At 42.7% G+C, this 126,938-nt stretch overlaps 2 protein-coding genes across 3 annotated transcripts; both read right to left on the bottom strand.

Annotated features, from left to right (window-relative positions):
* Positions 1 to 47,684: 47,684 nt before the first annotated feature.
* On the bottom strand, positions 47,685 to 79,142 carry KLKB1 (kallikrein B1). Its single transcript, XM_060246431.1, has 15 exons — positions 79,009 to 79,142; positions 77,499 to 77,557; positions 66,984 to 67,146; positions 66,001 to 66,104; positions 64,889 to 65,051; positions 60,089 to 60,198; positions 57,192 to 57,351; positions 54,815 to 54,924; positions 54,283 to 54,442; positions 54,059 to 54,174; positions 52,635 to 52,809; positions 52,157 to 52,332; positions 51,869 to 51,970; positions 51,001 to 51,140; positions 47,685 to 48,174 (listed from the first exon to the last, which is right to left on the bottom strand). The coding sequence occupies exons 2-15, from the start codon at positions 77,554 to 77,556 to the stop codon at positions 48,019 to 48,021; spliced, it is 1,893 nt and encodes a 630-aa protein (XP_060102414.1). The 5' UTR covers position 77,557; positions 79,009 to 79,142; the 3' UTR covers positions 47,685 to 48,018.
* A 7,308-nt stretch (positions 79,143 to 86,450) lies between these two features.
* Positions 86,451 to 119,726, bottom strand: LOC132577031 (cytochrome P450 4V2). Of its 2 annotated transcripts, XR_009555788.1 has the most exons (12): positions 119,442 to 119,708; positions 112,089 to 112,201; positions 108,747 to 108,832; positions 107,843 to 108,033; positions 107,372 to 107,441; positions 104,741 to 104,867; positions 102,526 to 102,717; positions 95,777 to 95,879; positions 90,775 to 90,909; positions 90,507 to 90,686; positions 87,907 to 88,204; positions 86,451 to 87,623 (listed from the first exon to the last, which is right to left on the bottom strand). XR_009555788.1 is itself a non-coding variant. In XM_060246445.1 (11 exons), the coding sequence occupies exons 1-11, from the start codon at positions 119,650 to 119,652 to the stop codon at positions 88,014 to 88,016; spliced, it is 1,599 nt and encodes a 532-aa protein (XP_060102428.1). In that variant the 5' UTR covers positions 119,653 to 119,726; the 3' UTR covers positions 86,451 to 88,013. The 2 variants fall into 2 exon arrangements, 1 of the variants encoding a protein (XP_060102428.1); XM_060246445.1 differs by having other exon boundaries at positions 86,451 to 88,204; positions 119,442 to 119,726.
* Between the last annotated feature and the right edge of the window lie 7,212 nt (positions 119,727 to 126,938).

The following is a 126,938-nucleotide window of genomic DNA, read 5'->3' on the forward strand; positions in this document are numbered from 1 at the left end:
ACCAGCCCAATGTGGGCCGGTGGGTTGGGAACCTTCTGGGCAGGGAAACCCCCACCCGGACTGGGGGCTTGGTAGCCCTACCTACCACTGCATGACTGGTCAGTCTATCATTCACCAGTGTGAGGTTGTTCTGGCCTGCAAAAAAGGCCAGGGAGAAGGCACACATATGAACATATATGAACATATGAAGCTGCCTTATACTGAATCAGACCCTCGGTCCATCAAAGTCAGTATTGTCTTCTCGGACTGCTCTCCAGGGTCTCAAGCTGAGGATTTTCACACCTATTTGCCTGGACCCTTTTTTTTAGAGATGCCAGGGATTGGACCTGAACATCTTCCCAAGCAGATGCTCTACCACTGAGCCGCCGTTCCTCCCCAACATATGAAGCTGCCTTATACTGAATCAGACCCTTGGTCCATCAAAGTCAGTATTGTCTACTCAGACTGGCAGCGGCTCTCCAGAGTCTCGAGCTGAGATTTTTCACACCAATTTGCTTGGACCCTTTTTTGGAGATGCCAGGGATTGCACCTGGAACCTTCTGCTTACCAAGCAGATGCTCTACCACTGAGCTACCGTCCCACACAATTATATTGAGGTGGAGGAGAACTAGGAAGAATGGAAAAAGAAGACGATAGAAACAGAGTCTCTTGCACACTTTCTTTTAAGAAAGTCCAACTTCATTTTAAGTACGTCCCAATAAATGCAGTGGGAATTACTTAAAAGTAGGCATGAAGAGACTCAGGCCACAGTAAAGGAGGAAAGAAGGAAGACCATCCACATGGGCAATGGAAGGATTAAATTAGGAAGGAAACAAAGAAAGAAGGGCAGAGACCACTGGCATGTGCCAAAGAAGACAGAAAAGGAGCTCTTATTGGACATGCCACCAATATGAGTAAGAAGATTGGTGGGCTCCCACTGCTTCATTATTCTTTCTCAGAGCTATCGAATTCAAACAGCACAGCCTCACTTCCTCAGTTGCTATCCCAGAAAACAAAATGTTTTGCAAAGCTGTGACGGGGCAAAGCAGGAAAAGGCCTCTCTGGGAATCCAGAATCTCTCACTATTGGGCTCATGGTCAGGTCATTAAACTGATCAAGTTTTAAAGTTTGGAAATTGCAGTTCATTTCCTCTTTGCACCTGCTGGCAAGATGTACCAAACAGAATATATTGGCTGGGGGGTTTTGGTATTTCTGCAGTCAGTGGCATCAATTTGAGAAGTGATGGCAAAAACGAATTATGAAATTTGCTGGGTTTGTGGGCAGACACTAACATCACAAAGAGACCCTTAAATACTAAGCCTAAATCTCTCTCTCTCTCTGCTTTTGACTGTGTGACTTTTAAAATTGAATGCAGTGGTAGCAGACACAGATGGCAGGAGTTGTAAAAAAACCATCTAACGTCTGATCACCAAGAAAGCAGTGTACCTGTGCAAACTGGGTGTATTCAAATGTGCTTGTAAGATACATCCAGATAGCTCCCAGACTGCAGAACGTCAGCCAAATCAACAGGCATTCAAAAACCTTATTATCAATGAGGGTCACTTCCAGAGTTAATTAATCCAGTCAGTGTTCAGCATTATAATTTGTTGGTAGGCCTATTAGAATTTCTCTGGCAAAATTCAAGCTGGCAAAATGTTGTCAGACAGACCTTCCTATAAAATTTAAATTGAACAACATTAAACACTTCCTTTTATCTGTCGTTTTTTGTGCACACTGAAAATCTGACTCCTCTAGACTCTCTAAAATGTCTTTTGAGACACAACCATTCCTGAAGCAAACATTTCTAAGATTGAGTCTGATCAGATAAATGCAACCATTTATCTACAGTTCAGCCACATCTGTTTTGTCTTGGATATATCCCAGGTATAATATGAAGCCACTGATTGGCAGATTAAAATATTAGCATAAGAACGTTTTATAAAGTAAGTGCATACTTCATGTTTTATAAAGTAAGTGCATACTTTAAAATATGCATGCCTCATACAATTGCCTCACACAATGATCTCAAGAATTTTTGTACCTGCAATTCCACCTCCAACATTGATCTTTTATGCCAGAAGCCATTTACTCTAAAAATCAAATCTAATCTGTTCCAGGCTGGGGACCACAGAAAGGGGCCTGCTAAATTAATAAATCCACCTTGGCAATTTCTTCATTTTTATGTATGAGCTCCCTGTTGTGCTTCCTAGAACAATTTTCCAAAAAAGAAAGTTAGGATTGTTGTCATATTTTCCTTCCTGACAGGTTTCCAGTGGCTTTTATAGAAGTCTACCATGCAAAAATTCAACAAGTCAAGTTCTTTTCAGAAGTAGAGATTAAGTGCTGGGAAAGTTGCCCCTGTTGAATGCAAAATTTGACATGTGGTCATAAAAGGCTCAGGAGCCCTGCCAGAAAAGACTGGAAGCTCCAGGGCTGTGAGGGCAGGTTGGTTATGGTTACAAAATTCCAAGACCCTGGGCTGCTCTAGGTGCCACGGGATCCACCGAGGTGCTGCTGAGAGGTAGCCACAGCACACTAGTCCTCATTAGGATTGCTAACTGGCATAGAGAAATACATTGTGTCCTTTCATTAAAAGCTTAATGAGTTATGTATGTAGTGATGTTATTTTACTTTCATGCCATGAAAAGCTTTGAGGGCCCTTTCCACCTATTAAACCTCTGGAGGTCATTTTCCCAGAAAGCACTTTTCTAGGGGCATCTTCTTTAGGGGGCCATACCTCAGACCCCCTAAATATAATCCTTACCAAACTTGGAGGGCCGGTAGAAGAGAGTCAGCTGGAGATCCCCTGTAAATTTGGTGCCTCTAGCCCATGGAGCGGGTGTTGGGGGGTGTTCTGCCACCTTATGAATCTCATGAATCGGTTAGGTTTTTGGTTTGTGATGGTCTGTGGTTCATGAATGGGGCATATCATGAGCCACAAAGGGAACTGCACTTTCCTGGTTCATGCCATCCCTAAACCTTGGGCATTGTGTGACACAGGGTGTTGGACTGGATGGGCCATTGACCTGATCGAACATGGCTTCACTTATGTTCTTATAGTCTTAAAAAGAACAACAGTGAAGCGCAATGTAACTGATTAAGGAGCAATTAAAACTGAATGTGAACCCTAGAATATGCTCTGTTATCCTTTGAAGAGCAGTGAGGTTTGGAGGCAGATGTGTCAAGCTTCTTTGGTACATGGCTTGATGTGGAAGGGATCCTGAAATACAGAAATACCACCACCTTAGAAGTCATGGGTATAGAACAACAATCCATTATTTAGAGGAGGGGCTGTAATCAGTGCAGAATGTTTGCTTGGCACGAGAAGGTCCTGGGTTCAATCTCTGACATCTCTAGATGAAAGGACCAGGTAGCAGATAATGTGAAAGGCCTCTGCCTAAGACCCAGGAGAGCTACCGTCAGTCTGAGTAGACAATATTGACCTCAATGGACTAATGGTCTGATTCAGTATAGGGCAGCTTCATGTGTTCATGTGTTGACTATGGGGATCATAGGGAGAGAGTGTGCTGATTACTGAACTGTAGATGACAGTCCATAACACCAAGTGCAGAGTGTGTGATACTGAAGATAACCTCTTTTAAAATTGTAGTTTGCCAGTCAAAAGGAAGTATCCTTTTTACACCTGTGCAAATGTTGCCTCCAAAAAGATTGCTAAAAACAAGATTTCTTTCAAGAAGAAAAACTGAGAGAAGGGGGCAAGTAAGACAAACAATTAGTCTGATAACGGCCAACTGTTTTGCTGATCTTGTCTCTTCTCCCCATGTCTTTGATACTGTTCAAAGTATATACCTGGAACTGCGCAAACAGGGATTTTGTTTGGCATCAAGCAAGTTTTCATATTAGAAGAAAAAGAAGAATTGCAGATGTATACCCTGCCCTTCTCTCTGAATCAGAGACTCAGAGTGGTTTGCAATCGCCTATATCTTCTCCCCCCACAAAAGAACCCTGTGAGGTGGGTGGGGCTGAGAGGGTTCTCACAGCAGCTGCCCTTTCAAGGACAGCTCCCACAATTGCTATGGCTAACCCAAAGCCATTCCAGCAGCTGCAAGTGGAGGAGTGGGGAATCAAACCCAGTTCTCCCAAATAAGAGTCCACGCACTTAACCACTAAAGCAAACTGGCTCTCTATGGTAACTACAGGTTCTTTCTATTAAGTGCCTATGGAATGTCCTCTTACCCAGAAAACATTGTGACTCCTGAAAATGCAAAAGGCTAGGAGAGGCTTAGTTACAGACAAAATTCTATGAGTGGCTGCAGTAATCAGGGGGAAACAGTAGAAATTATTTTTAGCTCCCTGATTTGCCAACATGGCCTTCAGTATCAGTTTTTCAAGCATTAAAGAGGACTCTTGAAGTAGTTGCTAATAGGATCCAACCCAATGTGTTTTTCACGCCTCTTCTTTTTTTAAAAAAAGACAGTTATTACTATTACCTTTGAAGGTTAACTTTGGTAGGAAAATAGGAAGGTTTCTTTAAAAAAATCACTAGGCTGCAAACAAGTTTTCCTGGGTGAGGACTCAGGGGGACTACTTATCTGATAAAGGATAAGATGAATAAAACAGCAAAAAATATACTGAAGGCATCTTGTTGAGATATTAAAATATCATTTTGAATTGCATAATACTCTGTGTAAAAAAACATATTCCCAAATCCCACTCTTGGTTTATGATACTGAACAATCCAACATAAAAAGTAATAGGGTTGACAGCATCCAGGTTGGGCCTGGTGTTCTCTCAGAATTACAACTGATCTCCAAACTACAGAGATCAATTCCCCTGGAGAAAATGCCTGCTATGGAGGGTGGCTACATGGCACCACATCCCTGCTGAACTCCCTGCCTTTCTCAAATTCTGCCCTCCCAGGTTCACACCCAAATCTACAAGACTTCTGTCCTGAAGCTGGCAAACCTAAGCAATATTGTATTAAGAAGAGGAGGAGGAAGAGTTTGGGTTTATAGCCTGCCATTCCCTATCCGAAGGAGTCTCAGAGCAGTTTACAATCTCCTTTCCCTTCCCCTCCCCACAACTGTCAGCCTGTGAGGTAGGTGGAGCTGCTCTTGAGGGGAACAGCTCTGTAAGAATTTGTGACTGATTCAAGGTCACATCAGCAGGTGCATGTAGAGAAGGGGGGAATCAAACCCAGTTCTCCTAGATAAGGATCCACACACTTAACCACTAAACCAAGCTGGTTCTCCTCACTTCCTTCCCTTGTTTAACTTATTTATTTGATATATTGCCATTTTCACAATCACAACTGCCCATACCATATTCCCAGACCATTCCACTGAACTGTTACTTTATCAAATGTTTTTGTCTACCTGGCATATTGCCATGTGACAGACCATGATGTCCTGTTTCTTGATTCATTATACCCAAAGGCAGCATTAATTTTTTGCAGGTTCACATGTGACATCTGCAGTTGCCAGTAACCTCAGACACCACAAGGCAACATCTTTGTAGATAATGGAACTGGACAAATTGGAGGGGGCGGGATATCAAACACCTGGCAGATCACTAGGCACAGATGGTCAGTTGCATTTGACATAATGGGCTTGTTCACCCAGCATGTTGAGAACATGTTAAACTGACCCGGTTCCTTCCCAAATATCTTTGTTCCGGATATTAGTGATCAGACTGCCATACTGCAATTTGCATCACTCCAGGGTGAAATCGTTCTCTGCCTTCCACATGACAGTACCATGCAGTTCTCCCCATCACCACTATAAGCGCATAAACGCTACCTCCATGCATACGCATAGGTCAGAAAAATTTCTCCCTTTGCCCTTCTTGTTATGTTGCTTATGCAGTTTTACACTTATGCACATATCGCTAAATAGTAAAAAAAAAAAATTGGTGACTGTAAACTGGATATCTGAGGCTCCATTGCTCCGGAACAGCCTTCATACATCCGGCAGTTGGTTAATATCATGCCAGAACCATTCAGACAGAGAAAACTACAAGGTGAAACCGGACTACTAAGAAAACACCTCAAAGGAACAGGTAACAAAATAATCTGGTTTGGAGAAGGATTGGAGGGGCACAATGATTGACTACCAGGAGGCAGATATTGCTGTCTGATCATCCACTTTTAATCCGATGAGAAACAGCAGATTAAACTATGCATCTGACCAGGCCCAATATGTCACAAAAATGTGCATATTGTATTGTGAGAACAACACAAACCTCTGTCCTGAACTAGAAACTACATTTTTGAAAATAAATACATATGGAAATCCCAGGGCAAAAATTAAATTTTTTGAGAAGAAACAATATGCATCTTATTTCCATCCTTATTTTTGGGCCTAATTCTCTGATTTGCTACCAAATAATATATGGAGTGGTTCCAATTCTATGCAAAAATCTGCAGCATACTATTTACTCCTCTACAGAATAGTGTCTTTGGTTTATCCGAAAGCTCTGCCTGAATAAGCTACACTTGTGCTCAACAGATGGAGTTAAATCAGGCATCCTCTTAAGTTATATTAATAACCAGCAAACAGTTCTCCTTCAGCCAAACAAGCTGTTTCATACATCTCTTTTCTTTCTTCAGTGTAATTTTTGTCTAGGCTTCAACTATCTCATATCTTCTCAAAACTTTTGGCTTGCTTCTTGGATAAACTGCAGTTAATTCATGGGTGGACTGTGAAATTAAAAGAGCCCAGGAGCAAGCCAAGCTGAGCAGCCCCTGCCATGCTTGGAGCTAACACGACAGGGACCATCCAGACCTGGCCGCCAGCACCAATAATGGGCATCAAGCTCACCTATTGCCGCCTGCCAGAAAAGGGAATCATTGGTGATTGCCAGGTCTGATGGACTACCCCTTTATTTCTGGCTCACAGTGCCACAGGGGCTGCTTGGCTTGGCCTGAGTCTGGCTTGTCTCTGTTCTGTTCCTGGCCACCTGAGATCCTCTCAGTAAGTAAAATAGCCAGTCTGCTTCTAGAACAGTTAGTTCCGTAGAGATCAATGTATAATTTTCATCCATCAAAGGACAGCCTTACTTTCCAACCAATGCGATATGTTCATCTTTCCTTTTGTTGCAGGTTTTATTGGTAATCTCAATGGGTCTCCAGGTAAAGGAAAGTGAGAACAGCAGCACAGCAGATACAGTGCTATTTAATTAAACTGTATGTCAGAAGAGAAATGTGAAGAGAGAGAACCAGAAAAGCACAAGGTCATGCAAAAAAGGTAATACTCTTTAAAGTTCATTTGGAAATGGAAGACAATTAATTAAACTACATTTTATATCTTGCATTTCAATGCAATAATTGATTGACTCTCTGCTCAGTCGTATGTCAACAGTTTTCTAAGTATAGTTGTAGTTTCTTCTGTAAATTCCAGCATCCTACTTCATAAGCCATCAGTCTTAATGGTACTGTTAGATTAATAAAGAGACATGCTCTTACTTTGAGACCATGGTTTTCAGGTCCTTGTATTGACACAATATTGTGGCCAACACAAAAATACATTGCCTTATACAATTTGCTGTTCACATTGTTTATGACTCTAGGTATATTGCATTGTTCATTGTTCCTTTTATTTACTTAATTTTACTATGATTGTAGATCAGCAAGAACACAACCAACAGTCAGCAATACATAAATGAAAACATGCATATACAATAAAAATCATAATCTTGTTATAGAGTAAATCCAATGTTATAAATGTAGTTAATATGAAGATTTAAACAGATGCTTCTTCATTTTAAAAGTTGAAGCACAAAATTTGGTCACCTTAAAGGTGGCTTCCTTAAAGGGCATTTAAAATTTGTTGGTTCTGCCTGGGAAACTGAATAAAATTGGGGAGATATATAAGAGCAGCTTACAATCTTTTTCCCCTTCTTCTCCCCACAACAGACATCCTGTGATGTAAGTGCGGCTGAGAGAGCTCTGAGAGGACTGCTTTTGAGAGAACAGCTTTCAGAGAACCGTAACTAGCCCAAAGTCACATCAGCAGCTGCATGTGGAGGAGTGGAGAATCAAACCTGGTTTTCCCAGATATAAATCCAATCTCCTCCTCCTATTCTTCTTTCATAAATAAATAATGGAGAGATAACGTTGGTTCTAAAATCAGGAACTGTGTAAATGAAACCTACCCTTGATCAAATATTGGCAATTCACAACATTAAATATGCCTCATCAATCATTGCAAGGAAAGTAATTAAAACAAATGAATGCAAACAAAAAAACCCCTGTATCTTAAGCCTTTTCAGCTTTAATTTTTGACAATCAATTGTCTACCCTTTGTTTTCCTAAGCAAATTCTTTATTTAAACACTGTATCACAATCTTGATATCAATTGCAATATATCTTAAAATAAATATTAGCGGCAACTAACACAAAATGCTCTCATTGAGTCTCAATGGTGCTTGTCCTTACTGGCTCATTTTGTGGAACTACAAAAATCAAGCCTGGGAAACCATGGAAGATAAGGCACTTCTTAAAATATAATCCTTTCAAGGTATTGAGGGAGAAGCCACTGAGAAATGGTATTTTTTTCCCCTCCCCTATTTTCCTCCACCTATGAAGAAAGAAAAACTGAGCAAGCCAGGAAAGTGGTTTTGACTGCCCATAAAAACTAATTATCTCTTAGACTACAGTATCAGGCCACATTTTGCCCTACTCATGGAAATGCTGAATGAATAGAATAGCTAGCAGCCTTATAAATTATGCATCAGTCGGTCAAGCCACTGCCTAGAAATAGGGCTGTGGTGAATGTTGGGTCTGGTTTAGGATGGCTGGATGGGTCAGGCAGCCATCCTTCCCTTCACTTAGCAGAGTGCTTTCTGAGCTTCAGTGCAGCAGCGAGGCCTCATCTAATGATTACCAAACTGTCTCACAAATTGCACAGAGAACCTTTGCTTTAAGTTACAAAATCAATACTGGTAGATTTATTTAATGAAACATAACATATACATGTAGTGAGGAGAAAGAGGGACTATCTATTCTAGCTAACTATGGATGGTTTTGGATTGATAGTAGGCGATCTGCTTTGTTCAGATTAGGAGGAAAGACACCATGCTCTTCTTCCTGGTGCATACAGAGAAGAAGAAGGAAGAGGAAGAGAACAAACAGGAAGGAAGTTCCCTGAGATTATATTCAACTGGTTAGAGAGGATGAGTGAAAGCAGAGCAGACAGGAAGGAGACTGATATCGTCCTAGCTATCTAGCTTGCTCCTTGGTGTTTGCAGTCTTCGGGGACTGAGCAAGAGATATCACCAGTCTGTTCTAACAGTGAATGTAGATTAAACGTTTCGTGATGTCTGAACCGACTGTGGTGGAAACTATCCATATCCACAAGACAGATCCAGTGAGTTACATCCCATGGAGCTGTTCCACTAACAGTGGCACCACCCTCCAGTGCAAAGTGGATGTGCTAACATGAGGGCCTCTTGCATCAGGGGAAGAAAGCAATGATGCAGAACAGATCGAACTCAAAGGGTCATCATAGGACTAAACTCTGTGCTTAACCAGAGGTTACAGACAACCAAGGTTAGCTTAAATGGGGAATACGAATCAAGTTTAATCATGATAAGAACACAAGAGAAGCCATGTTGAATCAGGCCAATGAGCCATCCAGTCCAACACACTGTGTCATACAGTGGCCAAAAACCCAAGTGCTATCAGGAGGTCTACCAGTGGGGCCAGGACACTAGAAGAAACTAGAAGTGTGAAAGTGCCTGATCACATTGATTTTCATGTCTGGGACTTTCCAAGAAGCTACAGCCCTCTCCCATCCTGAAGAAGTCAGAGAGGCAGCCAGAAACTGTGGGGAAGGAAAAGACATGGCAACTCACCTGACTATCACAGAAGAAGAGTTGATGATCAGTTTGCAGCCCGAGAAAGTGGATGCCAGTGGCAAAGAGGAGGAGGAGGATTTATACCCTGCACTTCACTCAGAGTCTAATCAGAATGGCCTACAATCACCTTCCCTTCCTCTCCCCACAACAGGCACCCTGTGAGGTAGGTGGGGCTGAGAGAGCTCTGAGAGAACCCAAGGTCACCCAGCTGAATGCATGTGGAAAAATTCTCCGGATTAGAGTCTGCCATTCTTAACCAGTACGCCACACTGTCCCTGTGGACCAGACTACCCTAACCTGGAAAAATGGGGCATGTGAACAAATCTGAGTACACCAATCCAATGATTTTTATGAATATTTTTTGAAAACTTTTGGTTCTCCTGATTTATATTAGAGTAAATATTATTTTAAAATGTGGTCATATAAAACTATGATTAGGCCAAAATATATATATATTTTTTTCCTTTTCAGTATAATTTGCCTTTTAAATGTCATTTTACTAGCATAGCTTAAGGTCATACTTGTTTTTTTCTGCCAAGGCTTCCAAATGAAAGGGGAACATGGTTTTTCTCAAAAGGTAAACACTAAGCCGCATTCAATTGTCACAATATTTAATAGGATGCGATTAGCGCCTAAGGAACATTAACCTGTAGTTGAAACAACAGAAGATGTTTCAAATACAAAACAAAAAAACATTATGATCTCTTGGTATATGTGGTATGATAATAACACTATTGTGAGTCTCCTCCCTTGTTGATCCTACTTGCCTTCCTTCTACCATGACACTGCCTATATCCTGAGAGTCTTCCCAGGCCTCAGATCAGGTTGAGGAGATGGTTTAAATCTCACCCAATCTGTCCACACTCTGCCTAGCAGGTTCTCTGCACACAGAACCCTCTAGCACAGGGGTGTGACTCATTTGTCATGAGGGCCAGATCTGGCATAAATGAGACCTTGTTGGGTCATATCAGATTGAGCCGGGCCATGTTCTGTCAGGCAATGTGTATCCCTAGTTAAGATTAGGTAGCAGAGATATAAACTTTGTATAGGACACAAACACATTTATATATATATATAAGTAAAACATGTTTAAAACATTAGCACTCGTTGGTCTTAAAGGTGCTTTCTTTGTATTTCTCATGGAACCCAAGGAATGGGGCATAGGAAACTCTGACTCTTTCCTTCCTTCCCCAGGAGACGAGGAAGGGGAGGAGCCTCAGCCAGTAGAAGGAAGAGAGACTTGGCTCAGTAGCTCTGCTATGCAATTGAGAGACCTTGGATGAACAAGCTCCACCTTCCCCCCTTCCTTCTCAAGTGAGGAGCCTCAGCCAATGGAGAAAATAGAGGTAACTCCTGAGCAATTGAGCAAGCCTTGCAAAGCAAGCTGTTATGCAGAAGGAAGCAAGAGAGAGGGAGAAGGAAACAGACAAGAGCCAGTTGCTCAGAGGCCTGATAGGAACCCTCTGGGGGCCTGATTTGGCCCCCAGGCTGCATGTTTGACACCCCTCTCTAGCGTCTTGGTCCTTCAGAAGCCTTCTATTTAAAGGGAGGTTGTTCCACCCCTTTATTCCCCAGCACCCAACTGGGATCCATTCCAGCTTCTTGTTCCCACCCATGCCTTCTTTCATGCTGATGGCTGCAACTTGGGCAGACAGTTATGGGACAAGTGGGGAATTTTCCATAGCCCCCAATCAGTCCCTTGCACATCCACACTAGCACTACTGCAAGGTGTTCAGCCCTGGTCACACCTCCCTTTCCAGAGTTGCCCCACTGTCTTCAGGAAGCAGGCTTGTAGATCTTTGATTCTCCCTCCCCCCTCCCTTTAGTAGCAGGTAATTTGTTAGGGAAATTGTTTAAACCAGGGCTTTTTTGTAGAAAAAGTCCAGCAGGAACTCATTTGCATATTAGGCCACACCCCTGAAATCACCAGGACTTTTTTGTAGAGAAAGCCCAGCAGGAACTCATTTGCATATTAGGACACATACCCTGACACCAAGCTAGCGGGAACTGCGTTCCTGTGTGTTCCTGCTCAACAACAACAAAAAAGTCTTGATTTAAACTTTGTTTGTACTTTACATATTCACTTATTTTCTTTCTGTAGTACCTCTTTATTTCTGTATCTTATTTAACTTGGTTCTCTTTCTGTTTAAAAATTTCCTTTCTTGTTTATGAAGCTTATTTCCCTTCATTTCTTTCAAGTTGGTCTGGATCTTGACCCCAATATACACAGGGATAAGATCTCAGTAATTAATACCCCACAGTATATACATTTTCTCCTTGCTAGTTCTATATCACTGGATCAGGGCAACTGTGTTTAAGCAGTCCAGTTTATGGATTTCACACTCCCACACAAAGATTAGCAGGGGGCAGAAAGAGGCACCTCCAGAAATGGCACGTTTGGCACTCTTAAAGATTTAAACACTTTTTAAGGTTTATTGGTACTGTTAGACAGAAGGTTACATATAATCACAGAACTGCATATTATTCTGCTGAATTAACAAGAGATGTTTTTAGACAGAGCTGTTTGGCATTCACTGAAGGTATAACAGATGTTTCCTTCTGAACTTCACACTGGTTAATCACAAAGTCTTGAGAATGTACTCAGCTTTATCCCTCTGTTTAAAGCTAGAGTTTTCCTACTAGACCCTCTTTTCTGGCAAGATCATTATTATCTTCAATAATCTGAGTTTTTGGTGTGTTGAGGACTTTTCAATGCCACTTCAAACTATTTGCCAAATACTTGTCTTCCAGAAAGACAGTATCTCAAACTGGATATTAAAGCTTAAAACTGGAGAACTAATTTCCCTCTCAAGTTATGATTCTTTGTTTTACACACAGAGAGACTGTTTAAATTATTGGAACAATATCCTCCAGAGTCTATTCTTTTTCCAAAGCCACATCACACTGGCTCTGAAACAATTTGCTTTTTAGACTCTTCTCACACTAGAAAGACTCTCAAAAGCTACACACACTTCTCCATGGTACTCTCCAGCTCTCTCCAACTGTCTTTCACCCTCTTCCCAACAGTTAGCTGCAGTTCCCCAATCAAAGTGAGTTCCATGAACTGTCAGTCAGGTCAGCTAACTCACTCTCATCCAAGCAGCACTGCCTATGAGCATGCTTTTGCTTGCTGTCCATCACCCCATGATTCACTGAACCCAAGAAACCTACAGTTTTCACTGTTGTACACTGGGTAGGACAATTTGTTGCCTCTGAGCTGAGAAATTCCTGAAAATTTGGGGAGTGGAGACTAGGAGGGCTGGGTTTGGGAAGAACAGGGACCTCGGCAGGATATAATGACATAGAACCTCCCCTCCAAAGTGGCCATTTTCCCCAGGGGAATTGATCTCTGCGGTCTGGAGATCAACTGTAATTCCAGGAGATCTCCAGGCTCTGTCTGGAGGATTACAATCCTAGCTAGTATACATGGTGCTAAGTCATTGTGTTTGCAGACAAGATAGGGTCATTGAATCAGATTTTCAATGGAAGGGAGGGGGGTTGCGCCTCCCAGGCTCATATGTTCCCTTTTCTTTTTGCAACTGGGCTAATGCATGGGAAGAAGTGGCTGCAGCCTTCCGGCCTGCACAGTTTTCTCTTTCTATTGGTTCCATTTCTGAAACGTTACTTACTGCCTGAATGTAGTTTTCACACCAGAGCTGTTTGGTTTCCCTGACAAGGATTAAGACATTCAAGCAGCAAAGCGAGAGAAGGCGACACAAGCTGATAACTGAAGCAGTCTCACTGTTGTGAAGCTTTAATATGAAATCTATAGATAAGCCATTTCCCGTGAACTGCTCAGAACACAAGCCAAAGAGTTCAATGAACAACAGCAACAACAGAGAGCTAATCCAGTGCAAACAGCAAATTCTAATTCAATGTTTAAAATTCCAAAAAGCAGAAAAAATGTGCCTCTCCAAACATCAAATGCTGAATAGCAGGCAAAAATATATATCTACTTATTCAAAATAATTTATTTCTGGGAACAGCAGCACGTTCCATAATGACAATCCTTCCTCAGAAGTACTTCTAGTCTGACTAGATGCCATACAGAGATAATGGAAACACAGCTGCCAGTTTTATGCTTAGTTATGTAACCCAGCCAGAGTAGTTCTAAAACTGCATACCAGACTTGTGAAGAGATTCTCAAAGCCCCCAAACTATTGTTTCCTTATTACAATGATATTCCATCACCAAGACAAAGAAAGAGGACATCATTCTTAGTTTGAATTGTGTTGTAAAGAAACTATTGCCTGGGTAGTCCTAGAGCTGTTAGGACCTGAAACTTAATTCTTTTCTTCATAGAGTATAAAGCTTTAGCATGCTATTTATTCAGGGCTAAGAATGAATGAAAGCATTCTACTCTTAAATTTTCTGACAGCGACAAGAATAAAATGCTACAATTCATAGTAGCATCTGTGTATAACTATGCAATTTGACTTGGTACGACAGCTTTGTTAGGACTATACCACAGCTGTGCTGTTATCTGGCAGGGTCCCAAAAACAGTTCTTGGTGCTTGAACAACATTTTTGGAAAACTCCTTTTCCCCATTGAATAAGATCATCCCCCCCCCCCCACCACCAGGCCAGATTTGAGATAGATCTTTGATTCTCCCCTTCTCCCCGCCCCCCCCCCCCAAGTAACAGGTAATTTGTTATGGAAATGATTTAATCTGTGTTTGTACTTTACATATTCATTTATTTCCTTTTAGTAGCACCTCTGTATTTATTTATTTATTTTTACTTGGTTCTCTTTCTGTTTTTAAAAATTTCTTTTTAAAGAAGCTTATTTCTCTTTATTTCTTTCAAGTGTTGGTCTGGATCTTGACCCCAGTATACACAGGGATAAGCTCTCAGTAATTAATACCCCACAGTACATGCAATTTCTCCTTGCTAGCAGAAGGATGCTTTTGTAGTCAAGCTAGTCAATGCATTTTCCACCATATGTGGGAGTAAGTACCATCTGATCATTGCTTGAACAACACAACCTTTCATCCATTTTCTGCTCAGTTTGGCTTTTGCAGGGACTAAAGCAGGAATATTTTTCAGTACATTTTCAAATATTGTTTCACACAGGACTTTTTTTTTGTAGAAAAAAGCCCAGCAAAAACTCTTTTGCATATTAGGCTACACCTCTGGTGCCAAGCCAGCCAGAACTGCATTCCTGTGTATTCCTGCTCATAAAAAGCCCTGACTCTCAAAAATATTAGTTTGGTAGGCAAATAACATTTTGAGACCCAGAAGAAGACTATGGTAGTAAAGGTTCATTGTACACATTCATCATAACGTTTAAGGTGAAATATTGAGCACTCTCTTCATACATTATTACAACCAAAAGAATAATGAATAATGTACTGAGTTAATTCTGACTTCTGAGTTCACAGAATGCTTTCTATCAATTTTTTTAAAAAACAAAAAACTTTATGCATGTGTTTGTTTGGCTTTTGGGGGGGCAGGGTTTGGTTGAATTTGATTTTGGTGATAATATACTACCTGATAAGTAACTTTCTTTTCAGAGGAAAATACAAACAATCAAGTCATATGAGAAAGTATTGTCTTAATTCCATATATTGATTTGGAACAAAGGCTGACAAGATTCTTTGTATTAGGAGCTCAGATACCCTCAACCACCAAAACTATTTTTTAGGAAGAAATGTGACCCTTTAAGAGTTTACTTTTCTTGCTAAGGCATGAATTTTCTTCGTCATGTTTCCCATAATGGTCTGTACAAAGTAGGGTTGCCAAGTCCAATTCAAGAAATATCTGGGGACTTTGGGGGTGGAGCCAGGAGACTTTGGGGGTGGACCAGGAGACATTGGGGCGGAGCCAGGAACAAGAGTGTGACAAGCATAACTGAACTCCAAGAGAGTTCTGGCCATCACATTTAAAGGGACAGCACACCTTTTTAAATGTCTTCCTTCCATAGGAAATAATGAAGGATAAGGGCACCTTCTTTTGGGGCTCATAGAATTGGACCCCCTGGTCCAATCGTTTTGAAATTTGGGGGATACTTTGGGGAGAGGCACTAGATACTATATTGAAAATTTGGTGCCTCTACCTCAAAAAACAGCTCCCCCAGAGCCCCCGAAACCGCCAGATCAATTCCCCATTATACCCTATGAGAAGACGTTTCCCTCTCCACCCCCTCCACCCCCCCCCGTTTCTGGGAAATCTGATGCAGGGGACAGAACTCACTCACCTCCGGAGGTGCAAAGGCACATGGTCCTTTGGGGGCGTGGCTGGGCTCCCCTCCCTTCACCGGCCAGCTGACTGGGGACGGGAAGCAGCCTGAGAAAACGGAAGAGCTCTGGCTGCCGTTCTCCTCCCTCCCCTCCCTCCGCTTTCCCTTTTATGGCCAGCGGGGGGAGGAGGCTCCAAATCTGGAGTCTCCAGGCCTAGCGGGGGATTTGGGAACCCTAGTACAAAGTTCAAAAGGAAAAATCATTTTTATCAAATGTGACTATTGTTTTGGTGTGACTGGTAGTTTGAGGTAATAACTACTGCATCATAACTACAACAGGTGGAGACATGCATTTCAACACACCATGGAGTTCAGATGAAGTTACCACTGGATGTATCACATCCAGACATGCACTTCAAATTGTATGTGCTACTTCTGATCTGTTGTGTAGTGAAGAATTGAGAATTCAGCTGTGGGTAGATGCAACTTTATTTTATTTCGAACCGGGACTGGGGAAACATACAGACAGGCAGGGAATATATACAGTGGGAACACACATAAACACACCCACAACACGCCCATGTAGTCGGTGGGAAATAACCTTATTGGTCTCTCCAGGATCCTATGTTTTGCATAAAGTAGTTACATGCCCGGGGCCCCGATTGGCCTGTTCAACGTGAACGGCCAATCGTGGCGAAGACACTAGGATCCTGGAGGGCAGAAGCAAGCTTAGTTACAAAAACATGTGAATACATAATACCCCTCCCCCCTTAGTAAGAACAACCATGGACCCCCACATTCGAGCTTGAAACATTCAAGTTACACAGTCTCTTATGCACCCTGGAGGTCCTCGACTCCATTGTGAGCATCTCAGTGTCAGAGTGGCCGCTGGCCCAGTTCCCATCGTCGACCCTCTGGTGCAAAGGGGGGTTGGTGCAGTCCCATAGTCTTTTGGCAGGCTTGTTTCGCTGGGCCCATGTAAGGGGCGGAAGGTGCTGGCTCCACAGGCGTAGAGGCCAGAAAAAATGGAGCCGCTGGAGGCTCTCTCTTTGTTAAGTTGGGGGCCATCAAAACCACTGGAGGCTCGTTCCTTGTCAAGTTGGGCACCACCAGAGGTGCTGGAGCTGGATTCCGTGCCTCCCAAATCTCACGTGTTGATTGGTCTGCTGTTTCTGCAGCAATGGCTTCCTCATAGGATGTTTTAAAGTTCAAGTCCCTATTCGCAAACAGCTGGCTTTGAAGCTTCTGATCTTTCAGGCCACAGACAAGCCTGTCGCAAAGGGCTTCTTCAATGTCAGTGAATTTGCAAAGGTGCACCACCTCCCGTAGAGCAGCAATGTAGTCGGCAATGGTTTCAGAAGGCGCCTGATCGCATTTGTAGAAGCTGTAGTGGCATGTAATTTGTGATGGGCATGGAGTGAAGTGGTCATGAAGCCGGGTCTTGATTGTCTGGAACGAGATGGTATCAAGGTCGGCTGGTGTGATGAGGTCTCTTGCAATGCTGAACATGGAGCGCTTGCACATACTTAGGAACGTGGCCTTGATCTTGACGTCCCGAGTGATATCGTTGGCGGTTATGTAAAATTGGAACGCGATATGTATGAGTCCCAGTCATCGCGTCGAATGGATCAAACTGTGCCTTGGTGGCCATGCTGCTGCTCACTCAAAACTCCTTGGAAGCTGTGGTTGTGCCGGATGTTTGAGGCGACGGTTCCTTGCCGGCAGCACTTCAGCTGTGTCATTCCAGCAGTGATTCAGCAAGTGCAGTCTTTGGGTTGTGAACAGATCAAGTGGCCCTCGGCAGCCCAGCTGCATCTCACTCTGGGACACGGGTTGCTACAGTTGTGCCGGTTGAACAAGGCAACAGTTCCTCGCTGGCAGCATTTCAGTGCTGTGATCCCTGCAGTGATAAAGCTAGTGCAGTCCTTGGGGTTGCCTACCCAAGTGACCAGCATAGAGTTCAGCTCCGTTCCCCGAGTTGCATACCCAGGCAAATCCCATCCTCGTTGCCAATGTTGTGTAGTGAAGAATTGTGAGTTCAGCCGTGGGTAGATGCAACTCTATTTTATTTTGAACCAGAACTGGGAAAACATACAGACAGGCAAGGAATATATACAGTGGGAACACACATAAATATGCCCACAACACACCCATGAAGACGGCAGGAAATAACCTTATTGGTCTCTCCAGGATCCTATGTTTTGCATAAAGTAGTTACATCCATGGGGCCCTGATTGGCCAGTTCAACCTGAACGGCCAATTGTAGCTAAGGCATTAGTATCCTGGAGGGTAGAAGCAAGCTTAGTTACAAAAACATATGTGAATACATAACTTGATCCATATGCAGCAGCCCTAGTTTGCCTTACTGGGTTAGCGTGGATCAATTTTGTTATTTTTGCAAAGGAAGATCATGCTTTAAAAATACAGTGAAGTTGCAGAAATAAGAGTAGGAGGGCTACTTTGTGTTGGTCCTCCCTTTTTTTCCAAACCATAACCATCTATCTGTGACTTGTCTCTTTTGGTCCCACAGTTCATGAGATGCTTTATGACTGAGAGTCTAGGATCATTTGGAAAACTACAGATCCAGATAGACTGAGGACCACATTTCTGCTCATGAATGCAGAAATGTCAGTGTCTCTAGTAGTCAGGAAGCAAGCTAAAGTAGATAAGATTTAGTTGATGCTCTGTGGGAACATCATGTTTCAATAATCCCTGCACAGGATATCAGGTTCATCCAGACTCAGCTTACTCTGGTTCCTGTGGAGATGCTGAAAACACATTTTTCCTAAAGAAAAAGTTCAAGAACTGCTTAATGAAATAGATCCAGGTGGACAGCCATGGTCTGAAGCAGGGGTGGCCAAACTTCTTAATGTAAGAGCCACATAGAATAAATGTCAGAGATTTGAGGAAGGAAGGAAGGAAGGAAGGAAGGAAGGAAGGAAGGAAGGAAAATAGATGGGAGGAGGGTGGGAGAGGTGGAAAGAAAGCAACTTTAACTTTCAGTTAACAAGCTAACTCCAAGCCACTGGTTAGCTTGGCTTGGAGAAGCAATTTAAAGAGAGAAACACCCTTTCTAAATTGGCCAACGGGGTGGTGGGGGCTAGGGTTGCCAATCCCCAGGTGGGAGACAGGGGATCCCCCGGTTTGGAGGCCCTCCCCCTGCTTCAAGGTCGTCAGAAAGCAGGGGGAGGGGAGGGAAATGTCTGCTGGGAACTCATGACTCCCTATGGAGACTTATTCCCATAAAAAATCATGGAGAATTGATCCGTGGGTATCTGGGGCTTTGGGTGGGCTGTTTTTTGGGGTAGAGGCACCAAAGTTTTAGTATAACATCTAGTGGCTCTCCCCAAAATACCCCCCAAGTTTTAAAAGGATTGGACCAGGGGGTCCAATTCTATGAGCTCCAAAAGAAGGTGCCCCTATCCATTATTTCCTATGGAAGTAAGGAATTGAAAAGGTGTGCCGTCCCTTTAAATGTGATGGCCAGAACTCCCTTTGGAGTTCAATTATGCTTGTCACAGCCTTGATCTTGGCTCCAGCCCTAATGTCTCCTGTCTCCACCCCCAAAGTCCCCAGATATTTCTTGAATTGGACTTGGCAACCCTATTTGAGAGCCACGAAATATGTGTGAAAGAGCTGCATGTGGCTCCTGAGCCATAGTTTGGCCACCCCTGGTCTGAAGCAATAGAACCTTTAAGACCAACAAAGTTTTATTCAACATATGAGCTTTCATGTGCTAAAAGCACACTTCTTCAAACAATAGTATGGAATGGAATTAGCAGTCCTACATACAGGGAGTGGGCAGTGAATTAGTTTGCAAATAGCGAAAAATGTTTTTAACAGATTAAAAGAATAACAAGTTCGGTTCTGGTTATTATTGACCTAGGTTCAACTGGAGAGGGGAGGGCAGCAAAGGCAATAATCATGTCAGAACTGGAGATTGATATCTATGGCCCTTTTCACACTTACCAGTGGAAGCCGGAAGGGAGTCGGTATTGTGCCGCCTTGCAGTAATCTGAGACAGGGATGGGAGTTTTCAGACACATGTTTTTTTTCCCGGTAGGGTTCCGTGATCGAAGCAAGCCATTTCACACTGTTTCGCTTTTATCTCGCTTCCACCAGCGCCAGCCGTTTTCGCCTGCCAGCTCGCGATCTCCGGCTTATTTTTTTTTTTTTGGAACGTCGGCAAAGATCGCTATAGCGCTATAGCGTCGTGTCACAACAGCACCACCATAGAGATGGCTAGGCTCCATTGAGATAAGTTACCAAGTTTCAGCGGCAGCGATCTATGGTGATGCTGTTGTGATATGTCACTATAGCGCTATAGCAATTTTAGCCGACGTTCCAAAAAAAAAAAAAAGCTGGAGATTGCGCGCCGGCGGGCAAAAAAGGGCGCGAAAACTGCTCCCGGGTTAGATACTGGACATTTCACACAGCGCCCCATAGCAATTTCAACCCGGAAGGAGGGGTTGAAAAGTGGAAGAAGCTGCTCTTTGTTAGTAACGACTCAGGCATGCCTCACTACCGGGACAGCCGCAGGACTGTGTGAAAAGGTGAGAGTATTCTGGTAGCAGCCAGTTACTGAATCGGATCTGTCTGAAATGCCAACAGAAACCCGTTACTGTTCAGTAACTGACCAGCTGCCATACCGGAATACTTAGGCTGTGTGAAAAAGATCCATGTCATTAGGTTTCTAACTGTGAAGATTAATAAATTTAGAGTCTGTTGCAATTTTCCATTAGTCTCCTCTAAAACAAGTGTTAAAATATGGGTTAAAATGTGAAGAGAGATAGTTTATTTTGTTCCTGATTTCCAAAGAAGTATCTCTGATTTAACTGGCAGTTCTTCACATCTGTTGGACTTTATTGTTACAGCATCTTCCTGTCTTCCTCTTCGACCAACATTATCTCTTACTTCTCATATGATCAGCACAAAGGCCTGCAAACAAGATGAGTCACAGCATTGGTCTGTTGTCATGAAGCAGGAGATAGCTTTGCTGAGGGGAGATGAATCAGTGCATGAGAGAAAGGAGCTGACCCCAGGAAAAGAAAGAGGAGGAAGAAGAAAGCAAGCTAACATTTCGATGGAATCCTGGCAATCACTCTTCCCAAAACTCCTTTGGCTTGCCATCTATTTATTTACATCTATTTATCTTTAATTATTTAAAAATAATCTTTAATTATTTAAAACCAAGGTGGTGAATGCTAATACATTAAAATATTTCATTAAAACAACATTTAAAATATGCAACACATAAAATAAAAGGAAAAGCAGTGTGTGCTCTTAAAGATGTCTGCAAAAAGCAGGTCTTAGAGGAAAGGCCTCCAACATGGTGACTCTGCTTTCAGCAAAGGTGGCTGTTTCAGGAACAGCACTGCCAATGTTTGCCCCACTGCTCTCTCTACCTGTCTTCTTGTAGATGAACAAATAATGAAGCACTGCATGTTACTTGTCCTACAATGAATATTGATATATTCATCTTGTCCCCCTAATAATGAGTAGCCTCTCTAATAGAATAGATGTATCTCCATGTTTAATACTAATATCTCCAAGAGGTCTCAAGAACCACATGTAACAATAATGTTGGACTTTATTGCTGTAACAATAAAGTCCAACAGATGTGAAGAACTGCCAGTTTAATCAGAGATACTTCTTTGGAAATCAGGACCAAGATGTCTCCAAGAGGTCTCAAGAACCACATGGAAAATACATATATTTGTATCTAAATGATAAACACTTCATCCAGACATGCATTATCTCCTGATGATAGGAACAGGTAAGAGAACTCCTTACCACAGGGATAAATATTTAGAAAAGGGCAGTTTTACTAACTGGATTATGTGCACCAAACTTGAGTTCAGAACAGCAGGCATTTTTTTCGTTGCTGGATATATTTGGCATTCATTATTTGTGGCATTCCCTCAATTCCTATCCTTTTCAAAGTAGTCTGAAGAATTATTATTAATGGTGAAGTATTAATAATGATAGTCAACAATACTAAGAAAAAGAAGAAAAGATGCAAATATCATGTTTATGGAAAGCATTACAGAATCATTTCTTCCTGCAGGCTCAGGTGACACCTTTTGGAATCTCTTGAAACAGCTCCTGTGGTCCAAAGCCAGACTGTCTCTCTGCTCTGGAGAAGATTTTTTGCGGGGGGAGGGGGGAAGCAAGTGTGCACCAGGAAACACATCAATGGGCACCACACAGCAGCCATGGAAGCTGTATTTGAAATAATTGGATGAAAGCATCCATCAGTAAAGGAGAACACACATTAGTTCTTCTCTCTTTGGATGAAACCTATACTTTTAAAATCATTTTAAAAGAAAAATGGACATTGCCTGTTTGAAATCCTGTTTGACAAAATGTGCATGCACATGAAAGCTCACATCCCAAATATAACTTTGTTGGTCTTAAAGATGCTATTGGACTCAAACTCTGGGGCATTGCCTGCAACCATAAGAAAGTTAATTATGCTTGAATCTCAGTGAAAAGTTAGTTATCTAAATATTTGACTCATGTTTTCCTCCTTAATGGGGACCCAAACCAGCTTACAACATTGTCCTCTACTCCATTTTATCCCAAGAATAATCCATGTTAGAGATCTAGTCAATGTTTTCACTCAAGCTCTCTCAAATTCCCTCCTTACTACAACAGCTGACCCATGTGGCTTTTGTAGATGCAGGTCCCATGACCTCCGAGCATAGGTTTCTTGAAAGTCAAAGGGCACCCTCCACTTCCTTTTTCATCAACTGAAAATCTGGTGGATCCAATCCATAGTTCAATTTTTAATTTAATTTAACACATGGAAATCAATGTGATCAGGCACCTTCACACTGTGTTTCTTCTAGTGTCCTAGCCCCACTGATGGACCTCCTGATATCACCTGGGGTTTTTTGGCTACTGCGTGACACAGAGTGTTGAACTGGATGGGCCACTGGCCTGATCCAACATGGCTTCTCTTATGTTCTTATGTTGTTCTACAACCACTGGCTTGTATCTCACCATCTTTTTCACTCACTCACCATTTTCTTTTACTACAGCCTCTATCCCTCATGGCTTTTGACCAGGGCCTTTTTTTTTTTTTGAGCAGGAATGAACAGGAATGCAGTTCTGGCTGGCTTGGCATCAGCGGTTGTGGCTGAATATGCAAATGAGTTCATGCTGGGCTTTTTCTATCAAAAATGTCCTGCTTTTGACTACACAGGTCCCAAGATCCCCGCATAGCTTTGTGTGTGTGTGTGGTCAAAGTCGACCTCATCATATTTTACCAGCGGAAAACGTGGTTAGATCCAACCTACTACCTTTATGCACTAAATTCAAATCCATATAAACCATTTTCTAAGACATATATCATATAATAATCGAGTAACTCTTAATCTCATGTGCATGAAACACTCTGCATCAGTTCTCAGTACTGACAATTCTGTTTAGTTTTGGTGGGTCACATGTTGCATTAGCTAGAAGCATTACTATTTTTCAGTTCTTTACAGGAAAGGAAATTATGTGCCCCTATGAATCCATGTTTTACAACAAATAGCCTACAGACTTTTGTTTGTATTTTTAAAATCTTCTTTAATGTCGCCACTCTGCCTTTTCAACCTTTTCCCTCTAGTTTTGCTCTTTTAAAGTTGACTGTTATTGTCATCCTTTAAGATGTATTCAGTGTTTTTACAGTACTAAACCTAATTATGAATGGAACACCATTAGCCTCATATTACCTCTTCCTTGATTCTTAACACTACTGTGAGTAAAATGGCATAGTATAAAGCTATGCTAAATCCACTTCAGAGAACTGCATTCTGCCTACTGAAAGAAAGCCAACAAGTATAGACGGCAATGTTTATATTGTTAGACTAGAATCTGGATCAGAAGAGCTATGTTTGAATCACCATTGTGCCATGGAAGTTTACTGGATAACCAGTCAATTTCTCTCAGCCGCACCCACCTCACAGGTTTGTAATTTTGAGGCTACAATGGAAGAAGAGAGAATAATGTCCCCATGCAGAAATATGGGATATAAACATATAAGTAAATAAATGGAGTAAGCCGCTATCCTTGTTTCAGATTTGTATCCCATCAGTTTTCCATGTAACTTCCATGCAGCAAGGTTTACACAAATTTCATAGTTCCCTATAGAATAAATTAAGCTGAGAGATGGGGACTGTCCATTGTCACTCAATGAAAATGGCTGAACAGGGAACTATGCCAGGCACTTCAAGATATCTGATCACTTTGTATATGTTCCTCCACTGTACCCTTGTACCTGGGCTAGTTTCCATTCTAAGTTTTGCAATTTAAAAAATGAACAGAACTTTTTTCTACTGATTTTTATCTATGTCCAAACTTGCAGCGGTGCATTCACATTTAGTCACAAAGATCCCTTACTGCTGGTGTGTATCATGGCATACATTTCTACAAGTTGGGAATAACAGTCTAAGTGAACATCTCTTTAGTAATGGAATAAGAGACTAAGGATGGAAGGCAGTTCTGTGACATTTGTGCTGCTTTAATGTGGACATATGCTTGGATTGAAAAGTGTAACACACAGGGTATATGTGTCTTTTGACCACACTTTGATAACACAGATTTTTTAAGGGGAGAAGGGGGGTAGATTTAATGCTTGTTATTTTATTTTTGGTTTTAAACTAAAAATGTTTTTAACTATTATTGTTCTGAAACAGCAGTGTTCTCTCAACTCAAAGTTATACACTGCTACATTCAGGTAGAAGGAAAATTATTGAACAGCATGACTATCTCAATAAGCTTTATTCAACACTAGGTCTCTCAAAACTATCATGTATAAATTAACCATAAAGATCTCCTGTAAATCCCAAAATATTAATATATACCAATCCTTGGAAATTTACACAAGCATGCTATTTTCATTTTTGTTACCTTAACTTCAAGATCTATAATTTTAATCTAGTCAGGAAACCTCGACCAAGACGCTCTTTGTTGGAGTGTTCATCTAGTACCAAAATAAACCTATTTTGCTATTTCTGTCTGAATAGTGTGTTTTCCGAAACAAACCAGATTTTTTTTTTATTCCCTAACTACCATAGCATATTTTGTACTTTACAACACAGAGCAAGCATGAAATTACAATCTCAATTTCTCCTTCATCAAAGCCTCTAATGTCTGCCATCTACTTTTCCCAGCTGTTGTCTATCTTAAATGATTAACCAGAAAACTGGGGTCCTGGAGTTGAAATAGCCAATGCTGTCCATTTTGGGCACCTTAGAAGGTCCTAGGCCCTTAGTGTGACATCATTTCCAGGTTTTACCTGGACATCACAGCTGTCCAGATATTCCCTGAAACTCTATAGTTTTACCATGCAGTCATGGGAGACTCATAGAGCATTGTGATGTCACAATGCTGATTGACATTGCCCTCCCCCATGACCTTCTTCCCAAAGTCCCCAGGGATTGAAAACAGATGCTTGGGACTTTACCTGGTTCAAGACTTTACGTCTTAACTGCACCAGCTATTATTAGAAGGTTAGGCCTTCAGTGAAGCTTGTGGCCATATCTAAAACAGGCAGCCCTGGTTAATTTTTGTAGATCATACTTGAATGGCTACTAAGGTTTCCAGCTGCATTGGCAACTATGACTCAAAGAAAATATTTTAATGCTAGGGAAAAAAACCTGACACAGTGACACATCCTTCTTCCCTCTCTCAGGTGACCCAAAAACCAGAGGTGGGGGAATGCATACAGTATACCAAGTGAGGTAAGCACAAAACTGCCTTGTCCCTCAAGCAACTAATGTCGAAATGAGAAATCAGGAATTCTAAAGTGGATTGGTGTTTCCTCAGGACATACTTCCATTTCTGTTATCACATGATTGTGATATGTATGACCCACTAGCTTGTGGTATGATATGACCCACTAGCTTGCTTACAGAGGAGGATAAATTTTACAACCTTGTCTAAAATACTGCTGAGTGAACTGACATTTCTGTTGAGTCCAAAAATCATATCAGCATGTGGCTGAAAGAATAAAAGCTGTCAGCTACAGACAACTGCCATGAAGAAGATGTAAGCTGAAATTTACTGGAAATAAAACTGAATTCCTTATCTGACTCACACATGTGACTCATTGCTTTACTAGAAGAGGTTGTAAAGGTAAGCGGGATTTTAAAGTGGACTTTGTACTCTCATGTAAATAATGCTGTAGGATATAAACTAAAAAAACATGGGGAAATAATTTGATATGAACAGTGAGATCAACGCCCAGGAATGAACAAAAATGGATATGAATAATTTCAGTCACTGTAATCAATACTCCCTCTAAGCTGTGGAGTCTTGTGAGCAAAAATTCTTCATGAGTTACTGGCATTAATGTTGTGAGCTACTGCTTACATTGGTTTGCTCTGGGGCCATTTTTCCTGAGCTAAGACAAAAATGTGTGAGCCAGAGACTAAAAAACTATGAGCTAGCTCACACTAACTCAGCTTAGAGGGAACACTGTGTAATAGTTATTACTGAACACATTTTACAGACATTGCTATAACTGGAGCCAGCCACAATATGTTGGAATGGTACAAGCTGAGCATCCTTCTACAATGGAGGCAAGTGATTTTGAATGAGTGCCTCCTATCCACACAAAGGTGATGCTTCTGCCGTGGTGGAGGAAAGCCATTTCTGTGGAAAAGAGATACTTCCTTTCAAAAATAAAATAAGAACATGGAACCCTTAGAGATCCACCCAACTGGGATGAAACAAGTTAAAACAGCCTATTTCAGGAAGGCATGGAGAAACAGAAAGACAGACAGGGGGAGAGTAAATTCCTGTCATTCTCAAGTCCATCCTTCAAAGAGGGGATGGTAAGGATGCAATGCAATAATATATCTAGTTTAGGCTTGCTAGTTATTTTCTTTTGGGTTTATGTCTATATCTGTGAACTCTCATCATATGCTGATATCATTTATGTTGGCCCTTTTTTGTGGAAGGTATGTGAGTTAATAACAGCCTTTTCATATAAGATGTTCAGGTGCATGAAACTCTTGCTCAATCACGTAATGGCCAAAAGACATTCACACCCTCTTCCATTCTTGATGACGGAAGGCACTAAGAGGTTTTGGGGGAGCAGAGATTAGGAGATCCTTGAGTGGTGGCAGATTGCACTTGAACTCCCAAAGGGAATAAGAGAACCCACTGAGGGGGGGGGGGGAACTCCCTGAAAACGTGTGCCCCCAGGCAGCTCAGAACTCCCAGCTGCTTGCTGTTTTAGAGCAGGTGACGAAGAGAGAAAAGAACCCCATCAATCATGATAGGGCCAAGTTCATAATTAGATATATGATACTATCTGATGCATTTCCTTAGGAAGAAGTATTTGGCTTATCTTAAGGTGTAGTCTGTCTGAAGGCAGATAATAGCAGTAGCCTTGTTTTGGTTAGAACCTGGATAGGGACCTTCTATATGGGCCTCCTCAAGTTCCAAGATGAAGGAAAGATTTGACATAAGTAACATTCCAGCAGCAGTTCCCATGTGGCAAGCCATGGTTTAAAAAAAAATCTGACAATTTCAAAAGCAATTTGAGACATTGCGTGGTGCTCTGCTGTTCAAAGGAGGGAGGAAAGTAGAAATCCCACTGGGCACACTTAAAGTACATCTTCAGAGTCCAGCCACAAAAAAGGGTAATTTTTAAAGGCCTCTGCAATTAACTAGTCTAATTCCTGTTCTATTCCATTTCCCCTTTCCTACTTGTGTTTATGCAAAAAATGCTGGGTTTATTAACACAGATTAATTTGTGGGTTACATGATCCATTACCCAAATGCAGACATTTCCTTATTAAAAAAATGCAAACCCCCGAAAAGCTTAATGACACTGAGTGGATAATTATAGGAGAAAGATGGACAGTCTTAATAATGAGCTCATTAACTGAGGAGTTCATGGTGGGTTGACTCCTCCACTCAGAACATAAATGAGTACTAAACTGAAACCTATTCTTGCCCAAGTCATCCTTTCTAAAGTAATGATAGACAAAGGAGCAGTAACATTGGACCTTAACAACAGATTTGAACTTAACTCAGGAGGCAGATGCCATTTACAAATGTCATTTATCTAGTGTCATTTACTAAGGTGAGAGTGGAAATCCATCATGACGCTGTGATTTATATCTTATTTATTTACCCAGACAAGTAAATTCACCAAGTCCCTTGCTATTGATATTTTGCAGTCATACAAAAACACTGGGTTTCGTTCCACACTCCTCCACATGAAGTCAGCTGGGTGACCTTGGGTCAGTCACAACTCTTTCAGAGCTCTCTTAGCCCCCAAAATAAGTCTAGCTTGCCACCTAGTGGTGTATAATGATAAAAGAACTAGAACTTCAGGCTGCCAGACAATCTTAGCTGGCTATACTGCACACATTGCCATGCAATAATAATAATTGTCATTATTATGTAGCTGTGATGAAAACTATAATGAGGAGGGTGGTTAGAGAAACTATCCTTTCATGATTGCCCTCATGAACTAGCCTTTCGTCTTTTCTTAGAACAACCTGAGATTTTTCTCCTGGTGAAAGCAGGTTTCTCTAAATCAGGATACACTGAATCTAGCCTTTTATAACAGAACAAGTTTCACGGCTGATCTATAGACCTCTTTTTGAGTACCTTTTTTGTGATTCTAATGAGAGGCATACTTGGGGAAAGGGGCAAATCAAGAAAAATTGAGTGCTGAAATATCAGAAATAGCTTAGCTACAGCCACACAAACTATACCAATATTGCCTTTATGATGTGATTTCATGTCTCCTACCAAGAACAAGTATCACACAAATTATTAAATCTTTATCCCACCCTTCCTATAAGAACCTCACTTTGTCTCCCCAAAGTGACTGGCTCAAGAGCATCTAGTGAAGGCAGCTTCAGAGGTGTTCATGAGTGGCTTTGAGCAGATACCTGCAATAGGTGGCCCATAAATAGCTTATATTACAACCTGAGTAAGAGGATGCTGGGAAAGCTAAATCCTGCTGAAGTTAGGGTTGCCAGCTCTGGGAGTGGAGCCTAGGGAGAGCAGGGTTTGGGGAGGGAGCGACTCCAGCAGGGTATACTATTACACCCCAACTTCCAAAGCAGCCATTTTCTCCAGGAGAAATTGTCTCTGACATCTGCAGATCAATTGTAATTCTTTGGGACCTCCAGCCACCACCTAGAAGTTGGCAACCCTAGGTGAAGTACATTTAGCACTGCTAATACAGATGCTAATGTCTTCAAAATTGTAGTTCTGATCTGGGTTTTCCACTCCTCTAGGGCACCTCTGATCATCAGAGAATCATTCCATACAGCCTGTTTTTTGTAGGACTTCCCTCTGTGTAGAGCCCCATGGTGCAGTGTTAAAGCTGCAGTACTGCAGTCCTAAGCTCTGCTCATGACCTGAATTCGATCCCCAGTGGAAGCTGGGTTTTCAGGTAGCTGGCTCGAGGTTGACTCAGCCTTCCATCCTTCTGAGGTCAGTCAAATGAGTACCCAGCTTGCTGGGGGGAGAGTGTAGATGACTGGGGAAGGCAATGGCAAACCACCCCATAAAAAGTCTGCCGTGAAAACATTGTGAAAGCAACGTCACCCCAGAGTCAGAAATGACTGGTGCTTCCACAGGGGACCTTTCCTTTTCCTTTCCCTCTGTGTGGGTGTCCTACTTTCATTTGTTCAGTTGGGTTTTTGTTTTGCTTTTTTGCACTTCCTGCCTGCTCTCAAACATCTGATGTTCATGTCTTGTGACTTTCAAAGATCTGGCATTTATTCTATGTGGCTCTTACGTTAAGCAAGTTTGGCCACCCCTTGTCCACAGAACACTTAGCAGAAAAGTGGACATGAAATGTATACTTTTTGGGAGTTGTATCCTCTGTTTACAATGGGAAATTTGCCTCAGGTTTAAGTGGGGCCACGGGAGTAGGGACAAGAGCAAGAAAACAAATGCCCATTTCACTTAGTTTTAAGCATTAATTGTAAACCAATTGGCTTCTGCAGATGAATATGTGTCTCTGGGGCAGAATGCCTTTTACTCACCAGTGAATAACCACAGTCAAACTCTTGTCCTCACATACTCTTTACCACCACTACCACCCAAAACCATGACTAGGGCTAAAGGACTCAGGAGAAATAACGCTCTGGCAGGTTTAAATTCTAAAACATTTCTAATGAAAACTGAAGTAGTTTCAGGGATATTTTTGAGCAGGAACACAGCTCCTGCTGGCTTGGTGTCAAGGTGTGTGGCCTAAAATGCAAATGAACTCCCGCTAAACCTTTTAAAACAAAAACTCTGTGTGACATCAGGGGTGTGTGGCCTAATATGCAAATGAGTTCCTGCTGGGATTTTTCCAGTTAAAAAGCCCTGAGTAGTTTACTACAGAAGGCCAGAAGGTGAGAGGGCATAACATCACAGCAGGCACTATAGAAAAATACAGCCTTTGTGAAGATTTCACCATCAATTCTCTGAATCCTGAGACTGCAGACATTCTGCACATGTGGAGGGTGCTTTCCTGCATGACACAATAACCACACACATTTACCTTTATTATGGGATAAATAAGGCTGGAGAAAGTGATTTGAAGGCATGTGTAAGTTTGGAATCTCCCACATTAATAATTAAGGCTCTGATTTGTTGTTATCGCCCATACCTGCCAATTCTCAGCTTTCCCAATACAGTTTTGAATCCTACCCCAGGCTAATCTCCTGCAATATCTCTTGACAGCAGAATGTAGGCACACTAATTAAATCAACCCAGGACTCATAGCATGATAGCATCATTATAAGCAAATTACTTTTCCCTGGATAATTGATAGTGTGCCTTAGATTCTTCTAAGGCTTCTACACATGCCTGCTTGTGGCAACTGTTGCACCTATAAATTAGATATGAGAGGCAATAATTAGCACTGGAAGTTCACCTACACTGTATATTTAACAGTTAATTTTCATATAGGCAAGAAGGTAGCATGGTATAGTTCAATCTTATCAGATCTCAAAAGCTAAGGAGGGTAAATTCTCAGAAAGGAGACCAACAAGGAAGAGTCACAGAGGAAGACAATGGCAAACCACCTCATTTGCCTTGAAAGCTACTTGCTGGAATTACCATAAGCACATAATTTCCATATTATTTATTTTAATCTGATAAATAGCCCATCTCTTTAATGTCACAAGATTGTGACTACATCACATACCATGGGGTACCTATCTATTAGTGAGAAGATTACTATTAATATATTAATTTATTTAAAATGTTTCTATCCACTTTATCTCTTTGGACTCAAGGCGACTATCAAATCAACAAGTTGTTACAAATGGATAAGACCCTTTTCCATGGGAAATCTGATTTCCCCTCCAAAGTATTTCTGTGGGTCCCTGTCTACCACAGCATGGGCTGTTTTGGGCTGCTCTTGGAAGAGAGATTCAGCTACTATCCACACACACACCCTGCTTGTGCCCATAGAAATTTTATGTGGGATGGAAGCCATTGTTAAAACTTGCCAACAAGGAGTGATATACATGATCATTCTGGAAAAGAACAGAAGAAGAAGGTTTTCTCTACCCTAAAGAGTCTTAAAGTGGCTTACAATCTCCTTCCCCTCCTCTGCCCACAATAGGCACCGTGTGAGGTATGTGAGGCTGAGGGAGTTCTGAAAGAACTGTGACTGGCCCAAGGTTCACCCAGCAGGCTTCAAGTGGAGAGGGAGCAGGGATTCAATCTGGTTCTTCAGATTAGAGTCCAACCCTGTTAACCACTACAATATTTTCATTTGCCAACAGCAATGAACAAACTATTTTGGTGTTTTTTTAGGGGGGAGATAGTTTTTCAGTATGCTGAGTTTCTTAGCACATTTTTATAGCTATCACTAGACACAGAAAGCTGAAAGATATTTTCATTTAGGTTCATTGGCAGAAAGTACTTTTAGGGTCTGTCATCATCCAGTTTCTCAAATGACATATTTTACAGGCATGAACATGTACAACAGCTACAACAAAACAACTGTTGGGGAGAACGGGTAATCCTGTTGAATACCTGTCATATACAGAGGACCTACCAAAGAGAATGGCAACAAGAAAGAGCTTAAAAATAAAGGCCAAGTAGCAGCTGCCAGCAAAACAACCATTAAAAGGAGCTGAACAGAGATTCCATTTCTCATACTAGACAAAATCTGCAAAGATAAATGCTGCTTACCACATTAAATCATGTGTGCTTAAGTCAGCTTTTACCACATAAAATAATTTCTTTAAGAGTATTTCTACCTAAACAACATTTGCTGATTGTCACATAATCCAACTGCAGATCATGATGTCATGTACTGAGAGTGGTCATTGAGAGTAAAACCATAGCCAGTTAAAGGTCTTGAATACCCCAGCACTGTTTTTCCACTGCAAAGTAGCAACCTACTTTGAAATGAGAAGCAGTAGAGAAGTTGAAGGAGGACTGTGCCTCAGTGGTTAGAACCTCTATTTGATCCAAGTACTTCAGTATCTCTAGTTGAAAATATCACGGGATAAGTAACAACAACAAACAAACAAAAAAAGCCTGTACCTGAGATCATGGGGAGCAGCTCCCACCCAGAGATGACAATGCTATGTTTGACATATCACTAGTCTGTCTCCACATATCACTAGTCTATCTCCACAGGTATACCTGTGAGGCAGGAGAGACATCTCTGTTCCTCCACACCACAATTTCCCCCTGAAACCTCCAACGATTTCTACCATTTCACATAGTAAACATAATAACAGGGTAAGTTGTGGGGGGATATCGGATGGCATATTGGTTAAAAACCATTGTCCCATCCCATTGACAATAAGCTGAAATGGCAATTTTTTATTTCTATGTTGTCATGGACCATCATAATAAAAAATAAACCTCAAAATATATGCTTAATTCATTTTCAGAGTAGAGCGTTATTACCCCTTTTGCTTTTTGATCTATAGAAAATAATTTCATAACTGTTACCAATTCTTTCTGAATTCTATTTACACATTACATGTCATGTCTATGCAACTGAGGCAAAAAGATAATTGAAAATTCAGTAACTTTGAGAATGAGAAACTGGTGTAGAAATATTCATTTCGAACTAATCGTGGTCTTGCAGCCTGCAGCGTAGCTGCTAGGCTGCTCGGACCTGTTTGCCCTCCAGGGCGGGAGAGTGGGACTGCGCCGCGTTTAGGCGCGCTTTGCTGGGGGCGGGGTTTAGCCGCGTCAACGGCTGGCTCCCCGTCCCTTCTTCAGTCCCGTCTTCAGTCCCTCGGCGATCGGAGGGCTCTCGTCGTCGGCGTGCGTCTGCGGCCTTCCTGGAGGTGTTCGGGGAGGCGCGGGGCTCATCGGGAGCCATTTCGGGGCGCGGGGCTCATCGGGAGCCTTTTCGGGAGTGTTTTCGGCGTTTGGCAGGCGCTCATCGGGAAGCGCGGCGGCGGCGGCGACCTTATCAGGCTGAGTTGCTTCTGGGGCTGTGGGCTAGCGTAGCTGGCCAGATTAGCCTGGTCTTGTTGGGGTGGTAGCCTAGCCTTGGGGATTGGGGTGGTTTCCCTCCCCTGGTGAGATCGGGTTCCCTGTTAGGGCTTTGGAAGGCTTCTATTTTCTATAGGAGCTTGGTTGCCCAGGGGGTCGAAGCTGCAGTATTACAGCTTGGGTACTCAAAATATAAAAATAAAATAAATAAATAAATAAATAAGTAGGCCTTGAGTTGATCCTGGGGGAAGCGTGGGCCAGGTGAGGGGCTTAAGGTGGTTTTGGTCTTCCAGCGAGGCGGCCTTTTGCTGCAACCCCTGTATCTCCCTGGGTGGCTGTAGAGCACCTTGGCTATAGCGGAGCAACCCTTAGGTTACGGTGGAGCAGCGTTGGGTTGCTTTGCCTTTGGTTGTTGTCAGGCAGTTTGGGCGGCCATTTGGGAGTAGCTTGAGTGAGGGGAAGAAAGGCAGTTGGGCGGCCATTTTGAGGTGCTGGTAACTGGGGGCTGTTGCCGGGCAGACTAGGCGGCCATTTCAGGTTCTTGGAAAAGGCGGCCATTTTAGGTCCCAATTTTTAAAGAAGGTGGGCAAGATGTCTGGGGGAAAAGGCTCCGGCAAGCCTAAGGGCAAGAAGCCTGCACCCAGACCAGCTAAAGCTCCCGCTAGGAGGCCACCGCCTCCGTCATCATCTTCGGATGAGGAGGGTGAGGGGGCGGTGGATTTTAATATCTTGGGAAGGCTGCAGGCTTTGGAGCAGGCGGCGGGTGTTCCTTCTTTAAGTGTGGGGGGCGATGTTAGGCATTCTAAGAAAGCAAGGCAGGCCAACATTCTCACCAGATTGTCCATTCTTGAGGGCAGGTCTGGTGGACTCGTGCAGGGCAGGGATGCCAGTTCCGGTGGCCCCGATGCAGGCGCAGTGGAGGAGGCGCGGACGTCAGGCATCGGTTTGCCGGTGGTGCCAGCTGGATTTGGAGGTAGGTCCGGCGATGGTTCGCAACTGGGGCCTGGGCAGGTTTGGCCATGGGGGGCATGGGGACCTGCTTCAGCAGCCGGGCTGGGCACTGCAGGGTCAGGCTTAGGTGTGCCTACTCCTTCTGGGTCTGGGCTGGTACAGAACTGGGCTTGGCCAGGGGGCCAGGGCATACCTTGTATGCATCCGGGTTCAGGGCAGATGGGCCTGTCGGGTCCCATGTTGGGAACACCATCGCAGTACGGGATGGTGCCTTTTACAGCCTTGCCTTTTGGCGAGGTTGCTCTGCCTCTCGGGGACCATTTGCTGCCCTCCACAAGGGAGAAAATTTTGAAGGGAGAGTATGTGGATATATTTTCCCTTCTGTACCGCGAAATGGAGAAGAAAGATAAAGAGGAGTTAGATGAAAAGGAGAAAGAAAAGCTGCGGAAGCGAAAGGTTGACAGAACATGGGCTAATTGGTTGCCTGGGTTCTGCATTTACGCCGGGGTAATTGCCCGGGCGCAGCCGTGGCGGGCTGCATCATTGTTCCAATATCTGGACATAATTTACAAGGGTTATACTGCCTTTAGTGGATCAGCCTGGTTACAGTACGACCAGGAATTCAGAATGAGGGCCGCCCTATATCCGGCCCTCCAGTGGGATCGGATTCACCAGCAGCTGTGGCTGCAGGTTATGTCTCCGGCGAGGCCTAACCTGGGTGACCGATCAGATAGTGGTCATTTAGTGAGTAGGGCGTCTTCATCTACTTCGTCAAGCTCCCCCCGCGGTACAGCGGGGCAGGCGGTTCAACCCCGCTTGCTCTGCTGGGACTTTGGATCCCTGGGGGTGTGTAATAGAAAGGCGTGCCAGTTTAAACACGCCTGCCCCTTGTGTGGTGGATCCCATGCCTTTGACAGCTGCCCAAAAGCCCGGGGGCGCAGGAATCCAAAGAAGCCTGGCGGGGGAGGAGGAGCTTTTCCAGCCAAGAAAGGGGCCCAGCCCGATAAGGGTGGGTCAGCTTGAGCGTTGGCTGGCTAGGTATCCTAGGAGGGCGGACGCTTTGTATCTGTTGAAAGGTTTCCAGTTTGGGTTTAGGATCCCTTTTCAGGGGCCTAGAGTTCCGTTCATGTCTAAGAATCTTAAGTCTGTTCACGGTTTGGAACAGGTTGTTAGAGACAAGATTGCTAAGGAGTTGGCTGAGGGAAGGATCCTTGGTCCCTTTTTACAGCCTCCAGTGACTACCTTGAGGGTCTCGCCTTTAGGTGTGGTGCCCAAAAAGGCGCCTGGTGAATTTCGTTTGATTCACCATTTGTCTTTTCCTAGGGGCCAGTCAGTGAATGATGGGATCCCAGAGCAGTTATGCTCTGTCAGGTATACCAGCTTCGACCAGGCCATCGCTGTGGTGAGGCGCTGCGGGGTGGGGGCTGAGTTGGCGAAGTGCGATATTAAGTCGGCGTTTCGCCTTTTGCCCGTCCACCCCGATGATTTTGATCTCTTAGGGTTTTCATTCGAGGGCCAATTTTACATGGATAGGGCATTGCCGATGGGCTGCTCTGTGTCATGTTCTGCTTTCGAGCGTTTCAGCACGTTCTTGGAATGGGCTGTGCGGGAGAAAGTGGGGTTGCAGGACGTCGTGCATTATTTGGACGACTACCTGTTTGTGGGGCCAGTAGGGACAGGGCAGTGTGGCCAGCTGCTGGCTGGCTTTGCGGAGCTAGCGGCCGAGCTTGGGGTTCCCTTAGCGCCGGAGAAGACGGAAGGACCAACTCAGAGGTTGACCTTCCTGGGGATTGAGATTGACACGATCAATCAATTGTCTAGGGTGCCTTTGCAGAAAGTGGAGGAGCTGAGGGCTAGGATTAGTGCATTTCTTCTTAGGAAGAAGGTCACTTTGCTGGAATTGCAGCAATTGGTGGGGCACCTCAACTTTGCCTGCAAAGTGGTTGCTCCTGGTAGGGCTTTTCTTAGGAGACTGTGTGATGCTATGGCAGGGTTGCGCTTGCCCCAGCATAGAACTAGGGTTACCTGCAGCATGAGGGATGATCTGAGGGTTTGGCAGGAATTTTTGGAGTCGTTTAACGGAGTCTCCTTTTGGAGGGAGGACTTGAGGCTTGAGGCCGAGCTCCAGGTCATGTCTGATGCTGCAGGATCTTTAGGTTTTGGAGTTTATTTCTGCGGACATTGGTGCGCGGAGGTGTGGCCTGATTCCTGGACGCAGGTAGGAGTGAACCGAGATCTTACGTTCCTCGAGTTCTTTCCCATCTTAGTTGCGGTTTGGCTGTGGGGGAAGGATATGGCCAATCACACTGTCCATTTTTGGTGTGATAACATGGCGGTAGTCCACGTCATTAATTCCCTTTCATCCAAATCGCAGAGGGTAATGAGGTTGGTGAGGGCCTTCACTCTGCGCTGCTTGCGGCTGAATATATTGTTTTTAGCCAGGCATGTTCCTGGGGTGAACAACGGGGTGGCTGATGCTCTATCTCGTAAACAGATGGAGAGGTTTCGTCAGCTGGCCCCGGAGGCAGACGGAGAGCCGGTGCCAATGCCCCAGGAGCTATGGCAGATTGGAGAGCCGAAGCCTGCAGAGCGATAGGTCTAGCCATTGCGCCTAGCACTCGGAAGTCTTACGAGCGGGCCGTGCGGCAGTTTGAAGACTTTCGGGCTGAGGTAGGGTATCGCAGGGTTTGGCCCCTTCCGGTGGAGGAATTGCTCCATTACTGTGTGGCGTTACAAGGTAAGGGGTTGGCTGTGCGATCTATTAGGGGGTGCCTGTCTGCATTGGCTTTTGCAAGTAAGGCACTGGGTTATAAGGAGGATACTGCAGACTTTCGTATTCGAAAGATGCTGGAGGGGTGGGCCAGAGAGGCCGGACCCAGGGTTGACACGCGGAATCCGGTGTCTCCGTCGATTCTGCGGGGGTTAAAGAGGGTATGGGGCGTGGTGTGTGCCTCGCCTTTCGAGGCATGTTTATTTCATGCCGCGTCCTTGTTAGCCTTTTTTGGGGCGCTTAGAGTGAGTGAGCTGGTAGCTCAATCTAGAAACGATGTTTCTGGTAGGGCTTTGCAGCTGAGGGACCTGAGGTTGTTGGGGCCTAGGGCGGTCATTACTGTCCGTCGCTCGAAGACGGATCAGCTGCAGCGGGGTGCCGTGCTCGAGCTGGGCAGTTGTTCAGAGCTCGAGTTGTGTCCAGTTAATGCGTTGGCTGCTTATTTGGCAGTGCGCGGGCCCAAGGACGGATTTTTGTTTATACACATGAATGGTAAGCCATTAACTAAGCACCAGTTTTGGGCGGTTACGTCCAAGGCGTTGGGTGAGTTAGGGTTGTCAGGGGTGCGGTTTGGTACCCACTCCTTTAGAATTGGGGCGGCCTCGACAGCGGCTGCTATGGGGTTGCCTTCCACCTCTATTCAGAGGTTGGGGCGTTGGCGTTCTTCAGCCTATAAGGCATACATACGCCCCTTTTGCGGGCATTGAGCACATTGCGGGCATTGTGCACATGGGATGGTGTGCATGAGTTGGTTCTGTTTGTGTTTAATGGTTTTTCTCTTTTTAGATGCTGCTGTTCCTGGCCAGAGGAGCCGGTGCCGAGTTCTCATCTGCGGCCATAGCCACGTGTTTTGGGCTGCTCTTCAAGCACGGAGAACTGCGGTCGGCTCTCAGCTGGGACTCAGCCAGCATGCGGTTATCGAATGGCAGGGGCGCAGGGGCCTCCAGTGGCCAGGCTTGCTGCCGTTGTTATTCAAGGGTAGAGCGGGTCCTCCTCCACAGGTATTAATGGTTCACCTGGGAGGTAATGATCTGGGGTTATTGAAGGGTAAGGCCTTGGTGTGGCAAGCCCGGGATGACTTCCAGCGCATCAGGGAGCGATGGCCGGAGACCACGACAGTTTGGTCAGCCATGCTGCCCCGCCAAGTGTGGCGTCATGCTGTGGACCCTGCAGCTTTAGAAAGAGCTAGGTATAAAGCCAATAAAGAAATTAGAAAATTACTTGAAAAGGGTTTGGGCCACTATTTACCCCATCCGGATATTTCAGCGAGATGTCCTGACCTCTACAGAGGGGATGGGGTGCATCTCTCGGAAAAGGGTAACGTACTTTTTCTGAGAGATTTGCAGCAAGGGTTGCGGGTGGCTTTGGGCCTCCCGGTGGGTGCTAAGCCCTAAGTAGAGACTTGGCCTTATTAGTGGCAGGTTTTAGGGGTTTAGGACACTATGCGGCTAGGGGAGGACTGTGAAGCGTCCCCCACTTTGGGGGAAATTTTGGGGTCTGGCATGATCGGCCTTGGGGTTTGGAGACCCGGGTTGGAGAATGCAGACTGTCCAGGAGGCTCGGCTAGAGGGTGCCTTTCCGCCGAGACGTGCGTCTGGGTTTGGGCCCTCTGGTGCGGGCCTCCCTGCTGGGCCTGCCTGGAGGGAGCTGAGCAGCTCAGCTCCGGAAGGGGGGCTGGGTCCTCGCCCGTTAATGGCAGGGGAGCGGTCGCGGTGACCCCTAGCCCTGGCCAGGCCGCTGGTGGGGTTCCCTTGCTGTTCATGTTGTAAGTTAATAAAGTGGCCCAATTTTAATCCAATACATTGTGTCCGACTCGTTATTCCGACCTTGGTGGGCAATCGTGGTCTTGCAGCCTGCAGCGTAGCTGCTAGGCTGCTCGGACCTGTTTGCCCTCCAGGGCGGGAGAGTGGGACTGCGCCGCGTTTAGGCGCGCTTTGCTGGGGGCGGGGTTTAGCCGCGTCAACGGCTGGCTCCCCGTCCCTTCTTCAGTCCCGTCTTCAGTCCCTCGGCGATCGGCCCTCCCACCCGCCCTGTATGCTATGTGGGCATTGCTGGTTGCCTCATTTGGGGAGCCGGGTAGGAATTTTTTACTCCCCAGCTGATTGGCTGGTGCTGGGGTGTGTTTTTCGCCTACCCTGCATAGCAGTGCAGTGGATTGTGGAATTGGCTTGGGAAGGTGCCGTTAAATAGGTGGTCACTTTAGTGGCAGGTTTTAGGGGTTTAGGACACTATGCGGCTAGGGGAGGACTGTGAAGCGTCCCCCACTTTGGGGGAAATTTTGGGGTCTGGCATGATCGGCCTTGGGGTTTGGAGACCCGGGTTGGAGAATGCAGACTGTCCAGGAGGCTCGGCTAGAGGGTGCCTTTCCGCCGAGACGTGCGTCTGGGTTTGGGCCCTCTGGTGCGGGCCTCCCTGCTGGGCCTGCCTGGAGGGAGCTGAGCAGCTCAGCTCCGGAAGGGGGGCTGGGTCCTCGCCCGTTAATGGCAGGGGAGCGGTCGCGGTGACCCCTAGCCCTGGCCAGGCCGCTGGTGGGGTTCCCTTGCTGTTCATGTTGTAAGTTAATAAAGTGGCCCAATTTTAATCCAATACATTGTGTCCGACTCGTTATTCCGACCTTGGTGGGCAAAGACCTGCTACACTGAAATAAAAATATTTGAAATGTATCAGCCAGTTTCCATATTTCAGTCAGATCTTGCAACACAGCCACTCGGGGTGGTTTCACACAGGAGATTTGCCCCAACCTAGCCCTGCCAACCATTCAGATTAAAAGTGCATGATCACACGAGCACATCGGGCCTCCGAGCCGCGCCCGCTCTCACCCCATCTCCAGACGGCTCCTATCCACATAAAAAAGCTACCTGGATTTTCTAGCATCATCCCCAGAATCGGATGTATGTCGCATAATTGGCTACTGTCTGAATGGCCTGGAGCAACTCATAAGTGGAAGAGCTGTGTGATCATGCTGAGCCGTTTCCAGCAAGGTCGGGGTGTTTTTTCCCCTCACCCCTCTCCGAGGTGTGCTTGTCTGCACAGGGGCCTTCACAGGGGCCTTTCTGCATCAGGTCTTCACAGGGGCCTTTCTGCATCAGGTCCATGGTTGAGCCAGGCTAGCAGTGTGAATGGGCAACCATGGACCGCTGCCGGGATTCTGCCACTTCAGCAGCTGCTGTCTGATTGCCCAGAAACGGTTCAAACTGAAGCGGATTTTTTCGCAACAGAATAAAATCATGTCTATTTCACAGTGTGAAACCAGCCTCAGTGTGCCAGAAGCAATAGTTGGGGTTCTGAGAGCTGCATTTGCTTCTAGTAATTGAATTCTGCCCTGAAATGGTCTCCGTGTACACATTTGTCCATATTGGTACTTCTCAATATGTGCACAATTTGCTTTTTCAAGCACATGTGAATAAACAAAGCTCAACAGGATAGCTGGAACACCTTATCTTTACTCTTTAAACTGAACGACTAGGGCCTTTTGAGAGAAATCAACAAAGAGAGGCTTTCATAACACCCCAAACACGTGAGGTTTAATTTCTTTTTTTAAAATCAACAATGCAGTTGAGGATCACAGTGCTGTAAGAGCAAAGCAGATATTCGCAGGCAGAAGGAAGCAATTATTCTTTAGCTTTTGAAAGCTGGTTTGCAGAAATCAATGTGCATCTCTTGATTTGTCATGACAACTGATGACTTACAGCTTAAGGTATGGATGGACTCCACTGAAAAGCAGTATGTTTGAAGCGATACAAAGGGATACGGGAGGTCCATCTGTGGTATCACTAGTGGTTCTTTCACACTTGAAAGTGAACAATGCTCAGATGAAGTGTAAACAAAATATGCCTTCCGTGAAACATTTGCTTCTCTGTCTCAGGGAAATGCATGCTACTTTGGCAGAGGGAACACCATCAGAACCAGTATCCCCCATGACAATAAATTCAGTAATTGGGTGCCACAATTCTATAAAACAAGAAATGTATCAATCGGAGTCCAATATTTGTTTAATCCAAGCAGAAATATTTGGGGTGGGTGGGTGGCTTATCAGTTTTCCATGACGCTGCATTAACTTATCAGATTTCTTCATTGTCCAACTTTCATATCCATGCATAGTAATGGAGAAAACTATGTTATGAGTTATCTTGATTTTGGTCTCCAGAAACACACCTTAAGCATCTTTTCTAGCTTCTTCATGGCTGCCCTTTTTCCAGTCTCAGTCTCCTTCTGATTCCTTGTTTGCTGATTCCCTTTTGGTTGACGATGAAGCCAAGGAATAGAATAAAATTTTCGATTGCTTCATCATCAGTTTTAAAGCATTTTTTTAAAATCCTGCAATGCCCTAATGGATAGCCCAGGCTAACCTGATCTTGTCAGATCTCAGAAGCTAAACAGGGTTAGCCCTGGTTAGTATTTGGATGAGAGACCCCCCAGGAAGTCCAGGGTTGTGACACAGATAATGGCAAACCATCTCTGAATGTCTTTTGTCTGGAAAACCCTACAGGGTTGCCATAAATTGTTAGTGACTTGATGGCACTTTTCACCTCCAGTTCCCCAGTAGCCATTACTTTTGTCTTGTGATGTTCAGCTGTAATCCTGCTTGGGAACGTTCTGCTTTATTCTTTAGAAGTAGTCATTTTCAGGTTTTCATTATCTTCTGCTAGTAATGTTGGTATCATCTGCATATCTCAAATTGTTAATGTACCTGCCACCGATTATCACTCCACCTTTATCTAAAACTAATCCATCTTTCCTTATTATATGTTCTGCATATAGATTAAAGAGGAAAGGAAATGTCCCCTGTGCAAGCACCAATAGTTCCCAACTCTGGGGTGACGTTGCTTTCATAATGTTTTCATGGCAGACTTTTTATGGGGTGGTTTGCCATTGGCTTCCCCAGTCTTTTACACTTTCCCCCCAGCAAGCTGGGTACTCATTTGACTGACCTCGGAAGGATGGAAGGCTGAGTCAACCTTGGGCTGGCTACCTGAATCCAGCTTCCGCTGGATCGAACTCAGGTCGTGATTAAAGAGACAGGGAGATAAAATGTATTCTTGTCTGACACCTTTGCCAATTGGAAACCATTCTTTTCTTCCATATTCTGTCCTAACAGTAGCCTCTTGTCCAGACTACAGGTTGGACATCAAGACAATGAGAAGTTGTGGCACTCCCATTTTTTTTAAAACCAACCATAGCTTTCCATGACCCACAAAGTTAATTTTTTTCCATAATCTCTTCCAGGGAAAATGGCTGTCTGACCAGGGGCATTATTAAAAGGCTCTGGACTTATCTTGCTGCAGGACACATCAAAGCACCAGGAGGAGGAGGATTTATATCTCCAACCTCACCTCTTTCCTATTGGGGGAGACCCAACTGACAGGTGAAACCAAGGGAACCTGACTTATTAGGCTCCAGTGGGTTCTGAGAGCACCATGGGCATCAGAGAGAAAGTAGGCTTTCTGCTTTAAGGATCAGCATTCCCATACATTTTTGTTTTTCTTCTCTTTTGAAATAACCTCCAACTTTTCGTCTCTAGCTTGACTTTAAAGGATCACAACCACATCACAAAATCTTAACGGTGTTATAATTGCAGCAAAGTTTGGAAGGCTGGCAGGTTGCCATCAATTCATACCACTGCACTTTGTTGGTAAGATGAAATCTTTTGGAAAACCAATGGTCATAATTTTCAGATGGCAATGAAGAGATTTATGTGGACAATGAAAGGATAATATATTGAATTGCATTGAATTGCTTCTTACAGTCTCAGCTTAAAAGCAGAGATGATAAAAATTGAAAACAAAAACTAATCAAGCCAAACCAAATTAAACTCCTGCTTTTTTCCTTTTGATGAACTTTATTCTTTATAAATGTGGACTAGACAATTTGCTATCTTCTTCTTTTGATTAGAACTAATTAATTAAAATGTTTAGTGTTACAGCTTCATTGTGATGCAGTAAAAAGAAATAAAACATACAGAGTGGCAGATTTGACAGAGAAATAAGACTTATAATTTTTCTCTTCTATCACTATTTGTTATCAGTGTTACACTCCCAGCACACATGAGTAATAAGATGATTTGGATTAATTAATCAATTAATTGCTTCTGATGCTACAGAAGGGAATGCTTTGTGGGAAATAAAAGCTAAGATGTTGGAGTGGATTTTTCCTCCACCTCTTCTTTTTCCCTTCTGACTAATTCCATAGAATAATATAAAGTTTTAGGAGCCAGTACCTCAAAATATCATTTACATTTCTTTTTTATTTTTAAAAATATTTTATTAATATTATTACTTCTGACTTTTTTTCTCTTTTTAAAATCTTTCTCTCCCTCTCTTTGTCCCTTTTCCTCTTTTCTCCAAATTACACCAGATGACATAAAATTATATTGTTGGCTAAATACTGATTATTAGGAGTTATTTCTCTTTTTTTTCTTTTCCAGGTTGTTTATTATCTGTTAAAATAAGTTTTATATAAGGAATTGATATAACACCTCTCAAGGAATTAATATAACACCTCTCCATTATAACTGTTATATTCTGAATTTGGTTAGTTTCCTGTTTATGGTAATACTCATTTACATAGATAACGGTATATGGAAATAGTATATGGAAAAATTACATAATATTTTAAAGAGAGAAGAGCAAAAAGAAGAATGGCATCTGGAACATGTCAAAGAGGTAAGAAGAAATGAGAAAGTAAAGATCAAGGCATTGTAGAGGTGATGGACAAACTATTGCAATAAATAGTGCATTAAATACACACATGGGTAACTCAGGTGCAACAATCTGATGAAAGAACCCAGAGAAGTACATCAAGAATTATCAGCTGGATTTCCAGAAATAAATACAAAATTACAAGAATCAACACAAGAAATTGAAAGGATCAAAGAAAAGCAAAAAGATAACAATATACAATTAGAAAGGCAAGATTGTTAGATTGAGAAAGCCAATCAAAGAGTTGAAATCTTGGAAGTCTGGGAGGTTAAATTTGGAAGATAACTTCTGTGATTTGCTTCTGACTATGTAAAGATTCAAGGAGACTTCCCTGATACAGATCTTTAGATATAGTCTATAGAATATAAAAACCTGATATAGCTATAAAATACATTTATTTAGAGTAAATTCGATATTTGCATCTAAGAACAAGTTATCTCAAGATATACAGGCCCGTTTTACTCACAGGAAAACATGAGATGCAATATTAAAGAAGCAAAGAGAGTTTCTACTTAAAGTAGCAGAAAAAGAAGTGTGGATCTTTACCTGCCACTAAATGTGTTAAGGAAAAGAAAAGATTTTATTTTCTGAGACAGAGTTTACAAAAGAAAGAAATGATGCCACTGGGGGGGAAAAAACCCTTTTGCAATAGAGGTATACCTACCAAAAGATAGAAGAGAAATTGTAACAGAAGAGCAAGCCAAGCTACTTGACTTTTGCAGGTTCTATTCTATTCTTCTATTCTTGTTCCTTCCATAGGGGAGAAAATTTGCTTTATTATAAGCCTGTTAAAAAACGGGGAAACCTTATCACCACAGGCAGTTTCCTGTGTCCAAAAGGGAAACAACACAATGCTGATCAATTACTCTTTCCATTGTTGATGACCACAAAGGCCCGTCTCTTCAGGCACCTTCAGGATTATAGAAGAGAATCACCCATACCTTAGACTGCCTTTTAGACAGGGGGAAGGGAATATCCAGAGAGGCTTCTGCAAATATGTGAAGAGTTCTAAAATTTAAAGAGGTATTCCATTATTCCTATACAGTGTTACACATGCTTCTAAATAAAACAAAACGGGGAGGGGATGAAGAATCCTGAGGGTCATGTGAGAACACAGTGTGTGTGTGTGTGGGGGGGAATTCAATGTACATCAGTTGCAAAAGGGAAACCATGGTGAACAATGGAGAAAAAATTGATTACCTTTTGTTGTCTAGGATTTCCATTGCAAGGGCAATTTCACCCATAATCTCATCAACCATCTGACCCACACAGAAAACTACCCTGGTATGGAAGCCACCTAGTTCTACTAACAGAAGGTTAGGTATGCAATCAAAGAGTCCTTTATCACTCCAGAACATGATTATTATTCTAAGACTTGAAACAAACTAGGTACAGATAGGTTTCGAGGCCAGGTGTAGCAGAACAAAAGGTTTTGTTTACAGTCTTCTAAACAATTCCATAATTCAATAGCATTCTCGGTAGTTGTCCTTGGAAGGAATAAATGCAATTGGGAAAGATTTCTTATTATTCATTTATACATAAAAGGGAAAAGAAACTCAGCAGAAAAACAAAGGGATACTACAAAGGAAATATGAGGGGAAAGTCCAACTATATGTAAAGTAGTTTTAAACCATTTGAGATGCAGGAATTGGTTTTCTCTTGGAGATCTGTGTAACTGGAATCTATTTCAGATTGACATTTATGCATTCAGTGATCTTTCAAAGAAAAACTGCTGGATCATCTAGCAGTGGCCCATCTAGGGTAGCTTCCTGTTTCACACTGAGGTCTACCCATTGCTGTAGAGGACCAACAAAGAGGGCAAGAAAGCAGGGCTGCCTCTAATGTTGCTTCCATCCTAGCACTGGTGGTCAAAGGTTCACTGGCTCTTTCCTTCTTCTTACAGACTTTACATGTACATAGCATTCTTGTGGTTGCTGTTCTAGTCCAGTGACTCTTTAAAGGCTAATAGATTTATTGTGACATTAGACCTTTGGCTAAGTCACTAAAGAAACTGTTGTCTAGCCTGAGCCCAGCAGCTACTAACCCTTTATCTTACAGGTGGGAAACTCTCCCCACAGAATGAGAAACCTGAAGAGCCATGAACCACTATGGAGCAAAGAGAAGCCTAATTTTGCTGGAAGCTCAAAGTCAGCATCAGAAACCACATCCAGTCAGAAGCAGCAAAGAGCAAGAAGGAACTTAAGCCAGAGAAGATACTGTACTGGGAGTAAGCCCCACTGAATAGACTTGACTAGGATTTGGAATATTGGATTCATATTGATATTGGATTCATATCCCGCCCTCCACTCCGAAGAGTCTCAGAGCGGCTCACAATCTCCTTTACCTTCCTCCCCCACAACAGACACCCTGTGAGGTGGGTGGGGCTGGAGAGGACTCTCATAGCAGCTGCCCTTTCAAGGACATCTCTGCAAGAGCTATGGCTGACCCAAGGCCATTCCAGCAACTGCAAGTGGAGGAGTGGGGAATCAAACCCGATTCTCCCAGATAAGAGTCCGCACACTTAACCACTACACCAAACTGGCTCTCCACTACACCAAACTGGAATAGGCTTGCACTTCAAATGTAGTTGCTTTTCTGTCTCCTGTTAGTTCATCTCAAGTTTTTTTCTTGCTTGTTTTTTAAAATTTTCATTTAGGGACTTTTTATCTTAGAGTTGTTAGTGTGTCCTGAAACTTGGGGAGGGGAGGATCTTTTTCTGGAACAGACAAGTTTTCTGTTCCTTCTGACTGGATGAGGAATTAACCTTTGGTGCCTGCTCTCCCGTATGGGATGTCCTATTTTCCATTTCAGGAGACCATCAGGAAAAAATGGATGGTTTTGTTTATTTGAGTACAGAAAGTTACCAGGAAAAACTGCTTATTTTATCTGTATACCTTTTATTTTAGTATTTCCCACTGGATTGAACAAACCCTGTAAACATCTGGGTGATGCAACAAGGCTCTTTGTACAAAGGAACAGAATTAGTGCTATAAGCAGTGGATCAGCTGCCATCATATCCTTCAATAAAGTACATGCTAGAAATGGTATTTCATTCAAAATTATTTTGTTCACTGTCTGTTATCAGAATGATATATCATTTTTTGTTATTTTGCTCTGGAAAGCATTTATTCAGCATGGCTGTCTACTACCATCTAGTGCCAGAAAAAAATACATACACCAATTGTCAAGAATTGATCATTAAATCAACCCTTAAAATTAAACTCGGCTAGGTTATTTGCTCAGAAGACAGTTTTGTAGCACATGCATGACCAGGGCTTCCCCCCCCCCCCTGGGGGAACGCAATGGAACAGAGCTCCAGAACCTCTTTGGGGAAATAAAATTCTAAAACAATGCTTGAAAGTTCATGAAGGGCACCCAGAGATTGCTGGCCATGCTTCTCTATAAATGCTGGCAAATGGGGGTGAGGGGATGTTAAGGTACTTTGAGGCTTCATGCTGCTCTTGCCTCCTGGCCATCTTCATACCCAGGGCATTAGCCTGGAATCAGCCTGCCTCGGGGGTGGAGGTGATATCTCTGCATGCAAGGGATTTCTAAATGTCTGGAGAAATATAACTGGAATGAGCTTGAACTCTAGTAGTTGGCAACGTGGAGATCTACTGCACTTCAGGAGACTACCTGAAGTCTCCATGAGCACACCCTTTGCGAGCTACTGTGGAACATTGCTTTGTACAGGGGAATTGGAATGAGCTTCATTAAGGTCAGGCACAGGAGTTGGGGCAGTGATAACAGGGAACTGATGCTGGTGGAAACTCTTGTTCAAGATTCCATAATTAGGTCCATTGTTCCCCTTTGCCAGGCACACAAAAGCTTCCCGCCAAACATAAAACTTAGTACATAACAATTTGTAATTCAATCAGTTCTTTATTCCAAAGTGTAACAATTTTCCTGTCGTAATTTTAGACTTACAATGTCCTGTGCAGTTAAAGCCGCCTTGGACTTCAATAAGTTTAGTTCAGCCTAATTCTGCAATCAGTTAATGGTAGTTATTTGGAAATAAGCCCCTCTGCAGGATGTGTGACTGGAGACTGTGGTAGTTTGCCAAGCTGGTTTCCTTTTTCACTAAACTGTCAAAGGGAAACAGTTTTACAAATCCTCTAACATCTTTCTCAGAGAATTTCAGAATCAGATGTTTCTATGACATCATGGCACTATTATATCACTGAATAGCCCTTTTTCTATGAAGTTTTTTCTAGGATCCACTCTACAAACTCGGCCACATTGGTGTAAACTCCTGGGTGTTCTGGACGGGCACATCCTTCACCCCAGCTGGTGATACCAACTAGATACCAGGCTTCCTTGTATTTACATTGCAGAGGTCCACCTGAATCTCCCTATAGCAGAAAAAGGAAACATGGATGAAGCATCAGTACATCTAGGTGAGACCGCTGATCTAGAAAATGATATACAGATTAACAATGTCAAATTGCTACTAAGACTTGGTTCCCATGCAATTCTCAAGACATGACCCCTGACTTCCTGTTTTGTGGCACACTGTTCTTGCACCCTAACAGCAAATTATGATTTGTGCTTGACCTCCAAAATTAGAATTAGCAGCTGTGATCATATTTGGGTTTGTAAATCTGGTCTGGGGGGGCAAATAGAAATCTGAAGTCACAGCAAACTATAGCTTGCCATGGAAAAAATATTAAGGACCATGTGAGGGGAGAAAATATGGAGAGGAGACAGCATGTTAGCCCAAGGCTTGCTCATGCCAAATCCTAGTTTGGTGTTGCATATGAACAAAGCCTGTGGACATCTATTGTTCAGCTACACGCCAAATCACAAAAGTTAGAAGTCATATTTTTAATGTGAAGTCAGAAAGATCAACGCTTCTAACACGTCCACAGAAATCCCAGCAGTTTATTAATACATTCTTTCTTCTTGACTGATTCCATGAGCTGCTGCAGAGAGGCATGTAGCAACATAACGGACTGCATAAGAACATTCATACTAAACCTAGAGATTGAAAGTTTCTGGAAATTTTGAAGACACGGGGGGAGGCATTTTTTCTCTTTTGAGGGGAAAAATGGAAGTTTGGGGGGCAATCTGAAACATGTGCCATACTTAATGTCCTATCAAACCTAACCTTTTTTGTACTGCTTTAACATCATAAAGAGCATATTTATAACTTAGTTAGCACATAAAATTGCAATATTCCAACTTATTTATGGAGCTTAAAATTTATAAATTCCTTCATTTTCTAAAGGAAGAGCCCCATGGCGCAGAGTGTTAAAGCTGCAGTCCTAAGATCTGCTCACGACCTGAGTTCGATCCCCGGCAGAAGCTGGGCTTTCAGGTAGCCAGCTCGAGGTTGACTCAGCCTTCCATTCTTCGAGGTCAGTAAAATGAGTACTCAGCTTGCTGAGGGGAAAGTGTAGATGACTGGGGAAGGCAATGGCAAACCACCCTGTAAAAAGTCTGCCGTGAAAACGTGAAAGCAACGTCACCCCAGAGTCAGAAACGACTGCTGCTTGCACAGGGGACCTTTCCTTTCCTTTCCTTCATTTTCTACAACGAAAATTGCTATTATACCCAATACTTGAGAGAAAACGTCAAGCTGATGTACCCTATGCTAGCTTAGCATATGAATCTCAGTATTTGCAATCTGAAAGGTAGAAAAACAGGAGTTAAATGGAAAATGCAAGCTTTATTATTTATGTATTATTTTTGATTTATAACTGAAAGGGATCTGAGTGGGCTATAAATGGTGATAAAGATCATAAAATATATTATTTAGTGAGAAAAAAGTTTCACACAAAGGAAAAACTACAATATCTACACAGCTGAATATAGTTCCAATTATATGCTGCCTTCTTCCTTCTGCCATTACTAGTTAGACAGAGCTCATTTATCAATGACACTTCCAGAGTTTTGCTCTGAGGCTCTGTTTCATTCTGCCCCACCTCCTGATCTTTTTCTCTGTCCAGCAAAGTAGGGTGATAAGTTACTTCTTACCCAGTCTGTAATAATAAGAGTGCATTCACACTATTTATTTTATTTTATTTACTTTCTATTTATATCTCACCCATTCCAAAAGCAGACTCAGGGCGGTTAACAGTCATAGTAAAACCAACAATCTCAGTTACAAGTTTAAAACAATAAAACAAACAATTAGCAATTTAAAAACAAGATATTAGGTTCTATACAAAATCTTGAAGCATAGGCGGATCAGATTATATTAGGTCTTCTGTTTATCTGTTGGTGGTCCTCCTTCTACACATGCGTTTTACATCTGGATTTTTGCTATTCTTCCACAGTAAAAATCCAGATGTAAAATGCATTAGTTAATATAGTGTGAATGCACCCTATGTATCTCAGTGGTTTGAGAGAGTGAAAAGGTAAGAGTCAGGTCAAAAGGGCAACAAAAGGCATGCAATAGTTGTGAAGCAATGTAAGCCCTCCAGGCTTCTCTCATGAAGAGTAGGTATTCTAGGTGCAGACAAGCATCTTTTGTTTAAGAGCTATCTATGTCTATTGCATACCCACTTTACCTTGAAAAACATCTCACTCATTAAAAGAGAAAATATTTCATAGGATATTTTTTCCAGTACTCCCTCAAATTTTTTCTGTTGAAAAATTGGGGGAAGGAGGGACTTTTTTCTCCAGTTACCCCCATTTTTTTCCCGGGCCTTCATATCTCTACTAGACCTGGCCAGTGGACCATTTAGTCCAGCATCCTGTTTCACACAGTGACCCCCAGTTGTCCTGGAGGACCAACAAATGGCATAGAGAGTCTTTCCCTAATGTTGCCTCCTAGCACTGGTAAATAGACAGGGCTTTTTTTCTGGGGGAATGTGGTGGAACAGAGTTCTGAAACCTCTTTGTGGAAACAAAAATCTCCAAAAAAATGTTTAAAAGTTCATGAGGGGCTACCTTGTGTTGCTCATTCATTTCCCCATTGAGAGTTCCAGCACCTCTTTTTCCAGAAAAAAAAGCCATGTAAAACAGATTTTTAAAAAAAACAAAGACAAATTTTAAAAAATCATCTCCCCAAGGAAGCATGGGAATTGTATTCAGAAGGATGTGAGGAGAGACTATGGCTTTCCAGTACTTTCCCCAAATGACAATCACCATTATTCTTTGACGCTAAACTGAAATACGTAAGTTGTAGTGATGGTATTTGGGGAAAAGTACGTAATAACATAAGCTGCTCTTACCTTACAAGCATCCTTTCCACCTTCTCTGTAGCCAGCACACACCATCTTGCTATGTATTCTGAAATCTCGGTATCGCAACTGACATTCTGCATTTGTTATTAGAGGAATATTGACCTTTTGTAGAACATCTTGTAATTCACCTTAAATAGTTTATGACATAATTAATATCACATTGGGGGAAATATCAATACTTTACTTTAGTAATTCCCAAACTGTGTGCTGGGAAAAAGGAAGCTATCTGCTGGTTTTATCCATTCATTTCTCCCTTTTGTGAATCAAATCTGTGAGACTTTTTGTGCTGTTTTCTGCTCCTCGTGTTAAACATTTCCTATTAAAATTTACACATTTTCAACATACTTCTTGCAATAATTGCATATAAACAGTAAAGAATATCTAAATCACAAAATAAGAAACCAGTGACTCAGTCCTGCGTTCTCTAGCTGTTAGTCCATGTGACTCCTGAAAACTCAAGTTCCTACTTTCAGGGAATTAAACTTCTTCTCCAGGTTCAGCATAAACAACTCAATTAGAAATCTACAATGAGAACACAATTTCAGCCATTCTGTAAACCGTGCTCATATCTCTAAATTCTATGCACGGTACCTAACTCCACAGTGAATATCTCATCAGTTACTGCATTTCCTATGGAAATATGGCATCACTTCTAGTTTATGGAAGAGATATTGCCCCATCACCTAAGTCATCCTGCCCCCCCTCCCTGTGGCCTCCCATTTAGCTGCTCCACTTTTTGTTAGCAAGTTGCAAGGGAACATTGTATGAAAAATTTTCATCGTAAAGAAAACTATAACATTACATTATCATGTGAAAAGACAGATGTTATATATATCTAAGAGTGGTTGTGTAATACCTCTCTCGGTTGTATAACCCCATCCAGTTACCCAACAATTGGTATATCCTGTGTTCTCCTTTGTGTCTTTATTGGCTGGCAGGCAGAGAGGTTGCTGTAAATCTAAATTTCCATTTAAAAGAATAAGGTTGGTTAAGAGGAAAAAGAGCTTTCATTTTTTTAAAAAAAATGCATTAAATTCCTTTTGGAACCCCAATTCTGCTTCCTTCTTGGAAGGAATAATAACTGGCTAATGCTAGTAAAGTTAGCTTAATTAATTGTAAAAATAATCTTATAATATAGACATACCACTGAAATTCATGGGTTTATCAAGTTTCATTAAAGCGATGTCATATCCTTCCTCTGAACTCTCATACTCAGGGTGAACAATAATCTCTTGCACTTTAAAGAAGGGGGTATCTTCATTTATCTCTGACTGTTTCAGAATTCCAGTATAGACCCGCCAAACATCAGGTATCAGAAGGCTAAGTAAAGAAACAACAAAGAAATCCACAACTTAAAAATTTGCTAGGGGCCCAAATATCCACTCTAATCAAAAGTCTGACTCTTTTCTTTCTCTTGAGCTTTCAGCCTAGCCATTTTTATCCCTCCTTGTTCCAGCACCCCTTACTGAAAATATTGCCTCCCCAACCTCCATTCTGTTTTCTCTCTACACATTAAGCAAAGAGTAGTAAGATACAACCTACAGTTTTGAAGGTTCCAGTTTTGTTTCTTAGAAGATATTCAAACTAGTCTTTCTTATTTAGCAATCAGAAGTTTCACTCACTCTTCTGTACAATGAGCAGCAGTCAATATCCATTGGTCACTGATAATTGAACCGCCACAATGATGCTTCTTGGCTGACAGCTTCAAATGCAAACTGACTTGCCAAGGCCATTCTCCAAGAGTAGAATTTGTTCCTCCAACAACCCTCGAGTCCAGTATAGGTTTCTGCACACACACTGAGAGAATTCTTAAATGTATACTGCCAAGCTTGATTTAATGCACACAGGTATTTCTTTGGAGTCTATTACAACTTACTGCAAAAGTTAATTAAAAGTATATAACTTGTATTTTATTCAGTTACTTATTAAACATTTTTTAATTTAATGTCACATATCAAGAACTATGAGCACAACTCAGAACAAATCTTAAGAAAATGGACAGGAAATTCTTACTGCCTGGGATACAGCATCATGGGAACATGTCTGCCAGCTATTGGTGAACTGAGCTGAACTTCTGTTTCTTTTATTGTTGCACTTATTTAAACCTGGGCATGGCCAGACCCATGAGCTTTTGGGTATAAGATGAAAGGTATGGGGCCAGTGAACTTTTGGCTCTTATCCCCCTTGCTTATAGCCTAGGAATAAGCCACAGTGAACCAACCCAGTGGATCCAGAATCAATCTAAGAGATGGATTGTATGGTCCATCCATCCATCATATTTCTCTGTAAACTGCTTGAGTCCCCAGTGGGAAGAAATGCATAAATAAATGGATAATACACAAATGCCACTGAATTTGGATCATACTGAACTCCTCAATATGCAGATCTGTGTTGGTCTGAAGCAATGTTACAAAGTTAAGAGTCCAATAGCACCTTTAAGACCCACAAAGTTTTATTCAGGCTGAGAGCTTCCGTGTGCATGCACCCTTTGGCAAACAGGATGGAATCAGACTTGCCTGCCCATGTGTGTGTTTGTGTGTGTATGTATGCATATGTGTATATATATATGTGTGTGTGTGTATGAATGACGAGGTTGAATAGCAAATTAGGTTGAAAAGCAAATCAGCATACAAGCATACAATATAATGAAATGTTTTAACACAGGGGTGACCAGCGGTAGCTCTCCAGATGTTTTTTTGCCTACAACTCCCATCAGCCCTAGCCATTGGCCATACTGGCTGAGGCTGATGGGAGTTGTAGGCAAAAAACATCTGAAGAGCTACCGTTGGTCACCCCTGTTTTAACAGATGCAAACAGAATTTCATAAGGTCATTATAGTTTAGGTTTAGAAGTAATCGCTTGAGCTGGCGAAAGCAGAAACTTGGGGCTGGAGCAACTGCTAGTGAGGAACTGGTCCAGCTGTAATTACTATTGCTGGGAACCCAAACTTAGCATTTGCAGAATGCCTTCATTTCCTTAAGTTCACAAATTTTATGGCTGAATTCCAACATTAAAGCAGACTTGGGGCCTGCTCAGTTTTACTCACCAGGGCTCTCTTTCACTTGACAAAGTCTTAAAGAGTACCCAGAAATCTTTTCATTCTCTGAGAGTATTCTGTGTGGAGACCCACTGGTAGACATTCTTAAGTGGCATTTGCATTTACTATAGTAAAAAGAAGAAATTTCTTCATGAATGGAAATGAAGAATGTTTAGCTACATGATCCAGCATACAAAACTGCTTAGTAGTTTAATTTAAAAAGAATTCCTCACCCTTCTCTGTTACATGAAGCTTGGTTTGGAGAATAGGTAAAAAACTGACAGCGGACAGTGTCCGTACAAAGCTGTTGACATGCCTTGGACCCATTGACATACTCCATATTCAGGTCCATCCCCAGAAAGTTCAAATCTGGATAAATCTGAGAGTGGCAAGCTGCAATATTTTGTAAGCATTGAAAAAGATCAATACATTATCATGATGCATGGTGCTGAGTTGGAGTTTTTAAATAAAAAATTGATCAAGCATGGTATTCTGGCATTAGTGTTATTTTATACAGGGGGGGGGGAGTTGGATTTTACAGTAGATCTCTGCTAATTGAAATAATTTTCATAAATAGAATTGGACTTTGTCACCTTCCCCCCCCCCCCCCCATAAAATTCTTTCCAAAATGCTGCTCATTGGAGACAGGGGACCTTCAGGGACAGCATAATGGGGGAATAAAAGAGATCTCCAGGAGAAGGGGGCATTAGCAAAAAGTTCCTCCCCCCTCATTGGTGAGAATGAGTAGATTCATCCCATCATTACCAGGTATACTTTTTCGGCAGTTTAGGAGAGTGAAGCCAGACAAAGCATCTTTTGCCTCTACAAAAGCATCTGGTAGTCCACTTTGTGATGTCATCATAAGACAAGTGTACCTAAAACAACACAAATAATTTAAAAACGAGGCTGATTACGTACTAACAGTGACTTATAATAATAATAATAGATTTTATTTGTATCCCGCCCTCCCCGCCTAGGCGGCTCAGGGCGGCTAACAACATTCCATACATTAACATAAATAGGTAAAACTTTAAATTTAACAATTAAAAAATTTAAACATATAAAAACCAGTTAATTGAGTTAAAATACATAATTTAAGCTACATTAAATGTATCTGGCAGCAATAAAACTGTTCTGGCGCTGGTTCTGCCAGTTTAGATAGTTCCATGGTAATATTATAGATGGCGGTTCTTTTATTCCTAGCAACTCAGCAGTCGATATCAGTATAGGCTTGTCTGAAAAGGGTGGTCTTGCAGGCCCTGCGGAACTGGTCGAGGTTCCGCAGGGCCCGCACTTCCTCCGGAAGCTGGTTCCACAGTGCAGGAGCCGCGGCTGAAAAGGCCCGTGCTCTGGTGTTTTGGAGTTTGACCTCTCTCGGCCCAGGGATGGTCATTTTATTTTTACCCACTGACCTCAGTGCCCTCTGGGGTTCATATGGGGAGAGACGGTCCCTTAGGTAGGCTGGTCCTCGGCCATATAGGGTTTTAAAGGTAATAACCAACACTTTGTACTGGACTCGGTAGGTGATTGGCAGCCAGTGCAGTCCGCGCAGCCCCGGCCGTATATGCTCCCATTTCGGGAGCCCCAATAGAAGCCTGGCCGACGCGTTCTGCACCAGCTGCAGCTTCCGGGTCCGGCACAGAGGTAGCCCCAAGTAGAGGGCATTACAGTAGTCCAATCTTGAGGTGACCGTTGCATGGATCACTGTTGCGAGGTCGCAACGTTCCAGGAAGGGGGCCAACTGCCTTGCCCGCTTCAGGTGGAAGAATGCTGACTTGGCAGTGGCTGCTATCTGGGCCTCCACTGATAATGAAGGCTCCAGTAAAACGCCCAAACTCTTTACCTGGCGCCCTGGTTTCAATGGTGCACCGTCGAAAGTTGGGAGAGCTATTTCCCCTCCTAGGGCGCCACGACCCACACAAAGGACCTCTGTCTTCGCTGGGTTCAACTTCAGCCCACTCAATCTGAGCCACGTCGCTACAGCCTGCAGAGCCCGATCTAGGTTCCCTGGGGCGGAGCCGGGTCAGCCGTCCATTAGCAGATAGAGCTGGGTGTCATCTGCATATTGATGGCAACCCAGCCCAAACCTCCGGACAATATGGGCAAGGGGGCGCATATAAATGTTAAACAGCATTGGGGAGAGAACTGCTCCCTGAGGCACCCCACAATCAAGTGTGTGCCTCCGGGAACGCTCACCCCCAATAGCCACCCTTTGTCCCCGACCAGAGAGGAAGGAGGAAAGCCATTGCAAGGCCAACCCCCCAACCCCTATGTCAGCGAGGCGGCGCTTTAGCAACTGATGGTCGACTGTGTCAAATGCCGCCGACAGGTCTAGTAACATCAGTACCGCAGCGCCGCCCCGATCCAGTTGCCGCTGAAGGTCATCTACCAAGGCGACCAGCACCGTCTCCGTCCCATGGCCCGGTCGGAACCCAGACTGGCACGGGTCAAGAATGGAAGCGTCATCTAGGAACCTCTGTAGCTGCAACGCCACTGCCCTCTCAATGATTTTACCTAAAAATGGTAAAATTAAAGAATCATAGGAAGGGGCTTCCAGGGTCATCTAGTCCAAACCCCCTGCACAATGCAGGAAATTCACAAGTACCTCCCCCTACACACACACACAATGACCCTTGCTCCAAGCCCAGAAGATTGTGGGGGGAGGAGAGAAACCTCTTCAGGATCCCTGGCAGAACTGGTCTGGAGAAAAATTGCTGCCTGACCCAAAGTGGTGAACAGCATTTTCCTGGGCATGTAAGAAAGGAGCTACAAGAACTCAGCACTAATGCAACTCTTCTTGCCCTCCCTTCTCATGATCTGCCCAAATTCACAGAATCAGCATTCTGTCAGATGGCCATCTAGCCTCTGCTTAAAAACCTCCCACCACCTCCTGAGAAAGCCTGTTCCACTGAGGAACTGCTGTCAGGATAGAGCATATCTTTTTCTTCAATCTGGCTTGGTGGTCTCCCATCCAAACACTGACCAGAGCTGACCCTGCTTAGCTTCAGAGATCAGATGAAATCTGACTAGCATGGGCTATCCAGGTCAGGGCTAACACTACTGACTACAGTTTTTGTCTCCTTTGTAAATTTCCTAATCCTAATTTTTACAGGCATCTTTAAACTCAAGTGATCACACTCACCTTTGGCTTTTTGCCTGCCATTCACCGCTATAAAAGGTAAAAAATACACAGTTGGGTTGGTATGTACAAATTGTTCTACATACAAAGGCATCAGGGGCAGAAACCTTTGCAACGGAAGTTCCAGAAGACTGTTGATGTTGAAAAATATCCAGCTGGCAGTCTGCAGTTTGAAAAAGGGAACATAGACAGTCTATGCAGTCTTCATGTTATTAAATTCACTATTCAAATATTCAGATGACTCAAATGGGAAAGAGTGAGAGTTGCCCAAGTGGTCTGTGGCCCCTAGACTTGCCAATCCCCAGGTCCCAGTGGGAGTTCTTCCGCTTTACCAGGCTCCTTCCTGCCCCCAGTCAGCTGGCCCGTGGGGGGAAGCCCCTCCCCCAGAGGACCATGTGCCTTTCCACCTCCAGAGGCTTCAGTCTCCAATTGAAAGGCTTCCTCTTGGGATGGTGTGTCTGTGTTACTTGGAAGAAGTTGGCAGCAATTCGTGAGTAGAGAGGCCACTTCCTCGCTTCAGAGTCACCAGAAACGGCGGGGGGTGGGGAGGGAAACGTCTGCTGAGCACTTCATTATTCCCTATGTGGAGATCGATTCTCATAGGGTACAATGGGGAATTGATCTGGAGGTTTTGGGGGCTCTGGGGGAGCTGTTTTTTGAGGTAGAGGCACCTAATTTTCAATATAGTATCTAGTGCCTCTCCCCAAAGTACCCCCCAAGTTTCAAAATGATTGGACCAGGGGGTCCAATTCTATGAGCCCCTAAAGAAGGTGCCCCTATCCTTCATTATTTCCTATGGAAGGAAGACATTTAAAAAGGTGTGCTGCCCCTTTAAATGTGATGGCCAGAACTCCCTTGGAGTTCAATTATGCTTGTCACACCCTTTTTCCTGGCTCCTCCCCCAGTGTCTCCTGGCTCCACCCCAAAGTCTCCTGACTCCACCCCCAAAGTCCCCAGATATTTCTTAAATTGGACTTGGCAACCCTAGTGGCCCCCTGCCTGACTCTTGTCATTCCACAAAATGTACAAAACAGAATTACTCAAATGGGCATTGTTATGTTATTGGCATTTAAGGCAGTATTTATTCAATCTGTTTAACTGTTTTCATTACATCATCTTAGGACTGCCAAGCCCCCGGGCCGGAGGAGCTTCCCCCACCCTGGAAGTTCCCAAGTCGCTGGCCCATTGGGCCAGTGGGGGGAACCTCCCAGAAGTGACATCATTGTGCTGGTAATGCCGCGCACAGGCCGCTGTAGGCATTTCCAGGAAAACTTATGGTTTTCCTGGACACGCTAGCAATTTGGGAAGGAAAACGCTATGATACAATAGAGTTTTTTGTGTGTTGTGCACATGGAAAAAGTCCCCCACCGGAGGCCGCGGGGGACTTGGTGACCCTAAATTATCTTTTAATTAAGAACATAAGGGAATCTATGCTAGATCAAGTCAGAGGCCTATCTAGTCCAACATTCTGTTATATTGTTTACTGTATGTGATATTTTGCTTCACTGCTTTGTTCTTCAGTCTTGGAACTCTTCTTTTATTGTCTATACTATACTATATTATAAACACCATGTATTTAGAATTATTATGGCTTACTGGACTATTTTTACACAGGTTTTTTGCCCTGGGATCACTGAAGTTGGGGGGCAGGTTTGTCCACTCCTTCCCCACAGCATTGTGATGCATTCATGCACCTCTCATGCGTCTCTGGGCTTTTCTATGCTCTTTCCCAAGCCTGCTTTACTACAACGTTGGCAAAGCCAGGATGACTGCCATGTGGGTGGGAAATTTTGGATTTTCCCCATCCTACCACAAAGCAGCCATTTCTCCCCATTGGGACAAGTATTTTGTCCACTGCCACCAAATGGCACTTTAAAAAAAAGTGAATAAATACCTATATATAGTTATAACAGAGGGTGTATCAGGTTCTCTGAAGGCCTAGCTTTCATTTTTTAAAGAAGTCTCTTCCCTTTTTTGTTGTGGAGATTTAAGGATAAAGGCATGCCTCTACAATGAAGGGGCTAGAGAGTAACTTTGTAAAACATGAAAACTGGGGAGCATGGGATATAAATCCAAATAAATAAATAAACTTGATACATCATGATATATGGAAATTCAATTGCCATTTTAGAAAATATGGAAAAGCCTAGTAGCAATGAGGGCTGGAGCAGGGAAATTATGTAGAAAGAAACCTGCCATCTGGAAGCCTTGTTGTGACTGTGTTATACCGGCAGCCACAGCAGCAATGGGGAAACCACACAAGCCTGTCCCCATGTGGGAAATGGCATTGTTGGTTTATGTATTATGCTGCTGTTATTGTATTGTTTTTAGTTGTGATCCACCTTGATTCTTACTGAGAAAGGCAGACTGTAAAAGTAAATAAGCAAACCTATGTATAAGCACTTCAGCCAGAGAAGTGTGGAGCCTTAAATTCTCTCCAAATGTGTCTGCTTTCAGACTCTTGTAGAAAGTGCTGATTTCTGAAAAATGTTGCAATGCTATATATTTTATGTATCATTGTAGTATGCTACAATACTGTGCAAAGACAAACCATGTATTGTTTCATCACTCCTAAATCCAAACTCTCAACTCAGCCTAGAAGTTTATTCAGAGGTTTTGGGTAAACTGCTATTTCTCAGCCTAACCTAGTTTGCAGGATTGTTGTGAAAATAATTTAACAAAATGCAGTAGAATCTTTAAAGCGCTTTGTCAATTCCAAGTGTACTATACCAGTGATTAAGAATGTTTAAAATAATTATAATTCTATTCATACCCAACACCATTTGTGTGCACTTACAGGGTTTTGCATTGCCTGCCCTATAACACGTACAAATCTTGCATTGTATTAAAATAACCTAAAATACACCATCTACTTCATTTCCTTTAAAGTACACATTTACCTGTTTCAGCAAGTTGACAAGGTTTTAATGAGAATCCTGATACAACATTGCTAAGCACTTTTATCTGGGCTGGTGTTCCTGTGGTGCTATACTTCAGGAAACATTTTTTGCTGAATGAGAATGAGAAGGAAAGTAATATTTAGAAATCCATATAGTCTTCAGGCAACTTAGAGATGCATATATATTATTTTTTGCTAAGTGAGTTGCAGTGACACCCTTTGAAAAGCAAGTGGGACTAGGCTTCCCAATCCCCAGGTTCCAGCAGGGGATTCCCCGGTTTTATAAGCTTCCCCCCCACCCCCAGCCAGCTGGCCGGGGTGGGAAGCCCCTCCCCCACACCCACCATGTACCTCTAGATCTCGGGCAGGACCTGCAAACAGGTCCGGTTTTAAAATGTGTGTGTGCCTTTAAATTAGAAAATGAAGGAAGAAGAGTTAGCAACAGCAGACCTGGTGAGAGTGCAGCCCCTCTGTTTGTTTTGCTTTCGTTTTGGACAAGTGTGCATGTGTGTAAAAGAGCAGGTAGCCCCCTGTACTTTTCAGAACTGGTTGTTGAGGCACCAGAGACTACTGCTTTGTTCTACTGCTTCAGACCAACACAGCTGCCCACTTGCACCAGAGACAGTTAAGTGTGTGTGTGAGTGAGTGAGAGAGAAAGCAGGGGGAGGGGAGGAAACTCTATTATTCCCTATGGAGACTTATTCTCATAGGAAATAATAGAGAATTAATCCGCGGGTATCTGGGGCTCTGGTGGGGCTGTTTTTTGAGGGAGAGGCACCAGATTTGCAGCATAGCATCCAGTATCTCTCCCCAAAATACCCCCCATGTTTCAAAAAGATTGGACCAGGGGGTCCAATTCTATGAGCCCCAAAAGAAGGTGCCCCTATCCTTCATTATTTCCTATGGAGGGAAGGGATTTAAAAGATGTGCGGTCCCTTTAAATTTGATGGCCAGAACTCCCTTGAAGTTCAATTATGCTTGTCACACCCTTGCTCGTGGCTCCACCCCCAATGTCTCCTGGTTCCACCCCCAAAGTCCCAGATGTTTCTTGAATTGGACTTGGCAACCCTAAGTGGGAAAGATTTATTACAGTACATTGTCAGAAAGCTCTAGTAAATTGATGCATAGCTTAAATGAGAAACGTATTATTTATTTTCATTTACATTCATTTCTCACTGGAACTCAAGTAAGTTACAAGTATGATAGATCTATTCAGTCAATCAATAAGCCAGTTACAAAATATAACATTTGAATGATAACAATATTTCAATCTAACCGCAAAGGTTCCTAGTAAAATAAAGCTATTCAGTCAATCAGCAGATGGATTGCAAAATATAGTAACAAACTTTCAGCCAGTTTTCCAGTGAAACACAGAAGAGGGGCTCTCCCTTTGACCACCAAAATGGCTATGCTGGGGATCATGGAACCCATGAGGCAAAACAGTCATGTGGGACAGGGTGAGGCTGTGATTGTTAGTGAAGAAAGAGAAACCCTCCTGTCAGAGTAATACCCCAGCACTAACCAAGTGCAGGATATTCTACCTCCTTCAAAATAATTCAGCAGAGTCTGAATTAATCCAGCATGGAGAAGTTTCTGTAGAGCACATGTATTCAACAAAGCAACATTTAATAACGTTTTAAAAATATCCTGGCTATGGCTTAGAAGACTTCATTAACTTCAAGAGAGGACTGGATAAACATATGGAGCAGAGGGCCATCAGTGGCTATTAGCCACAAGGTATAGATGGAACTCTCTGTCTGAAGCGAATGATGCGCTGTATTCTTGGTGCTTGGGGAGGGGCAGCAGTGTGAGGGCTTCTAGTGTCCTGGCCCCACTGGTGGACCTCCTGATGGCACCTGAGGGGTTTTTTTGGCCACTGTGTGACAGAGTGTTGGACTGGATGGGCCACTGGCCTGATCCAACCTGGCTCTTATGTTCTTAATTTTATCTCAGTATAACAGGCAATAATAATGAGAGTGAGAAGGAAGAAGAAAAGGTGACAGTGACTCCATGAATGATGGTTAAGAAGTGTGATGGGGAGCTGATTTTGGAGGGAGAAAAAAACCAGTACAGAGCATCAATCCCCTTCTCTCTTGAAACCATAGAGTTTTCTCTCATTCAAATTAGGCTCCAGAGACTGGAGGAAAATACAGTGAAATTGATGGGGAAAGCTGGCCATATCAGTTCCTTCAGCCTGTCCATTTTGAAAAGCTGCTTGGGAATATGCAATGGAACAAGAAGTAGATATTTTCTTCTTTCACAATGCTAGAACTCAGGATCACCCCATGAAATGGATTAGCAGAAGGACAAAAGGAAGTGTTTCTTCATACAATGCAGTACACAACTGCATGATGTGGTGATGGTCACTGGCTTCATTGGTTTGATAACAGGATTGGGCAACTCATGGACAGGGCTGGCCTGAAGACTTTGGCCACCCTGAAGCCCGGCCAGACCCACACCCCACCATCTGGGCAAGGTGTGCATGCACTCCAAGCTGCTGGCCAGGAACAGGGCACATGTATGACCTGACCTAATGTCTGTCCAAGCAGGAGCCAGAGCAGCCAGCCAACCAGCCTAGTATGCACACCTGAAGCTGCCTGCCCAATAGGCATGTGTGCGCCCTGAGCTGGCCAGCCAGGTGGGCACCCAAACTGTAACTCATTAGCCTACGCAGCAAATGTACCCTAAGTTGGTGACCGGCCGGCAGGTGCACCTGCACTTGGAGCTGCTGGGCAGCCAGTTGACCTGAGCAGTGACATTAGGGCCAAGGGCCCCATGTAATTTCCCACTTTTGGTGCTATTGGCCTAGTGGATGGACTCCTTCTGCTTATAGAGAATAAGTTCATCCATGAGTGACAGCCATAATACTAAATTGTGTTGATACATTTATGAACATCAGATGCTGGAATAAAACACAAGGGCAGGGAGCCTGGTTGCCCTACATATTACCAGAAACATCTGGATGGTCTCTGTTGGGACAACAAATGCATGACTGAATTAACCTTTGGTATGATCCAGCAAGGATCTTCTTCTGTTCTTACATGACTTTCACTGTAGTGACACCTTATGAGTAAAAAGTTGACAAGTTTGTTGTTGTCAGGTACTTTGTGAACTATAAGCAGTTCACCAGCTGCTGCAGAGTAGCTTCTCCATCATCTAGCATTATGATCCTGAACATGGTACCTGTGGACACCATGGCACTCATCTATGGGTTTCCAGGTACCCATTTGTTTCTTCCCCAAAGCATCTTGTAAACAAAGCAAAGAGCCAGTCCTGGCATTCCTGTATCTCATTGGAGCAGGAGAGCCCAGAAACAACTGACTTCATAGTAGGAGGACATTTGGCTTGCAAATGCTGGCCCCAGTTCCCCATGGCAGCCAATCTGTGGTGGCATCCATTCTCTGCTCTAAAAGTGTCCACAGGTTCAACAACATTGGGGACCCCTGCTCTAGAAGACCAAAGAAAATATAATGGAAGAACCTGCTGTAGGCTTTTTATTTTTAACTTTTTTTTTATTTCATAGGATTTTTCTTTGTACTGCTTGGCTGATCATTTCTGCTGCTCTTTCTAGTCCATGGTCTGTTTCTGGGGCTGAACAAAATTCAGTAATATGCCTGAGGGGGAGTGGATCAGGATATTTTTCATTACTTGAAGATATCTGTAATTTATAAAGAAGGCTTAAATAGAAGACTGAGAAACTGAGACCTTTCATCAGCTTGTGCATTCTGGAAAGCTACCTCAAACATCATGTTTGCTCTGCCAAGAGAAGCTTCCATAGTACTCATTATGCAATGTTTTATGTTTTCAGGACTATGGCCCACAAATGTGACTGCCAGAAAGAGACTGCTGGTGATGACATAACACCACACTAAAGCAAACTATAAAGGGAACATATTTTAGTCAGGGATTCTGGATCTTCTGGGGAGATAGCTATATAAGGAAGTAGAAAGGATTGGCTGCAGGATGAAAAAGGCACAAATAGGATTCAAGATGAAATAGGAGATTGGTTTGAGTAAGTGGACTGAACTGAAACTATAAACAGGAGTCTATTGGTGGGTGTTTCTATTTCTCCAGTTCAGTAGCAGTGATGTAAGATTCAGATATTTGTTGCTATCAGATGTTCAGAATTACCCTCAAGAGGAAAAATAGACATTTCCTCTGGAGCATGGAGAGCTGCTGAAATCTTAAGGCACATGTAAAAGTTAATTTACTGCTGTAGAGTAGGAATGGCCATTAACATAGCCTTATATGATCAAACATACAGATTCTGAATCAATGGACAACGTACTGGTGCCAAGAAGGGGTCAGGAATCAAACCAAGCACTGGCTTAGCAGGAACCTTTGATGCTACTACACTGGCACTCTCTTTCTGTACCTTGTGAACTGTGTCTGCAACAACCTGTTTCATTTCATTCCATGGTCAGCTTATGGATGCTCTAGTAAAAAGGTACCCAAGCAGACTATCCCAGTTTAGCCTGTTGTTATTGCTTTAGCTGCTGTAGGCAACCTATGATTTACTAGAACTGGTCCATAGGATCAAGTCATTGATTTCTATTTTTAAGGGTTTTTTTAAAGAGTCTGAACATTATTTGACTCCTACTATTATCTGTCCCGTTTATAGGAGGATTCTGACTTCACAACTATGATATATATTTTGCCGACTTTATTGTTAACTGTTTTACTTGTTTTATTAATTGTATTTCTGACTGGTTTTTAAAATTATATATTCTGATGTTACCCGCCATGAGCCTACTTGGAAAGAATGGGATATAAATATAATAAAATAAATAAAATTATTTACCGAAGGCCTGCAGCTTGATTTAACGGCGAGACATATGTGAAAAACTGGCAGTGAATCTCATTGGTGCACTTTCTTTGACAACGCTGATAACTGTCTTCAATGGTTACGTTGTAAGTTGTTCCCCCTTGCATATCCAGTCCTTCATAGAGTTCCTTGCTGCACGCTGACAAAAGAACACAGTATCAAAAACAGGATGATGGATTCACATAGATTATTATTATTCCTGTTAAAATATTTATCAAATGGTGTGCACCAATGCTGGATATTGGTTCAATGGCTTCAAGGGAACAAAATAACGTTGTTCTCCTTGCAAGTCCAGTGGCATCTTTAAGTCCAGTAAAGTTTTATTCTGGGTATAAGCTTTCATGGGCATGCACACTTCTTCAGGTATCTTTTGCAAGGAAATAGCCTGCTTAAATAGACTAACGTTCATGCCAGCATTCCTCTTGGACTCCACAAGCCAAGGGGCTCCATTATAGCAAAGGGCCTAGACTGGATTCCCACCTGCAAAGCTTCAGATGGCAGGAGAACATGCAACAGGGTCTTCTCTGAAGATCTCAGGGCAAGGAGAGGAAAATATTCCTTCAGGTATCCAGAGCAAAGTATGTGCCCACTGATTTCATTCTTTCACTTTTTCTTCCCCCCTGCATGGCCTAATTTGATGTTAAGTTTTACATGTGTTCCCCACAACAACTTTTAATCAGATATCAGCTATGAGTTGCCTGCAGGGGACTTAATTATCAAGAGTACAAGCTCTTATTAAGACCAACATCATGGAGAGGAGGGTTCCTTCCTTCTCCCCTGTGCTATATTCTTGATCAGAAACAGCCACAGGGGTGCTATTTGCCCTGTTAAGGGTTCCATTGGCACACATACATCTGCAACTAAGGCATATAATGACCTCATGGGCTTTTTCAGGTGGGGATAAGAGTGTGCATGACACTCCTGATGTGTCCCTATATATTGGAAAACTGAGTTCCCAGAGGAAGCATCATAGCAGGCATCTGGCTATAAGTCCTTGCAGTGAATTTATGTAAAATGTAGTTGCTTGGATCCCATCAAAATTTACTGAGAGTGGTAGTCCTTCAACAACTTTGAAAAGTAGGTCTTACCAGTGACTTGAGGGCACTGTTTCAGGGAATGTCCTGAGATGACTCCTTCCAGAGGTATTTTTGGCAACATTTGATTATCATGGTCTTTCAGGAGGCATGTGAACCTGGTATTAAGGTCAAGGGAGGGAGATCAATTGTGCCATCACAGAAGACCCATAAAAATTAGTTTCAGGTCATTTACAATACCAAGGAAGACAACTAGCCAAGTAGGATATGATGCACTTCCACATAATCTCATCACTTTCTCTGGAAATGATGGTTGCCTCAGAAACACACTCTTTCCTTTACACATTCCCTCAGACTATCATTCAGGACTTCACAGTGCCTAAACAGGAGTATTTTAATACAGAGGGTATGTCTGTCTTGGTCATCAAGCTTTTGGAAAAACAAAACCTTATTTCATCACATTTCAACTAAGACATTGCAGGTAATCTAATTTGGGGTATGGACTTTCCTACCATGCATCCCTGCTCAGTAAAGTAATTAGGACTGTCTCCATTATACCCCCAAAGACCTTCCATCCATTCCTTATTTGGAAATATTGCCAGCATCTGGGGATTCTTCTCATCTTCTCTCACACCTCTTTTCTCACCTGTTCATTCACCAGGATCCTCTCTCCCCTTTTTTCAAATAGGTGGCCAGAATTTGTCTCCAAATAATCTAGTCTCCCCCACTGCTGAAATAGATCCAGGTGGGCAGCTGTAAAACCGCTAAAATGTAATTGTAAATGTCTTGTAACAAGAATTTTAAGTTTTAAGCCGCTTCCACACTTACTGCATTCGTGCCCAGTTTTCCCCTCCCCCCCCATTATGGAACTCAAAGTGACTTACATAGGATTTTCAGGTGTATTTCCATGTAAACACTAACCAGATCAGATCTCTTTAGTCTCAGCAAGGCTACAGTATCAGGTGTTCTTCTACCACATTCTGGTTCCATTAATGGGGTTACACATACACACTGACATGCAAAGATCTGAGTGTTACCTGTATGCAGCATTTTCTGTCCAGTTTCCTGGCATGTAGCTGAACAATAGACATCTTGGGTGATATGTGCACACTATTTGGCAGTAGTCTGCATTCGGGGTAAAAACCTTAGCAATGTCACCTCCTCGGAAATATGTATTTTCATAGACCTGAGACACACATTCTGAGGCAGAATAATACAAAAGGTTAGCCTACAAAGTAGATCTTGATATAAGTCCACTAAATAAATAAATAAAATAAATAAATCTTCTTGTCACAGGTGGGATGCATGAACACATGAAGCTGCCTTCTACTGACTCAGACCATTGGTTCATGAAAGTCAATACTGTCTACTCAGGCTGGCAGCAACTCTCCAAGTAGAGGTATTTCCCAACCTCACTACCTAATCTGTATGCCATGCTGATTCTCTACCACCTAGCCATAGTCCCTCTCCAAATAGAACAGATGAGGGAATGGAGGCTAATTTTTATCCTTCCAGCTGCCACTGCAAGACTTCAGGAGATACCCTTTCCATCTACTCGAAAGTACTGATGCAGAATACTAGTAAACTTCATAATACAGGCCACACTTCTTTCCTCCTGTCAAAATGGTATGAGATTGCAAGGGAAGCTACAAACTCCCACCAGCAGAGTTCCCAGGAGCTCAGTAATCACAGGGCTGTGAATTCCACACTGCTGCCAACAGTATCTCATTGTTCCTCCCTTTTTTCTTTTCTTTGTGTGGGTGCAGACAAGATGACACAAAGAAGGCATGTTGGTCCATTGGCTGGATGATTCCATATATGGCAGGTACAAAGAGGGAGGGGGTGAAATTCATATGTTGCAGTATGATATGTGAGTTTGCTCAGTGTCACTATAGTTTCCAGATTGCTTGCTATGCTCTCAGTTCCATAATGTGCCACTGCTGAGAGAGCATATGCTCCTATGGTGTTTGTAACAACACCATGCTTTGAACCAGGCCAATATTTTAGACAGTCTTTGAATAACCTTATATTAATCATTCTATTCCAGAATTTACAGAGGACTATCAAAGAAAGGAAACTCTATAAACAAGTTAAATGTAGATGTTGGCATAGCTCGTTGCAGATGAAGAACTTTTCATTAAAGTTTACACCTGTCAAAAACCGCTGCCTTCTCCCTGGCCTGGATATCACAGATCTCAATTCGCTGCACTTGAGCATCACAAGCATGAACTCTGTGATGAAATCTGGGATTTAGGATCGAACAGGCTGTTCTTCAACTAGCACAAATCTTTCTCTTTATTCCCTAATGACTGTCACAATTTTCTAGCTTTGTCCACATTCTCAAATATTCTCATGTGGACATTCTTTGTTCACACAGAAAACCTGTGCCACTTCTGCCTGACATACTTCATTCATCATATTTATCTCACAGCCTTTGCCCCCTAGATACTGCAAAAGTCCAGGCACACCTTAAGGAATAGCAATACTTTTTTCAATATGAGCTGTCATTGGCCAGCAAAAAAGAGCTTTTTAGCTTCTAAATACAATCACTGACCCTTCCTAATTTCTTAGCAGAAAAGTCACTGTGAAAATACAAGCGGGAATATTTTAGAACTGAGAATTTTGCCATTCAGAGAAAATAAATAACTGATGCAACAAAGGCATTGGAGAAATGCCACTTGTCCCATTGCTGCCTTCATTACCTATGGCAGTTTTGTAACTCACAGCAAGATGAGTGAGTTTAAAACTATTGATGCTTCCAAAAGAAATCCGTTCAATTTAGTAATATGCAAATTCTGTGGGAGGAAGCCTTTCCACTCCATGAAATCTTATGTTGAAATAGAATTTTTTTGTTAGTCTTAAATGTGCCACAAGACTCTTGCTTATTTTTGCTAAAAAACTGACATCACTGGCATCAGTGTCAGAACTTGAAGAACTTCAAACGAGGCCCATGACTCTGGTTAAAGTCTAAGCGTTTATTGAGAACAGTACAGGTAGAAGACGAGTTGATTCTGATAACGAGCTCAGCAGCAGTTACGTACTTTAAGCTAAGCTATTACAATAACAAACTGGTTCCCACCCCTCAAGAGGCCCTGCTTGGTTTCCAAGGCTTCTTATCGATGAGAGAGGAAAGGGGGAGGCAGCTTCAAAGGTTACTGGCAGATGTTTCCCAAGGACTCCCCGTCACCCTCCAGTTGGCTTGGAATGCGAAGCATTTGTACACACTACTAGATACAGGGCTAGCTATTTCCTAACAGTTGCAATATAGATTCAGCTAAGCTAAGCAGGCATTACAATCATAGAGTTTAATAATTACAAGTTCTGACATACTGCCCCCCCTAGGCCCCCGCCCGGGGCTTGTGCGGGTACAGTTGGTGGAATCTCTTAAGCAGTTGTGGGGCAGACACGTCACAGGCTTTGACCCACTCATCGCAGCTCGGGGGGAAGTGTTTCCACCGTATCAGATAGTGCAACACTCCACGTTGGACCCTGGAGTCTAGGATTTCCTGCACCTCATGGTGGCTCTGGCCCCTCACGCGAGTAGGGGGCGGTTCGGGGGGGCGTGGGTGCCAGGGCGTGGCCCCCGGGTCTTTACGGAGGAGGCTGCAATGAAACACCGGGTGGATCTTACTAAACATTTTAGGCAACTCTAGTTCCACGGTGACCTTATTGATCACGCGTTTTATTTTGAAGGGACCAAGGTATTTGGAAGTTAGTTTCCGACACTTCTGGGAAAGGGGAAGGTTTTTGGTGGAGAGAAATACTGAGTCCCCTTCCTTGAACTCCCACTCGGGAGAGTGCTTACGGTCGAAATGCTTTTTATAATCTTCTTTAGCTCTCTCCAGGTTCTCCTGTATCACCTTCCAGCCCTTCTGGATCCCCTCCCACCACTGTTGACAAGAGGTGGGCTCAGTGGCGTTTTCGGTCGGGGAAAGGAGAGGGACGGGCTTTCCTTCGTAGCCATTGACAACCTGGAAGGGGGAAGTTTTGGTGGAACTGTGTAAGCTGTTGTTGTACCCGTATTCGGCAAATGGCAATAGCTCCACCCAATTGGTCTGCTGGTAGTTGATGTAGCACCTAAGGTACTGTTCCAGCAGGCCGTTCACCCTCTCCGTCTGTCCGTCTGTCTGGGGGTGGTAGGCAGAGCTTAGCCCCTGCTCTATGCCTGTGAGTTTGCAAAACTCCCGCCAGAAGTTGGCAACGAACTGCGGCCCGCGGTCGCTAATTACCTTATCTGGGAATGAGTGGAGGCGGACCACGTGATTAAAGAAAAGGTGTGCCAATTTTTTAGCAGTGGGGAGCTGCTTGCATGGGATGAAATGAGCTTGCTTGGAAAAAGTATCTACCACCACCAGTATCACCGTTTTCCCTTGAGAGGGGGGTAGCTCGACTATGAAATCCATCGAGACCACCGCCCATGGTCGCGTGGCTGTCGGTAGGGGAATAAGGTGGCCAGGCGGTTTCCCCCCCCTTCGTTTCGCCATGATGCATGTGGGGCATGAACTCACGAATTCTGACACATCTCTTTTCAATTTGGGCCACCAGAACTGTCTCGTGACTAGGTTCAGGGTTTTCACGTAACCAAAGTGCCCTGCTAGCCTGCCTGAGTGGCAGTTTTCCAGTACTTCCTTTCGCAGGGTTCTGGGCACGTAGATCTTCCCCTTGTAGTACCAAAGCCCCCCTTCTCCCTTCTCTACCCGTTCGGGCCGATCCCCTCCCTCAGCTTCCGTTTCGGCCTCGAACCGGTCTTTCCTCTTCAGTTCCGGGGCTCCGGTTGTTTTCCCTGATCGAGTGGTGACTCCCCCCGCTACTTGGTTTGGGGAGATCAGGGAATCTATTACCTCCTCCCTTTGTTGTGCTGGGGCATGCGCGAGAGCGCGTTGGCCAAAAAGTTCTTGGTGCCGGGGATATGTTTTAGCACGAAGTCGAATTTAGCAAAGAATCCCGCCCACCGGATCTGTTTTGCAGTCAGTTTGCGACGGCCGGTGAGGGCCTCTAGGTTCTTGTGATCGGTCCAAATTTCGAAAGGGACTCGGGCTCCCTCCAACCAGGATCTCCATGTTTTCAGAGCAAACATTACTGCAAAAGCCTCCTTGTCCCAGACCGACCAGTTCCTTTGTTCGTTCGAAAATTTGTGAGAGATGTAGGCGCAGGGACGGAGTTCCCCCTCCTCGTTCCTCTGCATCAATATGGCTCCTACGGCGACATCGGAGGCATCGCATTGTACCACGAAGGGTTTTAATTCATTGGGGTGAGCCAATATTGGTTCAGAGGTGAAGAGTTGTTTGAGCTCTTTAAAAGCTCTGTGGCATTCCGGCGTCCACGTTAGGCGCGCGCCGGGTTTTTTCGCCTCGTCCCCTTTTCCCTTAGTTTTGAGGAGTTCCGTGAGGGGGAGCATTACCCGGGCGAACCCCTTAATGAACCCGCGGTAAAAATTTGCGAACCCGAGAAATGATTGTAGCTGCCGTCGGGTTCGGGGTGGTTCCCAATCTAGAACCGCTTGAATTTTGGCGGGGTCCATTGCTAGTCCCTCCCCTGACACTCGGAGTCCTAGGTAGTCTAGTTCCGTCTTGTGGAACTCACATTTAGACAGTTTAGCATACAGTTTGTTCTTGCACAAGGTAGACAACACTTTTCTCACCAGGGGCACATGCGATTCAAGATCTTTCGAATAAATAATGATGTCATCCAGGTACACCACCACCCCCTTATACAAGAATTCCCTCAGCACTTCATTTATAAAGTTCATGAAAACCCCTGGCGCCCCTTGAAGCCCAAAGGGCATCACCAAGTATTCAAATTGTCCCATGGGTGTATTGAACGCCGTTTTCCACTCGTCTCCTTCTTTAATCCGCACGCGGAAGTACGCGTCTCTGAGATCGAGCTTGGTGAAGATTTTTCCCTCGGCCACAGTGTTCAATAGGTCTCTTATCAACGGGATCGGATAAGCATTGGACATGGAAATCCCGTTTATCCCGCGAAAATCTGTGCAAAGTCTAAGCCCCCCGTCCTTTTTCTTGCGGAATAACACAGGGGCTGCATGGGGGGCCGTGGCCGGCCGAATGAAACCCCGCTTCAAGTTTTTGTCAATGAATTTTCTCAGTTCAGCTTTCTCTGCCCACCCCATTGAATACAGTTTTGCCTTCGGTAATGTCTGCCCTGGGATTAGTTCGATAGCACAGTCCGTAGGGCGGTGGGGAGGGAGCTCGTCAGCCTCTCGCTCACTGAAGGCTTTCTTTAAGTCCCTGTATTCTTTGGGGATCGACCCTATTTCCTCAAGGGTGAGGCAGAGTCTCTCGTTCTGAGGAGGGGCCTTCGGACCCCACTCGGTATTCCAATGGTGGTGCTCACACCGCCAGATCGGGAATCGTACGATTTGTTCGGCCCACCGAATGTCCGGTTGGTGTCTAGCCAGCCACCCTGCTCCCACCACTACATCAAAAGAGGAGGACGGGGCTATGACGAAAGTCTCTATTCCCCAGTGCTCCTCCGTCCCCACGGGGGTAGCTTGGGTTTCTAGGGTGCAAGGTTCCCCTCTCATGGGCGACCCATCCATCTGTTCGAACTGGATGGGATGGGGGAGGGGGGACGTGGCTAGCCCCAGCGCTTCCACTAGGCGCGGGGTGATAATGTCTCGGGTGCACCCGGAATCGATTAGGGCACGGGCGTGCATAAACCGCTTGAGGTTGGGGTTCAGGAGGGTGACCGCCATGAACAATAACCCCCCGGTAACTCTCACCGTCAGTAGTGCCGGCGTTTTCTGGACCTGCTTTGCGGCACCGATTAAAGCAGGTCGCTGTCGTTTCCCGCCGGCTCTTGATCCCGGGACTCCTCTATGGTGGTAACATCCTTGTCAATCGCCAAGGATGTGGCGACGGCGCCCCGGCTGGGCTCCTTGGAGCGGCTGCCTTTCTTCTTCTGCACGGTGGGTGCCGGCTTGGGTTGAGTAGGGGTCGGCGTTTGCCTCTCCGGGCAGTTGGCGGCGAGGTGATTCGGGTCCCCACACTCGAAGCACTTGCGAGCCGCGGTGGTGGGGTTCGAGGTCGCGGGGGCCCGCTTCCCTTCGGGCTTGCCGGATGCGGGACTCTGCTTCTCCCCCTTCTTGCCTTGCTGCCGACGCCGCATCTCCACATGTTGGAGGTCGGTTTCCACCTCCCCGGCCAGTTGGATCCATCCCACCAGGGTGTCTGGTCTTCCCTGGTGGTAGCACCGGTCTAAGATGTTCGCGTTCAGGCCGTTCTTGAACGCGGTGTATTTCATTACTTCATTCCATCCCCTGGCTGCCGCACAGTAGCCCATGAACTCGGTAGCGTACTCCCGGGTGGTGCGGTTTCCTTGCTCGATTCTTTGCAGGGCCGCGACAGCTTTCTCTTCCCGCAGGGGGTCTCCATATTGCCGAAGCATGGCTTGTAGAAAATCGGCCACGGTGGCGAGTTCTGGTTTCCGCCCCGTGTAAAGCCCCACGTACCATTTTTGGGCCGGTCCTCTCAGTCTGGAGGCGATGTGGGCCACGCGGCTCGCTTTCATGGGGTACCCCGCTCCCCAGTGCGTGAAAAACGTGTTGCACTGGATCGTAAAGTATTCCACCGCTTCCCCGTCTCCGTAGAAGGTAATCTTCAGCTCCCGGTGTCCTCCCCCGTCCCCTCCGGCCGGGGCGACCGGCACTACTGGTGGCGGTCCCGCGGGGGCTGGGGCTGCTGGGGCGGCCGGCGCCACGGGGGGTCCCGGTGCTGCGGGGCCGACGGGTGGTGGCGGCGTCGGCGGGGGTAGCGGGGCCGGCGCGCCCCGTGGTCCCTCTCGGGCTCCGGTCTGCCTCCGGATCGCGTCCAGCTGTTCCCGGATTTCTCGGGTGATCTGGACATGGCTGGCCTGGATCTCTTCCATCAGGGCCCAGAGATCCGCCTCCATGGGTTTGTTGGTGGGCTCTCCGTTATCTGGTGCCCTTTTAGCCATCTAGCCAAGGTTCCCAGTTCGGATAAGCTCAAAAATATGATCAGAATCAAAATGTCAGAACTTGAAGAACTTCAAACGAGGCCCATGACTCTGGTTAAAGTCTAAGCGTTTATTGAGAACAGTACAGGTAGAAGACGAGTTGATTCTGATAACGAGCTCAGCAGCAGTTACATACTTTAAGCTAAGCTATTACAATAACAAACTGGTTCCCACCCCTCAAGAGGCCCTGCTTGGTTTCCAAGGCTTCTTATCGATGAGAGAGGAAAGGGGGAGGCAGCTTCAAAGGTTACTGGCAGATGTTTCCCAAGGACTCCCCGTCACCCTCCAGTTGGCTTGGAATGCGAAGCATTTGTACACACTACTAGATACAGGGCTAGCTATTTCCTAACAGTTGCAATATAGATTCAGCTAAGCTAAGCAGGCATTACAATCATAGAGTTTAATAATTACAAGTTCTGACAATCAGTGGTGCTTAAAGGCTTGGGATTACTTTATGATAGATAAAACCACTGATTGGATAGTTTTTTTAAAAAAAGAATATGACGTCTCAAAGTGTGATGAATAAGTGGTCAGTATGAATGGGTGCTTTTTCAGGTAAAGTAGGAACTGCTTATAAAAGGTCTCACTTTAAGGATTTTAGTAATCAGGATATATTTTTATGCCATTAAATAGTTTAGCTATCATACCTATATGGTTCTTGTTCACAAAATTTGCATAGCAAAATCCCTATGATAGAATGTCACTGATTTCTTCGCTGCATGTTTTTGCATGTTTGTGACAGACTGTAACTTTTGCTGTTTCTTTGGTACACTGCTTGAATTTTTCAAAAAAAGAGAGAAAGACTGACACAGCTGGTAGATCCAAGTGGGCAGCCATGTTGGTCTGAAGCAGCAGAACAAAGTAGGAGTCAAGTGGCACTTTTAAGACCAGCAACGTTTTATTCAGAACGTAAGCTTTCATATGCAGGCATACTTTTTTAGACAAGGGGATAAGGTACAGTGGGCAGAAATACATGTAATGAAATACATGTAAATTTGATCAGCTGGTAGTGATGGAGAGTGCCATAAAGTCACTTATGATGACCCCAAAGGGTTTTCAAGGGAAGAGATGTTCAGAGGTGGTTGGCCATTGCCTCCCTCTGCTTAATGAACCTGGACTTCTTTGCTGGTCTCCCATCCAGGGCTGACCACCCCCCACTCCCTTAGCTTCCAAGACCTGACAGGATCAGGCTAGCCTGGACCATCCAGGTATGGGTCTGTCATGGTTCCCCCCCTGGAATTACTTCCTATTAAAGTTTGTTTCAAGCTTGTAAATAGATTCTTGCTCAGTTGCCAGTAGCAAATAGATACTTGCTCAGTTGCCAGTGGCAAATTCCAGACAATCAGAAAGGAAAGACATATGGAAGTCCCAGAAGGGTTGGTCTCTAGCAGCACAATAAATCAAGAGCCCAGCACCACCTTAGAAACTACAACTTTTTTTCAGGATACTCTTCTGTGAAGTGAGTTCTGACAGAAACAAATTGTGTTAGTCATTAAAGTGCCACAAGACTCCTGTTTCATTTTGATGGAAATTTACTTCAAATTTCCTTTTAGGCCACAGACAGCTAAGGCATATTATATATAGATAAACTAGTGAAAGTTGGCAAGCTTTTGTTAACACTTGTTGCTGTATCCATCAACTAGGCTGGATTATTTACACAAGTGTAACACAGAAATAGGGCAAAGGCCATTGACTCAAATACGGAAAAAGAAAAAATGCAAAGGCCTTTAAATGAAATACAAAAAGAAAAAAGCTTAAGTTATGCAATTTATTTAGTACAACTCTTCATAACAATACCCAATCTCTTTGCTCAAGGGGGTGCAGATTAGAAACATGTACAAAATATCCATTAATGTTGCTTTCTTCTATAATATTTTTATTATACCAGCTCAAATTCTTTTTCCCCACCCCCACCATCTAATTGTGACTCCTCCTCCCATTAGTTTCAGTGGGAAACAAATTTCCAGTTGCCAGATCCAGGTTGGGAAACTCCTGGAAATTTTGAAATGAAACCTGGAGAGGCCAGGGACCTCAGTGGGGTACAATGCCACAGAGCTCATCTCCAGACTACAAGTGTTAAATAGTGGGTTCGATACATGAAGAGACTAGGTAGCAGTTATCAAAGCTCTTTATTTAGGTTACAGCATGGTAATGGTTAGACTAAGACTGCCTCGGCGGGGAGGGCGGGGTACAAATAAAATTATTATTATTAAACTGGGCCAATGCGGCCAACTATATATACTCAAAAGTTCCCATGCTAGAATGTCATTGGGTCATTTGAACCAGCAGGGGGCTGGCAATTGGTCCGGGGATGCAGAAATTTGGATCCATGCTGCAAACCTTCCCAGATGCTCAGGCATTCCTTTTCTGTATTCATCAGGGATTCCCTGTAAAGGTAGGAAAATCCTATTGTGGTGAATGATTTCACAGGTGTGACACATGGAAATGGATCCTCCGGTGTAATTCCACAAAGAGATGAATACAGAAAATGAATGCCTGAGCAACTGGGAAGGTTTGCAGCATGGAACTATCTTCTGATAAATTTGATCAGTGGTCTTTTGCATGTGGTTTGGCCCTAAGCGTAAAGACTTAACTAGATGTTATAATGGTGATCTATGAATTAATAGCTACCTTTAAAAATAAACTCCAAGTAGAAGAACTGAGGATCTCAATTCAAACAGGAGTCATAGCAAAAAGGAAGGGGGAGTTAACTCTTTGTTTCATGCCATTTTCACACAATCATATATAGAGGTGCTACTTTCCTTACAAGGGGAAATACCCTTTGACTCCCACTTGGTTTCTCGTGAGCAAATAGCTGCTTTGGGGGGGGGGGGGGCGGGGGATGGAAATCATAAAAACAGCTTGGACAAGAAGGAGTAACCCCCTACTCTTGGAATTGTCATGGCTCAAATTCTCTATCTTTTCAGTTCCTATTTACAGTTTTTAAAAACTACAAGAAATCCATTCATGGATATCCTGCTTTCATATCTAGTTAGAGCCTTGCTTTTAAAAAAATATAATTCTAACAATAGTATTATTCTTACAACATTTCAAAAAATGTACACATGTACATAAATGTTATATTCCCTGATCCATATGCATGAAAGTTACTAATATGGTGGAAGACCTACTTTGAATTTTAAAAGCTCTCCAAATTTAGAAGGCAGACACTGCCAATTTTTGTAAGACCAAAAAAATTTCTGACAGGTATTCATTGAAGCTGTGAAGTTCCTCATGGAAAGCTGGGTTTTAAATATCCATGGGAGACCTCTGAATCCCTACAAGCTATTTTTTTGGGGGGGGGTGTCCCATCCTTCAGGTGCCACATGGGGGTTGTTTGTGTCTGCTGTTAGAGAGGAAATGAATAAAAATCACCCCTTTCCCTTAATGCCAATGGGAAATCTAGACAGGACCCAAATGGAAATGAAATTTGGGGGAAGCCCCCTTCTGAACAAATGTCACATTTATCTTCCTAACTTGCCTGGAAGGAGGTAGCATGAACATATCTCATCACAAAACTTTATAAGTAAGAAGTAGTTGTTTATCAATTAATTACTTACCACCACAGGCTGAAGAAAATGACACAATTAAAAGGAAGGTTTGAAAAATCCAAGCCATCCTAAAAAAAATATGCAATAAAGAATTTTTAATCCATATTTTGAATGTGTCATGCACTATCATTAATTTGGCCATAGTGTAAGTTCTCAGGATCATGGCTATAACCAAAGGGCCTTGTAGTTCTGAATAAATTACTAATTTATTTTTCACAATAGAATGAAAAAAACATTTTTGACCACATAAAGTCCACACAAGGAGAATCCTCAATAGTCATTGTTTGCTTATTTTACCCCTTCAAGCAACTCAATTCTATGTATGCTTACCCAGAGGTAAATGCTTAGTTCAACAGAGTTTTTTCTGTAATGAGCATGACAGATTATGAGAGCACTCCTAAACTAGTCTGTTCAGTGAGGTTCATTCCCAGGAAACTGTAAAATCCACACACAGTAGAACAAATTGTTTTAGACACTGGCTAAATTAAGCACTGACATCTCGGTTGATTTCAGCAGGAGAGAAAGTTAAGCATGTGCTTGAATCACCCCCTTTGCTAATAATTCAAAAATTGGATCCCATTAACTGGATTAAATGAATTTCAATTTCAAAGAAACAGTGTTTAGGCTCATAGCCTGAATTACTGCTGAAGATGGCTTTGGTACATTTTTGTCCAAAGGCGCTCAGGGCAGCATTTATTGAGTTCCATGAGTCTGTCTTATTCTCACTATACTTTCAGGCAGGTCAGCCAACAGAGAATGTTTCTAAGGTGAGGTTTATAGTTGACTGGGGATCTGAACCCCAATCTACACAATCTTCTAGACCAGGGATGACCAACCTTGCTTAACATAAGAGCCACTTAGAATAAATGTCAGATGTTTGAGAGCTGTAAAACATGAACAACAGATGTTTGCAGGAAAGGAGGAAGGGAGGGGTGGTAAGAAAGCAACTTTAAATGCCTTCTCCAAGCCACTGGCTGGCTTGGCTTGAAGATGTGATTTAAACAGAGAAATGCCTTCTCAAGCCAGATGATGGGGCAGTAGAGGCTTCGAGAGCCACACAATATATGTGAAAGAGCCACATGTGGCTCCTGAGCCACAGTTTGGCCACTCCTATTCTAACCACCAAAACACAAGTAGTTTTTGAGATACCAAAACCAGGTGTACAAGTGAATGACTTCGATATAAATTCTGCTGTGTACTGCAATACAATTAATCTGGAATTTCTCTGATATAAATAGGAGGCCAATTTGTCTAACTTCATTGTGAGCCTTAACATAATTTTCTCCTTCTTGCCTTAGCTATCTGTGCTGATTACTGTACTGCCATTTCTAATCCATCTAATCCATGTGAAGAATGTAAGCACTTGAATACATTTTAAAAGTCACACAAGTTAATTTATAAAAATTTAAACAATTGCTAAATTTGGATAACTGGAAACAATCATTTAAAAGATATAATTGCAGTGGTTTCTGCTCTCTCACTTCTCTCCTATTTGAAATAAATAAAGGAAATTAATTACCTGGAGTCAGCTCCTGTAGCAGTTGTAACTTTTTGGACTTGGAAAGTATTAAGTCAAAAGATTAAATAAAGAAGGAAAATCCATTACAGCTTTGCTATGTAGCACTGCTCATGACCATATTTACCCACTAACTTTATTTACTTTTGATGAAAGCTTGCACTGTCAATATTGTTTCTGCCTTTGGAAAATGATGGACAGTTGCCATAAATTAACAAAAAAAAGTTTACTATTTTAGGTTGGTTAAGCCCTCTACTGTTCAACATGGGAACTGCATCAGACAGAAAAGGAACATTCCAACACTGTTCAGAATATCGACCTCATGTTCCCTTATAATTCCAAATGATGTACACCAGCACACTCAGATGGAGTGTGCCTAGCTTCTTTCAGAGGTTGGAGGATATTTGTTCAAGGTTTATTTAAATCTTCTTAGATCCAATTTTATAATTCTAATGTTCAGATGATGTAGAGCCCTGACTCTGGTAGTGACCAATGAATTCTAATTTATGGACTATCTGAGTGGCCCTGACACATGCTAACTCTTGCACAAATACATTGTTACACCTCATTCTTAGTTTAAAATGGTGGCAAAGACGCCACTGAAGAGGCAACCTACAACCTGTTGTAGGACCCACCTCAAAGCTACAGCAGCTGAGGCAATATAGTCAATTTTGTGATGCCTAACAAATGTGGATGATGATGCCCCAGCGGCTGCCTTGCAGATGTCAACAACAGGAGTATTCATGCTGAGGTCCTAAATTGCTGCCTGGCTTCTGGAGTTAATTGGTAAACATGCTGGAACTAAACTCTGAAAAGACAGAGGTCATGATGGTTAGAAAGGCAGAGGTCTTGAAAGACACAGTTCTCTTTTAGGGTTGTCAGCTTCCAAGTGGTGGCTGGAGATATTTTGGGATTTCAACTGATCCCCAGGCAAAATAGATCAGTTCACCTGAAGAAAACGGTTGCTTTGGAAGGTAGACTCTATGGCATTGTATTTCCTCTCCCCAAACCCCATTCTCCTCAGGCTCCACCCCTAAAATCTCCAGGTATTTCCCAAGGTGGAACTGGCAACCCTATTATTTCCACTTTTGATGGAGTTCAGCTGGTCCTTGCTGACTCAGTTAAAAGCCTTGGGATTCTACCAGATCCAGCTTTATTACTAGAGAAGCAAATTAATGCAACAAAATGCTTTCCACCAACTTAGAGAAGCCTGTAAGATGGCCCTTACAAACGCTAACTTCTGCCGCCCATCTGCATCCCATATTCACCCCATCCTCTGACATCCTCAGGGCGGCTCAAAAAGCTACCACTGTCCTGAGTGGTTGCAAATTTTTGAGCTGCACACCAGTCACCTCTTCAGCGTCTGGACACGGCAGGGTGCAAGGGAGGCAGATTGGCTCTGAAGCCATCAAGCTGCCCCAAGCCACGTCCGGCTTTTTAAAACAAAAAACTGCCCAGAGCACATGTGCACATGTGTGCACTAATGCGCATGACCACTAAAAATGTATGGGGGGGGGAACCCAAACTGAGCAACCAGGATGGTGCATGACAGCCGTCTGATCGCACCTGTGTCACCCCATGAATGGGATGGGAATGGCTTGTGGGGGAGCATTTGGATGGTTTGGGATACCTCTTTCTTAGCCAGCTTGATTTGGGACACCTCCCACACTGCCCATCTATTATCAGTGTATTGTGATCTACCTTGCCAGTTCATTGTAGTGAGTTAAGAGTGGTGGGCTCTAATCTGGAGAACAGGGTTCGATTCCCCATTCATCCACATGCAGCCAGCTGTATGACCTTGGATCAGTCACAGTTCTCTCAGAGCAGTTCTCTCAGAGCAGTTCTCTCAAGAGCAGTTCTCTCAAGCCCTCCTACCTCACAGGATGTCTATTATGGGGAGAGGAAGGGAAGGAGATTGTCAGATGCTCTGAGTGAAGGGCACAGTATAAATCCAGATCTTCTTCTTCTAGAAAACTATAAATAAAACAAACAAAAGCTTCCAAAGTACTTGCACTCTTGACTAAATCATGGGTAATCCCCTCTGGTACTTCTAGACCTTGAGAGGAATATGCTAGTTCTGTGAGTTCCCTTAGCTACTTGCTAAGGATAGATTTGGAGACCTTTGTGCCTTTGATCACAGGGTAAAGGCTACAGACTGTCAGGCCTTCTGAAAGGTTTAGTGTGCCTAATATAAATACTTAGGTCTCATCTAAGAGCCCAGGAGTGCCAATTATTTTTCTTTGGGTGGAATGTCTTGGGACAGAAAGAAGATAAAATATATTTCAGCTGGGTGATGAAATAGTTGCATGGAGGTGAGGTCAGTATGGAATACTACCTTTCCTTTGAAACACATACAATCCCTTAGCTGCACCCAATTCTGGCACCCCTCTGGCCCACATAACTGCCACCAAGAACATCTTGAGGGTTAAAAACTTGAGCAAAGCCTCCCTTATTGGTTTGAATGCTGCAGGAGTTTCCAGGAAGGAAAATGATGTATAGCTGAAGGTTGTATGAGAGAAGTGCCTTTCAGAAAATACTTTCAACTATGCCTCTGCCTCTGCTATGTGCAAACCCAGCACTTTTTCTGCTCCTGTCCCTGACTTTCACCTCATCCCCCCACACCTCCACTTCCATCCAGACTGTTACATAAGGCAGCACTTGCTTGCAGGGAGCCCAGGGACCGTGTGTGTTTTAACTTTGCCTCTTTGGCTGTTGAGGGAGAGAGGCAGGAGAGGAGCATGCACATTGGGGTCAGCAGGTTAGCAGGCTCTGGTTCATCCAATTTAGCGGGCCTTTTCAATCACACTTGGGTTGCTGCACACAGTAGTCATAGCCAGGCCATTCACATGCTTATAGAAGCAGGCTTGTTTGACTGTACCAGTACCACATTTTATTTTATAAACACTCAGGGAGCTTGTGATTTCAAATGATATTGGCCCTGAATTGAAAGTGAAGGACCGATTTCGCACTATGCCTTTTCCAGGGTGGAGAGCCCTTTTGCTACCGGGGCTTCTCTCCGTTTTCGCACAAGTTGCCCCCAAGCTGCGATGTGGCACGCCGCTATTCCGCAGCAAGTGGAAACCACTTGTCAGCGTATCTTGCTTGCTGCAGAATAGCGGCGTGCCAACTTGCAGCTCTGGGGCAATTTGTGCAAAAACAGAGAGAAGCCCTGGTAGCAAAAGGGCTCTCCACCCCGAAACAAGCATAGTGTGAAATTGAGATAAATTTGATTGAGTATCCATGGTAAGTGGTCTCTTGAGCCCATCTATTGGATATGGAACAATTCCAGACTTGGGAGAAGGCCTGTAGCTGCACTCTTGCTGATGGCTGACATCCTTTGGACTGTGGATACTTGCTTAACTTACCCAAGGTGGAGTTTTGGCTGGAAAATTATGTGGATGGCATAAATCTGGGCTTGGACTAGAAAGATTTTTTGTAGTCATTATGAAATCTGGGTAAGGACTGATATATGCATAAATACTGGGAGCCACATTGTTGGATTTCTATTTCTCTCTTCAAGTGAAAGGATATGCACACAAAAGATTTATGCTCATTTACATTTTGGTATAACACATATTTACTTAGAAAGAGGCACTCTTCCTATTGTCCCAATTGTCCCTGTTCAACTGTCCTTGGATCAAGAAACTCTCAACAGTCAGCAGCAGAAGCCAGGGCCAGATCTACATATTTTTTGAGGGGGGGGGCAAAACCAAAAAAAGCTCCCCCACTCAAAAAATGAAGGGATCCGTGGGCAATTTGACACACACACTCCATTTAAACACCCCATCGGGTGTTTGTATGGGGAGGGGAAGCCTCAGCAGGGCTGGCCCTAGAGCATTTTGAGCCCTAGTCAAAACTAACTTTGTGCGCCCCTCTGCAGCGTCACACCAGAGAAGGTTTGAAGTTTAAATTCCTTCTCTAGAGTTGTGCAGCAGTGGAGAAAGGATAGTAACCTAGAATCATAGAATCATAGAGTTGGAAGGGACCTCCAGGGTCATCTAGTCTAACTCCCTGCACAATGCAGGAAACTCACAAATATTTCCCCCTAAATTCACAGGATCTTCACCCGAACAGTAAGAGAAAAACCCGGGTTGGTTTTCCCTTCTCAATATGGCATGCATTTCTTTCCAGGGATCTGGCGGCTGTTTGCATTTCTTCAAGTGCGTAAACGGTTCGGGATCTGCAGCAAAGAAGGCCACAGTCCCAAGCATACATATTTGATACTAAATGCTGAGCTATGTGGAACTTACTTCTGAGTAAAGGTTCAGGACTCTCAGCTGCAATTTTAGGTCCCTTCTCCTCTAGTCCCATTAAATTCAGTCGGACTTTCTTACAGCCAGTATAAAAGTTAGAGAGCTTCTCACCTTGAAAAAGGAGAACTGGTAATAAAATTCATACTTTTGTTCCTGTATAGGGTGCCGTACAGACTAACATAAGGCAAGTCTCTGCCCCAACCGAGGTTACAGCTTGCATTTTGGCAAAGAGGGAGAAAGGGGGAAGAGCTAAGGATTGCAAGGGACAAGTAAGAGAAAATGCAAAGTGTTTGCAAGTGGATACTCTAAAAACTGGGTCTGGGTAAAAGTCGGATCTACACAGATCTTCATGAATTCATATGATTTTTACATTGAAATGAAATCAAACCACTATTATTCTGTAGATCCTGTCTTAGATATAGGCAGGCCCACAAAAATCATGCCTCCACGGATTCGTGGCACTTCACCAGTGCAAAAACAGGGTTCCAAAGCACGGATCCTCATGGATTCATATGATTTTTATAATGAAATGAAATGAAACCACCATCATGCTGTAGATCCTGTCTTAGACTATAGGCAGCACCAGAAAAATCATGCCTCCACGACTCTGTGGTGCCACAACAGTGGAAAAACATGTTTCCAAACCACGGATCCTCATGATTTTTGCTTTGGATCCCCCCAAGCTCACCATCAGTTCATATATCATGGGCAGAGTTTGCACACCGTTTCATGGCAGCACCATGGACCAAAAACTTGGTTTTGAACCACGAATCCCCATGATTTTTGCTTTGGATCCCCCCAAGTTCACCATCCAATCACATATCATGTCCATGGGCAGAGTTTGCACCACAGAAATCATGGCTCCATGGCAGCACCATGGACCAAAAACTTGCTTTTGAATCATGGATCCCCATGATTTTTGCTTTGGATTCCCCCAAGCTCACAATCGAATCACATATCATGTTCATGGGCAGAGTTTGCGCCACAGAAATCATGGCAAAAACTTGCTTTTGAACCACGGATCCTCATGGATCCCCATGATTTTTGCTTTGGATCCCCCGAAGCTCACCATCAATTCTTATATCATGTCCATGGGCATTGTTTGCACCATGGATCCATGGTTTCTGGGGTGCAAACTCTGCCCATGGAGATGATATGTGATTGGATAGTGAGCTTGGGGGGACCCAAAGCAAAAATCATGAGGATCCATTAGGATCCGTGGTTTGGAAACATGTTTTTCCGCTGTTCACAGATTCATGGAGGCATGATTTTTCTGGTGCTGCCTATAGTCTAACACAGGATCTACAGCATAATGGTTGAATTCATTTCACCATAAAAATCATATGAATTCATGAGGATCCATGCTTTGGAACCCTGTTTTTGCACTGGTGAGGCGGCATGAATCCATGGAAGCATGATTTTTGTGGTCCTGCCTATACAGGATCTACAGAATAATAGCAATTTGATTTCATTTCAATGTAAAAATCATATGAATTCATGAGGATCCGTGTAGATCCAACTTTTACTTTTTTCCCTAAAATTTTACTCCAATGCAAGTCAATCACTGACTTCTTTGAGAGTCTCCTACCAGCATGTCCATGATCTTCCCTTCGGGCTTGTTGGCTCTAAGTTCGGAAAGGGTGGAGGGACAGGGGGTGGGGGACTTGGGAGAGAGCGAGTGGGTCTTGTTTATGGAAGAATCCCAGAGGTGGAATAGAGAAAGCGACTCTTCTTTTTATTCTCTGTTTCGGTAGCAGCAAATGGCCAGTCTGGATTTTTTTCTCACCTGCTTTACTTTGATGAGCTGCAGGAATGAACTACAATTGTCAAACTGCTGGCAAAGGGCTTTTCATGCAGAGCAGAGGCTAGGTTTTTTTGGGGGGGGGGGGGAGATGAAAGCACTATGGAAGGGGGGGGAGGAGATAGCCCGTGAGATTCTTGCCTCCATCCCTACCACCCCAACACACACAACCGGTTATGCTGTCGGGGAGGTGTGTATGACCAGGTGCCAATGGGAAGGGGCTGGGGTGGCAAGATTGGGGGGGGGAGAGAAGAAAAGCAGCCGGGAGGGAGCGATTATTGCATTCCTGTATCGCTGCGGGTGGGGCAAGGAAAGGGATTCCAGTGGGCCGGGTGGCAGTGCAAAAGAAGCCGATCTTTCTCCCCCTTCCTGGGGGGGAGGCACCCAATTTGGCGCTCCCCCCTCTGGCAGCGCTGGGGGCAAAACACCACCTCTGCCGCTCCCGCAGATCTGGCCCTGGCAGAAGCTAAAAGCAAAACTGTTGTGGTAGAAAAGCAAATCACTCATAACGTTACTTTAAATCTGTCATATCTACTTGTCTCTTTAGGTAGCTTACTGAAGCTATCTGTTGCTTCTGTGGATATGCTTCAAAAATTATGCTTAGGATATACTGGACACCCCAGTATCTCTTTAGTAAAGACCTAACTGCTGGTAGTGTAACTTACAAGACACATCTCTTAAACATATGCTTTGGACTTGTCCAGTTATTCAGTCTTTTGCTCATATCAACTTTGTATTAGAATATTCATTGATATGAGGATGCTGATGTATGCACAGTCAATGAAAATGGTCCCTCCATACCCTTACTGTTGCCAAAACTTATATTACAACACTGGAGAAATAAATGCCGTCAGCAAATGTAACCATGTTTCTAAACACGCTCCTCAAAACGGAATGATGCAAAAATCCCTGGTGTATTCTATTACAAAGCAAATGCATCTCTGAGTATTGGATACTGGAATTAAACAGGGAATGACCATCATTATCACACAGTGGTTTGGATCCAGACTATGTTTTCTGCCAGTGGGATGGATCTTTCCTGCCTCTCTCTATCTACAGCAGACCACTGACCCCTATGAAATGCTGCTCTTGGGGGTCAGAAGACCCCATGGAACAACATGGGGGGGGGTGTTGTAGTGGTAAGAGGGCCTGGCGTGATTTTGTCCATGGGGTTGCAAAGAGTTGGACTCGACTGTGCAACTGAACAACAACAACAAAGGGGAGAATCTGTGAGAATTGCCTGTTTGGACTGGATCTTACCCAGTACCTGAGAGCTTCCAAGGATATTTGATTGGCTCTTGTAGAGAGCCAAATATAAACCTGGACCCTTCAGTTCTTAAATATAAAGGATTAAGAAGACATTAGAGAAATAAAAGCCTAAAGTCTTGTGCCACCTTAAACACATTTATTGTGAAATATATGAAGTACGAATACATTTTTAAGGCACAACATGGCTGTGTTGTGTTTTACTACATCAGATTAACACAGCCACCTTGATGGGATTCATCCAAAGTAAATACTTCATCCTTCACAACAAAAATATAGCATCAGTCCTTCAGCTTCTTTAAGCATATCATTCTATTCTTAATATTCAGGTGGGCATTGACTACTTTTGTCAAAGTTGTACATTCAACTTCATGGAATAACAGTATTTCTTCAGTGTCTTAAGAAAATGTATTTTAATAGCTGATGCTCAGTTACACAAACACTCTGGTGCCTTTATAGCACAAGAAACTTCATATAATAGCAGAATATACAACTTTTAAAATATTCCGTATCTTTCCCTTATCAAGTATCAAGTGAAAAAAATGAACAGGCATTAGATTTCATTCCTACATCAGATTAGCCTGCCAGGTTTCCAGTGCTATAGGACATATTTTGCCTTTAAAATTAGTCCAACTAAAATGATCCAATGGATTTATATCCAGAATCTGAAATCCAGTCTAAATTAATGGAGGTGATCTACAATGAAGGTGTATACTTCTGTCTATTTTAGTTCATGGACCAAGCAGGAATAGTGCCCTCAACCTGACTCATTCTGTAGGAGTCCCATTTCACACATCCCTGCAGTGGCATGACAATCTCCCAAAAGTGCCTTAAAGTAGCATGGACTGTGCATCACTACAGAAATCTATGAATTGTCTATAGTGTTGCTCCACATGGAATATCCCATGGTCGCATCTTTACTGGATACCACTGGAATTGCCTAGAACTATGTCATGTGATAAAGACTGAGCACTGCTGTAAATATGTGGTAGGTTTTTGGCAAAGCAAAGGTATACCACCATACCACAGCATGTTTCAGCAGCAACCATGATGCTGGAGGGATACATAAATAATGCCAAATTTTAATACAATGCTAAGCCCAAGCCATCATTTAGAGCCTTGTGCTTAGTCAACCAGAAACTAAAGAACAAGGCAAGTCCCTAGTTCGCTCTGCATTCTTTGCATGCAGAAGGGCCCCAGGTTCAATACCCAGCATCTCTGGTTAAAAGGATTAGGTAGCAAGTGATGTAAAAGATCTCCATCTGGTACTCTAGAGAGATACTATCTATCAGGATATACTAGGTGTGGCCAACGGTAGCTCTTCAGATGTTTTTGCCTACAACTCCCATCAGCCCCAGCCATTGGCATTGCTGGCTGGGGCTGATGGGAGTTGTAGGCAAAAAGCATCTGGAGAGATACTGTTGGTCACCCCTGGGATATACAATACTGACCTTGACAGGCCAATGGTGTGATGTGGTAGAAAGGAGGAGGAGGTTTGGTTTTATCCTCTGCCCTTCACTACGCAAAGGAGATTCAGAGCAACTTACAATCACCTTTCCTTCCTCTCCCCATAACAGACACCCTGTGAGGTAGGTGGGGCTGTTTTTGATTCATTTTGGTTTTTTAAAAAATTAGTAGGCCCGAAACTTCTGTTATAATAATTTTGATTTTAGTTTTGAGTGTGAATCTTACAGAATCTTATCATTTTTGGAAACACAAGCATTTTTCCTTTTTAACTGAATCCATACACCGTTGTTCGGACGAAGAATCAGTTCCGCTGCAGGGCCAGTTTGTTCATCATTCTGTTTGGTTTCCACCCAAAAGTTTCGCAAGATGGTGGCTAAAATAGTCTTTTCTTCCATCTGTGCAAAGCGCTGACCTGAGTACACATTAAAAGATATTTAAGTTACAGTTGACCTTGGCAATACTCAATCGCTGTTACCCATAATGGAGTACTAGACACCCAGTTATCCATAACCAAGTACTGGACATCTATTGGCTGTCTCTGATGCATGTTTCTTTGACAGATTCATAGATATAGATGAGGGTCTCTTCTCCCTAACCCCTGATCTGCAAACCACCTGCTTTACAAACGGGGTGGGAAGTAGAGACAGATTAACCATTCTACATATTGTGCCTATGGGAATATGACAACAGTAGATGACAGAAAAATACTGGGGGGGTCCTGGTAGCCAAGGTAAGTCACAGTACAGTTCCCTACACTGTACTAAGTTAAGTACAGCAAGAGTGCCTACAGATGAGAGATGTTATTTTCAGTCTCCCCCTTTATATATGGGGGAGGAAGAGGAGCCTTGAGAGAAGTGTTTCCCTTACCCCCCAAAGGCAAGGAAGATGAGATGAGATTCAAAAGATGTGAAGGATCAGTAATAATGAAAACCAAATTTCTTGGTTCTTAGTTTCAACTAGGAATGAGTGTGAACCAAATTTCGTGACGAACCAGGTCAGTTTGTTGGAATGCAAATCACGATTTGGACAACCACAAACTGGCAAACTGAAAAGTTTGTGGAGGTTCACAAACCATGGTTTCTTAAGAACTGTGAACCACCACTTTCCTGGTTCATGCCCATCCCTAGTTTCAACAACCTTTGTATTTTTTTGTAATATATGTTCTATAACAGGGGTGGCCAAACTGTGGCTTAGGAGTTCCATGTGGTTCTTTCACACACATGGTGTGGCTCTCGAAGCCACCACTGCCCTGTCAGCCAACTCAGAGAAGGAACTTGTCTCTTTAAATCATTTCTCCTAGTCAAGCCAGCTGGCAGCTTGGAGAATGTATTTAAAGTTAAAGTTGCTTTCTTTCCACCTCCCCTCCCTCTTCCTCCCATCTATTTGCCCTCCTTCCGGCTCTCGTGTCTTGCTGAATAATCTCTGCTTGTTTATTCTATGTGGTTCTTACGTTAAGCAAGTTTGGCCACCCCTGTTCTATAACAACATCCAGCCACACTATTTCCTCAAATTGCACTGGCAAGTTCTTGGGCTGGCAAGTTCAAGTCAGGACTTGGGAGTTTTCCAGATATTACTAGCTCTCCAGTCAACAGAGATTAGTTGTCCTGGAGAAAATGGCAGCTTCAGTCAGTGGGATTTATGGCGTCACAACCATGTTGAGGCCTCCCCTCCCCAAACTCTACCTTCTCCAGGCTCCACCTCAAATCTCCACCAATTTCTACCCCCATCCCACAAGCAGCTGTTATTAACACTGGTAGTTGGAAAACTCTGGCAACCTTCTGTTCATATACAAAGAATATGGGGAATCTGAGAGGGTACAAGGGGTGTCTATCTTTCAAAAAAAATTGAGTGCATGGACTACACATTATAAATTCTGCCACATCCTACAGTTTGTCGCTTTCAGTATTTTACTTCTGCTCAGTCTCCAAAATCAGCTCTGGGGGGAGAAGTTTGTTTTATCTATTCTGTTTTATACTCTGCCTTTCTGTCCATTGAGGACCAAAATCAGATTGCAAAATTCTCCTCTACTCCATTTTATCCTCACAAAAATCCTGTAAAAGTAGGCTGAGTGTGTGTGAATGGCCCAAGGTTTCCAGCAAGCTTTTGGGTTTCTCAAATCCTCAAATTTTTCCAGCAAGCTTTTGGGTCTCTCAAATCCTCATCTGACATTCTAACCACCACACCATACTAGCTCATAAACAACACACATGGAAACTGGGCTTTCATTTTCTTTTCCCTAGAATGGAATGCTTTCTCCCATCTAGATGCTATCTGGCAGGGAAGAACCCTTGGCTGATGAATAAAAACCTTAAAAGTGCATCCTAATTGGCAGAGAGAATGGGAAAAGGTTGTACCCAGAAATGTGTTTCCCACTTAAAACAATGATTTTAAATAAATAATTTAATATTTTAAATAAATAAAAACAATGACAAATGAGTGTCACATGGATTAACTAGCATAGCATGTCTAGCTTTCATTAAGTTATTAACAAATTTTAATTTTTTAAAGAAATATAATGACCAAAAATTGACTTTAAACCCCATTCCCTCCCCATACCTCTAAACATGCCATGCACTACAGGCATTTCCCATAAAACAAGGTGTTTTCAGATCTCATTCTGAGTGCCATGATACAATCTGTTTTTTGGAAACTATCTTAAACATTAAATGAATGAGAGAGCTATACAGATATCAACCAAATGCCCTCATACATACCAATGCAGTTTCTGGGCCCAGCAGAGAAAGGCACGTATGCATATGGATTCCGCCCAGCTGAGTTCTCCAAAGAAAATCGCTCTGGTTGGAATTTTTCAGGTTCTGGGAAAACATCAGGATCTCTGTGCAGTACAACAGGTGCAATAAGAACTTCTGTTCCTTTTGATATCTTATAGCCTCCTGTCAAAGAAGAATTATCATTCATGAAAGCAGCTCCTCACAGGATGAACTGAACTAGTTTATACTCATAGTGCAGCAATCCACTTACTAATATAGCAGCTTTCATGTAATTTACGACCAAAATATGGAACAGAAGGGAAAAGACGAAGGGCTTCTTTTATAACACATTCCAAATATCGTAGTTCCTTCAGATCCTCTGAGGTGACATGGCGCTTAGAGTCACCTAACAGACAAAAGAAAATGAGAGACATGCAACCATTATGGTGAACAAAGGATTGCATCCAGACGTTTTCCATCAGCAGGATGAAACTTTCCTACCTCTCCCTCTCCAACACAGTCCACTGATTTCCACAAATTCTGTTCCAGGGAGATAGGGGGACCCTTAGGAATGATGCAGAAGATCAACAGTGGGAAGGGGGAAATGGACAATCAGCTTCTCTGTTTTGGTGAGCAAGAAATTTAGTCTGAATGAATTCCAAATATACACCCTGAAGTTGAATACTGACAGTTATTTTAAACTGGATTTTTGTTTTTAACAAGAGAAGAAAAACTGGGTCAATTCCAAATAGGTATGATTAATTTTTCCAATTATTCTGAAGCCTGATGTGACAGATGGTAAATGGTTAATACTTAAACCCAATCTGAGAACCTTGAATGACAGGGGATTCAATCAGAATTCTACAGTTGAGAGTGGCAGTTAAGAATGACAGTTGACTGGAAAGGAAGGTTAAGAGAATAAGATCAAGAAAGAGCCCTCTCAAACCTGAGAGAACTAGCTCCCAGTTAAAGGGCGTGATCCCTATCCAGTCTTAGAGAAATAACGCCTAGTAAAGGAGGTGACCCCTATCAAGTGGTTAAAAACGGGATACTGCAATTTGTGTGAATGTTCCTGCCTTCAACAATTTAAGTTTCTCTGAGACAAAAAGCTTATGCTAGTTTATATAAGCAGAGACTGCCAAGAAATATCCTCAATTTTTCAAGACCTGACTGTATAACTTACAGCTATGCGTTTGTGACGAATATCTATTGTTCATATTTTTACAGTTACCCCACTCATGTACCCTGTTCACCTTCTAAGTCCTAAATCTGATACCTACATGACCAGTATGCTGATGACACCCAGCTCTATCTATTGATGGGCAGCCGGGCTGCCGACGTCCCTGTAGATCTGGACCAGGTATTGCAAGCCGTGGCTGATTGGATCAAGCTGAGCGGGCTGAAATTGAATCCAGCGAAGACAGAGGTCCTTTGCCTAGGTCGCAGCAGTCCGGAAGGAGGGATCCCCCTTCCAGCTTTTGACGGGGCGCCACTGGTACCAGTGCGCGAGGTCAGGAGCTTGGGAGTGCTACTGGAGTCTTCCCTGACAATGGAGGCCCAGATAGCTGCCACTGCCAAATCCGCCTTTTTTCATCTTAGACAAGCGAGGCAGTTGGCCCCCTTCTTGGAACGAGGCGACCTGGCAACAGTGATTCATGTGACGGTTACCTCGAGATTGGACTACTGTAATGCCCTCTACATGGGGCTGCCCCTGTACCAAACTCGGAAACTGCAGCTAGTGCAGAACGCAGCAGCCAGGTTGCTAGTGGGACTACCTCAGTGGGAACATGTGCAGCCTAGGCTGCAGGAACTGCACTGGCTGCCAATTGTATACCAGGTTCGTTACAAGGTGCTGGTTATTACGTTTAAAGCCCTATATGACCGAGGACCTGCCTACCTTAGGGACCACCTCTCTCCATATGTTCCCCAGAGAGCACTGCACTCCAGCTCATAAAATCTGTTGGAAATCCCTGGGCCTAAGGAGGCCAAACTAAAAACAACCAGGGAGCAGGCCTTCTCCATAAAAGCACCCCAATGGTGGAATCAGCTGCCAGAAGAGGTGCGGGCCCTACGGGATCTTAATCAGTTTTGTAGGGCCTGCAAAACTGCCCTCTTCCAATTAGCCTTTTAAGATGGAACCAAAACTAATATTACGCTATCTTGGACAAACAGAGATTGTAGCACCATTGTATTGTTTTAGCTTAATTTTAATTTATATATTGTTTTTATGCCGTTGTTTATTGATTTTATTATCTGTTTGTTATACCATGATATTATATCATGCTTTGTAAGCCGCCCTGAGCCTGCCTTGGTGGAGAGAGCGGGGTATAAATAAAAACTTATTATTATTATTTCCCCTCATAATTAAATTAAAAATTTGTTAGTTTTGAAATACCATAAGCCTCTTGTGTACCATTATCAAACAAAGCCAAAAGAAGGATTTTAGTCAATCCCTCAGATCCCTAGACTGGATCAGCATATATCCATATACATTTACACAAAAGGGTGAGACAGACAGAAGAACAAAGAAAGAAAAGTGTCTGCCCAGCCAAGAAGATAAAGGGATCCTTGGGGGAACTGTTATACCAGGATAGACGTAAATTGACTGGTCAAGCAGAATGCCATTCAAATTTCCATCAGTACTACAAATACTCCTTTTTACTCAGAAAAGAGCTACCTGTAGTGAAACTGCAAAGGCCACAGCATGTTCAGAAAAGCTCATTGTCAGCAGGAGGAATTCCAGAAGCTAAAGACAGGCTACAACAGAAAACTGAAACTGCAAACATTTCTATGCCAACATCCAGCTAAGTGTCCTACTTTCTTGCATTCCATTACCTAGATATAAGCATCTTTTGGCACACATCAAAGGGGAAAAAACTGCCTAGGTTCCTTAGCTGACAAAAGTTGTTCTTTTTTTAAAGTTAAATATTTGGATGCGAACCTTCCTACAGTTAACTGCTCCATCACTTCCCTTCTGGATTTCATGACTACTGAAGTGCATTTCCCAGCATACTCCTATTTCACTTCCTCAGCCAGCCTTCTCCGAGGATGCTTTGCTTTGCACATATGGGGCAAAGCTTGTGTGCTCTTGCTGTGGCTTCTGATTCAGTGCAGCAGCAAAGGGATTTCCACATAGCTTCCTTCCTGCCTTGGTCCTCAATAGCAGCCATCCCTCCCCCCATCCCCACACACAGACATACCCAAGAGACTTTCCCATCATAAAAGCAGCAGCTGAATATGGTTATAAAACTCACTGTATCAGGCTCTCTGAATTTCCAGCTTTCTTTTATTTTCCTTTTTAAAAATTCTCTATCGACTTTCACTGCACATGTAAAAGGCAAAAGGTGCATCTCTGCAACAAAAGGGGTTAGGGTCTTACTTTTATAAAGGAAAGCTGGGGATTCAGGGCTTGTTATAATAATATTCTATTGTTGATTTTAAAATAACAACAAAATCCCACTGGTGGCATGGAGAATGGTTGCCATGTGAATGGGATTGGGAAAATCAAATTTTCCCAGCCACACAGCAATCATCCACATTTGCAGCAAAGCAGGCTTGGGGAAGTGTGAAGAAAACCAAAGGAAACCCAGAGAGAGCATGAATGCCTCATGATGCTGTGGGAAAGCAGGACGGGAAGAATCTTCTCAACAGCATCAAACTCAGAGCACATAATGCAAGTTTAGGATTGTTAGTTTGGCAATAGCTAGGTCACAGACTTTCTTTGCGGTAGGTTTTCATTTTCCAACCAACATTCACACTTTTCATTCCTTTAGTTTGGCCAGATGTGAAGAAAATGTTCTTTTATTTCTTAAGAACCTGAACTAAAGCACTTGCACAACCAAAATCCATTCAACACTGAAGTCTGCTAACTGCCATGTCCATTTCCCATAAAACTTACATCACCTGTCATCTGTACTACTTTCACTGAACTTTAATCTTAATGCCACTTACAAGGGATAAGTGGCAAGACACTATTAGCTTTCTTCTAAGTGTGTTTCTCCTGTACTGCAAGGCCATCAGATTCACACAAAGGTTTGAGGCCACCCTGTATGGAACACCATGAGGCCTTTGGACAGCAACAGAATTCTGTCAGTCCAATATAACAGAAAGTCAGTCACTATTTGATGGGATTTTATTTATGGGGGAGTACAGGGAATGAGAAATGTACTTTTGTGTGGAAATAATGTCCAAACAATACAAAACAAAGGCATATTTTAACTGTATGAAAGTAGTTTGCATTGTTCATGTGAACAGTCGTCAACTCTTCCTTATTTTAAGCACACAAAAGAACTACCAGTATCAAAATATTAGCTGTGTTCTTGTGATAGCATAAAGCAACCAAGCAATCTCTTTCAAATATCTATCTGTAATGCAATCTCTTTCAAATATCCACCTACATTTTGAGGTGATAAATAAGGATGCCAAAACTTACACAAGCTTTCCCCCCCCTCTTTGATGTGTGCCAAAAGATGCTTATATCTAGGTAATGAAATGAAAGAAAGCAATTCAGGAGAATTAGCTGGGTGTTAGCATAGAAATTTTTCTATTATGTAATCTCTATCCAAACAGAAGCTCTTAATTAATTCAAGGGATATGCTTAAGGCAATTAGACATGGATAACATATTTTTCTTGGTTCTTATCTGCCATAATACAAGTCACAACACACTCAGCAAGTAGTGTCAGAATTGGAAGAACCACCAGCTTAGGGTTGCCAACCTAAATTCAAATTCTGAAGGTAAAGCAAAGAGTACCAATCATGTAGTTTGGGGATAAGCTGTAATTTCAGGAGATCTCCAGGTCCCACCTGGAAGATAGTACCCAAACGAGGGTGCCTTCACTTGCTGCATTCAGGAAGTTCTGTAAAGTGGTTTTATCCCACAAGACATTTGATGGAGAGTAGTTTTTTTGTGCAGATCTGTCAGCCTTTTAAATTGGTTTTTAATTGCATTTTCATTGTGTATTCGTAATTTGTTGCAATACGCTTATGATGTTTTTGCTGCTTAGTTAGTGACAGCGAGTCTCAGATAAAGTGGGAAATAAATATTTTCAACAAAATTTGTGTGTGTCAGAGAATGGAGTGTCCATGCATCATTCTCAGTAATTGATAAATGTCACCTGTTTTGCCTTAATGAATAGGCAAAGCCAGTGTGAGCCCCACCTCCCAAGAGTCTGCATCCATTTAAGTGTCTCTATGAAAAGGACTAGGTAATCGCAGTTTATCTCTTACTGTCCCAAGCTGATACCTACATACCCAGGAGAGAAAGAAACTTACCAAAAATTTCATCCAGTTCATGGTGAACTTTTCTTTGCACTTCTGGATGGCAAGCGAGTAAGAAGATAGACCAAGTCACAGCAGCAGCAGTAGTGTCATGGCCCTAAGAGGGCAGATTTTTACAAGCATGAATACAATGTTTTCGGGCACCAACTCCAAAGAGAAGTAAATGAATATTTTACATTTCAAGGAGTTTTGATGTTTTCAGGCTTTGGTAATGCCCTACAATTTAACAAACAGGCTGACACACATTCTCTTGAGTCATGTGTGAAAATACTCTGTAAACATGGTTAACATTGCAGTCCTAAGGAGAGCTGGGTGAAAAGTGTCATCGTCCTTGCTGACTATGGCAACCCCATAGGCAACAGACATTCAGAGCTGGTTTGTCATAGTCTGCCTCTGCATTAGGTCTCCCATTCAAATAGTAGCTAGGGTCAACCCTGCTTAGTTTCAGAGATCTGACAAAATTGTACTAGCTTGGGCTATCCCAGTCAGGAGCAATATGCCCTTCAAAATCCACTGAAATCGATATTTTTAGAAAGAAGCAATATGCTTAGGTTTACACCAAGGGTGTCAAACACCCGGCCTGTGGGTCAGAACTAGTGGCCCAGGGTTTGATCAGGTCCACCAGGCTCTTTTCTCCCCCACTTCTCCCTGTCCTGTCCTTACCCCTTTGAAGCTCCCAGGTTGTGTCTCTTTCAGTTCCCAGGTTCTTTGAAGCTCTGAAGCAGAGTGTCTTTCAGCCTGGGAGCTTCAAAGGTTTTGAAGCTCCCAGGCTGAGTCTCAGTTCCCGGGCTCTTCCTGTCTTTCTTTGCTGGCTGCTGCAAGGAAAACATGGGGTGGGTTTTAAGGTCCATTCAAGGTTTTCTTGCAGCTTTGTCTTTGCTCTGCAATGGTTTCAAATGGAGTGGAGATGGTTACATTTTCAGCGTTCCTATAGCCAGCTGAAACGCAAGCTTCCTGGAGTTGTGTTCTTGCAAACAAAAGGTTGATGCTTTCAACCAGCTTATCTCTGTTGAATGGACCTAATCTAGTGAGTATTCTAATGTGGGAACCCACAGCCAAAGGGGGATATTATACTGGAAAGCCATTGCCAATCTGAGTAGACTTGAAGGTGGGGGAGAAGTTTACAATGCCATTTCATTGTTTCCACAGAGTCAGAGCCTTTGTGCTTTTTCTTGATGTTTTATTTTAAAAATTGCACTGCTTAAATTCCACTATTCCCCCACCTTTCCAACTTAAAATATTTGAAGAGTTTTAAGCATGTTTGCATTTTAAATTTAAAAATAATATATTTAACTGTGTTTGTCTGTGTCCATTATGTTTATATCTCCACTACCTGGCACTACATTTTATGACACACATGGCCCAGCCCCAGATCTGGCCCTCCTGAGTTTGACACCCCGGGTTTACACAGTAAGACACAAGCTAGGTCCAAGTCAGAGACCTAAACTGTAGCTTTGCTTCTATAATCATATAGTTCATCAAAATATATCATAATTCAGTCAAAATCAATTGGAAAGAACTAAGCACTAGCTTAATTTTTTCACTGGAGGCAACAGATCTTAAAAGAGCTTATCTTTGTCTGAACAATGCCAAGGATGGCTCAGGAGGATATTGCTGAACAGAAAACCACAATAACAGTGGTTAAAAAAACACATCACTCAAAGCCACAAAATCCTGGATGAAGTGATAACAACAGCCTGAATGAATATGAATAGCAACAAATATATTAAAATACCTGAGATATACAAAGTCCATTTTTCTTGTATAGTATAATATTTGTTTTCTAATATAGTATTTGTTTTCTAATATTATTAGGGATATGGCTCCATCTACACTTTTATAAGTCATTACCTAACCAAGAGACTAGAGAATAAAATGTTGTCAAGGAGTCAGAAATATTTTAAGTTACATATATATATTTTAAAAGGGTAAAGGTAGTCCCCTGTTCAAGCACCAGTTGTTTCCGACTCTGGAGTGACATCGCATCATGACGTTTTCATGGCAGACTTTTTACGGGGTGGTTTGCCATTGCCTTCCCCAGTCATCTACACCAGGGGTGGCCCAACAGTAGCTCTCCAGATGTTTTTTGCCTACAACTCTCATCAGCCCCAGCCATCAGCCATGCTGCCTGGGGTTGATGGGGGTTGTAGGCAAAAAACATCTGGAGAGCTACCGTTGGCCACCCCTGATCTACACTTTCCCCCCAGCAAGCTGGGTACTCATTTTACCGACCACGGAAGGATGGAAGGCTGAGTCAACCTTGAGCCAGCTACCTGAACCCAGCTTTTGCCGGGATTGAACTCAGGTCGAGAGCAGAGAGCTCAGACTGCAGTACTGCAGCTTTACCAATCTGTAATTCAGTTTGCATGTAATTATTCATTAGCAGTTGCTGGATGAAAAAATTAAAATGGAGTATATGTTTAAAAAATCTATTTTGTTTCTTTGATTCTGCAAACAAATGCATTTGCTCTCTCATAGAAAAGGTTTTTTCTCCTTGTTGTTCAGTTTATTTTGGTTTTACCCTGCTCTATTCCAGTAATTCAGAGAGAACACGGGCAGTGATGAATGAGAGAAGAGCTTCTTTAAACCCTTTTTAAGGGCTCAGAAAAGAAACAGAACAGAAAAATCAGAGCTTGTGAACCACAAGTAAAAAAGAAAAAGTCTATCAGCCGCATATGTTTTGATTTTGTTGTATACATAGGCCAGTCAAATTGCAAGGTGGGTATGACAGACAGGAGGCTGTGTAGTCCATGAAATGAAATGGCCTATCAGCTGTGAGAGCTTGAGGCCTAGTCACCATCAAGAAGCCTGACTGAATGTTTTTGTAGTGCAATGGTGAATAGTTAGTTCCAGGTCTGCCACAGGGAGATGTTTGCATTTAGTTCTGCTTGAGAAGTGGTGCAGAGAGATTAGCTGTGCCTCAGGAGGAGGGGAGAGTGAAAAGCTTAGATCTATCTCTTCTTGTGGGCAATCCTGTAAACATACAAGTCTGTTTCTTGGAAGAGGGCTAGCTGATGAGATTAGAACCCCTGTGTGTCTAATCTGATGTTCAGCCTGACAGAAACCTACCCCTTCCCAATAAAAGCGTCAAGAAATCACAGGCTGAAAAATATTTTGAATTAGTCTAGAACTGGAAGACTCTGTGATCCAGAAAAGCTAATATGTACTTGAAATCTGACTGAAGCTATAATTAGAACATAAGCATATGAATTCCTCAGCCATTATTCCTTCTCTGTCTTTGGAAGTCCATGCCTAGTGAAGTGTTAAACATTCTCATTAGTTAAAAAAACAATTTTGTTAATTTTTTGTTTGTGTCTCAGAAGTCTGCTGTAACTCAAATAAAATTACAACAGCAAAATTACCTCAGTTGTAACTCAAATAAAATTACAACAAACAACCCTATATTATACAGCCAATATATCGATCTGGATCTCAAAATTTATTGGTAATCCCTGGGCCGAAGGAGGCCAAATTAAAGACCACCAGAGAGAGGGCCTTCTCGATTGCAGCCCCCTACTGGTGGAACCAACTGCCAGAGGAAGTGAGGGCCTTGCAGAACCTTGCTCAGTTCCGCAAGGCCTGCAAGACCACTCTCTTTCGGTTGGCTTTTAACTGATGCAGAAGCTACATTGTAGGAAACTGGAGAAATGTTGTCGCCACTGAAAATCCAGTGAAACATCTAATGAGATTAGCACCAAATCAATTTTGATTGTTTTAATTGTAGAATCTGTAATTTTATAATATCTATTATTTTAATTGTTGCTGTGATTTTATCCTGTGAGCCGCCCTGAGCCTGTTTAGGCAGGGAGGGTGGGATATAAATCAAATCAAATAAAAATAAAAAATAAATATTCTCAATTCTGGCTGGCATAGAGATACATAAACGTACCTATGAGCAATGTGCTCCTTTGTTCTGAACAGAATGGGGGTGTGGTTTTTATCTGCTTTCTTTCCTCTCTCAAGGGGTAGTCTTCCTGACATGGTTCCTGCAGCATGAGAGTGATGAGTCTCATCTAATCAAGCAACAGCCCAGAGCCAGTTTGGTGTAGTGGTTAAGTGTGCGGACTCTTATCTGGGAGAACCGGGTTTGATTCCCCACTTCTCCACTTGCACCTGCTAGCATGGCCTTGGGTCAGCCATAGCTCTGGCAGAGGTTGTCCTTGAAAGGGCAGCTGCTGTGAGAGCCCTCTCCAGCCCCACCCACCTCACAGGGTGTCTGTTGTGGGGGAGGAAGGTAAAGGAGATTGTGAGCCGCTCTGAGACTCTTCAGAGTGGAGGGCGGGATATAAATCCAATATCTTCTTATCTTCTTTTAAAATGCTACTGGAACACAACAGACCTATGCAATGTTCTCTCTAAGCTGTGGAGTCTTGTGAGCAAAAATTCTACGTTGTGAGCTACTGGCATTAAAGTTGTGAGCTACTGCATCAATTAGTTTGCTCTGGGGCCGTTTTCCCTGAGCCAAGACAAAAATGTGTGAACTGGAGGCTAGAAAACTATGAGTTAGCTCACACTAACTCAGCTTAGAGGGAACACTGGTCCTATGTACAATTACCTGTGAACATGCCTCATTGAAAATAGTGGGACCTACTTCTGAGTAAGGAGCATTGCACCATAAACTTACTGCAGAATATGCTTTATTGAGCAAGAGCCTATGCCTGAACACTTTTAATAACCTTCATTAGGCAAGTGGGGCCAGTGCTAGGGTTTTTGATAACCTAGGTGAGCTGCACACTAGCGCCTCCCTACAATTTTTTTTAAACATAGAATCGTAGAAAAAATGAAGCAGCTTGAAACCTTTTACATTTTTATTTTACAGTTTTTTATTTTAAATTTTTAAAAAAATGTGAGAATGGTAACACAACATCATAAATCAAGGTGTAGCGGTTAAATAGACTCAGGTTTGAATTACCACTCTGCTGTGGAAGCTTTCTGGATAACTTCAGGCCAGTTACTCACACTCAGCCTGAGTTATATCATAGGGGTGTTGTGAAGATAAAACAAAAGAGAGATAAATGATGTGAGCTGATTTGGGCCTCCACTAGGGAAAAAAACAGGGGCATAAACAAAAAAACCCAAAAATTGTAAATTGGCATCTGCAATATTTGGTTACTAGATTTTAATTAGCCAGTGGCAACTTTTCACCTCTCCTATTTTCCTTCAATAAAATATCTTTAAGAAGCATTTCAGACCCATTAAAATCTTACTTTCTCACTCCCTTTGCATACTGGCTATTATTGCATCCCACACAATCCTCTGCTAAGATAACATTTCCTTTTCCAAAGAGTTGAAGAGAGGGTCGGAAGGAAGGAAGGCAATGGGAAGAATTGGAAAGGAAGGGGGGGGGATTGGAAAGAAACCAGGGGGAAGAACGGGAAAGAAATGGGGGGGGGGGGCTGGAAAGAAAACTGGGAGAAAGAACTGGAAAGAAATGGGGAGAAAGAACAGTAAAGAAACCGGGGAAAAGAACTGGAAAGAAATGGGGGGGGGGAGAGAGCTGGAAAGAAACTTGGGGGAAGAACTGGAAAGAAACCTGGGGGAAGAACTGGGGGAGGGAAATCCTCCCAGCAGGAGGAGAAGGGTGAGGGTTTTTTTGGGACGAAGGACAGTGGCAGAGAAGAGGAACACTGTCTGCCATCCACCAGGAAAAGGACAGAATACACAGCTGTGGCTGGGAAGGTGCCGGGCAGGGAGGCGGCCATGGGTGGCTTGGCTTTGTGGTGTGTGGACAGAGAGGAGGAAGGCAGTGCCAGTGCCTCGAGACTCCTGGAGTGGGAATGCCTCTGCACAGTCAGGCAGCAGCCAGGTCCTGGTGGCGGGAGAGGATGATGTGGCGGACTGGAGAGCTTTGTGTGTGGGGAAATGGGGAGAGAGGGGATGCCCCCAAGGCTGGATGAGAGGAGAGAGGCACTCACCTACCCTGCCTACTCCCACACACCAGTTTAAAAAAATGGGTGATACAAAAGACCTTGTGACCTTGGAAAGCCAATGCCACTCAGAGCAGACCATAATAACCGTGCTTGATCAATGATTTAAAGAGCAAGAATTTCAACTAAGGGTAGGTGTCAATTTATCATAAGCCCAGAAGGGTCTCATATGTACTTTCTGTCATTTCCAGCAACATTATTAAACTTAGTTGCTTTTTGCCTGATAAGCATATATAAATTAATTTCAAAGATGTTAACGCGGATCCAGTGAGCCACTTAGGAGCAGAGTATGAGACACACCTCTCCTGATCTTCCATCTTAATCCTGGGCTTTCCTCAAAATCTAGCACAAATCAAATTGGTGTGAGGTTCTCTCTTTCTCTCAGCACAACCCAGATTATATGTAAAACTGGACAGTTCCATAAATATCACTTCTCCTTGGCAAGTGGGTAGGATACAAATGTAATAAGTATGTATATCCCTGAATACAGATTTCCTCGGGGTGAAATTCTAGTAGAAGCTCCTTTGCATATAGGCCCCACACCCCTTATGTAGCCAATTCTCCAAGAGCTTTTTTGTAAACTCTTGGAGGATTGGCTGCATCAGAGGTATGTGGCCTAATATGCAAAGGATCTCCTGCTAGAATTCCACTCCTGTAAACTAAAAATTTACATATTTTAGGAATAGATCTGCAGTCTGGGGTTGCTTTGGATTCAGGCCTAGGTGTCGTCTGTATGCCTGAACCCACAAGACAACGCCTTTGCCTAGCTTTTTAACCAGTATGCAGCACATGGCCTCTAAAGCTTGCATTCCCTACCTCAAACATGAATGTGTCCACTTCTTCACGAATGTCCTGGTAGCTCAACTTCTTCCCATTGTCATCAGTGGCATTAAGCAGCATATCAAGGAAAGCTCTCCGCACTTTGTGCCCACTTTGTTCATCTGTGCTAGCTGTATTGTTTTGATGTCGACTCCGATTTTCTAGTTCACGAGCTTTTTCTGCAATAACCTTCAATTAAAAAAAAAACACACATCTCAGTTTACGTAATCCAGCATGTGCTTCAAGAAATGCCATATAAAGTAATTCACCATTCTGCCCTATGTACTGTACTCTGAACCCAATGCTGTGACATAGGAGAATTATCCTGAGAGATGTTTAGAAAGAAGGCTTTGTTTGAGTCAGATATGAAAAAAGAGAGAGGTTAAAGAGGAGTACAAAAAAAGGGACCCAAATACTTGAAGGACCACTTCTCCCTGTATGAAACCATGCAGTGGCTTTGGACATCCACATCTGTGGTTTCCCTTTTGTAGTAGGGTGTAGTCAGCTGCAACTCAATCATGGACATTTTTAACAGTGGCTAGAATTATCTACACAGCAAAATGGAAACTAGACACCTGTCCAGACTTAGAAGTATGGGAATATAAACTTTTTTAATATCCAGTAATAGCAAAATTAACTGAGAAATTTGAGGAGAGATGGAGGGTGTACTATGCAAGCAGGAGACAAATTTAGAATGAGAAGCAATTTAAAATATTGTATACAAATGTATTGTAATGAAGAAAGAGAATGAGTTTTAAATGTAACATTCTGACTATGTGTGTAAGGAAGTGGACTTAAGGAGAAACATCTATTTTCTTATTATGAGATTATATAACAGACTTTTCTTCTGTATTTTTGCTATATTACCTGCTTATTAAAAGTAATACTGAGCTATAGTTGAAAGTATAATTACAGGCATGAACCTTTTAAAATATTATATTGTTTTATCTGAAATAGTACGTTAGTGGTAATTACTTGTAATACAATTTTTTTTTAAGGAATACTGAATATACAGAAGAGGCAAAAACATGTAATACTGAGCATGTAGTAATGATGAAGCATAAAGTACATGCAAAACAGATTAGTTATGAAATTTGAAATGTAAAATGTTGAATATAAATCTACCCCAACAGAAGTATCATTGTTCTTTATAGCGTCCCGAAGACTTTTCAGTGTAATTAAGGGGATGCTGGGAAGAAATATTTTCTGTTTTTAATACTTTGTCATATATATCATCTTTGATACATAAAATTATGTTATGTAACTTTTTTCTGTATTTCCTTTATCTCTGTTTTTCATGTATGTGTGCGCACATTCCTGTGTGTAGACATTCTCAGTTGCCGTCCCATTTTATGGAAAAGACTCCTTGGACATGTGAGAAAGACTCTTCACTGGCGGCTGAATTTGGGGATACGTCAAAGGGGAAAAACGGACTTCAAGTGGCAATTTTATGAATTCTGCTGCTGGATTCTGTTTTAGTTCTACATTGTTACCCATTTTGGATCCTAGACTTCCAGGACAATGGTAGGCTTATAAATATTTTAAGCAAATAATAAATCACTAGCACTAAACATGTGCACACTCACTTGGAAGCAAAGACTTAATTCTGACAGATGAATATCCTATTGAATAAATCTAGCAAATAAGACCTCTTCACCGCCAACAACGCATATTTAAAATGCAGAATAATTATTTTTTAAAATAGAAGTAGCTATTTTCAGCTAATGCAGACCTCATTTCTACCCTGGATTCAGTCATCAACTGGAAATTAGTTTCTAACATTCAAGTTGCAACTGACCCTATAATATCTGAACAATAAATAATGGGATTTGAATAATTTCAATAATGAATAATTGAATAATTTCAATAATAAATAATAAGATACTTTTAATCCAGCAACCAGTCAGAGCCTGTGAAGTATAATGGTTAGAACGCTGGCCTGGATCTGGGAGACTCACCATGAAACTCAATCGGAAGCCTAAAGACCCTCCATTAGTTTAACTTACTTTGCAGTTGCGTTTTCAGATTAAATATCTCATGCATGCTCCCTTGAGCTCCATAGAGGATAAGGAAGATACAAATGTGATACCCAAACGAATAAGGCCACAGCATTTTCAACAAAAAAAATATCTCCCAGATTTGAATCTCAACAGGATGATTTTGATCTTTCTGAACATGCAATGCTACAGGAAGGAGTAACTTAGCATCTTACATTATCTGTAAAACTGTGAAGGATCTTCAGCCTTCTACGATGCTCTCTTCCTTCTTTGAACATGAGATATAAAAGATCATTCCAAAGCCAGGGACTTTTATTTCTATGATCAACCAATTCACTCATCCTAAGGTAACACACAACAGCATTAAGATGCATTTTGTTCTACAAATGGCTTCTAAATTACAAGAAACATCCTGGGTTTCTTATTAAAGAGCTGAACAACAGAGGATCATGTAAAAAGTCAGATCTGACATGTAATTGTTTACATGTCCAATGGATACAAAAGGTCCCTGATTAAACATGTAAAAAGGAGCATGCAAGAACAACAAGCAACCTCCTTTCCACACCAAACAGAGATCACATTAGAGTGTCTCTGATGGAGCATCTAACCATAATCCTGATTTATACAATGACTGAATGGCTATTCATGCAGAAGACTCACTTTACAGTGGAGGCTTACTTCACCCACCAAAGGTACAGGGCAAAAAAGAGTTTGTGGATAGTCTTCAGTGTGAACCCAGCCCTCCATGAAAATCAGGGAAGCAAATAAGAGATGTGATTTGGCAGATGTTAACTAATATAGATTCAGTCACTCTTTTTACTGTCATATTCTGTTTTCACATGACATCATTTTAAAATTTGTATTAAGGTTAAGGACCTTAAAAGCTGGAACTGGCCTAGGCCTTAAATCTAGGGAAAGTCAGTATTGTCTACTCAGACTGGAAGCGGCTCTTCAGGATCTCAAGCTGAGGTTTTTCACCTACTTGTCTGCTGGAGATGCCAAGGATTGAACATGGGACCTTCTGCTTACCAAGCAGATGCTCTACCACTGAGCCACTGTCCCTCCCCTTATTTATGGAATTTAAAAGTATTAATCTTTTTCTATAAGAAGAATTGCAAGTATACCTAATCCTTGAGAATTAATTGCAAACTGCTGCACTTTATGCTACCTTGGCACACATATCTTGATTTTATTTATCTAAATAAAGGGGGAAATAGAAGCATAAAGTACAAACCAAATTCAGCACTAAACAAAAGGAAGTGTAGTATTTCAACAGAAACACTCATACAGGCCTGACTACCAGCATATTTGGTAGTTAAGTTAAATTTTATAACATTAAAATACAGAATTCCTCAAAATGGATAATCTTTAAATACATTATATATTAATTGTTGCTTGAATATGTAAGCAAAAATCTTGGAAATGTTACTAGTTTACAATATCCATTGAAGTTATCATTAACTAATCCTGTAGGTTGACTTGCATAAAATTTTCAAACAACACATTTTAGGTAGAAGCTGTCCTTCATTTCACTCATTCCAAAATGGGGGAAAAAACCAAAAGATTTTTAACAAACAACACTTATCCCAAGAGATACACAAAGATTCAATTCTAATGAGAGAAAAAAAAAACTAATTTCAATTTAATCTACTAAAGTGTGCCCAGGCTAACCAAATTTTGTCAATCTCAGATGCTAAGCAGAGTCATCTCTGGTTAGCATTTGGATGGGAGATCTCCAAGGAATACCAGGGTCATGATGTGGAGGCTGGCAATGGCAAACCACTTCCAAATGTCTCTGGCCTTGAAAACCCTATGGGGTTTGCCATACGTAGACTGCTGGAAGGATTGATTATGTTGCCAACATTTTGTGGACCTTTTCTTATACACAGTCACCATGATCCAGCAGTTTCTAAGTACACAAGGAGCTCCCAGGTTTGGTTGAACATCCCCTCTCACTTAAATAAAGAACTGGTTCTTTACATGCAAAAGGGATGTTTCTCTCTCTTTGGCTGAAAAGAAGGCAGTGTGAGCACATTCCATTTTTGCACCAGACAAACCTTAAACAAAAGGGTACCAAGGAAGATCTATTGCACAGCACCTATCTATTTCAATGGGGCTTCAGCCACAGAACTTTTTATAGGCCTGTGTACTACCCTCTGTCAATTTATCTGCTACAAGAATAAAAAAATTCTCAACTTAATTCAAATTGAGAATTAATTGTAAACTGCTGCACTTTATGTACTGGTGGTGGCTGCCTGGAAGCACTTCAAGTGTCACTGTCATACCATGTGGATCAGGCAAGATCTCTTTGGAGCATACTCAAAGAACAAAATTTTTGACAGTGTTTCCCTATAAACAGCAAATCCCAAATCCATGTCACAAAGCAGAAATTTCCCCCAAATAGGAAGCTGCTTGCAAGAAAGATAAGCCCAAGCTTATTTGAGTGCATGAAATTAACTGCATAGTTCTTTGGTTCGAAACTCCAATGGCCAACCCAATACTGAAAAAGATGGATAGGAAGATTTTCGCTGGTCAGCAACTTATGAGGTGGGAGAGAAGGGTATTAAATTGGGCAACCTCTACTCTCTTTCCTTTCAAAGTGGCTCTTCAGCAAAATTAGTTGTTGACCAGAACTTGTATTATACCGTACATTTCTGACAAAAAAGATGGGGGGAGGGTGTTCTGTCAATTCTTCCCTGCCACTCCTTTGTCCCCATTCCCTTCATAAGAATCCAAAAGCCCCTCAGGAACAAAATTTCAGCAGACTAGATTGGCTGCAGAAGGAGGGAAGGCACAGGACACAGACCAAGGACTTCAGTGGAACAAATAATCATAGGTAAACCTACCTATAGACAGAGCGAACATATTCTGAGTCCTTATTGCTTTGGGCACTGATGCTCTTTCCCATGGCTGTTTCTGGAAACAGGAAAGAAACAGAAATTAGCAAAATAATCACCCACCTCACTGAAAATGAGCTATTCCTATCCCTTTGTTTGTAGTTGAAGGCTTCTTTCCCAACTATTGGTTAAATTACAGCAGACTGCGATATACACATACCTTGAGATTTGCCAGCCTCCCCTCTTCTCTCATTTGTTTAAATATTCTAAACCAAATATATACAATTCTTCCCCCCAGCCCCAGAAATTCCTTTTCTGTATTGTGGGAAAAAAGAATCCACTTCACTGAACAATAAGTTTAAAGAGTTAACAGGTAGGAGGAAACAAAATAAATAACAAAAGTAACATCTACTATAACACATACAGATATAGCAATAAACTAGCTGGCATAGCAACTAATAAAAATTCATCAGGATTTACCACATATTATATCAAGGGTGCATAGAGTAATGTATAAAAAGCAATCAAATGGCTCTTTGTCCACATGTTTTTCAAATTTCTCAACAAGGACATTGGCTTGCTCATTCATCACTTCTAGAAAGTCTGTTAAGATGGCGAAATGGAAGGTGGGAGTTAACATCTTTCTTCTGGTCCTCCATTTGCTTCCAGAACTGCAAGACAGAGATTTTAAAATAATCCCTGAGACTTGATGCCCCGGTAATATTTACTGCGTTAAAACAGATCTAGTCTTCTCACAATGAAACTGAGGTATCACTGTCAGCCACGTTATTCTGGCTACTTGAGGCCTATTTTATGATCTTTATAACCCCAGCAACTTCAGTTTATTGGACTGGTCAACAATAGCATTCCTTTCTGAAGCTCACATCTATCTGACTTCTAACCTATCTATTGCTCCAGCTTAAAGTTTAGATCATCCAGTCCAAATCTCAGTTCCTGCCTTTCAACACTCTCTCTGTGTGTGGGCGGGGTGATAGTGGTCCTCACCAGTACTATGTACCAGCACCATCTGCAGGGAGTGTCTCCCAAGTCAAAATGGGTGAACTGGATGTATTTGGTGGAACCTTTTTTTAAACAAACAAACAAAAAGCACAGAATTCTGAACCCTAGTTTTTTCGAACGTTCTTGATTTAATGAGAGGGATTCTACATGTGGTCATTGTCTACACATGCAGGCTCCATGCTCATGAGCTGGCAATCATTCATAGGCAGGGCCAATCCATTCATGTCCATTCTTTCCTACTTGCACTGATTTCAATGTATACAATGTCATGTGCAGAGGAGCTACTATCTCAACAGTTCTGGATGATCCAACTGGACTACCTCTAAAAGACCATATGCTATGTTCAAGTTTTATGTAACTTTACCTTGTGAGAAGTCCTGTTCCCAGCCAAGGACAGAGAAATGTATATAAATAGGGTTTCTCAATGTGCTTTGAGCTGCTCAAAACCACCTGCCAGTAGATGAAAACAACATACCATTTTTAATAAAGCAACAATTACCCATCTCCTCACTATCAGTTGAATTTTGCTTTAAAAACCTGCTAACTAAACAAATAATTTCTTAGTTGAAGGTGATTTGTTGAGATTAGCATATCATTAAGTGGTGTAAGTGGTTTACCAAAGGAAAAATACAGAAATATATTATTTAGCAATTCTATACAGTCTCTTCGGATTTGCCGCAGACACATTTATAGGCAGGTTTGTTTTTATATTGATAATTTATTGTTTTAATTGTAAGCTGCCTTAAACAGCATTCTGGAGAGTTGGCACAGAAATCTCCCAAATAAATGAATAAATCTGCTACATGAAAGAGATACCTCAAATTGTGCACCAAGGAAAGCCAACAGACATGGAATTCTGCAATCCATATGAATTTTGATTAAGTTAATATTTGTTTTTAAAACGGTGTATTTTGCTAGTCAAGGAAGACCCCAGAAGGGGCCACAGGGTGCTTTGGACCTCTGGAAATTTTATTTAGCAAGTTCTCTGGCTTCTAAGATTTACCAGGCATTGTTTACATAACTTGAAATATCTCTCCACAAACACAGGAGCTAGAAAGATGCTTTAAAAGAAAGAGAAGAGTAGCAACTGACATTCTCAGAAAGCTGAATTTCACTAAAAAAATAATGCAATGTGTATGTTTTCTGAATATTTGCTAAATGCTAATGTATGCACAGCATTACTCATATGACGCCTGAGACATAATGTTGGCATTCAAAACTTAGATAAACGTGAGCAGATATTTTCCTATAAAGGTACAACCTCTTTATATTCAGATGTCTAATGTTGCTTTTATTGTGACCAGGGATGAGCTACCTATTATTTTACTACTGTCAAATATTTCATGAAAGGAAACTGCCTGTAGGTGCCATTTGTTAACATAGCCAAAAATGTGCCACTTTGTGGTAATCAGACACAAACCTAGCAGTATAGCAAAGTTTTCCCCAACTTGTCATCTCTAGACACTTTGAAACAGGGACAAAACATAAGCAGTCACTAATAATGAGGGTAATTGACTAGTACCAACCATGACTCCATTTTGCTTGCTGAAGAAATAAGAAGGGACACCATGTTACCTTTTTATTTCTAATTATTCCTTAATAATTCCGTAATTTTCATATGTAGGCTGATGCTGTTGTTCTAAATTAAAAGGCAAAAGGAAGAAGTATTCCATGAATTGTTCAGATTTAAAGAAACCTTAGCAGCCACTGTAGTAAAACCACAAGAGGCCCAGCAGCCTTTCCAGAATGTTTTTTTTGGGGGGGAGGAGCTAATGGGAAATTGAAAGTATCTTACCAGGTCTTAGAAATTCCTTTCTTTTATGATTACATCACAAATTCTCAGAACTCACTGGGGGGCTGATCCCTGGAAAATATTCAGCTTCTCCCACCTATTCATTCCCAGGTCCTGTCATTACCTTCATATCTCACCTTCAATGACAGGCTGATCACTAAAAAAAAGTCACACAGCGGGTAAGGGAGGGGAAGTTGACAGGACTGGGAAATGAATAAGCAAAGGACTATGTACATATTTTATATATTATACTCTTTTTGTTGTACTGCTCTTCAGCCTTGTAAATCTACTTTTTGTATGTAATCCACACTTTATAGTACAAATGCTAATTTTGTATTAATTTGCTTCTATTGCATCATCTTTGATTGGAGCTTTAGTGAGAAAGGCAGAGTATAAATAAGTAAAGAAATGCATTCCTGCTGCATTGGATGTTTAAAGAGCTATCTTCAGTGGAAGCCAACTGTCACAGCTTTCTTCAACTGACTTTAGTTATTTTTGTTAAAGCAACTGTGCACATCAAAATCCACCTTTTTGTTATTAGAATGCAATCCATGCAAATGTGTCCAGTTAATGTTTCATGATCATTACACAGATAGACCCAAATAGTGCTCAAATGAAGTTTGAGACTAGTGGATCATTAACATGGCTTCTGGATTAAATGCAACTTTTAACCTGATAATATGAATTGAAGTTCAATGTTTTATACAGCATAAGCACAAGATAATTTCTGTCTCTTGTTCTGGGATAACACATGTATCAGCAGGTCCCAAGGTCATTTAAACACAAGATGCAATAAAAAGGGGGGGGGGGGCTAGTATAAACAGCCCAGGCTACGTGGCAACAATTAGCATCAGGCAACAATTAATATCAGTTAGTAGCCCAATTCTCAGCATATTTGCTCAAAAGGAAGTCTCAAAAAGTTTCATGAGACTCCGAGGAAAATGTGCCTAGAATTGTACCCTGTTATTTACAGTTGTAAGACCCAGGTAAACATTATCAGGATATCACTAAAAAAAAAATCACACAGTGAGTAAGAGAGGGGAAGTTGACAGGACTGGGGAATGAATGAGCGAAGGATTGTGTACATATTTTATATATTATACTCTTTTTGTTGTACTGCCCAAGTAAACGTTATCAGGATATATATAAGAGCAGCTGCAACAGATGTGATCAATGTCCCATCTACTCCAGCACCCTGCTCCACACACTGGCAACTGGATACAAACAGGACATGGGGGCCAAAGTGCTGCAGGGGCTGATTTGAGAGAAAGGCATCCTGGTTTTGCCCCACTTCATTTTCCCAAGTCAAAACAGTACCAGGGCCACAGTATTTGCTCCAAATAGATGGTTTTATTCTGTTATGGGAATGCACAGTTGCAGGCAGTGAAGACCTGTTTGCAAAAAGCAAGGGAAGTGAGAGGAAAAGGATAGTTCTGATGAGTGGTGTAGATAAGCAGGAGTCCCCCCCCCCCCCCCTCAATGCACTGGTTCCAGCCTGAATCAGGTTCCCACAGCACTTTTAAATGAATTTCCTATCAGGAACTTGTAGGTGCAATATGGTTGCAAGACCTCATGGCAGATCAGCATATGTTATTATAACATGTAGTTTGGCAGTCATGCTGTGGCACTTCCTTGCAGAACTGGGTTCATACCTAGGCCTAAATATACAGATTTGGCAAAATCAAAATTGCTTCTGTGCAATGTTGTGAAATGGCCATTAACATACTGAAAAACAGAATTTTAAAATTAAAGAAAGCTGATTGTTGCAATATCAGGGGCACACACGACATGATATTTCTGCATTTTATCCAACTAAGACTGTAATCCTAAATACTTTAGTAAGGCTTTCTTTGAAGAAAAAAAATATATTTAAGCTCCCACTACCAATATATTAAGGCTCAAAAAGAAACGCACCTCTACAGTGTCTGCATGATATAGGATCAGAAATGGGAATGGTCCTACCCACAGCTTCATTAGTGCATCATTCCGAAACAGTTCACCGTAACTCAACATTTGCCTGAAAAAAGCTGGAAAAACATACATGCTATTTGAATGTCCAAATGAGAAGTTAATGACCTCAAAACCACTACTTTGTCAAACCTGCTTATGCAAACACCATACATCTTAAACATACAATCCCTATGTAGGTCAATGACCACACAACAGGTATGACAGCCTTATACCCCCTTCTAGACTGCAGTCTGAAAGTATAAACAATAACCATGAGGCTGTTTTTACCTCCTCTTCCAGATGAAGACTTAATTCACACCAATCATTCATCAGGAAAATCATAATAACATGTATTGATCTATTTCCTTGTCATTTTAGTCATATAACTAGCTGTTCTCGTAGTGGCCGCATTCAGCTATAATGTTTACACAAACAGGACTTGAAAACTCTGAGGCTCCATTCCAAGGAGTCATGTGTTGCTTCTATTACCTCTCACGTCTATAATCTGGTACTTGCCTGGAGCCCTATGCAAATACTTACTAGTGGATACATTTCAGTTTGCCTGAGGAAGCTGTGCAGGCACAAGAAAGCCCACTCCTTGAATAAAACTTTAGTGGTCTTAAAGGTGCCACTGGACTCCAACTTTGTTCTAGTGCATAAAAATAAATACTACTAGAGAGGGAGATCAGGATCATACCCGCTAGATTTCTGGGTAAATAATTTCACATTTTCCTCTTTCTCTGTAAACTGCTTTTGTTCTCTCTGGCCTAAAGAGCACAAATAAACAGACTGAAAGATCAACACGAGCAGCCGTCCTTCTCCACCCTTGCAACCCCTATGTGGAATACTCACAGCTTCTATAAACATATTTATCAGGCATTTGGTTGTTCTTCCCCCCTCCTCTTGCCCCTTCTTGTATATAATTTGGAGGACTCTGACCATTATTTTAAAAAAAAAACACTGCCTTGCACATTTCATTTTTATTTCTCACTGTATCTCATGTTTTACTGAAGTTACTGGTCTAATTTTTAATTTTTGCCATGTTTAAGTTCTCCCCCACATGTTATGGCAGGGCTTTTTTTGAGCAGGAATGCACAGGACCTCAGTTCCAGCTGGCTTGGTGTCAGGGGGTGTGGCCTAATATGTAAAGGTCCTGCTGGTTTTTTCCTACAAAAAAAGTCCCACTCTATCGCTTTAAATAAGCCAGTCCAAAATCATCTTGTTGAAGATGGGGATACAAATGATACACCAGCTATCAACAGAAGATACTTCCACATGGGTATCTGTACAGGGTATAATGTGCATGATAATGGCAAAGGGAGAGCCTTTAGATACTACCTTAAAGTAATTTGGAATATACCATGAACAAACTTCAGATTATCTCTATTGATGTTGTGACAGTTAGCAAGCTTAGATATCGCTGGAGCTGATTAAAGGAATGACAAACACAGATTTTATACTGGGTAGATAGGAGTGCACAGGATAGAGCCTGGGAGACCTATATATAATGTGATTCTAAGTACTGCAGATAACACAGCGTGTTCAGGTCATTATGAACGTGACACTACAGTGGTGTCCTATCTGCCCTGCTGGCTCAGCTACAGAAGGTGACTAACATGGGCAACTGCAACACTGGCAATGGTCCACTGCCTCCACAGCACTGCTTTTCCCATTTGCATTGGTCCATTTAGAAATTTAGAATGACAGAATGCTCGTTTCGCATGCTCCATCTTTTCCACTTTAAGTGACCCTCATTAAGAGCCTGCCAAGCATCCCACAAAATCCTGGAATTGTAACTGCACCACTTCTGTCAACACAGGAATGCTGGTGGGTGATGTACAGCCATACAGAGAATTATGTGAAGGTCAGGGAAGGGATGGGGGGAGGAATAGAACAATGCAGGGAATTTTTTTTTAAATTAGTGTTGCTTTAAAATTTCTGAAAATTCTACATCTCTATTTTGTGCCTCATATTTCTCTTGCAGGCACAGATTCCCTTAATGCAGTCTGTTGAAGGATGCTGGTGAATGGGGTTGGGACTTCCTTCCCATACCCTTAATGGACTGGCATTTCCTTTAGTCATAAATTACTAAGGAAGAAGGCGAGACCTCTCTCATCTCTACAGTGAACAAAGTGCAGTCCCTTCTTTCCATGATGAAGGGATATACTGATTTGGTAAGATCACATTTATTAATGCCAATGGCACAGCTGCGTAACACACTGATTATATATTTACATTATTCAATCCACACAATGACATTCAGTTATACCAATGACTGTATCAAGAATGACTTGGGGAATGAATTCTTTTAAACCCAAACTTCAGTTCACACTCTTAAATGAGGAAAAAAGCCCCAACTTAAAATACACGGCCAGATGTTAGGACAGTTGTGTGTCAATGTCTAATCTGTATAAAATATTGGTAAAGCTCCAGGTTTTTTTTGTTGGAGGGGGTTGTTTCTATCTACAGTTTTGGTTTTTGTTTGTTTCTGTCTACAGCTTTTCTGTTACAGCAGTCCCACATCTTTATTGCTTTAAATTTCAGCGTCCTTTTTTCTTACTTGATGGGGCAGCTTTAAACAGCTCACTTACACCCCAACTCTTTATAGACAAAGGGAATGGATTGTTGCTTTGAGATCTCTAACGACCAGGCTTCATGAGGAAGTAGCTATTAAAAACAATGAGCTCACCCTGGACATTTTGGACATGCCAGGGACCTGGACAAGACATTTTGAAGCATAATGAAAAGGAAGAGGATATCTGCATTGCCAGCTAGTTCTTGAGTCTTTGGGACAGAAAGGAATTATAAAGGCTGAAATGTTCTTTTACAAAAACAACCTTGTTTCAGACTTCTCATAAACCTCTGAGCTACACAGCAACATACTGTAACTTTATACCATTCAACCCTGCAGAGAAAATATGTTGAGAAAAAGAAACTAAACAAAAATATATGCTTGAGATTCTTGTTCCAGGTGAGTAACCAGGTTAATTTTCTGTTCCTGCATCGGCAGAGAGGGTGGGGTATAAATTTAATAAACTAAACTAAGCTAAACTTAATTAAAATGTACAAACACATCCCTGAACTAGTCAACAGCAAACCACCCCCCAACAAGGACTTGATTTCTCACCGACTATACCTGCTAATATCATGCGACTATCCCACCCCTTGCTGATGCTAATCTAGTAATACCTCTGTAACTTTCTAATTGTTTCATCCCACGTCATAGCTTAGATTTTACATTAATCCTACTTTGTATATTTATCAACATTTGGGTGTTGTCCTCTCCCACTCTGGCTGGACTGATTTCTCTTTTGATTGGATGCTGCTTTAAAATGGCCTCCCCTTCCCACACCTGTCTGTTGTTCACAGCTTTTAATAGCCTCATGGATGTACTCTTCATGGATCTGATGAAGTGAACTTTGGTTCACAAAAGCTTATCTGTTCTCTTAATCACTGGTCATACCTATCCTAGTAATCAGAGTCTACAGGGAAGGTTTTACAATAGACATGCTGTATGCATGCCCTGAGACACTTAGGTGAGAAGGGCGGGGTATAAATCTTAATATAAATAAATAAATAAATAAATGCATAGGATTGTGGCCTCAGATATTTGTGCCTACTGTGAAACCTCACCTGTAGACACTGATTACCAGGAAAGGCTGTGACCAGTGATTAAGAGAATGAGACGTTGTGGGCCAGACTGTCTTTAATCCAGTCAGTATTGGCATTTCCTCCATCTGCAATACTGGGATAACAATCCATTAGGCTTGTTGCCTTAATGGAGTTACAACCGTAGTTACATGAAAATCTCTGTGGATGATTAGAAGAGCTTCAAAACAAAGCACACAAAATATTAACTTGAAGGGAAAGCACATACTTCATCTGTTTGGTATTTCCTGTTATTGTTTCTCCATCTCATCTGAAATTGATCCCCCCCACCCCCCAAAACACACTTTTAGTTACTGCAGAATTCTCAGAACCAAGGTGGCTAAACATAATGAATGACAAAGTCTGAGACCATTGGCATACACATGAAAGCTTATATCTTGAAAAAAAACTTTGTTGGTCTTAAAGGTGCCTCTGGAGTCCAACTTTATTCTGAATACAACTAAGTTTGAATCTAGTGGCACCTTTAAGACCAACAAAGTTTAATTCTGAGTATAAGCTTTTGTGTGGGTACAATTTCTTCTGATTCGTTGGAGCATTGATTTTCATTACATATAGGTAGAGAGAGGGTGAGGTTAGTTGCCCAGAAGGGCTAGTTTGAGTCAAGATGAATAACTAACTGGTTGATAAACATAGCTGAGACTGGATTAAAACAGTCAAGATCTGTCTGTAGCAAAAAATTAGCATACAAATACAAAGTTAACAAACAGATGTAAGAACTAAGTTTTAGTCCAATGGCACCTCCAGGACCAACAAAATTCACTTCTGGATCTAAGCAAGAACTGAGAGAATCAGTGTATGTAGATGCACAATATTTCAGATACACTGAAACAAATTTCCTGAAGTGTTACATATTGGGGTGTGGGGGTGGGATTAGTTGCTAGGAAGGGCTAATTAGAGTCAAGATGTATAAGAAACTGGGCAATAAATACAGGTAAGATTGGAATAACACATTTGATAAAACCTATAAATAGCAGCAAACTGGCATACAGATAATAAGAGTTAACAGATGTGAGAACTAAATTTGAGTCAAGTGGCATATTTATAGTTAGACTGAGGGATTCTAATCTACTTCGTCAGTAATAGAAACAGAGTTTTCCACAATTACATTGTTTAACGGAACAGAGTTGTTCTTTCACTGCATTAGTCCATAACCTGGCAGTAGAGTTAACAAAGTGCAACTGACCAGATACAACTGTAGGCAGGAAAATCAATCTGTTTCTCAAAAGCCAAAGTTCAAGGCTGGTAAAGAGCAAAATTAAAAGATAGCAGTTCTCCAGTACTGTACTGGAACACCCTAGGGATATATGCGTGTGTTGTGGAGACAGTTGCCAAGTCCAAATGTCCCTCCAGCAAAGAAAATAAAAACCATCCTGCACATATAAAAATATCATATCAAGTAAAATCCATCCTGATTATGTACATTCTGAACATACAGATATGTGTATAAGTGTGTTTTAACATAGAGGAGGGATGTGCAATTACACAGTGCTCCTAAACTACAATCTGATAGGAGCTTTACCACTAGTCTGCTGATTAGTACCTGAAGACTTGGAGCCATGCAATAGCTGGCATTTGTTGCCTGTAACCACAAGGAAAAGTGGCTAAAAGAGTAGTAACTATGGATTTCTTTCTTTGGCTAGGGGCAGCGGTTACGGTGTATATGCATGTAGCTGTAAAAGCTACAGTGTGCTCTTAAAGGGTTACCAGAAGGCTCTAAGCCACTGTAAATCATAAATTATAACCACAACATACCAAAAATTGTGGCTAACTGTCTTGGATTCTACACCCATCAGAACTCTGGGAAGTAGGGGATGTGTGTTAAAAGGAACTAAGTAGCAAAGGGTCTGGAATAAATTATCTGCAGCATGCGTTGAAACATTCACACTGGAAGATGGGAATGGTCACAAATCCTTAATCATCCTGACTAGATGATTAAATCTGCTGCTGGGTAAAGTATATATTGTATCTAATTTTCAACTCTGCCTCTGTGGATACAGGAGCTCTGTAGCAGAAAACAAGACTGCTGGGTGGACAGGCAGAGGCCACAGGCAAGTCAGGAAAAACAGCAAAAGTTTATTTATGTGCACAGGCCAACTTCCCCTTTTCCCATAGAACTATTTCACATCTTTTGATATCACTTTAGTCAGGCCTGCTATAGCTACAGACAGACCAGAAAGATCTTTCTACAGAAGTAAGCCTAGGTTTACATAAAAATTTGAAATAAAAAAGTACATTGGAGATTAACCCACCCCAACTCCATGATAGAAGCAGTGCATATAGATTTAAGAAACAAATGCCCTTAGTGGCTAAGTGCTAAGAAGCTGCAAAGGTTTTGCCAGCCTTTAGCCCCTGGTTTCTGTCAGTAAATGGCAGGAGCAGGGGGCAGACACCTTTCCCAGGCTGTTTTGGCCTTTGGGGGAAGGACTGGCAGCAACCATGGCCAACCTGATACCATGCAACTTGTATGACTCAGCCAGGATTGGCTGTTTCCTATTGTTCAACAACAGCCACCCCCCCCCCCAAAAAAACCCCAACCATGAGGTATAGTGGGCTGAGTTTCAAACTAGAATATGTGAAACCCAGGGTCAAATCTCTGCTCTACCATGGAAGCTCACTGGATGATTTTGGGCCACTTACACTTTTTCAGCCTCAGCCATCTCACAAGGTTGTTGTGAAAATAAAATGGAGGAGAGGAGAATGATGTACGCTGTTTTGGTTCCCCACTGATGGGAAAGCTGGATTATATATAAAGTCAACAAATAATATAGCTTAAGATGGGGGAGCAGATAAAAGGTAGTTAGTTGGTGACTGGGAAGGAATGAGAAAACCAGGAAAACTGAGGATGGGGGGGGGAGTGCTATCAGGAGAAAGTGGCAATAATGTAGTTAGGGACAGGAGAAAAAGTGAGGTTTCCCCTCAAGCCCTTGCAGATTCCCCACTATGCAACTGGGCTGAGCCTGCCCAGCACCACAAAACTCAGCACATCTCAGCTGGTAAGTGGGAAGGAGAAGGAAGCAGGAAAAGGGAAGAGGCTGTAGGTACTTTGGCGGAAGGTAAAAAAGAGGGAGAAAAAAATAAAACAAGTGCAAGGCCTTGTGGTCCCTCTGCTTGTTAAATTATGATTAAAAATCTAGAGTTGCCAAACACCATTTGGGGAATTAACTAATGAAAATGTTACGTTTGTTATCTGCCCCGCAAGAACACACAAATCAAAACCATTGGTTTGCTGAGGTAGCAATATGTCAAACATTGAGTCTTCAGGATGTTGGGAGCTTCTGCAGCATCTCGGCTGGAAGCCTTTTATCTCATCCACAGCCTGATCCTTTTAACTGGTGACTTGTCTCTCTCTTTGCACCTCTCACTTATGGAGCATGAGGCTGCTTTACATCTAAAAAAGAATCCTTGAATAAGAAAGTCGAGGTTACGATTTTTTAATCTTAATAAAATAAAATACCAGTAGGTGGTGTAGCTGCATCCCCCCCCCCCCCGCACAAATACATTCAACTCTTTTCAAAGCTTGCAAACACAGCCCCACAAACCATTCTGAAAACAAAGTTCAAATCCCCGGCGTGAGGCTGGGAACCTCAGCCGCGGAGAGACAAAGGGTTGTTTGCTAGAAGGAAGCGGGTGATGCGTCGCCGGCTTTACCTTCCGCGTTGCGCTCAAACATCAGGACGTTGCCGAGGAAGGGATAGCAGGGGCTGGCCCCCGGGATGGGTTTCAACGCCCGCCATACCCGAAAGTAGCTGAGCAGGAACCGGGAAGCAGAGACGGCCAGCAGCGTGGCCAGCAAGGCAGCCGCTGTCGCCCCCCAGTAGACCAGCCGGCCGCCTTCCGACACCTTCTGCAAAACCTCCATCTCCACGCCGCCACGCCAAAAAGAGCAGCAGCCGCGCCCTGCGGCGGCCGAAGAGTTTTGCCGCGGGGGGGGAGGAGCCCGGAGGGCACTAAGGGAGGCCAGGAGAGCGCCGAGCGAAGGCGGAGTCTGCGCGAGCAAGGCAGGCGGGCAGGCGAGAGGGGGCGGGTTTGCCTCGCTGGACGCTTTTTGCAAGGGGCTGGAGAAGGCTTTCTAGAGCTGGTCAGCAACTCACTTGGCTAGAAGTAGATCCAGGTGGGCCCAGCTGTGTTGGTTTAAAGCAGTAGAGCAAAGCAAGAGGTTGGCTAGAAGTAGGCAGAGGACCACGCTGGTCTCGTTTGAGGCCCGTTCTCGCTCGTTTATCCTCACGCCCGTCTGCTGTTGTAACCTGCAAAAGGCACGCGTGCTCAGGCTAATTTGCCTAGTTTGAGGGAAATCTAACTTTTCGGCTTCTCCTTGGTTTCACACGATTATCAACTAGCTTCCTCCTTTCTTCTGTATTTTACAGGAAAAGACACGTTTGCATTTTCGATATATTTATTGCAGGGGGGAAATTATAAGAATCTACCTAACTTGTTCAAGGCGGATTACAAAGTATGATAAAAAGCATTCACTCAAACAGCATGAGGAGTGGCGGTTCTTGGTCCCTTCACTGAATAAGGCCAGGGCTGTAGCCAGGATTTTTAAAGTTAGGGGGCACCCTTTCCCATCCATTGTGGGACTTGCCGCTTCTCAGAAGCTTTCTGGGGTAGGGGCAAATGCTGGAGGCTCTGAAAGTGGCCAAGTCGAGGCAGCCAACCCTGAAAACTTGCAGTCAAGAACGGACTGCACCTTGTGTGCAAGCAGGGGATTTCCTTCCACCTCCCTCCCTGGCACTTGGCAGCCAGCAACTCCATCCTCCCTTCCCTGGCCCTTTCCATGTGGCTTCCTCTGCCTCCCTCCACTCTGCCTGCTGCTTTTGCTGCTGCAGTGTGCTGTGCCCTGCTCAGCTCTCCCAGTTGTGGCTGCCATTGATGATGCTTCGCTGGCTCAGCGATGGCAAAAAAAGAAAAAGCAAGCTGCATCCCGGATGTCCCCCTGAAAGTCAGGGAGGCCTCCACCTGAAAGTTTTAAATGTTTTAATTATTTTAACTGTTTATATGCTTAAACCTTATTTATGTGAGATTCTATGTTGTGAGCCACCCTGAGCCACTTGCTGGGAAGGGCGGGATATAAATCATAAAATAAATAAAGTTGGGGGGGCAGTTCCCCGGCCTGAATACGGCCCAATGATATCATGTGTGGACGTCTTGGGATTTTTTTATTTTTTTAATGCAGGGAGAAGTGATGGAATTCAAGACTGCCTGGAAGTTATGCCTCCTCAGCCTGCTGTTGGTTTTCTGTAGCAAAATTATTTCCCATTGTCAAAGGTAGTTCACTCCTGGGCATGCTGCCTGTACAGGCCTTTAGCCCTAATGCCAGGTTTGAGGAAGCTGGAGGAGTATGTGAGGACAGAGTTCCCAGTGGTTATTCGCTGGTCAGTAAATGAGATTCTGCATACGCTCAGAGGAATGTGTTCCTTTACACAGACAAGTTACAGCACTGCCCCACTCCCATTAACTTTCCTTATCCTAAGACAAATTTTCCACAGCAAACAGAAGGCAACCCCCAAGACAGATTAAATCTTACCCCCGTTTGCTGCCCAGCATTATCATTTGTTGCTGTGGACATTAGAAACAAAAATGCAAAGGGTTCAAGCAGACAGGGTGACTGGGCTGAGGAGAAGAGAATTTGGTCAGGAATGAGGTCCAGCAGCTGTCCCTTGTTTCTTCTCAGGTAATCGGGACAAAAACTGCTTGCACATTTTCCTTTGTATCTCCACAAGAAAAAAAGCTAGAGACTCACTTTTTGAACAAAATGGAAGATTTAGAATTTGGAGGTGAGACATGGTTCCCCCTAAGTGGCACAGGTGACTACGAACCTCTATATCAATTGAAGTAAACCCAAGCGTTGTCAAAAAAACCTCCTTGGGTTTGGTGCAAGTGGGCAGCCGTCTGAAGCAATAGAACAGAGTTGGAGTCCAGTAGCACATTTAAAACCAACAACGTTTTATTGGGAATTTAAGTACATTTTTACCTGCGGAATAATACTGGGCACCTAGGCAATGGGTATCTGGTGTGTTTGTGTCTTAACAAACACAGATATAAACAAATGGTACCCTATAGCATGGGCCCTAGGCAGCCCCATGGTGCAGAATGGTAAGCTGCAGTACTGCAGTCCAAGCTATGCTCGCGACCCAAATTCAGTCCCGGGAGAAGCTGGGTTCAGGTAGCCGGCTCAAGGTTGACTCAGCCTTCCATCCTGCCAAGGTTGGTAAAATGAGTACCCAGCTTGCTGGGGGTAAAGTGTAGATGACTGGGGAAGACAATGACAAACCACCCTGTAAAAAGACTGCCATGAAAACGTCGTGATGCGACACGATCCCAGAGTCTGAAACAACTGGTGCTTGCACCTTTACCTTTTAGCATGACCCCTGAAAGGAAATAGACCTGACCTACACAATCTTGTGCCCTGACACACACACACACACACATACACCCTTACTCTGGTAAGTATGAAAGCGAGCTGGGACCAGTGTCTTCGGAGTGAGAAAAGCTGCCTAAATATATTGCTCTGTGCTGCCTCTCTGTCTTTGGCTCACATCTTCAGTGTGTTTCATCCTTGTCAGTATAAACAAACTCTGGCTGTCTTTCAATGGTATCATTAAATGAAGAATCAATCAGATCAGTATCAGTTGGCCAACCTGCACTTGGGGAAACATCCTGACAATGTTCCCCACTCATTTTAGTTAATGTTGGGAAACAAGGTTCAAAGCTGGGAAACAGAAAAGATTTTATTAACTGCAGGTTATTAAACTAAAGCACTAGACAAGGGGAAATGCCTGCCATTCCTACTAGCTATGCAGATCTTAGAAACAAACTGGAAAAATCATACCTCTAAGCTAACTTTAACAATGCAGAAGTTGTCTCTGCCTGTTTCCCTATGGATGCTTGTGGAGCAAATGCTGATTCTAATCCCCACATGCTCCATGGAGGGGAATTCAATCCCTAGTGTTTGAACATTAACTGGACATTCCAACCCTCTTATTGCTTCTTTTTTTCTGGATTTTTTTCATAAATTATAAAAGCAAGAGATTACTCTTGTCATATGTTTGAACTGGTTTATATCAAGTATGACTCATAGGTTCTTCCTCATCTTTACCTGTGTTTGGGATGCTTTGCATTGCCAAATTGGGTTGGACTAGTATGGGGATTATAGGGTGATGTTTTTATTAGAGAGACTATTAAAAGGGGATTATGTTAGCTTCAGCATATTGGCAGCATTCTTAGCTGAGACGTATGACATGCAGTTGATGGAATAACTTGAATCTGTTGCCTGAATGTATAATCAGCATAGCCATTCCTGATTCCAGGCTTCATGGCGGCACTATCAGAGAGGGCAGTGGGTGTGCCAAGCACAAACAATCCATGTTTCTATTCTCCATAAAGGTATTGAGAAGTTTACTTCACACACGATGAAAGGCAATTGCTGTTTGCACAATTTGGGCTATTATTAGTTCAAAATGTGCTCCTTGCTGTCTGGTGCTGCTCTTTTGTTAGGAAGAAAGATTGTAGACAGGAGAGTGTACAAAAAAAATAAGATTTTTTTGCACAAAAACTCTGGTTAGCACCAGATGATATAGAATGAAAAGACACACAGGCACTCACAGACTGAAGCACTCGGTGCCACAGCAGCTTGTCTGAAGATCTGTGAGAGGTACATACATACATATATATGTGTGTGTATGTATATATGTATGTATATAAACATTGAGGGAAGGGCATGTAAGGGCATGTTGTGAGAGGAGAGGTGGACATAACCTGCACATGAGAGCTCTGTTTAGCACTATATGTTGTAAAGTGACGTGGGGGACACTTGTTGTCTTGGAAGTGATGTGTTCCTGCACTGTACTGAAACAGAAGGCAGTGCATAGCTGGATATAGCTCGTCTGGAAAAAATTAGGGATGGAATTGGTCAATTAGAGTTGCCAGATCACCTGGTGGAGGTGGGTCCCTTGCTATCAGATCCCACTGCTGGCCAGCAGGGTGGGATTTACCCTGAAAAAGAGCAAAGCCCAGGCATTCTGACATGACCCGGAAATGACATCATCATATTGGCACCATCAGGGCAACACTCTAGTATTTCAGCAAAACTCTATGGTAGAAGCTAAATTTACCATACAGTTGTTGCCCAAATAGCAGAGCATCACCCCAACATTGCTGCATGTTGATGTCACTTCCCGGTCATGTTTGGAAGTGACATAGACACATCACTGCAACATTGGCTAGTTCTCCCTCCCACTCACAGTAAGTCTGTCCCCCATAACTCACTGAAACATAACATAAATAATTTACTTAAACTGATTTTGGAGGAAGAACTTGGAGTTGCCTTCCATTTGGAATGTTCTTAAAATTACTGGTTGTGTAAGTAATGTTTGCATTAGGGTGTGAGTGGTTGGTGTTTGTTTATGAATTATTCTGGATAATGCTTACCTTGCAGCTTCATTGAAGAGAAGATTGTAGAGTATACCTTTACTGGAAGAAACTTCGAAGTAGGATATCAAGTAACTTCCTGTACATTGGACCTCTACTTCATACTGGGAAATCCCTTGTGGGACTATACTTTGTATTGAGATTGTTCCTTATATGTATGTGTATTTATGAACTATGTTTTACCTATAAATGCTGAGAATTGTAGTACATTACACCTTAGTAATTTTTGGTCACTATAACCTTTTGGGTTGTTTCTTGTTGCACAGTCTTGAGTGACTTCTCTCCTGGTTTTACCCTCCAGGTATGGCCAGGTATGTAAATCTCCCACTTTTTTAAGTGATCTCCAGCTGGCAGAGACCAGCTCCCCTGGAGAAAATGGGCTCTATGGCATTGTGCTATGCTGAAGCCTCTCCCCTCCCCAAACCACACCCTCTCCCAGATCCACTCCCAAAGTTTCCAGCTATCTCCTAACCCAGAGCTGGCAACCCTACCTCTTATTCTCTCTCTTGGCCTCCCCCCCTCCATAAATAACACGTTGTAAAATGTGGCTGGTAAGAACATTTGCATTTTAGCATGGGTGTTGTAGTGTTTGGCATAGTTGTTGATATTATGATGACAGCAGAATGTGCTAATTATTCCCCGCAGTAAAACTATCTCCAATTTTCATTGGGAGCCTGGGCATCTTGTCAAACAATCCATTGACCGTTGCTTCTGTTGGCCTGACGGTGCACACAGCTGGCTGTAAAACCCAAGCCAGTAACTCCTCAGTAGGAGGCAGTGGAAGGAAGGTTTTTCTCACTATGTTCAGCTACCTTATGGTGAGATTTAGGGTTGAATGTGAAAAAAGAGCCCCGTGGCACAGAGTGGTAAAGCTACAGTACTGCAGTCAGAGCCCCTCTGTTCATGACCTGAGTTCGATTCCAGCGGAAGCTGGTTCAGGTAGCTGGCTCGAGGTTGACTCAGCCTTCGATCCTTTCAAGGTCGGTAAAATGAGTACCCACCTTGCTGGGGGGAAAGTGTAATAACCAGGGAAGGCAATGGCAACCCACCCTGTAAAAAAGGTCTGCCATGAAAATGTGAAAGCAGTGTCACCTCAGAGTTGGAAACGACTGGTGCTTGCACAGGGGACCTTTCCTTTTCCTTTTTTCCTGAAAATGGGCTTTGTGTCACCCAGGGTATTCAGTGCCACTACCTGCGGGGTTTTTTTTCTTTAGCTTAGAAATACCTTCAAGTATAGCACATTAGTGTTATAGCAGGTTAATTGACATTACCAAGTACTAGTTGTGGGGGCAGAGTCAGTTAAGGATTTATTGTTGGTCTTTATGAAAAGGAACACAATTCAAGAAAACAAGCAGAGAAGTTAGCAAGTTATATATATCAGTTGAGAAAATGACAGAAATCATCATCAGTGTCTATCAATTGGTCCACTGTAAAAAATCTCCCTATCAGTTCACGCCTTTGATTTTAAAAGGTTTTGCCCCAGTTTTAAAGTCTGTGTTGGTAATTTAGCATGTAAAAACGGATCAAACTGATATTCTCATGATAGTGTGGACCATTGTTCTCTAACTTGGAAACTGCAGGAGGAATGGGATGCGCTCTAGTGTAATTAGACCTTAATGTAGGGGTGTTGAACTCATTTGTTATGAGGGCAGGATCTAACATAAATGAGGCCTTGTCAGGTTGTCCATGTGTGTCATAAAATGGAATGCCAGGTAGTGGAGATACAAACTATATAAAGGACACAGACAAACACAAAGATGATTTTAAAAAAAAAAACCCTCTTAAAATAAAACATGCTTAAAAGACTAGCACTTTTGCAATATTTTATTTAACGGTTTCTGATAACTGACACATCTTGCTCTGAATTATTAAATCAACATGAGACAATGTCTGTGCTGTAGCAATCTTGAGTTCAGGAGTATGTCTGTAAGTTGTAAACCTCCTTTTATTGACATTCATTACATTCATTACAGAAATCTCATGGCCAGTGCTTTAAGCCTAAGACCCAGGGGAAAACATGAAATGGCTGGGCATTGCGAGCTTTTGTACATAAGTTGCTTCATGTGCTGGTCAGCCAATGAAGATAATAAAGGCTTTGCTCTGTAGCTCCTGTGCAATTGACCAAGCATGGCGACGCAAGCTCTGATGCAGAAGGAAGCAAGAAAGAAAGAAGCAGATGACTGAGTTGTTGGTGGGCCTAATTGGAGCCCTCAAGCCATATGTTCAATTCAGGTTTTGATTAATTAGTATCTAATAGCAATTGCGTTAATGATATTTAAATAATTAATGGACATTTATGCTGAATGCTATAATTACATATGTATTCCTTCCTGATACATGTTTTCCTGTTTGGAAACTATAAAAATACTAATACTTTGGCTGCAAAGTATGCTGTCATGCCTACAATCTTTCTAGGAATCAACCTCTTGATTAATTCCCTTTCTACTTTTGTAACATCGTAGATGCAAGTTATACACAGTTAATTGGTACAAAATGTTTTTCTTCTCATCATTCACAGCAATAGCTGTGAGAACTTCCTTCATGACATGGTGAAAAGAAGAAATATCCCTCAAAGGAGATATGAATACACTGGCATTCACAGTAACCCTGCTAGTTAATTTGGATTGAATTCGCAACACAGAAATGGTCCTAATGATGACTACAGGTGAAAAGTGCTGAATGCTCAGTGTGACAAGTGTAAGCAAACCCCAACAACAC

Source organism: Heteronotia binoei, chromosome 9 (assembly GCF_032191835.1).
Source record: "Heteronotia binoei isolate CCM8104 ecotype False Entrance Well chromosome 9, APGP_CSIRO_Hbin_v1, whole genome shotgun sequence".
Classification (NCBI taxonomy): Eukaryota; Metazoa; Chordata; class Lepidosauria; order Squamata; family Gekkonidae; genus Heteronotia; species Heteronotia binoei.

Coding starts and splice junctions, on each gene's coding strand:
- LOC132577031 (XM_060246445.1), bottom strand. CDS start 119,652: ATGGAGGTTTTGCAGAAGGTGTCGGAAGGCGGCCGGCTGGTCTACTGG. Junction 108,833..112,088: donor ATCATGCAGACACTGTAGAG/GTGCGTTTCTTT, acceptor ATCTACTGGCAG/GTGGTTTTGAGCAGCTCAAA. Junction 88,205..90,506: donor TGGGCCCAGAAACTGCATTG/GTATGTATGAGG, acceptor ATGTGTACTCAG/GTCAGCGCTTTGCACAGATG.
- KLKB1 (XM_060246431.1), bottom strand. CDS start 77,556: ATGGCTTGGATTTTTCAAACCTTCCTTTTAATTGTGTCATTTTCTTCA. Junction 54,925..57,191: donor TGGCAGGCAAAAAGCCAAAG/GTGAGTGTGATC, acceptor GTGTTGTTTTAG/GTACACTTGTCTTATGATGA. Junction 54,443..54,814: donor CTGCCGAAAAAGTATACCTG/GTAATGATGGGA, acceptor AAAATATTGCAG/CTTGCCACTCTCAGATTTAT.